The sequence below is a fragment of the Myotis yumanensis genome, unplaced genomic scaffold (assembly GCF_028538775.1).
Source record: "Myotis yumanensis isolate MYYU_CA2020_CCGP unplaced genomic scaffold, mMyoYum1.0.hap1 SCAF_3, whole genome shotgun sequence".
Taxonomy (NCBI): Eukaryota; Metazoa; Chordata; class Mammalia; order Chiroptera; family Vespertilionidae; genus Myotis; species Myotis yumanensis.
Window position 1 is genome coordinate 64,657,504 of NW_027223754.1, and position 144,179 is coordinate 64,801,682.

The following is a 144,179-nucleotide window of genomic DNA, read 5'->3' on the forward strand; positions in this document are numbered from 1 at the left end:
ATCTAATTCAATAGTTATAAACTAGAACATTTTAATAGCATAGGACAAAATTTGAGATAAATGAAGTAGTAGACATTTAATCTCCAATGAGGGTGTATATATAGATATCAACATGGATCTATATTATGCTTTTACAAGCACTTAAATGATTGTTTCCATAAAGTAATTTAAATTACAAGAAATTTAAACTCATTTTGATAGTGATATAAATTAATAATATAATTTTTCTATTATAAAACCAATATCCAATCATATTCTTCAATTTATTTCTTTCAGTAATCTTTGGTCCCTCATTGTATGGATGTGTTTATGTTTTGTGGAGTCTTTCTGTGCAATTTTATAAAAAAAATACAAAAGAGAAAACAAAATGTCTCTAAAGACCAGCCTCAGAGTCAGAAATCATCCTGGCACTTATTGGCTTCAAATTTTGGAAACATTTCCTATCTTACCAAGTCTGACAGCTAAAACATACTGTTCATGGTGCCTGTTAAAAACATAGATAGCAGCTATTATCTTGTTATTTTTCTTTAAACTTCAATCTCACTCTTATTTCTACCCTGCTTTCCCAAATCTAAAACAAAAAACAAAACAAAATGAAAACTCTTTCCTTTAAAAAGAATTTAACATTCTCATATACCTAGCCCTCAAAAATTTTCTTTGAACTATTATGGTTCTTTGAAATTGCAAATATGTCATTTCAGTTGAAAGATATAAAAATAAAATACAGCTTCTTTAGAAAGCAAGTATTCTGGACTTGACCCTGAGTGATCAATAGTATTCTGCCCTTGGGTGGACAATCGCCTCTTGTGTAAACTGGAGTGTTTCCTGCCATGTATGGAAGGACTTGAGAGTTTGAAAAAATAATGCATACGAAATCCCTGTCCCTAAAAAGAATGAGAGTAAGCATATGGAACAAATCTTCACTTTAAATGATTTGCAGATTATATGAGAAAATCATATACATGGCTTTGGACACATAAATTTATTAGTTTAAAAGATCCACAAAATGTTACTCGTCCCCAAAGATATGCATGCTCTGATAACATGGTAAAACATATTTTTATATTAAAATATTAATAGATTCTAAGCAAAAGTATTTTAATACTCAATACATATCACTCAATTTTAGTGTTTACTACATACATACAATAATTAATGTACGTGACAACAATTAGCAAGTAATGTTTAAGATACAAAGGCATTTTTATCTTCGTTAAAATGTAAAATTTTGTAGAATCATTAAAATATTTGTCTCCAAGTGTCCAAGAGCCCAAGTGTCTATTAAATAACAAGAAAACTGCCTATTAATACTTGAAGTTTCTGTAGTTTAAAAAATTATTTCAGAACATAAACAGAAATATATGTAGTCTCTGTTAGATATCTCGAACAGCAGGGCAGTTATAGATTTTTAAATAGTCATTGACGTTCCAACCAAAAGTTGATAGCAGGCTCCTCACCCCCATGGATGTGTGGTTGAGAGGTAAGCTTGGCGATCAGCCGTTCTCACTATTGACTCGGGCTATCATTTGGTTTAGTGTTAGACTCTTTGGTGGCAGAGTTTGCAGCTACATGCAATTGCCACTTTGCTTCATAGGCTGCACAGGGACTTCATTCCAGCTGAGAATTGTACTGCATACCAAAGTAAGTGCTGGCTTCCCTCTTGATGAACAATGAGAGATACATGCTCTGCACTGTGTGCAGGTAGAGACAGTGTCTTGACTAAGTGACAAATCATTCTCCCTTGGAGGATCTTTATTTTTGTATAAATATATTATATACACATCCACAAGCCTCAGTGAGTAGTTAAGTTGTTATAGATAGATCCCTGTAGCTCAGTTATACACCAACACTCTTTTCATTACCAATGAAAATGACATTTTGAATTCCTGGTACAAATTCTATTAGAATACATTACTTAAAGTAGCTTCCAACTATATTATTGACTTGCAAAAGACCGCCTTCATTAGAAGAATATACCTGGCAATACCTAGCCCCACTGGTGGGGTTTAATAGTTCATAAATTAGCAATTGTCACTGTTTTGACCTATATCATTTATTTTTATTGCATTAAAAATTCTTGGCTTGTCGATATAGGTCATTAAACATTTATGCACTTAACCTCAGCACTAAAATCCATGATTCTTTGGCAGTCCCTCAACAGACTACATAGCACTTAATATTTTTGTCCTCATAAATTGGAATATAATTCAGTAATATAAATTACTTATCTAAAATTGATCTGACTCTGGAAGCTAACAAATTAGGCACCTAATTTAAGTTAGTTACTGCCTAATATATCAGAAGATTTCATTCATTTTCATGGTCTAATTACATTAATCAGTTGCATCCAATAATTTCAAGTCAGATTTCTATAAATTACAATATGTAGAGAACAAAATTACATCCATCAAATTATCCAGAGACCTAATTTTATAAACTGGTGTGCCAGAATTATGTCATAGCAATTTTACTTAATATGTAATTGATACTCAATTCTAAATTTGCCAATTTAAATTTATTTTTAAAGGCTTTACAGGTTCAACAACAAAGAGAAATGCCTTAATAAAACTATCTGGACATCACATTGCATCTTGTAACATGTATATAGTTAATCCTCAACCAAGGATATTTTTTCCATTGGTTTTTAAAGAGTGAAAGGGAGGGAGGGAGAGAGAGAGAGAGAGAGAGAGAGAGAGAGAGAGACATCAATTGATTGCTTCCTGCACTGGCCGGCCAGGGATGGAACCTGCAACCCAGGTACATACTCTTTTCTGGGATTCAAACTGGAGACCCTTCTGTGTGTGGGCTGATGCTCTAACCACTGGGCGGGCACACAGGGGTGAGGGCTATGTTTTTTATTTTGATTTTCACCACAGACCGAAAATTTAGATTGGAAAATATTTTGATATTGGGACAAATAAAATGAACAACATCCCTTGAAAGTTTTAAATGTCTTTGCCAGACTCTGAAACCTCTCTTTACTTCTCTGGAAAGTTCTTCATTCTGCATAGGTGTATGCAAATGTTCCTTTCTATTTTAATCAGAGCTGCACTTGTCTAATTTCTATTGTTGCAAAAGGACTTGCAGGAGCAGGCTGCAAGAATGATTACTGGCCACCTAACAGGAACCTTCAAAGGTATATTTTTTTTGTAAGAATCAGTTCTAAATATCCTGGAACCATCTTCTCTCATTGTCATTCCCAACAAATTTTACTATTATTTGACTTTTTTCTCCTTTGCTTATTTGACTCCTCATTTGTTATTATGAATTATCTTCTTTTCTTTTCTCAACAGCTAGATTATAAACTGCTTGTTGGAAAGAGTAACTTTCTTGATCTAAGTAAACTGCAGTGTCTAAACATAATAAGTACTCAAAATTAGCTGTTGCATTAAATAAAATACTTTCTATACGTCTTCATTTTTTCAGTTCTAGCTTACAGATGCCAGATAAAGTACCTGACTTATTAATAAATATTTTCCCCACTTTCTTTCATGGTCTATGACTTCAGCTTCATTTTGGAGATATTCTATGGATTTAGAAAGTTCTTAACCTTGGTTTTCTACTCTCACTGTGAAAGGAATAAAGTAGTACTGCTACTGTTGCTTATCATATAAGATGTGAGGTTGTCAGTGTCCAAACAGCAATGGTTGTTTGGGTAGGTAGAGGGAATAGCCATATGGTGAATAGTAAGATGAAGTTGAATTTTTGGGTGAAGCAGTAAGTGAGACCAAGAACACAGTAGAGGAATAAATGAACATCTATATGTTTATTCAGAAGAGTTTGTCATAGCAACTTTGGATACGCTGTTTATTTTCCTTTTTTTTTGAAATTGGATTTTAGCAAAATAATATGCAGAGCAGCAAATTTGTATGAGAGGATGTAATGTGGAAAACTGCTGTTTAATAATGGAGCAAGAGCCATAAACGGTGGAGAGGCTATAATTTGCTGTGGATAAAGTAGCTATGCTACACTTTCCCCATGATGAAATGTTACTTCTTCACTGCTGAACTTTCTGAGAATATGGATATTTTTATATCAGTAAGGCATGCCTTGTATTCCCAACCTCATTCTCCTGGGATCTCTCAGACCCTAATTTAAGATAAATTTCCCTCCATAAGGAACATACCTGATTAAGCAGGAGCACGCACTACAGTGAGGCCTCAGGGAGGGATGTGGGAACATAAAGGCCTAACTCACATAGCACTAGAGTATCCAAGCTGGTCCAATTAGAAAGAAGCACTGTTTTTACTGAAAGGTTTTCTTTCTTTGTTTTTGGGGAGGGAGGTAACATCAATCATGGAGTCTTTCTTAATGCATTTGAAATACATTTTTTACTTGATTTTGTTTACTTCATAAGAAGTCGTTTGGGCAATTCTCTTTGCCGAGTGTGGATAAGTCCATAGTTTACTGAACAGGTCACGGAGAAAGGGTACACAGTTTGGGGTGGGAAACTAAAACTATGTCTTTGAACTCCTTATGCTAAGAAAGTCAATCTTAGGCTTACAACGTGAAGCAGAGAGCATATTGTAAACTTATTGGAAGTAGCTGTCCTCCTTAGCCATTCAGTACTAAGTATGACTTAGACCACATGAACAAATGTTCACTTAGATATTGAAAATGAGGTATCTGAAATAAGAAACTGATTGTCTAATACTGGAGATGGAATATGAATCATAATATGTACACTAAAAGTTATATAAACCTGAAAGAAAAATATTTAAATTGTGGTAAGCAGAATTCTGAGGATAATTTCCCTTAGATTCCCACACCTGGGTTATTCACTGAAACATAAATCTTGGTACTGCTAGAACCAAACATTGCACAGAGAAATAAGGTTATTGATGAGATAATCTGACCATAAAGTGGGAGATTATCCTGAATACTAGGAATTTTATCTCAGAGATACTATCGGGGAAGTCCAAACACACACCTGACACTTGTCTTTATTCAATAATAATCTCTTTTTTTCTAGTTCTCCTTGATTTTTTTGAAATATTTGAAACTATTAATACATATTGCAATTCTTTCTTTGTTTCATTGCTTTTTCCCTGACCCTTTTCTATCTTTTGGAACACTCTTTTTTCTTCTTACTACCTTCTATTCTTTGCATTTTTCTATTTTTAAAACCATGCTTTATAATTTACTACTTATTTTGTCCCATCTATCTCTCATACGTTTCGTTTCCTTGGTTTCATGCAATTCCATGTCTTTAACTATTACCTCTTCTATGTACATACATACTTTGCACATTACAAAAATAAGCAAAATTAAATTGACACATCTTTAATTTTACTGTTAAATCTAGACATACATTTCACCTGCCTCTTCCAAATTTCCCCCTAGATGTTCCAGCAGCATCATAATTCAGCATGCTCCAAGTTTCTTTTCTAATGCAATCAGTTCTTTACTTTCCAATATCTACAAATGGAACTGTCTCTTAAGAAAAAGGACTAGATTCCTTTGAATGACACTTGATGCTTTAAGAATTTCTCTCTATCCAATTATTTTTAAATTGGTGTAGCATCTACCTCTACCACAGTTCTCATACATAATTCCTCCTTCCTATTCTAATTATTATCTTACAAAGCTTACTGCAGACTTCTAAATATCTCCATATTTCTTTAACTCATCCTGTATAATGTTTTAGCTTACTGAACAGGTCACTGCTTTTGTCCCTCCCTTGGTCAAAAACTTTCCAATGACATTGCATACAAATTCTCCCTCCCCCAACTTAGCCCTAACCAATATATCATTTAGAATTTTTCTTCTCCCTACTTCCTATATAATCATCCAGGTGAACCATTTCTGTGGTTTCCTACCATTAGACTTTTCCAAATATCATGCTCTCCACCAGGAATTCCAACCCGGTATCATTAGCACCTGGTCACATTTTAGCTTTTCTCCATGAATTTCCTTTTAATGTCAAGGCTAAATGAAGTGAGGGGCATGCAGGCGGCAGCGGATCAATGATTCTCTCTCATCATTGATGTTTCTATCTCTCTCTCCCTATCCCTCTCTGAAATCAATAAAAATATACATTTAAAAAAGGCTAAATGTTGCTTTTTTAAAAATCCATCTATATTCTTTAATGGCACTTGCTTTACTTTGCATTGAACTTTCTCCTGTTGATACCTCATATTCTCCTACCAATGTGTTAGTTTTTTGATAAAGTAACTGTTATTATGTTATATATCTTCATATCAGCCCCCAACAGATACCTTACTCCAAATAAATATTTAAAACATGTTTAACTATTTAATTTGTTGAATTGAAAGAACTATGTAGGAAAAAAAACACCCTGCTAAATTTACCTTTACAATAAAGAATACATTTCCATTCATCTTTTAAAAGTATTTTACTTTTCTTTCAATGAATGTGATAAGCCTTCTATTCATTTACAGTATTCCATAAAAATTTCAGAAGCACTGCAGAAGTGACATAACTATTGATGTGTTTTGACTTCCTGCAAAGTGGAGAAGGTTTATTTTTTTGTCAATTATTTCTAAGGAATGACCATTCTTTCCTTGAACTGGCTTATGTGTACTCTAACAATTCTAACACAACCTGACACTAAATGGAACTAAATGGCAGAATAAACTAATATTAGAAAAAAGACAGTGTGTTTCCGTTGGGCTATACAATGGAACTGGCTCACAAAATAAAATGCAGGAGCTAGAGTTCCCTTCCCACAATGTGATATTTAGTTTGATAACCACTTTATCATGTTAGCGGAAACTTTTCTATAAATTACTGTAGAACATTAGAGCAGGAGCACATACACAATCAGCACAGCCAAAACACACACAACTTTACCCTTCAGTCAGTCTTTTAAAGGTCTTATTAATTATCTTAATTCATCACATGTCAATTTTGCTTGGTTTTCATTAGTTTTGCTATATATATCAGAAATTCTCAGAATATAAGGTGCTCAGGTTTCACCCGACGATCTAGTGAATATTCAGAGTCCAAGTCAGCAGATCTGAGATTCTGAATTGTTAATAAGCTCTCAGTAAATGCCAGTGCTGCTAACATAACGACTGAACTTCAAGAAATAAGAAACTACACAGTTAAAAGAAATAAAAGGTTAATTAAATTTTAAAAAAATTAAAAAAAAAAACAAAGAAAAAGAATCCCTAAATCACTCTCCTGAGGTAAGATGAAATTGGATACAATTTGAAGAGATAGCCATAAAATTAATGTATCTCATATTTTAGCATAATATAAATTTCTCTATTTGGAAAAAGAGTGCACTTATTGAGTGATTCTTAACGTTAACTATACATTATAATTCTGAGATGAAATTTGAAAAATTAATGTGGACTTTTGCTCTATGCATGATGAAGTAACAGGGGCTAGATGTAACCTTTAATCTTAATCAAAAATTGGACAAAATATATGAAATAATAGTTTTCAGTCATTGTGCAAAAGAAGCAAGGAGCAAAGGAGGACATGTGAAGGGAACCTTACGAATGTTCCGATTTTTGTCAGGAAGCACGTTCTGCTCTCTGGAGCGCAGATGGGTGCATCAGGTGATCTTTTGGGACTTGCTGAGTTGAGGACAAGAAACTGGCATTCAAAAACCTAGGTGGATGGAAGTCCTATGAAAGATGTCTTACTATGAGAAAAACATGCACAAAAAAGGAACTCCAGGCATTTGGATTGGGGGTGGGGGCGGGGAGAGAGAGGTTAATTTTTGTTAGTGAGTGAAAGAAAAGATAGAAAAGAGAGAACTATATGAAGGAAAAGAAATATATTATTCAAGAGTGAACAGAAAATCAAATACCCCTAAATGAAGTAAAGAGAGAGGAAAGGGGAGGCAGTAAAGTTTACTAAATCCTCAACTTTCATGTAGATTTGCTAGGTCATTATTAATGTTAAAGAAATAAAGATAAAGCTTGCATACAAATTTTAGTTATTTAATAGCTTCATGAGAACACATATATGGAACTCTGTGCTACCAGAAACAACCAAAAAGGATAAAATAGGAATGCCTAATAAGCAACTTGTCTCACTTGAAGATATATTTGATTCAAGTTGGACCTTCCCTTATCTTATATAATAAAAGGGTAATATGCAAATTGACCCTAATGGCTGGTCACTATGACATGCACTGATCACCAGGGGGCAGATGCTTAAGGCAGGAGCTGCCCCTGGTGGTCAGTAGGCTCCCACAGGGAAAGCTCCTCTCAACCACATGCCCAGCTGACAGCTGCAAGAGCAGTGGTGGTGTCAGGAGCCTCTCCTGCCTCCTTGGCAGCACTAAAGATGTCCGAGTGTGTCTTAGGCCTGTTTCCCGCAGGGAGCTGGCCTAAGCTGCAGTTGGACAACCCCCAAGGGCTCCTGGGCAGCCAGAGGAATGTCTGACTGCCAGCTTAGGCCCAATTCCCTGGGGAGCGGGCCTAGGCTGGAAGGTGGACATCCCCCAAGGGGTCTGGCACCGCAAGAGGGCGCAGGCTGGGCTGAGGGACCCCCCTACCTCTGAGTGCATGAATTTTCTTGCATTGGGCCTCTAGTTTACCTTATAATAGAGAAGCCAAGGAATTTTTTTAAACTAATTTTTCATATGTTTAAGAAACATTATTAATATATCCTATATAAATAAAAGGCTAATATGCAAATTGTCCCCCTGACCAGGAGTTTGACTGGGAGTTCAACTGGGAGTTCGACCAGGGGGCGGGGACAGCCTGCCAACCACCCACGGCCCTCAATCGCCCCCCTTGATTGGGAGTGGGGCCGATGGGACCCCACTCATGCACTAATTCATGCACCAGGCCTCTAGTTAAATATATTAACCCTTTGTGGTCCAATGTTATTTTTTTAATTCAAACAGTCTGGTCGAAATTAATTGATGGTACTGAATGTTGAACTTTTTTAAAAATATATTTTATTAATTTTTCACAGAGAGGAAGGGAGAGAGATAGAGAGAGTTAGAAACATCAATGAGAGAGAAACATCGATCAGCTGCCTCCTGCACATCTCCTACCGGGGATGTGCCTGCAACCCAGGTACATGCCCTTGACCGGAATCGAACCCGGACCTTTCAGTACGCAGGCTGACGCTCTATCCACTGAGCCAAACCATTTTCTGCTTGAATGTTGAACTTTTTAATGTTTTTATTGTTTGACATTGGACCTGCTCCTAGCACCTTGTCTGTCGAGTCAGCCTCGAGGTTGGACCGAAAAGGGTTAAGCAAATTTCACTATCTAGCAACTACAATAAGATGTTCTTTTAAAATTAAGCAAAATTTGTTCTGTAAAATTAAAGTGCAATTTTGGAAATGCCTAAAAATTAAGGGCATTATATATAAAACTAGGGGCCTAGTGCGCAAAATTGTGCAAGACCCAGGACCCAGAGTCCAAAAGCTCGGCGGGACCCAGAAACCCGCCCGCACCTCTGGTCAAGTCCTCCAGAGTCAAATACCTGCCCACCTGTGCGCGCCTTGCCCAGAACGCAGCTATGCCCACCCCGTGCACACAACATCCTGCTGATGGGTTGTTATGGTGTGATGGCATGACAACCACAGGCTTTTTATATATAATAGATGAGGATAATATATCTTCTTATATAGGAGATATAGTAAGGATGGAGATGTATATTTCAGTTTTTATGTTTTTCTAAGTAAATAAAAGTGTTCCCATTTCTTTCTGGTTTTATCTCCCACATATTCATAGAGTGGATTACACCATTCTTTTAAATGTGTTTTCCATTACTTCTACTTCAATATTTTCTCACATGTTATATTGTCAGGAACACATATGAGAAAAAAATATTAAAAATAAGCTTTGTGATCCAACATCTAAGGCATAATTTATGTATAAAAAAATATTGAATGGCTAGGTTGTAGTTTATATCACAGGCTTTACATCTCACTTGAAGTGGTGCTATATAATGAGTAAACATTCTCTGATCTTTTTTACTAAAGGGAAATATGTTGCCAATCAGTAGTATGCCAGATAAGTACTCATCTCATAAAAATTTGATAAAATAAGTGTTATTACTCATGTTTAAAGGAAGAGGAAAGAAAGGCAAGAAAGAAAATCAGTTAATTAAAAAACAAAAAACTAATTATATATTTATTTCTTAGAAAACTTGTTTTTAACTTGATTGCACAATAAAAATAATTAAATTTCATTTTTTTAAAAATCGAGTTTTGTACAATCTATTTTATTATTATAATTCTATAATTTTATGACCTGCTGAATATAAAATGTAAAAATAATTTAACCCATTTTCAGAAATTTAAGTATTTTTTTCCATGAAGGATGTAAGTTTTCACAGTACTCTGCTATGTTCTTCCATATGTCATATTTGATTTCATTTTTGTTTTCCATTTCACTGCCTGCTTTTATCAGTCCAGTGCTTGAAACAGGTGAACAGCTCTGACATTTAAAGGAGAAGAGCTTACATACCATGAACTTGGCTTTCAGAATTACATTTTCTGGATGGAAATCTCCAACTTAACACCTTTGTAGGCATAAAACCATTTATTTAGAAAATCATATCAGAAAGTAACATTTATATTTTTTAATCCCATTCTGTTTTCTTTCTTTTTTTTCTTATATTTTTTCTTTATTGATTAAGGTATTACTTATGTGTTCTTATCCCCCAATGCCCCCCCCCCACCTCCCTCACTCATGCCCTCACTCCTCTGCTGTCTGTGTCCATTGGTTAGGCTTATATACATGCATACAAGTCCTTTGGTTTGTCTCTCCCCCTTACCCTAGCCCTCCCCTACCTTCCCTCTGAAGTTTGAACATCTGATCAATGCTTCTCTGTCTCTGGATCTGTTTTTGTACATAAGTTTATGTTGTTCATTATCTACACTAATAAAAAAGAAACATGGTAATTAGCGTACGACTGCTACCCTTGCCATTGGCTAATCAGCATATCCTTATGCAAATTAACTGTCAGCCAAGATGGCGGCCGGCAGCCAGGCAGCAGGAAGTGAACATGAGGCTTGCTTGCTCCAGTGACTGCAGACTCCAACGTTCCCCGCCTGACTTGCCGGCCTCTGAGTTGCAACTCTAAGCAACTATGTACTATGTTGCAAATAAGAAGCTAAACAAAACCCCAGAAACCAGCTTTCAGCCTGCTGGGATCTCAGAGCTGAAGTTATACATTGTTTCGATTATAGAATGGCAAACAAACCAGATACGAAGCCTCAGAGCTAGAGCCAGAGCTAAAGCTGGCCCAGAATAAAATTAAAAAAAGAGAAAAAAGAGGAGCGGTTGGGAGCTTCAGTCAACAACCGCCAGCCTGAAAGCAGCCCTCAGCCCCTCACCCAGACTGGCCAGGCACCCCAGTGGGGACCCCCACCCTGAAGGGTGTGTGACCAGCTGCAAACAGCCATCATCCCCTCATCCAGGCTGGCCAGGAACCCCAGTGGGGACCCGCACCCTGACCCAGGACACCCTTCAGGGCAAACCAGCCAGGCCCCAGGCCTCTATCCTATATAGTAAAAGGGTAATATGCCTCCCAGCACCGGGATCAGCAGAGCCGCGAGGCCTCCTGGCACCGGATCAGCGTGACAGGGGGCAGCGCCCAAACCCCCTGATCGCCCTGCAGCTCTGTGTGTGACAGGGTGCGGCGCCCCAAACCCCCCCCCCAAGGGCCCTGCTCTGTGTGTGACAGGGTAGAGCTATAACCTCCCCATTGGCCCTGCCCTGAGTGTGACAGTGGCGGTGCCCCAACCCCCTGATTTGCCCTGCTCTGTGTGTGACAGGGGGTGGCACCACAACCTCCCCATCGACCCTGCCTTGAGTGTGACAGGGGGCAGTGCCCTAACTCCCCTATTGGCCCTACTCTGTGCGTGACAGGGGGGAGCTCCACAACCCCCTGATGGGCCCTGCTCTGTGCATGACAGGGGGCAGTGCCCCAACCCCCTGATTGGCTCTGCTCTGTGCGTGACAGGGGGTGGCGCCACAACCTCCCCATATACTCTGCCTTGAGTGTGACAGGGGGCAGCTCCCCAAGCCCCTGATCGGCCCTGCTCTGTGGGTGACAGGGGGAGCTCCCCAACCCCTTGATCAGCCCTGCTCTGTGAATGACAGGGTGTGGCGCCACGACCACTCCATTGACACTGCAGCGCAGTATTCCATTGTGTAGATGTACCACAGTTTTTTAATCCACTCATCTGCTGATAGGCACTTAGGCTGTTTCAAAATCTTAGCTATTGTAAATTGTGCTGCTATGAACATAGGGGTGCATATATCCTTTCTGATTGGTTTATCTCATTTCTTGGGATATACTCCTAGAAATGGGATCACTGGGTCAAATGGGAGTTCCATTTTTAGTTTTTGAGGAAACTCCATACTGTCTCCCATAGTGGCTGCACCAGTCTGCATTCCCACCAGCAGTGCACGAGGGTTCCTTTTTCTCTACATCCTCACCAGCACTTGTTGTTTGTTGATTTGTTGATGATAGCCATTCTGACAGGTGTGAGATAGTACCGCATTGTTGTTTTGATTTGCATCTCTAGTATAATTAGTGACTTTGAGCATGTTTTCATATGTCTCTTGGCCTTCCTTATGTCCTATTTTGAAAAATATCTATTTAGGTACCTTGCACATTTTGTCATTGGGTTGTTTATCTTTCTTTTGTTAAGTTCCCTGTAAATGTTGGAGATTAAACCCTTATTGGTGATAACATTGGCAAATATGTTCTCCCATGCAGTGGGCTTTCTTGTAGTTTTGTTGATGGTTTCCTTTGCTGTGCAGAAGCTTTTTATTTTTATGTAGCCCCATTTGTTTATTTTTTCTTTAGTTTCCATTGCCCTAGGAACTGTATCGGTGAAGATATTGTTTCAGCATATGTCTGAGATTCTGCTGCCTGTGGATTCCTCTAATATTTTTATGGTTTCCTGTCTTATGTTTAAGTCCTTTATCTATTTTCAGTTTATTTTTGTGTATGGTGTAAGTTGCTGGTCTATTCTGTTTTCTAAGAGCATGAAACACACGAGGAAAACATACTTTACTTAGAGAATTATTTAAATACACACTTATTATGGTTCAGCACAGTAAACATTTCTTTTCATTTATATTAACACAATACTTGCAAAGACATTCCTATTTTTTTCCAAGTCAATTTGAAATTACAGTTATGTGCATGTTTTAGATTTACTCAGTTCTTTAGGAGTATGCACATTTTTGTTAGTCATTCAATACTCTCTAAATTAAATAAACTTATTTTTGACAGCATTTGATTATATTATACAATATTACATATTTTTATGTACAACAGTAAATGCTGTTATATTTTCTATTTAAAAATTGTTTAAATAATCTAATTTTATAGGATGTGTTATATTATGCTCAATAAATAAAATGAATTGCTTTAATTTTCTAAAGATATTTAGTTTGTTAAGCAATCTGTAATCATATCCATGCTTTATTGAGAAAATTTAAAATGGGATAGAGAGGAAATGAATAAAGGAAGACTTTCTCACATCTACCTCATATTTTGTCCTATACTGCATAAATGTCAGAGATCTCTCTAAGGGAATGCAGATTAAAGTAAGATGTGTGGCTATGTTTATTAGATTTACTGAATGAATTTTATTTGGAATTACTGAATGTATTCAAATGAAATAAAAAGTATATTCAAAATATAAACATGAACTTTTTAAAAATTATGCATGCCATGTTTATCCTTCCCTGAAGAGAATGAGAGTATTTTGCACAGTAATGACCTGCAGGTTTAAAGACAGGACATTTTCTTCTGCTGACTAGTAATACATTTATATTGTTCTTCGTGTCTCAGGAATTAAAACAGTACTTATATATTAATTCAGATCCTTTATAGTAAATTAGATTCCCAACTTTATATTTTAGTTTAATTAAAAATTTAGGATTGAAATGTAGTAACATTTTGTTATAATCAATCTATATCTATACTAATAAAAGGGTAATATGCTAATTAGATCAGGCATCTTCTGGACATCCTTACGGACAAAGCCACGGTGGTGGGGGCTGAGGCAGAGGTGGTTAAGGGCAATCAGGCCAGCAAGGTGAGCAGTTAGGGAGCGATCAGGCCAGCAGGAAGAGGCGGTTAGGGGTGATTAGGCTGGCAGGCAGATGCAGTTAGTAGCAATCAGCCCAGCAGGGGAACAGTTAGGGGCATCAGGCTGGCAGGCAGAGGTGGTTAGGGGCAATCAGGCAAGCAGGTAGGCGAGTGGTTAGGAGCCAGCAGTCCCAGATTGCGAGAGGGATGTCTGACTGTAGGTTTGTGGGATTGGGCCTGAAACAGCAGTTGAACATCCCCCAAGGGGTCCCAGATTAGAGAAGGTGCAGGCCAGGCTGAGAGACACCCCTCCTGTGCACTAATTTTATGCACCAGGCATCTAATCTACACTAATAAAAGACAAAGATGCTAACTGACCAGACCTTCACTACACCCTCAAGCCATGCCCACCAACCAATCAGAGCGACTATATGCAAATTAACCCAACCAAGATGGCGGCCAGCAGCCAAGGAGCTGGAGCAAGCAGGAGGCTTGGTTGCCTGGGCAACTTCCCGCCTGCCCTGAGCCAGCTGTGGCATCTGCTCATAGCAACAAAATTTTAATTATAGAAGCTAAATAAATCCCAGATACCTGCTTCCAGCCAGCCTCCACTGGGAGCTTGGGTGGCTGGGGGTTGTGGCCAGCCTGCAAACAGCCATCAGCCCCTCACTCAGGATGGCCACACCCTCATGGGGTGAGGGTCCTTGATGGGGGGCTTGGCCAGCCTGCAAGCAGCCATCAGCCCCTCACCCAGGCTGTCCAGAAACCCCAGCAGGGACCCCCACCGTGAAGGGGTTGTGGCCAGCCTGAAAACAGCCATCAGCCCCTCACCTAGGCTGGCCACACCCTAATGGAGTGAGGGTTTCTGCTGGGGGGCTTGGCCAACCTGCAAACTGCCATCAGCCACTCACCTAGACTGGCCAGGCACTCCTATATAATAAAAGTATAATATGCAAATTGACCCTAACAGCAGAATGACTGGGAATGACTGGTCATTATGACACACACTGACCACCAGGAGGAAGATGCTCAATCCAGGAGCTGCCTCATAGTGGTCAGTGCGCTCCCACAGGGGGACCTCTGCTCAGCCACAAGCCAGGGTGACAGCTGCCAGCACAGCGGTGGTGGTGGGAGCCTCTACCACCTCCTCAGCAGCACTAAGGATGTCCGACTGCAGGTTAGGCCTGCTCCCCGCTGGCTAGTGGACTTCCCCCAAGGGCTCCCAGGCTGCCAGAGGGATGTCTGACTGCAAGCTTAGGCCCAATCCCCCAGGGAGTTGGCCTAAGCCAGCAGGTGGACATCCCCTGAGGCATCCCAGACTGCGAAAGGGCACAGACTGTACTGAGGTACCCCCCAAGTGCACAAATTTTTGTGCACCTGGCCTCTAGTATGTATATAATAGCCTAAGTGACCTTTATGACGGAACTACTAGAATGAACAGAAAGAGTCAACCAGTCACTATGATGTGCACTGACCACCAGGGAAAACACACTCAATGCAGAAGCTGCCCCTTGGTGGTCAGTGTGCTCCCACAGCCAACTTCCTATGGCCAACCAACCTCCTGGTCTCTACTCCTGGCTGGCAAACCTCCCATGGTCCTTCCCCCATTCTTCCCCCTGTCTGGCAGGCCCCAGCCAGTGGCCGGCAGCCCCCTAGGTCCTGGCCGGCAGGTCCCCAGGCCCCATTTGGGAGCTGGTAGGCCCTGGCCAGCAGCTGGCAGGACCTGGCAGGCCCAGCCTCAATTGGGACTGGGTGAGATGGCCTTGATAAGCCCTGATTGCCAGCCAGACCTAAGGACCCCACCCATGCACAAATTTCATGCACCGGGCCTCTAGTAAGATAATGTCACCCCAAATCTTACTCCCTTGCCTAAGAAACCCCAAGGCAGTAGAAAGCCCAGATGACTATTATTATTACTAGAGGCCCGGTGCACAAAACTGTGTGCACTCGGGGCGGGGGTCCCCCAACCTGGCCTGTGCCCTCTCGCAGTCTGGGACCCCTCGGGAGATAATGACCTGCTGGCTTAGGCCTGCTTCCAGGTGGCAGAGGGCAGGCCCAATCCCTAGGTGCAGCCCCTGGTCAGGCTCAAAGCAGGGCCGATTGGGGAGTTGGGGCGCCGCCCCGTCATGCACAGAGCAGGGCGGATCGGGAGGTTGCGATGCCACCCTCAGTCACGCTCAGGATAGACTGATTGGGGGGTTGGGGCACCGCCCCCTGTCACACTCAAGGCAGGGTCGATGGGGAGGTTGCGGCGCCACCCCCTGTCACGCACAGAGCAGGGCCCATCAGGGGTGTTGGGGCTCCGTACCCTGTCACACACAGAGCAGGGAAGATAAGGGGGTTGGGGCGCTGCACCCTGTCACACTCAGGGCAGGGCCAATGGAGAGGTTATGGCTCTACCCTGTCACACGCAGAGCAAGGCCCATGGAGGGGGTTTGGGGTGCCACCCTCTATCACCCACAGAGCAGGGCCGATCAGGGGGTTGGGGCGCCGCCACTGTCACACTCAAGGCAGGGCCAATGGAGAGGTTATGGCTCTACCCTGTCACACACAGAGCAGGGCCGATCAGGGGTTTGGTGCGCTGCACCCTGTCAAACACAGAGCCACAGGGCAATCAGGGGATTGGGGAGCTCCCCCCTATCAGGCACAGAGCAGGGCAGATAGGGAGGTTGTGGCCCCGCCCCCTGTAACACACAGAGCCACAGGGCGATCAGGGGGTTTGGGCACTGCCCCCTGTCACGCTGATCCCGGTGCCGGGAGCCTCGCTGCTTCACTGATCCCGATGCTGGGAGGCATATTACCCTTTTACTATATAGAATAGAGGCCTGGTGCATGGGTGGGAGCCGGCTGGTTTGCCCTGAAGGGTGTCCTGATCAGGGTAGGGGTCCCCACTGGGGTGCCTGGCCAGTCTGGGTGAGGGGCTGAGGGCTGTTTTCCGGAAGCCAGTGACTGAAGCTTCCAACCGCTCCTTGTTTTCTTTTTTTTTTTTTTATTCTGGGCCAGCTTTAGCTCTGAGGCCTCGCCGCTGAAAACATCGATACAATGTTGCTAAAGCCCGGCTGAATGAAAGCCGGTTTCTGGGGTTTTGTTTATCTTCTTATTTGCAACATAGTACATAGTTGCTTAGAGTTGTAGCTCAGAGGCTGGCAAGTTAGGCGGGGAACGTTGGAGTCCGCAGTCCCTGGAGCAAGCAAGCCTCATGTTCCCTTACAGCTGCCTGGCTGCCAGCCACCATCTTGGCTGACAGTTAATTTGCATATACTCACTGATTAGCCAATGAAAAGGGTAGCGGTCGTACGCTAATTACCATGTTTCTCTTTTATTAGTGTAGATTATTTTAATATATTTTATTGATTTTTTTTTACAAAGAAGAAGGGAGAAGGATAGAGAGTTAGAAACATTCATGAGAGAGAAACATTGATCAGCTGACTCCTGCACACCCCCTACTGAGGATGTCCACAACCAAGGCATATGCCCTTGACCGGAATCGAACCTGGGACCCTTCAGTCCACAGGCCGACACTCTATCCACTGAGCCAAACAGGTTAGGGCAGAGGACTATTATTGTGATGTTTCTTGACTTGTTGCCTAGAGTGGTGATGGTTCTCAAAGTGTTGTGCCTAAGCCAGCAATATCAGATCCCCTGGAACTGGTTAGAAATGCACATTTTAGCCCCCAGGTTTTTATGATGCAACTAAATTATGAGAACCACTGGCCTAGAGTATCTCTCATCCTCTTGTAATCATTTCCAAAATTAGCTGTGCTTTTACAACAACCATATCTTCCTTCTCAGAATGTGGTTCATTTTTCTTGAGAAGTAAAGACAAAAATAGCCTATTGGTCTCAAAATTAATCTCAGTTAATTTAAAATATGCAGTTGTTCTAAATTGTTTTCTCATACTTCAGAACATAAAGGCTAATTTTTATATGAGTGTTGTATAATATTTTTTAAGTTATTTACATCAGAGTTTAAACCCTGCCACTACCATTTATTTACTGGCAATCTGATCTAAAGCTCTGCTAATTGTACTATCCACAACTGTAGAAATGGATATTGATATCCAGAGATTTTGTGTAGATTAAATGAATAGATGAAATAAAGTACTTCTTGTAAAGTCCTTAGAACACTGTAGGTGCTCAATACCTATATACCCTTTCATATATATATTTTCTTTTTTTTCCCTTGCAAATAATGTCTTCATGGATCTCAAAGTAAGGTTTTAAAATATTTTTTAAAAGGGTAATTTTATTCAGTAGCTCTGAAAAGTATAAAGCATGCCTCTTGTTATCTTTCTCTGAATACTATGTCGTAATTCCTAAATGCTTTCATTTGACCCAATTGTATATGTCCTTGTGTGTAATTTTGCCAGTCTATTTTGTGTCTCTATGGAGGTATCAAGAACTTGAAAGTAGAAAGCATCATTAGTGTTTGCCTTAATGCTACATTACCTAGTAGAAAGCTTGGCAGATAGAATGCAGTTATTTATAGCAGACCACCTAGCCACCTCTGTACAACAGTCTTTTTACTTAGGTAGAAAATAGGTTATTTAGGCAGTTTTATAATTATCCTTCATTTAGTTCTGCATTAATACAATTGGTAAGTGCTAGTAAATTTCACTTTTTGAATTTTAAACACTAACCCCTTTCATTCTGCTATTACAAAGTCTATTTTATTTTCTTATTTGGCTTACATTCTAGTAAGTCAGGAAGCTATTTACCATGCACACTTCTATTTTCCAATGTTTTACTAAATCCAAAAGTTGCTACTAAAACTTATTTATTGTCTGTCACATATAATTGAAGATATTCCACTATTCCACAATTTTCTGAAGTTATAATTTATTTTGTATGTTGATGACTATAATGTAACTTTCTTTTTCTCTTTACTTCCAACTCTTTATATTAGGTGCCATTGACCTTCACACCAACACTTTTTATTTCATATTTTTTAATAATGCCTATTTTATTTGCTCTATTACCATTTTATGGCCTATCCATACTCACTATTTCAGTCATCTTCTATATATATTAAAGCATAAATATATTGAATAAGCATGGAGGGCACTAGGGAAGGAATGACATTTTCTTGAATCTTATGGTCAAAAATGTAGTATATCTAAAATTTCAATACAAATACTCCTGCAAAGGGCATTCCTATACCATGTTAATTCTGTTATTAAATACTTATTGTTTTTGAAAATTATTCTCTGTATGTGTATAATCAAGAGCAGCTACATTAAAATCACAGCCCTATGACTTGATATGTATATGACCTTGGGGAATCTTGTCAAGCTCTCCATATCTCTGTTTCATCATCTATAAAACGTGGTTGATAATAATAGCACGTTCCCTCTAAGAGTGTTTTGAAAATTGAATGTATCAATGAAAATACAACTAAATGTATCAATAAATATACAACCCATGGAAAACAGCTGTTAGTACTGGTATATTTACTGTAGTAATAATTATTAAGCATGATTTATTTTGAAAAACAAACATTTGGGCTTAATGTTAAGGTGGTGTAAATACATAATTCTTGAAGTTACAGCCTTATTTGAAAATAGGCCAGGAATCAAGAAATTTAGGTAACCTATGCTAAGTTATACATAGTTAAGACCATTGGAATGTAATACAAATATATATTTAAATTTTAGGGGGAAAAGACACAAAAGTTATCAATACTAATTTTGTATTAACATACTTTTTTTGCCATTTATCAGATGACTAAAGTCTAACAAGTTACACAAACAACCCAAAATTCAGCGTTCTCATTTCAAGTAGAGAGACTAAATATGCTAGTTTCTTCTGATCTGTGACTTCACTTTCCATGGTTTCAGTTAGCTTCAAATTGAAGAAAGGTGAGTATGGTACAATAATATTTTGAGACAGAGACCACCTTCACATAACTTTTATTACAGTGTATTGTTATAGTTGTTCCATTTTGATATTAGTTATTGCTGTTAATATCTTACTATGCCTAATTTATAAATTGAACTTCATCAGAGATATGCATGTATAGGAAAAACATAGATTATAGAGGGTTTGGTATTATCCATGGTTTCCTATATCCAGTGGCGCGGGGGGCGGGGGCGGGGGGTCTTGGAACATATCCCCTTCAAGTATCCCACTGGGGAAGGAGGGCTACTGTATTATTTTTTATTGTTGTTTCAAGATTTATATGTAATTTATATAAAGTACTGAGCATGCCAAATAATAGGAACACTATTAGTAGATACTTTTATTATTTATAATTTTAATATACATTAAGAACACAAAAATAGGATGTAAATTTGTAGACTAACAAATGGAGTTCTTGATATTCTGGAGCACAAAGAGAATTGAATGAATCAATTAGTACCAGATTTATCTGAATCTGGATATAGTACCATGACTCCAACTGTCAAAACAAAAAAATAAAATCATCATCATTATTAAAATATTATCATAATAAACACATTGTTTAATAAAAACTAAGTTTTAGAATCAACGTGTAATTCATTCTAATTTTGAAATTAAAATATGACTCACATTATGCAGTTACATTTATAGGACACAAGTATTATCTTCAAACACTAATGGAAAGTCTATTATAAGTTCTCAAATATAACTTATTATTAACAATATTAAAGTATATATATAGGGAAAATCAGTAAATGACTGGTTATAGCAGCATATTGATTTCTTGAGCTTATTTATGAACTATCATGACTAAAATTTTTTCTTCATTATTTGTCTCTAATTTATCATAAACCACTTTTTAAAAATATATTTTTACTAGAGGCCCGGTGCATGAAATTCACACATGGAGGGGTCCCTCAGCCAAGCCTGCACCCTCTTTCAATCCAGAACTGCTGGCTCCTAATGGCTCGCCTGCCTGCCTGCCTGCCTGATCACCCCTAACCATTCGCCTGCCTGCCTGATTGCTCCTAACTGCTCACCTGCCTGCCTGATCGCCCCTAACTACTTCTGCCTTGGCCCCCCTGCTGAAGCTTCATCTAGAATGAAGTCCAGAAGGTCGTTTGGCTGTCTTGTCTAATTAGTATATGATGCTTTTATTATTATAGATTAATTTCACAGAGGAAGGGAGAGTGAGAGTGAGAGTTATAAACATCAATGATAAAAGAGAATCATTGATCTGGCCTCCTGCATACCCCCTACTGGGAATCAACCCTGAAAGACAGGCATGTGTCCTGACCAGGAATCAAACTGTGACCTCTTGGTTTATCGTTGGATGCGCTACCCCTGAACCACACAGGCCAGGCTATCATAAACCACTTTTAAAAACTCTTCAAGATTAAGATATGTTTATTTTAATTGATGATATTGATATTTCTGCTTCACTTTATAAAAAATGTATGTGAATAGATAATGCTGGAGATTTTATGAAGTGCTAAAAAAGGAAAGGAGTGAATTTATAGGGAATGAATGATCTAATCTCTTCTCTTTAGAGAAAGTCTTAAAACTTATTTTTTCCTAATATTTTTATCTGGTTATTTACCTTTCACATATTCATAATCAATTGTTCTGTTAAATCAGTTTAATTTTATATTTTACATTCTGTTAGTATATTCCTGAATGAATTTGTAACATTACTTGTCAAATTGTAAATTTCTCTCCTTTCATTATATTAAAGTATTTAAGATAACTAAAATTTCTCAATGAATATTAATTTCCCAGTCCAATACCTTTCCTACCCATTCTCTTTTATGTTACCTATGTCTCTTCTTGCCCGTTGCAATTATCATCCAGAATAGAAGTAATGGAACCTCAGATACCTAATAATTTTATAATTGACTAATAATGATATAAGTGTAGAGACATTTATTAGTGGTAACTAAAATGCAATATTCTTTTATGATAAAAAATAATTTCAACAATTTTGAAGAAGCTATTTGGATAATGTCTCAGACAGAGTTGCTTTGTAATATAGGTTAAAAACAAAAATGTCTCCTCTGAATGACTTGTCTTTAGCCAGAAAACAGACCCTGATCTGGATGTACACAGCTCCAAGCCAATGGGAAGCTCCTGGGGAAGGGAAGTGAGGTGGATTTCAGTCACACGGTCCATGAGAGAGGAGCTACCCTATAAAGCACAAACTGCATAATCATGGAGGCCTTGGTCTCAGCTTCTCTCTACAACTATAGAAAGAAAAAAAGAGATAACAAAAAGCAAATTAGTGGGTAGTAGTTGTATGCCCAGACCTCACATAGCAGCTATGACAGCAAGCACAACTATCCATGCTAATAAAAGGGTAATAGCTAATTAGACCAGGTCGACCAGCCATCTTCTGGATGTATGACTTCCTTCCAGAAAAAGCCATCATGGTGGGGGTTGAGGTAGAGGCAGTTAGGGGTGAGATCAGGCTGGCAGGAGGCTAGGGGCAATCAGGCCGTCATGGGAGGGCAGTTGGGGGTGACCAGGCCTGCAGGGGAGGGCAGTTGGGGGTGACCAGGCCTGCAGGGGAAGGAAGTTGGGGGCATTAGGCAGGCAGGCAGGTGAGTGGTTAGGAGACAGTGGTCTTGGATTGTGAGAAGGATCTCAGATTGGAGAGGGTGCAGGCCAGGCTGAGGGACACCCTCCCATGCACGAATTTTGTGCACCAGGCCTCTAGTTATCAATAAATACAGATATGTGTAGAACTGAAATCCAAACATCAAAATGACCATCGTTCTCTTTCTTTAAAAAGAAAACCATCAGTAAAATTTATAAAATGGGGAAAATAGAATGAGAGAAAACTACTAATATATGAATCTTGAGGAACTGTCTATCTGTCATGTTTAAATTTTAGAATGTTTAAATTTAATTTATTATATGATGTATATTTATTTATAACACAATGTATATGTATGTATTTTAAATTTATAACCTATTTGTGTGTGGGGGGGATGTTTTGTCATGTCATTTTTAAATTGCTAAGCTAAACTTTTATTTCTTAACAAATATTAAAATTTTGTCTTCTTAGTAAGATTATGACCATTTAAATTATTAAAAGGTAGTTCATATTGCACTAAACATCTGGAGGCAAAGTGTAAGTATTTTTTTTTCCTCTTTAGAAAGTTTGACTTGGAAACCACTCCTTTTAATCAACACTCCTTTTCCCCATGGTGATAAGTAAACACACCCAGATAATATGTACCTTTCTAATCTCTTTTTTGGGAATTTTACTTTGATGGACCCCCTAGAACCATTCTTAATGTTCTCTTGTGTTACTTTCTCTTCCCTTTCCCCCTTCTTTCATTTCCTCTCCTCACTCCTCTCCTCTTTTCACACTTACACACTCTCTTCTTCTTTTTCATATGCTTATTGAAAGGGCGAGGGCTAGGCCCTCCACCTTGCCCCAGGGTAAAGGCTACACCCTCCATCTTGCCCCAGGGTTAGGGCTACGTCCTCCATCTTACCTTGGCCACATGCTTGGCAAGAAGGTTCTTTCTGGAAGTCTAAGACTCTGCTAGCCACACCCAGGAACAAGACATCGACTTGTGCCTGGCCAATCGGCAGAGCAGTCTTTTCTCCTCCCCTTACTCCAACCCCCCCCTTTAAAACCCGTTTCTAGGCGGGGTTCTGTCTCTCGGCCACTTGGTTTGTCATTGTGTCGGTGAGTCAGGTGGAGGGGAGCTCAAGCTAGCTTGAAATACAGATTCTTACACTTTTGCATCAGATTGGCTGGCTCCCTGATGTGGTTTCTTAGGAATCTTGAAATCTGGGCATAACACTTATTTATTGTTCTATTTCCTGGGATTTTTTTTTAACTTATTGTAATTTATTTAATTTACAAGAGCCATTTCCTGTTTTAAGAGTGCAACCTTTTATAAGCTTATTGTTAGATATTTAATGGACTTAATATCATCTTTCATCTCTCTGAGTACATTCATTATTTTTTGCTTTTTACTCTTTGTTTTTAAAAATGTCTTCTGCTTCTGCCTTCAACTCACTTTCCTCTTGTTTACTTTATTTCTTCGTTTGTCCCTGCTTTTTAATATGGAAGCTTTCTTAAAAAGATGATTTTTGACATTTTTCTTATATGTAAGAGGATGTACTATAAGACTAATTGAGAACTCTTGGTTATTATTGCTGATAAACTTCACTGTGAGTTGAATTAAATACTTTAACTCATAGACTATTCCTGATGAATAACTGCACTTTTTTTCCCTTTGAGTTGGTCAATTTTCATCAAAGAGGAAACTTCATATATTTTGCAAGTAGGTAAATAAGTCTGGCCACCATTCTTGCATATGAGTTGTGATATGGAACTGGGATTTCACTACCAACAGTGTAAAATTTCATTTGATTTTTTAATATTAGTTCAATACATTCGCCAATAAATATGTCAAATTTAGTTAACTAGTTCAATATATTCAGAGAAGGATGGTCATTTTGATGTTTGGATTTTATTGCCCCACATACCTGTTTGTTTGTTTTTTTAATATATCTTTACTGATTTCAAAGAGGAAGGGAGAGGGAAAGCGAGATAGAAACATCAATGATGAGAGAAAATTATTCATTGGCTGCCTCCTGCACATCCCCTACAGGGGATTGAGCCCACAACTCAGGCATGTGCCCTTGACCGGAATCAAACCTGGGACCCTTCAGTCCTCAGGCTGATGCTCTATCCACTGAGCAAACCAGCTAGGGCTCACATACCTGTTTTTATTGATAATGGTTGTTTGTTGTCACAGCTGCTCTGTGGGGTCTGGACATACCACTACTACTCAATAGTTCGATTTTGGTTATCTCTTTTCTTCTTTCCCATTTTCTTTACTGATGTAGACTCATGCTTAACTTATCTTCTTTAAAATGAAGTTTATTGAAGGAACACAGCTACTTATTTGTATTTGAGCCACCCTTTCTCATTAGAAATGCTAAAATATTTAATGTACTTTTAATATTGTTGTCTTATAAACTGTTCATTTGCCCTAAGGGTAAAATATAATTACTTATCTTAATAGGATCACTCTAATTTATTCTGAATGAATTAATATTTATGAACAGATAGAAATTATATAACAAATATATATTTATATTATGTTTGTCTAGTGTACTGTCTGCTGACAAAATTTATTACATTATACATACCAACAAACACTTCCTTAAAATAAAATATAGAGTGAATTGCAGCTTTCTCTGTAAGTACATTTCTTTCATTGGCTTGCTTTTAAAATGTCAAAATTTGAAAAGAGTAATGGAAGAGGAAATATTGTCCTAAATGTCATGTCATTTTGTTGACAACAGGGACTGTGTAGCATTTATCTTTGATTCTCTAAATTTACTTTAACTACTAGAGGCCTGGTGCACAAAATTCGTGCATGACAGGGGGTCCCCTCAGCCCAGTCTGCACCCTCTCTAATCCAGGACCTATTAGGGGATATCCGACTGCCGGTTTAGTCCTGATCTTGGGGATTGGGCCTAAACTGGCAGTTGGACATCCCTCTCACAATCCAGAACCACTGGCTCCTAACTGCTCACCTGCCTGTTTGCCTGATCACCCCTGACTGCCCCCCCCCCCCCCAAGAGTCTGATCACCCTAACCGCTCTGCCTGCTGACCTGATCACCCCTAACTGCCCCCCTGCGAGCCTGGTCACCCCATGTAGCCTGCTTTTGAGTCATTTGGTCATCCCTCATTAACCCCCCTGCTGGCCTGGTCGCCCCACACAGCCTGCTGTTCGGTCATTACTGTTACTGTGATGGTGTCCCAGACAATTTGCATATTCCTCTATTATTAGTATAGATTAATACTTGAGTTCCTATTATGGGCAATACAGTATTAGAGACAATCTATGATCCATTGAAACTTACATTCTAGGTGAGAGAAGACAAAAATAGGCAAATTTACACATAGTTTACATTAGTGATTATTGCCTTTAAAATTAGACAAGGATAATAAGGACGATAGTAAGCATAATGCTCTTTAAAAATTATATTTTATTGATTTTTTTTTACAGAGAGGAAGGGAGAGGGATAGAGAGTTAGAAACATCGATGAGAGAGAAACATTGATCAGCTGCCTCCTGCACACCCCCTGTGGGGATGTGCCCGCAACCAAGGTACATGCCCTTGACAGGAATCAAACCTGGGACCCTTCAGTCTGCAGGACAATGCTCTATCCACTGAGCCAAACTGGTTAGGGCGGTCTTTTAAATAATACCCAACACAGACTTCTATAATAATGTGACATTTGAATAGATTCTGAAAGATGAATAGCATTGAGCTATGTGAATATCTAGATACAGAGCCTTCTAGTTGAAAGAAGAGCAATTGAAAATGTCCTAAGGTGAAGCATGCTTATTGAATTCATGGGGTTACAAAGAGACCAGTGCCTTAAATGTAATGAGAAAGGGGGGTTAAGGAGATAGCAATATCTAGCTCATGAAATTTCTTAAAGACATATCTAGAGTTTCAAAATTTACTTTGAGTGAGATTCAAACTTATTAGAAAGTTTTTAATAGAGCAGTGACATCATCTGGCATTATTTGAGTTAAACATACTAGTAATTGTCACTCTCCTCTATTATTTAATGCAGTTACCAGCTAGAAGTAATTTTTTGAGAGCTAAGGAATTCTCAAGTTCAAATAGGAAAGTTATTTTGTATGTTAAGAGATCTTGAGAGTTCTCTGAAAAATGCCAAATTAATTGGATAGGAACTAAATTATTTCCCAGGAATGAGAAACAGGCAAAAGTGTGTTTTTCCAAATGTAGCCAACAGTCTAAAAATTAAAACAACCAATCATATTAAGTTATTTTCATATCTGTATAAACTCTGAAGATAAGAAAATATGTATACTAATGAGTTAGTAATAAGTTAACAGCAAAAGTTCTGTTTATTCTACACCTGTGCATACCTGCTACTATAAATAAAATATGGAAATTAAATATTTAGCAGAATGATTACTAGTATTTATGTCCTGAAGCAAATATGTTTTAATGTTGGTAATAATAACAAACAGAAGAATCACAGCTTCATTTCTCTTGCAAATATCTCCTTTTAGTGTCAGGAGGATTAAATGTCTTATACATATAATATGTTTATATTTCTTCCTTTAGAAATACTTTCATGTTTGTGTCTCAATTTTGTAGTTGATGTATGTAAACTGCTTTGCAAATTCCAAATTGATAAGTATAATTTTCTAAAATATATTTACAGTATTTATCTTATAACCACTGCATTCAATAAATCTAAAAATATAATCTGGAACTAGCCTATACCAATAATTCCTTTATTACCTTGTTAATGTTTGCAAATCACAAGGTCTATATTTTTCAAATATATACAACTAACATTACTTCTGTAATCAAATTAATAGTCTAACCTCTAGTTCCTAATTTTATGAAGTATAATGGCTACCTCTAGGTGATGTTCATTCAATTTTCCAGACTCAAAAACTATTGTTAAATTATGTTTAATGAATGGTCTTCTTAGGTTCTTACAAAAGTGTCATAAAAGTTTTATTTCTGCTTATCTCTATTTAGAGTAGCTTTTAAAAATTTTGCTTTTGGATTGATTTGAACATTTCTGTCTAGCTGTAAAACACATTTGGATAAGAATGCAGATTTGTCTATGTAAATTAAAGAACATTTTTAAATTATGATATAAGTTTTATTATTTATTTACAGATTATACTTATAAATAGTGTATCTTTGACTGAAATCTTATGTATTACTTTAGATAATGTATGACAGATCACATTATAAACTTCAGGCATTATACTCACATAGCCACAATTCAAATGTATAGAATGTTTATAAGATACTTTATGTTGTGATTTTTAGCTTAGGTTTCCTCATAGTAATACATGAGTGCTTATGGAATAAATAAACTCATTTCTGTACAGTCATTTAATTCTATCCTGGTTGTTTAATCAAATTTGCATTCCTACTTAATCAAATTTAGATATGCACATAGTGAAATACATAAATATATGCATTTAGGCCAGATTTATGAGTCATATTACTCTATAGAAAAAAAAACAGATTTGTTCTTTATAAGTTAATGTAATTGGGCAAGAATTTAAACTTAAGAGAAAGAATAAATGGGAAAAACATGTCTTCAATTATATTTAGATATCCTAGACATCTCTTCTTTTCTGGGTCATGAAGCCTAAGTCAATAGAATCAGTTGGGTTTTAAAAAAATATATTTTTATTGATTTTAGAGAGAAAGGGGGACAGAGAGAGAAACATCAATGATGAGAGAGAATCACCAATTGGCTGTCTCCTGCTTGCCTCCAACTGAGGATCGAGCCTGCAACCCAGCCATGTGCCCTGACCTGGAATGGAACCTTGACCCTCTGGTTCATAGGTCGATGCTCAACCACTGAGCTTACCAGGCAGGTAAGAATCATCATTTTTAAACAGAAAAGTACCTGCTAATATCTGAATAGCTTTACTTTTAATATACAAAGTAATCAATGAGTAAATATATGAGATGACAGCTAAATGTGTGACATTTTTTTCAGGAAGCTTAAAGCTATTCTAGTTCATATTTTTGTTGTCAATTTTATATTTACTAGACATGAAGATCTCAATACTAAAATTATGTATTTATTTAAATCTTTCCAAACTATTTTATATTGAATATTTACAATATAACTTTTCTATGTCTGTGCATGTGGAAATGTATATATGTGCTACTTATACACATACTTATACAAATGTATATATAACAAAATAAGTTTGTTGTTGTTTTGGATTTATTTACTCTTGGGTTGAAATAGTTTTGTATATCTATTGGCTATTAGAAATCCCTCAAAGAAATGCATTACTTAGGGAGCCCTACCATAACCTAAGGTCATAAAATATTCTGTATTTTATTTCAATAACAATAATTTTTTCAAGTCTTTAAACTGTTTCAAAATTATATTGACATAAAATCTTTTACAATATTGCATTATTATACTTTTAATAAATTTAGTATCTTTATCTTCTAATGTCAGTAGGGTTTTTTTCCTCAGTTTTGCAGAACAAAAAAGAACTATAGCCCTTGCCAGATAGCTCAGTTGGTTAGAGCATCGCCACCATACACCAAGATTGTGGGTTCAATCCCCAGACAGGTCACATATAAGAATCAACCAATGAATGTATAAATAACTAGAACAACAAATCAATGTTTTTCTCTCTCTCCATTCCCCCTCTCTTTCTCTCTCTCTCTCTCAAAATAAATTAATTAAAAATAACTACAGCAGACTTATTTTCTATTTCAGTCTTAAGGTTATCATAATAAATTCCTTCCTGCAGATGTCTCTGAAAGTTAAATCAATCTGGGTTCTGCTTTACCCATGCAGCTCATTACAATCCCTACCTTGTCTTGAGCAATTTAGTTCTGCCACCAGAGTTCTGCTCCTCTGGTAGCATGAATAATATTTAAATCAAGTTGCTTTTTTAACCCTTTGAGTGCCAACCAATATCCTAGGAACTATGCTAAAAATGCCAACGCATTTTTGCTGATTTTACAGCAGTTTAGGAAAAACATTAGGAATTGCAAGTAAATGAAGTTACATATTCAAAAACTTAAGGAAATCTTTACTACATTTGTTTTCTGCACTTAGGTGCCATCTGTCAATAAAGAGTGAACTACTAGCATCTAATAGTGACACTGCAGGAGGAGCGTGATAGCGCTCCTGGCACTTTTGGCGCAAGACAGGAGGAGCGTGATCATGCTCCCTTGCACTCTAGGGGTTAATGGTAGCATCTCTCATTGGCAGCTATTACAGAAATTTTCAGGGATTTATATACGCCCTCAATGTGTTTTTATACTGTGATAAAGAGTGTCTTCATACCCTCCCAGTATTAAAGGGGTAGCAAAGTGATACCTTTGCTTCAACATTTCTATTTTCTGAAGTCTATGAATTCATGTTTCTGCATTAGGCAAAGTTCTGGAATCTTAATCTTGCTTGATATAGGCAATTTTCAGTGAATAATTACCCTGTAAGAAATCCTCACAGATATTTAAGCCAGAACACAGAACCTGGATACTCTGTTCATACAAGTGCATCTGATCTAACATTATGGAGACATTTTTTAACTTGGGCCGCAATGATTTCTCCACTGGGTTTTAAATACCATTGCTAAATGCTTATTAATAATAGTATTGGCAACCTGTCCTCTGCTGTTCATTTTTATATTGAAACTAGTGTCCCGGTGCACAGATTCGTGCACATTGAAAAGAAATTAATTAGAAGAAAGATGTGTGCGATAATTACCTTACTGCAAAAAATTACATGTCGCTTTCTTTCAGCTTCAGAGGTACGTTGTGCAAATAGTTGGTCTTCAGATACATTCTGGCGTCACGTGCGAATGGCACCAGTGAGAGCTTTATATGTATTGTACATGTGTGAGTCAACGTTTATTTTTAAATTGCTAGTGTGCGTCATATGTACCAGCTGATCAGTTGGATGGTCGGACGGATGGACAGTCAGTCACTTGGCCTTTTATATATATAGATGTGTTCTCTTTCAATCAAAATTGTGAATAAGTTTTTGAGATTGGTGGCATTATAAAGCTGAGTGAAGTGATGATGAGATAAATTAAATTCTCTAGAAATCAGTACTAACATGCAGATATGCTTTGATGTTTGCATACTCTTTTCAGCTTGCAGCTCGCAGCTGTTTCTGGATCCTCATTATCCCTAATTTCTTGGTTTCAAATTTGCCATTATAACATAGTTCTACATTTTCATCCAGATTCTGCATTGGGTACTTCAGATTTTTAACCTTTTAAAAAAAATACCTTTACTATCCTCCAGTGTTCAACCTCTGGTTGCTGAGTGGTTCATCTTGTTGTCTTCTTCCCTGACTGACAACAGAAAAGTGTTGGATTAAAGGTATACGTGGTTAAGCACTTCCAAAGTCTTATCTGGCACGCAGAAACAGTTTCTCTCACTTGGTCGATTTGGCCAGGAGTCCTTCTGTTAACTTCTGTCTAACCTTCAGTTCAACTGAGGTGGATTGACTTGACTCTGGCTCTAAAATAGCAACTTTATTAGTCTTTTTATACTTATAATTTCTAAACCAGAAATAATCTTTAGATTTAGTTTACGACACAGGAAGACAAAGTCAGAAGTTTCTTAACACAGTAACATCTTAATAAATGCCAGTGTTTTCAAATAGTACTAGTCAATGTGGCCAACCGTTAGGTACAAACTAAATAACAAATAATCCTTTAAAATAGTTTTAGTGTATTTTTTAAAAGCATTAAAATGTTTATTCTGTCCCAACATTTCAGGAATGCAACTACAGTACAGAACAAACACATGGAAATTATATTATTTTAAGAAAGAAATAGAAATAAGTTAATGCATTTAAATTGCAGCAAAGCCCAATTCTTTCTACAGATGTTCCCTTTAGCTGGTGCAGTTATCTTCTGAGCATGTTGAGATCTCGAGTTATTCCTTTCTAAATGTGGAGAAGGCAGGAAGCATTCAGATACGATCCTAAGAGGAGGCTCTTATTGATGTTCATTAGGGCCTTACGTTTGAATGGTGAATCTGGGAGTGGTTGAGGCTTTTGGATGTGGCTCCTCTTCATCTAGAGATCTATAAACTGAAAAGGACAAGTAATGCACCCCACACCCGAATATGGTGGTAAGACAATGATAGGGTAACCTGTATATAAAACATTGGAGCAATTACACCAGACACACTTCCAATGACACCTGAAATTCTACAGTGTCTATTTACATATGGTTCTAATAAAGGAAAATAATATGGTGGCAGGAGAAAAACATTTCAGGGAAACACAGAAAGGTCCCAGGGCCCCAGCACAGTTCCTAGAGCTCTTTGTTGGTTGAAGAAATGTGCTTTGTCTTTGGTTAATGAACTGCCAGGGTACATCTGAGATACATTAGTCCTGGAAGCCAAAGCTCAGAAGTACTGAGGAATATTTTATAAACTACTGATAAGACAGCCAAAATCCAGCTCTATAACCAACTAAGCTGGGTGTTAATAGTAAATTTTCAATTATAAAGTTGGCAAGCCTTGCCTCTAAGACAGGGAGTTTTTAGACTTCAAACATCTACACTAACAAAAGACAAAGATGTTAATTGACTGTACCTTTGCTTCTCCCCAAGCCACACCCTCCAGCCAATCAGAGTGACTATATGCAAATTAACCCAACCAAGATGGGGGCCAGCAGCCAAGGAGCTGGAGCAAGCAAGAGGCTTGGTTGCCCGGGTGATGGAGGAAGCCAAGCTTCCCGCCTGCCCTGAGCCGGCTGTGGCCTCCGCTAATGGCAACAAAATTTTAATTATAGAAGCTAAATAAATCCCAGATACCTGCTTCCAGCCAGCCTCCACTGGGAGTTTGGGTGGCTGGGGGCCGTGGCCAGCCTGCAAACAGCCATCAGCCCCTCACCCAGACTGGCCAGACACTCCCATATAATAAAAGGGTAATATGCAAATTGACCCTAACAGCAGAGCGACTGGGAATCACTGGTCACTATGACACACACTGACCACCAGGAGGCAGATGCTCAATGCAGGAGCTGCCCCCTGGTGGTCAGTGCGCTCCCACAGTGGGAGCTCTGCTCAGCCATAAGCCAGGCTGAAGGCTGCCAGTACAGTGGTGGTGGTAGAAGCCTCTTCCGCCTCCTCAGCAGCACTAAGGATGTCCGATTTCAGCTTAGGCCTGCTCCCTGCTGGCTAGTGGACATCCCTCGAGGGATCCTGGGCTGGCAGAGGGATGTCTGACTGCCATCTTAGGCCTAATCCCCCAGAGAGGGGGCCTAAGCCAGCAGGTGGTCATCCCCTGAGGTGTCCCAGACTGCGAGAGGGCACAGGCCGGGGCAGAGGGACCCCCCTGAATGCACAAATTTTTGTGCACTGGGCCTCTAGTCACCTTATAATAAAGCATTCTCTTATAGATCTCAACCCCATCTTTGGGCAAAGGTAAGCACTAAAGGCATTTCTGGATATCACTCTGGAGCTACCAGATGCATGTCAACCCTGTGCTCTTGGATTCAAAAACAATGGTAGGCTCATCACAGCCCCTGGTGCAGCAAAACAAATGCTTCCAGGTCCTCTCTAAGAAAGGAAATGTGACCTTGTTAGGTAGGAATGCTTTCTGAGAGTCCTTACCCATTACATTGTTCTCTTAATATGGGCTCAGTTCTCTCAAAGCTTGGTCTGCTCTCTGAAACATCCTTTTCTTTTCTATGAGTAATGGCCTAGCCCTGGCCAGATGATTCAGTTTGTTGGAGTATTGTCCTGTACATCAAAATAAAAAATGGTTGCAGGTTCAATTCCTGGTCAGTGCACATGCCTGAGTTGCAGGCTCGATCCCAGGTCAGGGTGCCTATGGGTGGCCACCAATTGATGTTTCTCTCGCACTCTCTCCTTCCCTTCTTCTCTTTACAAAGCAATAAAAACATATCCTTGAGTGAGAATATATATATACATATATACATATATACATATATATGATTTATATATATAAATGGCCCATATTTGCTGCAGTTATGTACCTTGTTTAGCCTGTAGAAAATTAGGAATTCAGAGGCCTTTTAGAAATTTGAGCAATCACAACTTCTCTTAGACAAAGCTGATGTCTCCTTTGTTGGTATAAATTTCATACATTTTTTTTGAAATGTCTATGTATCAGAAGTTTTATCACTTCATGTGACAAAAGCCACACCAATAATTCTTTGTCAGACAAACTTTTCTCACTTTAAGTGGAAAACAATCCCCAAACGATTGTTTGAGTCACATTTTGCTTAGGCTTTTTGCTTTGTGTTTAGGGCCTCATCTCTTAAGACCTGCCTTAAGCCTTTCAGAGTTTTTAAGGGTTTCACAGCCACACTCTTGATTTGATCCTTGACCCCAGGCCTCAGTCATAGTGAGAATACTTGACAACCTGAGAAGACTGGTGATGGGAGACAGTTTTATTTTCCAACCTCGTCCTGTCTCCTCTCCTCTATGTTGCCTCTCAAATCTGCTGGCAAAACTGAAGGATCCTTTCTTTATCTCATCTCTCTCTTGCAGCTATTTATCATTCACATTGGGTTAATGAAACCAAATCGTTATTTGCAATATTAGGTCTGGTAATCTTCTTGGCCAAATTCAAACACTCAGTGGATATACTTATTTTTCAGGTTACCACACACGAGAGTTTGGCCATTTATATTTTCACAACTACATAGCATGGGCAGGCAGAGAGTGGAAAAGCGTGCAGAGGACCATTAGCAAAGGCTGATAGCAAGCCAATGGCTAGCAGAGGCTGAAAAAGCAGAGAAGTGAGTAGTTGTGATAGGGAATGGAAAATGGGGAGCCTGCCGCCTTCTCCCAAAGGCAAGGGCACATGTTCCATTTTGTTATTTTGGCAGCATCCCACTTCTAGGAACCAATCATCAACCATCCCAAATCTGAGTAGCTTGAAATCATGGCCATTTATTAAGATTATAATCCTGCTGTTACTTTGATACTGTGCTGGACAAAGTTCCCTGATCTGAACTGACTGGTGTCTGCTGATGGTTGTCACATCAGATGGGAGTGGCTATTTCCAGATGGTCCCCCTCACAGGTGAGGGAGTTGGCTGGGGAGATGACAACAGTGTTACCCTTATGCTCATTACCCAGACCAGTTCAAACATTTTATATGATAAATGGATCCAAAAACAGAAGGAGAGGAATCTGCCAGACTTTGCAGGCCTATGTTGGGAACTTGCTTAAAGTTACTTTCACCACATTCTAATGCATATAACAAGTCACAAGGCCAGTCAAGGGTGAGGACTTACACTCCACTTCTTCCTTATTTTGGGGGGAGGAATGGAAACACCTTATGGCCATTTTTCCAATTACATCATTGACCAGGGTTAAGTACAGGAACCTTACTCTTTGATCTCAACTGATATTTCTGAACGGCCTTGGAACCTAGAATTTACTTATTTTTCTACTGATGCAAGTTTTTTTCTTGATCAGTACAATCACAAAGTTTGTGTTTGAAATAATAATAATCCCCATTTACATTTCCAAAATAACTTTATTAGGACCATATTATAAAGGATGACATTCGATTGACTGAAAATAAAACACATAATTTATTGTCTAGTGATATTTTAATCTATATGCTATGAATTGTTCTCAGTGTCATATATATATATATACATATACATTAATTTTATGTTAAGTAAATATATGTAACAAAGAACCCTGAAGTAAGTAGTCTTTGATTAATGAATGAATGTGATTGTGTGTGCTGGATAGTCATTCTTTTATAATTTATTTTATACTGATTTGTGCTTGCTATAATCTTTGAAGTGAAACATGATGCGACAAGTTAATCTAGGTAGTAATCTCACAGAATGATATCATACCTGAGAACAGTCTAATAGTTGTCTAATGAGTCAATGATATGATTAACAATATCATTTCTTTTTAACAACAATAATAGATACAGAGGCAGAGTTGCTTCAAACAGATTTTCAAACTGCAGCGGGAAGGCCGGGGAGGGTTGGGGGCAGGAGGGAGGGGGTAAGAGATCAACTGAAGAACTTGTATGCATGCATATAAGCATATCCAATGGACATAAGACACTGGGGGGTAGGGGAGGCCAGGGGATTGTCAAGGGCTGGAAAAAAAAGGAGACATATGTAATACTCTTTGTTATACTTTAAGCAATAAAACAATAAAAAAAAGAAAAAAAAAGAAAAACAATTTTGCCAGTTAAAAAAAAAAAACATTTTAAAAACTCTTTTCCATTTATTTTTATAAGTGTATATAATCTACATAAATAAATATTTGGTTTGTGTGTAGTAAAATATAGGGATCACATGTGCTACTGCTTTTTATACCCAGGGTTAAAAAATATTTTTCTTATTTGTAAATGCATCTACATTAAAAAGTATATAAATATAACATCATTCCTTTACTAAAGAATAAAATAAAGTTACATAAAATATAATTGTAGTAAGAAATCTAACATTAAAGGTAGCTACACTTAAGATCCCTAAAGCTTTAAGGCTACTAAAAATATTGGTTTAATATAAGAAATAAGTTTTGGATTCCTAATGATTGACAGAGATTAAAATTACATTAGTTTATCTCAATGATCAACAGTAGAAACCTTGACATTGATGTGTATATTATTCCCCTATATGACTCAATTCTCATAAGAAAAAAGAAAAGACAGATTTGAGAGGCATATGAGAAAGTTTCTGGATTTTGCTCAAATACAACTTTTGTTGCTACTAGTATTAACTAGTATGAAAATGTCACAATGTTAATGAAAATGAATACTTTTGTAAGATATATTTGCTGCTGCTCATTTTATTTTCTATGACAATTGCAAGATGGGAAAACTTGCATCAATTTATATCCTATAAAAATGACAAAATGAGAAATTTTTGTGAATATGTCCTTTGGATGTTGTTTCCAATCAAGAATGAGTTAATAGCTTTAATTTGAATGCATTGCTATTCTAAAATAAAAATAGAGAGTAAAATATGTTATGTATCTAAAGCAAAAACTAAGATAGTTACAGTTATTTAGATTTAAATTTTGTTCTTAAAAAATCCATATGTGCACATCACAACAAAATTTTGGGGAAAAATTAAGGAATTTCATGGACTTCTTAAAGCCAATTTGTATACCTGCACTAATTTTGGGACTTATATACACATTAAACAAACAAACAAAAAACTGAACCAATCAAATGCTTTAATAAGAAGGTATAATCAAGAAGCTGTAATCTAATAACTAAATATTTGCAGATGAAACTGTCATTTTAAAACAATTGGCAAAAACTACTGTGCCTATTTTAGTATGCGATTTTATTTTTTTATTGTTTTGTTTTGTGATTTTAAATAAAGTAGTTTTTAATATTGTTTTAGTTACTTAATTATTTTTGAAGAGAAATGTAAAAAGATAACAAGACCTAAAATTCTCCTTGGACACTCTTATTTACTTGCTGGAAAAAAATGTATGCTCTGTAGTTGAAATTCAAATATGTGAATTCTAAATATGAAATGGCTTTTCTTTTATTATTATTATATTAATTAATCCTAGATTAATGATTAGCCCAACACAAAATAATACTCTTCACAAAGAAATATTAGGTAACACTAATGAGTCTGCATTCATTATAATTAGCAAATTAATTCCACTATGACAGGATTTAAAGAACAAGATAGGAAAGAGCAAAAGCACATTAAAACCTTATCAAAAAAAATATAGTTTCCCCAGTGCAAAACCAATACATTATTAGATTAAGATATTTTGATATAATTTGCCCACATGCAATTTTATCTTATTTGGGTTGAGTTTATCACCAAAAAAAAAAAGTAATACTCAGTAAAGCCAATTTTGCACAAGTAGGCTTTAAGTAATTTTTTTAAAGTTGCAACATTTCAATAAGTGTTGCTTATAAAGATTTTTAAGATAATTTTTTTACTTGGCTTATCTATTTTTAGGATAAGTAAGTTAATCTTAAATATAGTGATTATAAAGTATATTTTGTCTACTTAAGTAATATAGGAACTAGATATCAAAGTGTTGCTGAAAATATTGTTTGAATTGAATCATGTCATGTATTAAAAATTAACTTATGCAGGCTCGGCTACTGCTCTGAGCTAATTATCAGTGTAATTTCCATAATTATGCATCAGATTCATTTCACAGAGCAACACTTAGGATGCAAATAACAATTTAGCATACTCACTTCAATAAACTAGAGTTAAAAATATGCACAAATAAATTTTAAGGTATATGTGTTCTTGGAACAGAAGTGTCACAAAATGTCTGGGAAGTAAACATTAATAACATCAAATTAGTTATTTTAACCAACTTTCAGCTCATGACTTTGCATAAGCCTGTATTTAAATTCAAAACAGTTAAATCTGATTAATGCAAATCCCTCTCCTCTTGAATCTGTGATTCAAGAAATACAATTGAATTTTACCCTAACAGGGAGATATTGATTTAAATACAAGCACTATGGTTTCTTAAATTATCTTTAAGAAACATGCTTACTTTTTTGATAAAAACAAACTTTTTAAAGCACTATTTTCAAGTTTAAGAACTGACTTCTCCATGTGACAGAAGCAGAAGTGAAATAGTGAATTTAGCATATTCTTTAGTAATTTATATCGTTGTTCAGAAACAAACATTTCTTGAGCTGGCATTTTACACACACACACACACACACACACACACACACATGCACACACACACACACTTTATAGAGGTTCTTTGATTTCTGGAGATTACATGGTAGTAGTTAGTAAATAGGGACACTATCCCAGACCTCCTGAGTCTATCCTGTCCAAATCTGGTGTGCTCCCAACATACCACTTTGACATAATTCTGACATTTCACTGAGCGTTTTAAAGATGTTTTCTAAAAAACACACATATTGATTGATATTTTAAAAGCTTGGCAGAGACTCAGAGGAAAGGCAAAGAGATTATAAATATATTGGGAAATAAACTTTGGTAACTACCAGTTCCCTTCTCTGCTGCCACCTCCCATACTCGGCTCTTCACTTTTCTTTTTGTCTCCAAGTGTTTGCTCCAGTCCATTTATTTAATCTCGAACTGACCAGACTCCACTTGCATTTTCTAATTTCCTAGGCCCTGGGCATGTTATGTGGCACCATTTACCACATTCGTTCTGTAATACCTACTATTGATCGTTACACCACTACTTAATGGCTGAGTGAGCAGACTCATTATTTAAGGTTAGATTTTAGCAGTTTTGCAAACACACACAACACAGATTTTTTCCATCCTGTTTTTTTTTTTAAGAATCTTAAAAATATGTCAACTTAATTCAAGACAAGATTTAGAAAAACCTTCTTACACGAAACTATACTTTTTTGGTAACTAACAACATATGTTTTCCTAATTATTATATAGCTGATATTAATCCATTTGTATCTGCCCTTTCACTCATGCTATTTCTTATTTTGCTGAAAATTGAGGGGTGTGAAAAGTGTTTTCTTTTGAAAATATGTCATTATAAAAGGTGGAAACAAAAAATTAATAGATAAGAAATAAAAATTCACAGACACAGACAACAGTATGGTGGTTACCAGAGGGAAGGCAGATGGGGATACTAAAGGTAAAGGGGGTCAAGTATATGGTGACAGTAAATGATTTGACTCTGGGTGGTAGACACACAATGCAATGCAAAGATGATGCATCATAGAATTGTCTACTTGAAACCTATATAATTTTACTAAACAATGTTACCCCAATAAATATAATAAAAAGGAAATCTGTCTGGATGAAATTAATATTTTAAAATAAATAATACATTTGAATATTTGCTTTATATAAATTAATGTAAAGATAGAAAAGCCTTTAGTACACTCAACTTGTCATCTAGCATAAATCACCTGCAAACCATTTTTTTCTTATTACCGCTGGCCATATATATGCCTACTTTGCCGTATTTTGCAATTCAGCAAATTTTATCACCATTATTTTATTCTATTTATTAACTTACTCACACAAGTTTAATATGTAGAATTGTTGAGGATAATATCTGTCCTGTGATATGTACTCTGAAAATTAAACCTCCTTTTGTGTATTCCCAAAGTAAAAGTAATTAGTATTTTCTTTCAAGATGAAAAGACATTTCAATATTTTTGAATATTGAACAACTCTCTTTAAATTCTTCCTACATGTCAAATAATCTGCTGCTTTACTTACACATTTAATTCTCACACCTTGTGACAATCCTATATAATAAAAGGGTAATACGCAAATCGACCAAATGGTGGAACGACTGGTTGATATGATGTGCACCAGAGGGCAGATGCTCAATGCAGGAGGTGACCCCTGATGGTCAGTGCACTTCCACAGGGAGAGCGCCACTCAGCCACAATCCAGGCTCTCAGCTGGCGAGCACAGTGGCCTGCCTCTGCAGCAGTGCTAAGGATGTCCTTCTGAAGCTTAGGACATCCTAAGCCATCAGTCAGACATCCCCGAGGGCTGCCGGACTGCGAAAGGGCACAGGCCAGCTGGGCTGAGGGGCCCTCCCCCATCGAGTGCATGAATGTCGTGCACCAGGCCTCCAGTATACTATAAAAATATAATAATGCATTTACATGATTAATTAATTTATTCATTTAACTGGTAACTTTTGCAACTATCATATGCCAGGCCATCTACTAGATTATTTATTCACTAGAGGCCCATTGCAGGAAGACTTTTGTAAGAACAGGGCTCCCTCAGGCCTATTCCTACAAGAATAGGGCTTCCTGCGGCCAGAGTGAAGCAGAGAAGAGAGCGAAGCCTGCCCTTCTCCACTGCCTCACTCCCTTCTGTCTCCACTGCTTCAGGACACTCCATTGGCAGCAGAGTGGAGAGATTGGATCGGCCCCCTGAGTGGGCAGATTGTGCCTCACTGCTCACCCCGTGGCCCCTGGCTAGGCTGGACCTCGTCCCCCGCTTCCTCCCCCACCACCTGCCTGGCCAACAGGCCTGGACACTTCAGCAGCGGGGCTGAGGGGACTGGGCGCCGCCATCTTTGTGACAGAGTGACAGTTAATTTGCATATTACTCTTTTAGAGCTAGGATGGTCTCTATCCTGGGGCTTTATTTCCTAGAAATTGGGAGATCTAAGTAAAGAAATAAAGTGTAACAAGTCGTCTGAATAAAGTGTAGAGGATATTGTGCAAGTACTGGTAATGAAATAGTCCATTATAAGGGTAAGGAGATCATGAGTAGAAGCCATGTATTCATGTGAACAGCTGTCAGGATCAACACACACATGGTCATCGATTAATAAAAAAAATTTTTAGCACTGCAAGTATTTTTATTTCTATGAACATTTCATTTTTAGTTAGTGTAGAAGAATATAACTGACCCCATTTCTGAAGTGATGCTCTAGTTTTCATAGTTCAAGCAATAAACCTAAAATACCATTACCAAAAGGGCCACAGAAACATAATAATTTTTTTGTTACTAATGTACTGCTAAAGTTATATCCTAGTCTGTGGGACTCAAGAAGATTTGTATATGGCCTGTCCATAGTGAATTTTAAAAATGAGTGGAAATAATTAGCAATTAATCAAGTACCATATAAAAATCCTTGCATTTTTTACTTCTTTTTAAGAACTATGTCATTTTAGACTTTTCGGATATTTCAAGTTGAAAGAATGAAAATTAGTTGCTGAGATATGTGATTTTGATGTGATTTCTGAAACTTCCCTAGGTAAATACCAAACTTGAGAAATTTGAATGTCTTAGTGGCAGAACAATGAGGTTATGAAGAACTGAATTCAGAGAATAAGCAGTTATCCTTTTCTATTTCTCTTGAGTGCTATAACCTAGGTCACACATACATTTTAAATGTACTGTGTAAGAATTAAAGGCAGACACACTTGTTTTAACAACAAGGTATTGTTAATAGAGTAAATTCAAAGATCTAAGTTCTTACCCTTCTATGTTCACTTTTATTGCAATCAGTCCTTATCAAAGGCATTTTCTCTGAATAGGCAGTATTGTTTAAAGTCAGATAAATTTGATAGTTAGGAAACTTGAATTGTGTGGGTGTAGATGAAGAATGGTCCAATGAGTTGTCCATTATCAAAATGTTTAGAGAATTAAACTGACCAAGGCCTGCAATTTAATTCCCTAGTTGAGCAGAGGGACAGCTAACTCTCTTTAAAAGAGAATTCCTTTATAACTAGAGGCCCAGTGCACGAATTCATGCACCAGTGGGGTTCCTCAGCCTGGCCTGCAGGATCAGGCCAAAACCAGCTCTTTGACATTCCCTGATGGGTCCTAGATTGTGAGAGGGCGCAGGCCAGATTGAGGGACCCCACTGGTGCACATCTCACTCAGTTCTGATCGGCCAGACCCTAGCAGCAAGCTCACCTACTGGTCAGAGCATCTTCCCCTGGTGGTCAGTGCATGTCATAGCAAGCGGTTGAGCTGCCTTAGCATATCATTAGCATATTATGCTTTGATTGGTTGAACAGCCGATTGGACGACCGGACACAGCATATTAGGCTTTTATTATACAGGATAGGATTACCTAGTACTTTTAAATCTTTTAACATCAGCCAGCATGAGTCTCCTAATTTTACAAATGACTGGACTGTTAGATGGATTTTAGTTTTCTTCAGGTTTTTCAAGTGAGTCCTTTGGAAGAGAATTAGAAAAATCCTTTCCTTGTTTTTCTCTTCAAATTCCTACTGCTTCATGAACTGTAATCAATAAAGTAATGACACAGTGACAGATTTGGATAACATTTATCCACTCCAAAATTTTACATCAACATTATAATATCTTCTGAAAGCTGTCAGTGGCAAAAGCTTTGCTAGTTGGTAGAACGGTTTCCTTAAGAACAGCAATCTTGAGCTTCTTAAAAAAAAAAAAGGTATCAGAGTAGTTTGCACACATATGTCTAATTTATCCATTACCCAGTTATTAGATGAATGTAGTGAACCATCTAATATATATTATAAGGAACACAACAACAAAAAGGATTTGTCCTCTAACTATACATAGTTTATATTCTTGGAGGACATGTAAAATATATATGTAAACTATAAATATTTGGAGTGTTATGAGGGCTTAAAACTTTTTGATGTATTATAAAATATACAGATTTAAATTCATCCACCTTTTTAACAATTTATCAATTATTAATCTAGATTTAACATAGTATTTATAATCCAACTAGAGGCCCGGTGCACAAATTTGTGCATTGGTGGGGTCCAGCTGGCCTGCCCTGATGGAGGCTGATTGGGGGCGGGGCTGGTGGGGGGACTGCGGGAGGTTTGGGGGGCCAATTGGGTCCCCGATCAGACCAGTTGGCCGCTGCAATGCGAGTCATAGCGACCGGTCATTCCGTCATTCAGGTCGCTTGGCTTTTATATAGAGAGATGTAGTGGATATGAAGTGGACACCAAGGACAAAATATACAAGAAAATGTAAATAATAAGCAAATAAAGAATTTGACCTGGGAAAATATAAATTAGAATACCACATGAAGAACAAACAAAGAAAACTACAACTGAAAACTATAAATAACAAAAAACAGTACTGCTAATGATTAAGAACAAAGACTCAAGACTGATAGCTTGGGATAGAATTCCAATTCTACAGCTGGATATTTTTGTGACTTGGACAAGTTTGACAGCTATTTCGTCATTTAGAGCTTGTAGTGAGGACTAAATAAGTTAATCCATGCAAAGAACTTAGAACAACACCTATCATATAATAAAAGCAGCATGCTTATTATTTTAAAACTAGAGGCCCGATGCACGAAATTTATGCAACAGTAGGCCTTCCTTCTCCCAGCTGCCGGTACCAGCTTCCCTCTGGCATCTGGGACCTGTGCTTCCCTCACAGCCCTGGGTTCATCCAGAAGGTCATCCGAAAGGACATACTGTCTATTAGCATATTGTGTTTTTATTATTATAGATATGCAGTAATAAAGCAACAATGGCCCCCATAATTGAATTTAAATATAGCACAACTCTCTCCCATAATAAAAGTGGAAATAATTTTAATATTTTAAACAATTTATAAAATTACCATTTCTCATGTGAAAAATCCTAACCCACAGAATTATTGTAAGAATTATTAAATGTATAAATTATGCTAAATCTATATATAATGTATAAAATATATGTAGTATTTATTAACTTTGTTATATTATTTTTATTATATATTTCTCATTATTATAAATAAACATGTAAAAACTTGAAGTTACCAAAGATTGTTTTATATTTTTGTTTTAATTTATTGTGGGTTTGGAGAGTTAATTTATGGCACTAATTTTTCATGTGGTGATTCCCAAAGTGTCTTTTCATAAAAATTAAAGTAACAATATATAAATGCATCACAAGTATTTAATTAATACATGCCAGTAGTTCATTCTCTCTTGCTTCTGAATAATTTACATACCTTTTTCTAGCTATCTTAAATATTATTTTTCTCAGGAGTTTTCAGACAACAACTGTTTAGCAGACAATTTAAGATTGATCCTCTAATAAGTGTTCCAAGTCCTGGGATTCTATGTTACTCAGTGATTGTGGATAACTACACTTTAGAAAACTTATAATGCAAATTTGTATCAGTGCAAGTGCCTATGAATGTTTTCCCAAGTAAAAAGTATCAACCAAGAAATTTTGTCAAGGTTATGAACTTCCTTATCTCTATACAACCCCAGAAATAACTCCTTATGCCCATATAAATGTGAATGAAGCAGCATTTTTCTTCAAGAAGAAAAGTCATGATTCACATCAACAAAAATGAAAACCATTATATAACTTTACATGATAGCCTAGAGCCAAGATAATTTAAGTTTTGCCTTCCTTTATTCTAGTTGGCATTAGCTCTCTAGCTATTTATTAATAAGGTAATATTGAAAGGTTAAGTTCTGAGAAAGAACTTCCTAGCCGATTCTACTGATTCTAAGATGTATTTTTTGAAAATTAGTGTCAAATAACAACAACAATAACAAAAAAATCTCACTATATGGAGTTATCAGGTTTGAATAAAATTTTGAAGTATATTATTAAGGATAATTTTATCTTTTAAGTTATAGGAGATAGTACCATAATTCCTTCTGCATTCCCATATGTATTGCATGCATTTTATGTTGAGAGTATTTGCATTTCATAATTTAAGAACTTACATTACTTATGGAACCAAAAGGGATTCTAGATGATATAGACAGGAGATGAATAGATTGGTAGGAGTCAGGCATATCTCTCTTTTCCCCAACTAGGATCAGTTGTTCCGCCTGAATCGCAGAGAATTATTAAGATTCAGGACTGAGGCATGCTTTATTGCCCAGCATTTTAAATTGAGTTAGTATAGATTAGGTAGTAACTAGTTTCTACCCACAGAATCAAAAGCCAATGAAAAATCAATAAAAGTTTCAACTGCATTTATATTATTCTGGATGAAAATGTCCAGAAGTTGAATGTGCAGCATAAATAAATCATTAAGCTGTGTGTCTATACCCTACTGAATTTTACTGGGAAATGATGGTGTAAGATATCTGAGTTTTCAAACGAATTTGGCACTATACTTAGTGCACTTTTCTGACAGATCTAATACAAATGCTGTTTGAGTGATTGGGCACTTTACCTTTTGAAACAAAAATTGAACTTGGCCTATACTTTGAGTTTATCTCTTTGAAAATATAGCTGCAGAATTTTTTTAAAAAAACTTTAATCATATTTTGATATCTAACTCTAGGAGTCTTAAGAGTTGTCCCTGAGAGTAAAAGGACTAGTGAGGGAGAATATTACTTAGAATACATGTTTTAAAAAATGATCCTCAGGCCCTCGCTGGTTTGGCTCAGTGGATAGAGCATTGGCCTGTGGACTGAAGTGTCCCTGGTTCTGTTCTGGTCAAGGGCACACGCTCAGGGGGTGGGTTCCATCCCCAGTAGAGGATGTGCAGGAGGCAGCCGATCAATGGTTCTCTCTCATCATTGATGTTTCTATCTCTCTCCCTCTCCCTTCCTCTCTGAAATCAATTAAAAAAAAATCATCCTCAAAATATTCTGAAAAAATACTCCATATGCCTATATTACTTAAAAAAAAAAGTCTTTGTTGTTGAAAGCATTACAGATGTTCCCTTTTTTTCCTCATTGACACCTTCTAGCCTGCCCCACCCCCTGCCCCAGGCCTTCATCACACTATTGTCTGTGTGCATAGGTTACGGATATATGCATATAAATTCTTTGGTTGATCTCTTTCCACACACTCACCCATCCCCGCCTTCCCTCTGAGATTCAACAGTCTGTTTAAAATGCTGTCCTAGATTGGGGAATTGTAAAGAAATCTTTGTAGCAAGTTTAATAGGGAAAGAAAAGTTAACATAAAGGAAAAAGACTTATAATGCCACAGAAATCTTTTGGGGAAAAACAAAACAAAACACGTTTGAGTAAAAAAATGATCAGGATATGTTAAGACACAACATGAAAATATTATCTGAAAGCAAGAGTGAAAGCAGCTATTTATTTAGCATGAGAAATTGTTTAAGGACCAAGAGAAGAGTTTCTTGTCATTTCCTGTACTCTGTTATGGGATTTGCTTGTGTGGTCCAAAGGCTATAAGCCAGGCATTCTATTATTCACAGATATAAAATTGTGCTTATCTATTTGGGTATACTCTTATGTAATCTCTTCCTGGTCTGACAGAGCCAACTATTGGCTTTAGGGAAGCTCAAATTCTTATGATAGGAATTAAAAAGAAAAGATAAAATGAATGCTCAGCCTTGGACATTAAAAATAAAAATTTCAAGCCTACAAAATATAATGATTATGAAAGTCAGGCTTTCTAGAGAAAATTTAATTGATAATCTCAAATACTTTAACTTTACACATCCATAGGGAAAACTGGACAATTTAGGTAGAGTTTTAATGAATTTCATAAATTATGAGGAAAGGAGAATATGTCAAAATGGGAGTTCCAAAAGAAAGAAAAGAAGATTCAGAGAGAGTGAGGGATTTGTACTATATACAATGGAACCGAGCTCTAGGGTATGTCTTGGAGGCATGAAATGTAGACTTGGATGTGATAAATATGGGTCTGATGTCATTGGCTTTCAAAATATACTCCACAGACACCTAGAGGTCCCTGCGAGTTTTTTTGACGGGGTGTGTGTGTGTGGGGGGGGGAGGGGATCTGAAAGGTTTATTTTAAGAAAAATATTAAGAAGTTATTTGCTTTTTTACTGTAATGACATCTTAACTCATGGTACAGGAGCAATGGTGGGTAAAACAATGTGCCATAGCAAGAATCAAAATGTGGCACCAAATCATACTCATAGTCATGTTGGATTTTTTAGCGCCAAGGGGAAAAAAATCAAGCGAGCAAACAAACAAAAAACTAAAATAAACCTTTTATGTAAGATAGTTCTTGATAAAGCAGCAGTAAAAGTCATTAATTTTATTAAACATTGACCCGAATGCCATCGTTTTAATATTTTATGTGTCACAATCAGAAGTCTGCATATCACAGTTTGTCACGTACGTGTCAGTACCATGCCTGTACTATTGCTTGAGTTGCAATCTCACCTGTTTCTTTTTGTGTGTGTTTGTTTGCATGAAACATCATTTTTTCTTGAAAAAACAATTGACAAACTATGATTATTTAAACCTGGACATTAACACAATTTTTCAAAAAGAAATAAAGTAAACCTTTCACTTTAAGGAGAAAAAAACAAACAAACTATTTGATATCAGTGACAATCATTTTTATCATGTTCTTTATAGTTAATCTGTATAGCAAGATGCTATCAGTTCATTGTCTTTTTATAAAAGTAGAACTTTAGAAAGCTTATATTCAGCATTGTGACTTTGGCAGCCTTTCAATACTTAAGAGTTTTCTGATGAGATTGATGGTCATATTAATATTTATGACCTTCTTTATATATATTTTATAATAAAATATGTCAACCTTGGTCAGCTATGCATAATTCAGTGAACCAATATTTTCCAAATGACCAAATGCCTGATGTTACAAAATCATGCATGAATAAAACTTCCATTGAAATTACAAGATAGACCAATGGATTTTAATGGAGCAGAGTATAAGAAAAAAAATGTAGAGTTTCAGATACCACATTACAAGTTAACTTTAAGAAACTGCCACTTGTTGAGTTTTAGCAGAGTATCAGAGAACAATATCCTCAGTCATCTGAGGAAAGTGGGAAGGTCATAGGGATGCATCACTCAGATCTATCTTCAAGAAAAACACCTGCAGTGAAGAGTGTAGAAATTTGAGGGGCCTTCGGATGTTGTAACAATGAGATCCACTGTGGCAAGCAGGCGTGAGCCTTGCTCTCTGCCAGCTGCTCCCAGCCAGTGATTACTCGGTGCATCCATCTTTAGTGTTTTTATTGGGTTTAGCCAAGATTTTTTAATATTTATTTTTCAATTACTATTCACATTCAATGTTATATTGTGTTAGTTTCAGGTAAACAGAATAGTGGCTAGATAATCATATACTTTATAAAGTGTTTCCTTGATATATCCAGTACCCACCTGACATCATACATAGTCATTATAATATTATTGACTATATTATTGATTTATGCTATCTATTGCCTCCTTGTGACTATTTTGTAACTAACAATTTGTCCTTAATACCTTTCCCTTTTTCACCATTCCCCAAGCTCCCTCCCACCTGGCAACCATCAGTCTGTTCTCTCTGTATCTATGAGTCTGTTTCAACATTTTGGTTTTGTTATTTAGATTCCACATATAAGTGAAATCATATAGTATTTGTCATCTCTGACTGATTTATTTCACCTAGCATAATAGCCTCTAGGTCCATCCATACTGTTGTAAATGGTAAGGTTTCATTCTTTTTTATGGTGAAGTAATATTCTATTGTATATAGTATCCACTGTGTTATCCACTTGCCTATTGATGGGCACTTAGGTTGCTTCCATATCTTGATGGCCAAGATTCTTTAAAGCAGTGTTTCTCAACCTGTGGGTCGTGAACCCTTTGGGGGTCGAATGATCCTTTCACAGAGGTCGCCTAAGACCATCGGAAAACACATATATAATTACATATTGTTTTTGTGATTAATCACTATGCTTTAATTATGTTCAATGTGTAACAATGAAATTGGGGGTCACCACAACATGAGGAACTGTATTAAAGGGTCATGGCATTAGGAAGGTTGAGAACCACTGCTTTAAAAGCTGAAGGCTGAGATATTCCTCCCAGATCTTTCTTTGTTCCCTTTCTCCTTCTTTCTTGGTTGTCAGACCAGTATCACAGGTTGAAAGCTTTCCCTGAATGATATTGCTCTCTTCCCTCTATCTTTTAAAGCATCTCTTGCAATAAATACCTTTCATTCTATGTTTGCCTATACTACCTGGGGGATGTTCCCATTTCCAAATTATATATAAAATTGATTTTTTCTTTATGCATGCCAACCCAAATTACATATCATAGTGGAGTGAATTTACTAAGTAAGCAGATATGAAAATTCAGCTGTCTTCTACGAAGCCTGATATTGGAAGATTTGCCAAAACAAAAGATAATGCCAGTCTTCTATTTTATGGAAATATAGATACTTTTCATTAAAATATCTTATTTCTATTAACATATCATATCTATTGGTGTTTTAAATGAATTAATATATATTTAAGTGTTTGGACTCAGTGTGTATTAGTTTCCTAATTCTGCTGTAACAAATTGCTACAACCTCAGTGGCTTAAAATAATGCAAATGGCCCAACTGGTATTGCTCAATGGTTGAGCGTCAACCCATGCACGGGGAGGTCACTGCACAGGTCAGGGCACATGACAGGGTTTTGGGTTCCATCCCCAGTGGGGGGCATTCAGGAGGCAGAGGATTGATGTTCCTCTCTCATCGATGTTTCTATCTCTCTCTCCTTCTCCCTTCCTCTCTCTGAAATCAATAAAAACATATTTTTAAAAAGCTAAAATGTATTATAGTTCTGGATGTCAGAAGTCTGAAATGAGGTGGAGGATTAAAATCAAGGTGTCCACATGCCTGTGTTCCTTCTGGAGACTCAAGGAAGGAATTCAATCCTGCGCCTTTTCTGGATCCTTGAGGTTGACCATATTCCTTGGCTGTTGCCCCCCTTCTAGCAACTGGAACCCTTCTTCCTCTGGTTCAGTTATCACATCTTCTCTGACTCACACTCTGGCTTTCCTGCCTCCCTATTTTATCTTTTGAGAACCTTGAGATTACATTGAACCCAGCTGGATAAGATAGGATACCCTTTCTATCTCAAGTTCTCAGGAGATCTCCTTCGCCCTATGATGAATATTCACAGGTTCCATAAATAAGGGCATAGTCATCTTTGGGGAAGGAGTACTTTTCTCCCTAACACACAGTATACAAACAAAAGGGTTTAAGGAGGTAAGAAGTTATGATATTGACTAAAAGGCCATATTACTTGTGGAGCAAAGTTGAAGAGTGAAAAATGGTATTATTGAGATTGTTTTGAGGGCTAAGCACATTTTTGATGGAGGGCTATAAAAGTTCAAGAAAGAAATAACATCAAAGTATTATTCTTTTAGACTGGAAGACAGGATTCTTAATTTGTGCATTGCATTTAAAGATTATTTGGGGGTAGTGAACACACAATACGATATACAGATGATGTATTATAGAATTGTATAACTGAAACCTATATAATTATACTAACCAATGTCACCCCAGTAAATTCAATAAAATATTTGAAATATATATTTGTCATACCAATCATTTATTCCCTGAAAAAACACATCTTACTAATGCACTGAATCACTGAGGAAAATATCCTGGTTTTTCCTCTTTAGAATTAACCACTCTAATCACTTTGCCACACTGGCCAGGGCTAGAAAACTAATTTTAAATATATAGGTTTAAGGTGTACATAAAGCTAATATACTAAAAGATACATAAAGTCACCTGTCCAAATACCTCATTGGAAATAAAAAAATCCTATATAATAAAAGCCCAGCAACTGAAACAATGGAACAACCAGAATGACCAGAGACCAGAAAAACTGTGGCCCTTCACCCCAGTGAGCCCTGCCCCCCTCCCCCCCCCCCCAGCAGGAACCTCCACCCTGATCGAGGGCATGGCCAGCCTGCAAACCTCCATGGATCCTCGTCCAGGCTGGTTCCAAACCCCACCCAGATCCAGGGCCCCCATCAGGGCAGGCTGGCCAGCCCTCACCTGTGCACTGGGCCTCTATCCTATATAATAAAAGGATAATATGCAAATTGACCCTAATGGAAGAATGACTGCTTGACCAGTCACAATGAGGTGCGCTGACCACCTCTATCCCTTTCTCCAGCCGGCAGGGTCTGATACCTGATGGCAAATGGGGAACAGGGGGTGAGTGGCAGGGTCGTGGGTGGCATCAGGCCAAGGCCCTTGCCTTGCCAGTCACCCCACATACAGAGGGTGACCCATGGCAGGGGCAGGGACAGCGTGTGGGCAGGACCGGCTGACCTTTTGGTCCCTTCCCTTGGCAGTCAGTCTCTGATCACCAGACAGCGAATGGGGAACTGGGGTTGGGTGGCGGTGGGGGGCGGGCCAGCTGCAGGCAGTGGGGGAAGAGGTTCCTAATTGCTGGCCAGGCCTAGGGACCGTACCCGTGCACGAATTTCATGTGCTAGGCCTCCAGTAATCTATAAGAACCTAAGTTATTAGACTCTTTTCATGGGAGTTATTTAAAAAATATATTTATTCTAAATGTGCATTCAGAAAGAAAAATATAAATTTCCTTATGATTAATATTTGCTTTGATACATTCATATTTGCAACTAAAACTCATGATTTGCTTGTAATTATGTGATGAATGATTCAAGAAGCACTTTTTCCAAATATTCTCTAATTGACAATATACCAAGCTTATAAAATTTTATTTATTTATTTTGAGAATCACAAGAAATCCAGTTAACTTTTAATTATTTAATGAAATATTTGCATATGAACATATGTATACTTTCTTATATTTAATCCTAAAAGTCAGAATATGTTCATTCCAATTTCTGTACTCAACCAAGTGATCATGACTTATTCTATTACATTCAACCTGCCATTCTTCTCATACCATACATTTCCCAGGGGGTTGCCAAGAAGAGATGATCTCTTTGTGGGATGGCCACATTTATTAATTGAACTGCCTTACCCAGTTATAGTCTGGGAAGAAGTGGGAGAAGCAGAGTAAGAATATTTTGGAGTTGATTATTTTATTGCTATAAAATATATATTACATACAATTTATCATTTTATCAATTTTTAAGTGTACAATTCAATTCCCTGGAATTAAGTGCATTCACATTTTATGAAACTATCACCAATATTCATGACAAGAACATTTTCATCATCTTAGGCTAAAACTGTACCCATTAAACAATAATATCCCATTACTCCCTCCACCCAGTCCCTGGCAAGCACTATTTTACTTTCTAGCTCTGTGAATTCAAGTTAATTTTTGAGAAGTTCATATCAAGTGAAAAATAACAGATGCCTACGGAAGGTAGGAATTATGAAATATCCACCAAATATCTTGATTGCCAGCCAAATGTTTTCCAGTATTTGCAGCAAAATAACCTTTAATGTCAGTCTGTTAATAGTCAAGAAAGATGAATACATAACACAAATTAGTCTCAGGGGCCATAATGGTGTTTCAAGAATAAACTTATTGAACTAGATTAGTAATAGCTGTGCTAGGTAAAAATTCTAAGATAGCTCAAGATTTCACACACTCTCCCCCTTCTGCCTAATTCCTGGCACTGTAACTGGATGGGTTTTACTCTCAAGGTTATGTTATGTTGTGTGGCCAAATTCAGTTTGAAATATAAGTATTATCCCAGTGGGTCCAAGCTAATCACATGATGCCTTTCAAAGCAGAGATTTCCCTGGATGGTGCAGAAGAGGAAGCTGGAGATTCTAAATATGAAAAGGATTTTACATGTCATTGTTGGCTTGAAGTTGGAGGGGGGGCATGAATCAAGAAATACAGGTGGCATCTAGGAGCTGAGAGTTGCTCCCACTGACAGCAAGGAGACAGACATCAGTCTTCCGACTGCAAGGAATGATTGTATCAAGAAAAAATATGATTGAAGTGAATGTTCCCCAAGAGTATACAAACAAAGTCTCAGCTTGATTCTACTTGTTCTCATCAGATGATGAGCCCTTACCCAGAGGATGAGTCTTTATATGACTGTACAACCAGTAGACTCAATGTTTTTAACAGTTTGTGGCCTCTACTGTGGAGCCTTTAATCTGCCAGTCTACAGTTCTTCAAGTGGCAGAACAGTCAGCTAGGCCATTGTCAATAAGCTAAGAATGGGTAAAAACATAGGAAAGTTTATCAAGACCTATGAAAAGGTCCTTTATTTCTGACTAGTGATCAGAATGACAATATTTCATTTTAGTTTGACATAGTTGACACTGAGATTGAGCAATAATAGAATCACAATAGCCGCTCCTAATTTTTAACTTAGCCAAACAGACAGTGAGTCAGGGCCAGGAAGTTAGGAAAATCTGTCAGCCAAGGCCCACAGAGAGCCAAAGCCTTCGCTTCAGGCAGTGGAATGCTACCTAAGGTTCCCTGCGAAGGGATACCTGCCACTCCATCCTGCAAAATTAAGACGTCAGTAGGACAGGTCATGTATACTCTTGAATTTTCACCTGACAAGAGAAGTTCGTTGGATCTTTCAAATCTTATCTTTAAGCCAGAGCTGGCACATCTCAAAAAATGGAATATCAGTTGAGTCATAAGGTCTTCATGGGTCAAATGTTCAGTTTCAGCGAGACCAGTAGCAGGCCAACAGCTGCCACTGTAAAAGGCATTTCTTTGCATGGTTGCCCTGTGAGGGAAGCCCTGTGTGCAAACCCCAAGGCATGCCTCTGGGAGGAAGTGGCCTACTTTTGCCAGAGGCTCCAATCAGCAGCATCAGTCAAAGAGAACACTGAGAATGTGAGGCCCCAAAGGTCAAGAGAGAGTCACAATGTGAGGGTCAGGTTCCAACACAGTCTGTTGGTCCAGGCCCCAAATAAAAAATGCAGGTCTCCATGTAGTAAGTAGAAAGGACCAAGTAAAACTCCGAAGTGAGGCACACACTGTCTCCAATAATCAAAGAATTTTTTATGAGGCTTATCTTTCTTCTTTTTTTTTTTTGGTAGTGGATGTCCAATGACATAATAGAAGAATTGTAACATATTCCCAAAAAACTGCACTTGGTCCTGACTTTTGTCGGGGTTTCTCGGGTAGCCCTTTTGTTGGAGTTGTGATAATACTGCGTTCTGAACTCAGACTGAGGCTTAGGGCTTGGCAACCAACTGGACCTTGTCTAGGTTTTAAAGGCTTTAGACTCAGAGGGAGAAGGCTTCTGTGCCATGCCATGAACCCCAGTGGGAGCACTACAGATGTATACTGGGGGCCTTTTCAAAGAAATGTGATTTAGTCTTAGTCCTTAAGTATCAATGAAATAGAAAAAGGTGGTCATGTTTACAACAGCATAGCATGTGTCATCAATCGCAGAAATGGATACGGTTGTAGTCACATTGTTTGGAACAGCTGGGGCTACATGTGCCAACAGTGAATTCAGTTGACAATATTCCACTCCGTCTCCTGCTCTAGTTAGCCTTTCCGCTGGCCATGAGAGGCAGCTATATTGTGATAGTGCATCTTTCATCATTTCTGCTGCCTTTACTTCCTTATTCGGGGCTGAGATTCTCCTTCATCTCTGGGAATTCTATATGGTTTCTGTTGGAGAATATGGGCAGGGGGCAGGGGACAGAATCACCTCTCCCTGGGGTGCAGTGGAGACCTGCAGCAGTCCCTAAATGGAGATTCTCCTTTGACACTTATGAGCACTTAAAGCACAAGTATATAAAAACAAGCAAGTAAAAAATAAAAAAACAACCTGAGTGTCAATTATACATTTTCACATCAGCAGTACATCGATTTGGCACCAACGAATCACGAATCACTTTTGCTTTGTAAGCCATATGAGTTGAATTTCTGTATGCGTTCAATTTGTGTGTGTGTGTGTGCGTGTATGCTCATGCTTTTGCATACTTATGCCTGTGTGTGTTTTCTTCTACAGTGCCACAGACAAAGGAGTCTGTCCTTCCTCTTAAGAGGAGTGCAAAACAACCAGGAAGACAGGGGAGTCTATCTAGTCTGTGAGGAATAATCAGGGAGGTTTCTATCTTGTTTTGGGTTCTTCTTCAGCAATAACACTGCTTCCTCTGAGGGTTTCTGCCAGCACTCAGACACTTCGGGTTCATTTGCTCCCATCTCTGTTGCTTCTTGCTTTCAACTACTTCTACACAGAGCTCCTCATTAGCCACAGATATATACTGCCTGTCAGCTGGGGAGTAGGGATTGCTGTCCCATTGTCATGATAACTTTTCTTCATTTCCTCATCCAGAGGGAGTGAGCAAAGTTCAAAGCATCAGTTTGATGGTTTGTTTTAATCCCAACTTTTACTGCTTCCACTCTAAACATTCATTCACAGCCAGGATTGGGAGGGGGTAGAGAAAGTGGGGAGATGAGAAAGAAGTGAGTTTGGTATCCATTCTCTATGTAAACTTCATGAGGAAAGCCACGTGGTACAGACATTTACTCAGACTTGAGACATAGAGTTGAAACTAGGTAGAGCAAATTTTACTGCTTCTGGGTATATTTTAAAATCCACAGGTTTTGTTGATGGACAGGATGTGAAATAGAAGAGCAAGTGCAAAGTGAATACTAATGACTCCCAGCTTTTTTCCCCATGTTAACTGTATGAATAGAGTTGATTTTTGAAAGTTGGAAAATATTATGAAAAGATTTTGTTGGCAGGATGTTAATGCAGGATTGGCATTTTAATAGACCTGGATGATGAACTGAGGATGGCTCAAGAAAATTGAGGAAAATGTGTGATATTCAAGATTAATCATAGAACCACAGTGAACAAAAAAGGAAGTGAGAATCTGAAGGTATTTATGGCTAGTGAAAAATAAGTGGAAAGAATGGTCTGTATATTTTGATAGAATTAAAGAATTGCTGCCCAGCCGGTGTTGCTCAGTGGTTGAGCATTGACCTATGAACCAGGAGGTCATGGTTTGATTCCAGGTCCGGTTCCTGGTCAGGGCAAATGCCCAGGTTGTGGACTTAATCCCCATTGTGGGGCATGCAGGAGGCAGCCAATTAATAAATCTCTCTTATCATTGATGTTTCTATCTCTCTCTCCCTCTTTCTTCCTCTCAGAAATCAATAAAAAATATATTTTTTTTAAAAAGGAATTGCAGGTGGTGGCACAGCAGAAGGAATTATCTGGGAATATGAGAGGTATTTATCAAGGTGAAATGATTAAAATTGTGACTACAGAAGGATTTCAGTAGAGAAAATGACTAGGCTAGCAGTGATCAAGTGTACTCATGTTGCTATTGCATAACGTTTTACCACAAATTTAATGACTTAGAAGAATTCACATTTATTAACTAAGTTCCCAGAGGTCGGGAGTCCAGGCCTGGTCTAACTGAATCCCCTGCCAGTATCTCACAAGGCTGCAGCCACTGTGGAGGCTAGGCTATGATCTCTCCTGGAGGGTCAACATGAGAATAATCCATTTTCTAGCTTATTTAGATTGTTTTGCAGAATCCACTTCCTGGTGATTGTAAGTCCAAGGGCCCTGTATTCTTACTGGCTGGAGGCTGAAGACTGTCCTCAAGTCACGTGGTCCCTGTCAGGTGCTCCTCATCAAAGGCAGTCACAGCATAACTACTTGTTTCTTCAAGGCAGGGAGAATCTCTCATACCAATCTGCTCAATGTAGTCTAATATAATGGAATGGAATCAAGGGAGTGATATCTCATCATATTTGCCATATCCTATGAGTGAGAAAAAAGTCTAGGTTTTACCATTACTCAAGGACAGAGGATGAAACTTTGCGTGTCCCTTAAAATATGTTTGACACACAAGATGCTCAGGATTGATTGATTTCTAATTGACTAATAATAGTTAAATTGGTTAGAAGATATTTTCAGATGCTAAGTTTGTGGTTTTCTTATGAATCCTATGATAGTATACTTAATATTTTTGTTCTTATTGAAGCTTTGTATTCCACTTTCACTAACAATGTTGTGTGACCTTTAACCATATCCTACCAAAACACAAGATTCTCAATATATTAAAGGATTTTGATAAATTTAACATGATTTGTTATTCTCTTATGAAGACATTTTGGTGCATTTTGTACAAACCAATTAAAATTCTTATACACAGCTGAAACCGGTTTGGCTCAGTGGATAGAGCGTTGGCCTGCAGACTGAAAGGTCCCGGGTTCGATTCCGGTCAAGGGCATGTACCTGGGTTGCGGGCACATCCCCAGTAGGAGATGTGCAGGAGGCAGCTGATCGATGTTTCTCTCTCATCGATGGTTCTAACTCTCTATCTCTCTCCCTTTCTCTCTGTAAAAAATCAATAAAATATATTTAAAAAAATAAAACAAAATTCTTATACACAGAATTAGAGTAGAAATTCTATAAAATATATAAATTTTAAGAATAAAAAGATATTAATAAGAAGATATGTGAATGGCCAACCAGAACCTGAAAAGATGATCAACAACACTAATCAACAGGTAAATAAAAATAAAAATCTCAGGATGTCACCTTACACCTGGTAGAATGGCTGTCATTGAACAGGCAAGAGAGAATGTTGGTGAGAATGTGAAGGAAAGAAAACCCTCATGCACTGTTGGTGGGGATATAATAGTGCAGTCACTATGCAAAATAATATGAAGCTTTCTCAAAATATAGAACCACCATATGATTCACCTCCCAAAAAATAAATCACTATCTGGAATAAATATATATACCCACATGTTTATTTCAGCATTATTTACAATAACTAAGACATGGAAACAACAACCAGTGTCCATTGACAAATGAATGAATAAACAAAATATGGTATATATATATATATATTTACAATGGAATATTATTCATCCATAAAAAGGGAGAAAATCCTGCCTTTTGTGCAATATGGATGGACTTTGAGGGCATTATGCTAAGTAGAATAAGATAAAGACCAATTATAATTTCACTTATATATGAAATCTTAAAAACAAAACAGAGACAACAAAAACATAAGAAAAATCCCTACAAATTCAAATTCTTATATACAGAAAACAGATTGGTGGTTGCCAGAGGCAAGAGTTGGGGAGTTGGGTAAAATGGGTGAAGGTGATTAAAAGGTACAAGTTTAAGATACGTTCTGGGCATAAAATGTACAGCATAATGACTCTAGTGAACAATACTATACCATATTGCATATCTTAAAGCTGCTAAGAGAGTGCATCTTAAAAATTCTCATCAAGAAAAAAAAACATATAAAAACAATAAAAACGAAAAAAAACATATAAAAACTATAAAACTATGAGAAATGTTGGATGTTAACTAAACTTATTATAGTAACCACTTAACAATATATACATATATCAAATCCTTATGTTGTATACCTTCAACTAATACAATTTTATATGTGAATTATATCTTAATAAAACTGGAAACAATAATGTGACAATTCTAAAGACAATAAATATTGTATCATCTTTATAGACATAATCTGTAAAGGGAATCTCTGCTGATTTTGACCATTGTTATAAGTCTTTTCTGTTTTTCCAGATAATTTCAGAAGCCTGGAACTGTATAATATGGAGATGTATTTAAAACAATATTCTAATATATTGAGTTGCATATTGATGACATACTTTAAACATTTAAGATCCTTCAAATATAATTCATTTTGAAATATCTTTAAATTTCCAGCTCCTGTTACTAGATGTTTCCTTCTGGTTTCTTCTCAGGAATAAAAAAATAAAAAAAATAATCCCATGGAAAAGATTTTAAAATATCTTATATAAGTAAAGAGTTGCTTTAGATGAGCATTAACATGTAATATAACAAATTGATTTTACTTTTGACATATAAATCATGTAATGAATTAAACATTTAATATTCAGACTATATATTCAAATAATACATGTAAACAAATAAGGTCATTGAAGCTTTATTGATGCCTGCCTTTCATAATAATAGCAAACAGTGGTAAGGTTTTTTTCTTATTAATTACCACTCATTGTTCTAGATGCATCACATGTAATAATTCTTTGCAACAAACTTATGAGTTAGGTTCTGTTAATATGTCCATTTTATTACTATAGAAACAGGTTCAGAGAATTAAGTAGTGCAGTTGAACCTTGAACAACATAAAGTTGAATTGCACAGGTACATTTTTTTTGCAAATTTTCTTTAATAATTATCTTTACTATTTTCCATCTGTGGTTGAAAGTCTATGGATGCAGAGTAGATGGTATGCATTGATCTATGTCATATTATATAAGGAACTTGAGCACCAGAGAATCTTGGTACTCACCTGGGATCCTGAAACCAATCCCCTGCAGATTTCTAGGGAAAACTGTTTTGGGGGAGTGAAAATGTATACGTAGATTTTCAACTACATGGGGCCAGCACCTATAAATGCCCCCTCTCCCCCTTGCTGCCATGTTTGGTCTGACTTTAGAAAAGTATGTATTTCTAATATTGTTCAGCACAGGAAAAAAAAAATTATAAGTGATTAGTTACTTTTTTATGTCCTTTACTATCAGTAGGTAGTATTTAGTGTCACCAGTAGTTAGGCCATCAATTAGTGGCCACACTTACAATTAATTTAAATCTATTATTCCATTTTAGATACACACACACATGCAGGCACATATTTTTGTATTCCTGATACAATGTATTGGAAATCAAAAAAGGCTGGAATTTAAAATTTTCTTGTATTAGTTGATTTTGCATATATCTTATTTAACATTAAATTAGAGTGTGATACCTAAACACCTACATCATTAGAATAACTCTAATCTTCATCTTAGAAGTTGGGCTTAAGAGAAAAATAATATTTCAGCTTGTGCCTGAAGGTTTTTATCTGAAATTGACCAACTAAAACAAATGAAAAACTGACATACAATCATATAATGTTTAAAAATCATGGGTAATCGATTAGTTAACTTAAAAATTGTTAGTATTATATATTATTTCAGAGATAAATAATTATTAATAAGAAATCATCTAGAAAACTGTTGAGAAATGTATCTATAAACAACCACAGAACATAATTTAGAGGATATATAAAGTAAAAATGATTTTGCATTATTTTCAGAAAATAAGAGGTCATTGAACACATATGTATACCCAAAAATTTTATAAAGGAAGAAAAAAAAGTGTGTGCATATAAATATATGCATATATATGCATATAAAATGAAAGATATGCAGATATGTAACAAATTGAAAGCTCCCATTATCCTATTAAATGAAAATTGTTTCCCCTATAAAATAATCCATAATTTATAACCTCAAATTTCTTGTAAACTGAAAATTGTAGCACTTTTTTCACATATGTTCACCAACTGTCTAGAGTTCAATGGATTCATGTGACCCAAGAAAGAATTGAGGCTAATAAAACTGGAAACTCATTGAGTTTTCAAAGGTGATGGCCGTGGAAGTAGAAGTGCAGTATTTCAAATTGACAGGCTAGTGTAAATCGATGCCACAAGCTCTGGATACAGACATGTCTCAGATGCAACTGTGGACCTGAGAGAGAGAGTGTCACTAAGTGGTAATAGCCTCATAAAAAAAAAAGTGTATAAAGGAAAATTCTGTTCAATTAAAATGTTCACTTTTTTTCTTCTTAAATTATTAAAAGAAAGGGAATCGTTTTATCTATAATAATAAAAGTGTAATATGCTAATTAGACCAGACAGCTGGATGACCTTCCGGGCGAAGCATTATTGATGTGAGGGTCAAGGCTGCAAGGGCTGAGCCTCTTGCACGATTTCATGCATTGGGCCTCTAGTATTATCATAAATTTCTCACCTCCTAATGAACAATCCTGATATCAACTATATAAATTTGAATCTAATAATTTTATTTGGTGTGAGTTTTAGGGAGAGGGAATATATCAGTGTATATATTTTCTGAATCCGAAAAAGTATTTATTCTAAATATTTGATTATTAAATTTTCCTTTTAAAAATTATTTTCACCTTTCTGCAGTCAAAAGCTAACATGAAAATACTAGTGTATTAATTTAAAATTATTAAATTTTATTTAAAATTCTGACATTGATTACCACATTTATACATAAACAAGGTCAAAAGAAAGTAACTTTAACACTTTATATTAAATGGCAAAACTGTAACATGAAGCAAGTAAAGTTGCATATTATAAAAGTCAGCATTATAGGAAGTGTTGTTTAGGCTTACTTTTTGAGAAACTATTCAAAACAAATAAATCCTATGTATTTGATTTTAAGTAATGTGAAATAGTGTGTATTCATTTTCTGTTGCCACTGTGGGAAATTAGCACACAGTTGCTTAAAACAATATACATGTATTATATTGCAGTTTTGGAAGTAAGAAGTACAAATGGGTTTTCCCAAGTTAAATCCAAGGTGTCAGCAAGGCCATGCTCCTTCCAGAGATGATAGGAGACAATTTATTTTCTTGTTTTTCCAGCTTCTAGAACTGTATTCCTTGTGTTCCTTGTCTTATGCCCTCTTCCTGCATCTTCAAAGCCAACAGCACAGCATCTTCTAATTCCCCTCTGCCTCTGTCTTCAAATTGGCTTTTATTTATAAAAAGCCTTGTGATTACAACTGGACCACCTAGATCAGTGGTTCTCAACCTTCCTAATGCCATGACCCTTTAATACAGTTCCCCATGTTGTGGTGACCCCCAACCATAAAATTATTTTCGTTGCTACTTCATAACTGTAATTTTGCTACTGTTAGGAATCGTAATGTAGATATCTGATATGCAGGATGTATTTTCATTGTTACAAATTGAACATAATTAAAGCATAGTGATTAATCACAAAAACAATATGTAATTATATATGTGCTTTCCGATGGTCTTAGGCGACCCCTATGAAAGGGTCGTTTGACCCCCAAAGGGGTCGCGGCCCACAGGTTGAGAACCGCTGACCTAGATCATCCAAGATAATTGTCCATCTCAAGATTCTTAACTCAATTACATCTGTAACTTCCTTTTTGTCACACAAGGAAACACTCTGGGATTCTGGATATTAGTAGATGGACATATCAGGGGCCATTATTTAGCCTACAATGCAATATTAGTCATAATTTAGAAAAATGTTTCAAACTTAACTAGTTTCTGACTTACTAGCTCTAACCATCTCTAAAGACCATTAAGAAGGTACTTAGATATAACAAAGGCATGTGAATGCAAATGAAAGTTATTATTTACCCTATATGTGTGTGTGTTATTTTTTCTTTTAAAGGAGATTTTTCTTTTACTTCTCTAAATATTTATATTGTTTACAACATTTTAATAACCACAAATTAACACAGTAATAAACAATATATTAAAGAGAATAAGAATAAAATACATTTTATTTTATATTTTGATGGTCATTATGCAAATAGATGATCACATGAAAAATAGTCATAGTTATTTTTTAGTGTATAGCCTTTAAATTTGCTGTTAGAAAGTCATTACCAAACATGTATAAAATTAGCAACTAAAATAATTATAAAAATCCTATTCAATAATATGCCAGTATGGTACATATTCATGCATGAGGGAAATAGATTAGAAATATAAAACATAGACATAATAAAATACAAGCTTCAGAAGTGATTCAAATGCATATCCTCCAAAGGAAGTGCATAGTGATTTAATTATTTAATGACTGAGAGTATTGAATGTGTCTACATAAATAGATTTAATCCCTTTGTCAAAATTCCCACCCAAGTGATTGATTAGTCTGCATTCCAACATTTAAATTGGTGATGTATTAATGTGATAAAGAAGTTATAATATAAAGAACGATCTTATTTGAAAAATGTATATTCAAAGTTACAATATTAGCATAATTAGAGGGTAAAAATCTCAAGTTCAACATCAAGACAGGGAAGAACAGGCCTTCATAATCTTTTTCTCATGTATGACATTTTCAACCAATTCATAATACATTTAATTTCTTCCACAGAAAAAATTTTTAAAATACATTTTATTGATTTTTTTACAGAGACGAATGGAGAGGGATAGAGAGTTAGAAAGATCAGTGAGAGAGAAAGATTGATCAGCTGCCTCCTGCACACCCCCCACTGGGGATGTGCCCGCAACCAAGATACATGCCCTTGACCAGAACCGGGACTCCTCAGTCCGCAGGCCAACACTCCATCCACTGAGCCAAACCAGCCAGGGCCCACAGAATATTTTTGTAAACCATAATATTATTCCAAAAATGTTATTCTATACAATTTATGAATTTAATCATTGTTATTTTGTAGCAAATTGCATTTGTATATACTCAGCATGTGCCTTATACATTATAGAACCACATCTTGTCTCAATCTCAATACAATGTAAATTGTAAGCTCCCCGAGGACATAAATTTTGAGACTGCATGGTATTTTGACCAAGGCAACAATCAATGTCTGATGAATTGAAAAAGTGATTTTAAATCATAAAATTAACTTAGATTTTTTTCATAAAAATCAACTTTCTTAAAAATTTTAGGCCACCTTTTCTGAGTTCCAAAGTTGACAGATCTCCACAGAATAAAAATGAAGAGCATGTCTTTCTTGGAGTAAAAAGTTGTTCAATAAATTTCTAAGCCTGAGGAAAAGCAAATATACCCTTTTAAAATTCTATCATACTAGCAATTCCATTTTAATAATGTGTCCTTAACAATACAAGGTTTTGAACCTTTTATGATCATAACAAAATAAGTGCTGATCATATATGCAATTTATTTCAACAAGGACACCATGTATCATTCACCTCTGTTCAAATTTAAATTGATAATAATATCTTTTGACGTATCAGCTTTGTACATATTGGTTCAATCAACATCCCAGTAGTGTATTCATTTAAAGACAAATAGAAGAATAGCACCCAAGTCAGGGTGAAAATAAAACTCTAAAAGGCCCTGTGTGTGCCTTCAGTGTGACAACCAAAATAAAAGACTAGGAGATATAAAAATAAGCTTTAGCTTATGTCAACATCAGGAAAAACAGTCCATAATTTTTTCAACAACTATGCATTGAGAGTACTCTTGCTGTTTAAGAAACTGCATGCCCAGATCACAAGAGAAAAAAAAAGTGAAACCTATGTTTATGGCAATAAATTATTCAAAGTCTGAGACAGTCTTTCTTAATAACTATACTATATACCAATGCACAACTTTTTAATGTATGTTATGTGCATGCAGATGTGTGCTTATGAGTGAGGCTGTATAAATGTGGAATAGAGTGTATATGTATGAGTATGGGGTATATGTGTGAGGATGTAAGTATAGGTGTCCGTGTCCGTGTGTGTGTGTGTGTGTGTGTGTTTGTGTGAATATGAACATGGTGGTGTAGACTTGTGTTTGTGGGTGTTAGGGGATGTATGGAAGTAAGTATACACTTGTGTATATGAATAGGTGTGTTTATGAGGAGTATATTCATGTCAATGATTCTCAGTCAGGGATGATGTTGCCTCCCAGAGGACATTTGGTAATATCTGGATTTATTTTTTGGTTGTCACACTGTAGGGGAGGTGCGCTGCTGGTTTCCAGCCAGAGGCCAGTGACCTACCAGATGCTGCTTACATCGCGTAATGCAACCACGCGGAACAAAGAATTATCCTGCACAGAGCAGAATGCCAATAGTGCTGAGCTTGAGAAACACTGGTTTGTGTGTGTTCGGGGTGGTGGGGGTGGGCATGGTGATTTTCACAAGACTCTTATGAAACTTGCAAAGACTAAGGAATCAATAACCTTGTATGCAATTTTATGCTTCATGTCATAAACAAAACCTGAGGCTATCTCATCCATTCCTTTGCATCACTGGTACCCAGCACTCCTGAGAATCTCTTGCTACCTGACATACCATCTGCTAACACTTAGAACCTAATTATGTGTATGAGACATATTTTTTTTCCAAAACCATAAACAAACATACCCAACACAAATTCCATTTTACAGATTCTCAGAGAAGCAAATTTTTAAAGTAAATATGTAATGCCTATTTAAGATGAAGAGTTTCCATGGAAATGGTAGATTTATGATTATTTCCTTTAATAATACATAGTTAATTGAATCCATTTTAGGTTTGAAATCTGTGTATATTGTCTATAGCATATAAAATAGATCAAAATGCTAAATTATCTTTTATTTACATCTTCTCTCATGTATACTCCATGAAAGTTTTCCAGTATTAAAAGTCTTGCTGTTTCCTAATTAAGTCTACTTATTTCCAGGAAAGTTCTTTCAGCCACATCATAAGTTATGCACTAGTTAGCTGATCTAATGCCACATATTTTATTCAGATTTCTATTTTCTTTCCAGCTTTTTCAGGCTCATCCTGGCAGAAGAAAAGGCTGAAAATTATATCTCCAACTTATGACTGCATCTGTCTAGGGGCACTTTTCTGATTGAAATGACACTAAATCCACTGGGAAGTAGAAACTGTGGATTTGATGAGGATGCAACCCAGACAGCCGTGATCAAACCTTTGACTCTGTTACTACAGCTGTCAAATTAAAGTGATATGAAATATGAAAAAAAGAGAGTTCTCACTTTTAACTGCCAGATACACTGCTATAATTCCCTCAAAAATATTTTCTGTTTATTATATAAAAGATGCAAATATGCATACTTTTTCTGTCATGGAGTTGTAAAATACAAAATATATAGATATTGTGTACCAGTCAAAGGCACATTGATTAGCTGAGGACATGCATGCTAAAATCACATAGATCTGGCAACCAGCATGCAGTTTATTTTAAAACCATATATTTATAGTAGCTACGTGCTGTCAATTTTTTCCCGGAAATAGTAATGCAGAATGTCACAGTTGATATTTAACTATTATTACTATACATTATTTCATGCATAAAATACTTTATTGCCCCTGCATAAAAATACTCACTGCATGACTTTGGGGGGTTCAGAGGAAAGATACAAATTGACTTTATTTACACTTTCTCACATATGTGTAGTGGGATCCAAGTGGAAATATAACCATTACAATACTTTCACATCTATTTTCTAAGGACATTACTGTTGTCTACAATAAACCAACTGATATAAATGCATTATTTGATATACTGAGTTTGTATAGTTGTTTTATGGTCTGCCTAAAAGGCTTCAGTTTTCTTTTTAAAAACATTTTACAAACCCTTTAAAAAGATATCAGAGAGAATGAATAATCACACTAAACTTCTGCCTGGGGGTTCATCTTTAATACATTATTATCTGTCTAGTTTTTTTAGTTGATAAGCAAGGCAACCCAGACGACAGCAAAGTCATTTATCTCTTGAGGTTACAACTAGTGCATTTTAGCTTTCTTGATGAGCAAACACATTCACTGCAGAGAAAGACACATTGACATTTCACTTCAGATGAAATAGGATTAGACAATGTAATTATAAACTGTCACTCACAGGTCATTGAAAGTAAAACTATTCTGCTTTCATGTATAGAAATTTCTTGATTTGGGATTGTTTCATGATCATGAAATTTAGCATCAAAATAGATGGCAAGGATCCCATAAAGTGGGGATAGTCTTCTAGAATATGCAAATGGATATTGATGAATGTTGGGTGACATGAATAAAATGGCTCCCAGCTAGCAATTAGCACAGGAAATATTAGAGACTTCTTGGATCCCCATCATTAATTATTAACAACTGCAGTTTAACCTGTGTGGTAGGGTATTAAAGGATGATAAAGGCCAGTAACCCATGCTCTAAATAAAGAATTTTTACTCATCAGTTCTTTTAGTTTTCCTATCCTATATAATAAAAGGCTAATATGCAAACTGTTCCCTCGACTAGGAGTTCGACCCGGAGGGGGTTCAACCGGGAGTTCACCAGGGAGCAGGGCTGGCCACCACTCCCAACTGCTGCCCCCCATTGGGGGCGGGGCCAGCCGGCCAATCGCTCGAGGCCCCTCCCCCTGGCCTGCCTAGCCTGATAGGGGTGGGCCAGCCAGACCCCACCTGTACATGAATTTATGCATTGAGCCTCTAGTTTTTTTCATATTATCCAGGTACTTGAACCAGATTTTGAGTGAAAAGGTAACTACAGCCATAATTCCACTAAATGGACCAAAACATAGTGACACCAAACTAATCATTATGTGAACTGTGCATGTTACCTAGAATCTCTTTAAACTAAGATATTTAATTTTAAAATGAGACCACAATTATAAAAAAAAATAATATTTTCTTCCCTATTAATAATCAATCTGGATTAATATATGAAGAAAGTATTATTAAAATCAATTTAATTGCATTTATCATATATTTAAATATTGAATGAAAACAACATAAAAAAAAGCCTGAGGGTACGAAATGGTGAGGGTCATTTTTATATATTTGGGGAAGCAGACCAAATTTTAAGTAGCCAAAATTTTTTAGCCATGATGCACAATCACTACTATAAAATTATGGTAGTTACTTCAGTAAAATATATTATGCAAAACCATTAATTATTAAATGAAATTTCATTTAAAAATTATTGAAAACCTAAATCTGTTAGTTCCAATAGTCATAATTAATGCTTTAGGTGTGCACTGATTTTAGAACAAGAAATGCATCCACAATATGTATTCTCTCACCCATATATCACAGGGAGATTGAAATAATCACTAGACTAATTCAGATTCCAGCACTTTATGCATTTATATGGAGTGAGCTTGTGTATGTCACTTTGTATGGGTCTTGATTTATTCATCTCTAAAATATGGGAAGTAATACTAATCTGGTTTAATTGCTGTAATAACAAAATGAGAGAGTTTGTGTTAAAATATTAGAGACTGAAATGTCAAAATTTTAATAAGCATTTATTAAATTCAAGTTATGCACCAGGAAGTGTGAAACATGCTGGGAGACACAGAGTTATGTTTAAAATAGTTATTTCTTTCAGGTATCCTTCTTACCAGTGAGAAAGAGAGTGGTCATACCTTAATTATAAGTCTGATAGCAAGAGGTAAATTTTCTTTGCCTTATTTTACTTGAAAATGTTTTTATTTCATAGTCATTCTAAAATATTTTTTTTTCCTGAATAAATTGGCAGAGTGTTTTTCTTTTTTTCTTTCAGTCCCTTAAGTTGTTGTTCCACTGTCTTATGTCCTTCACATTTCTGAAATTGTCAACAGTAGTCGAGTATCTGTATTATTGTCTTGCATGTAATTGGGTTTTCTCTGGCTCATTTCAACATTTTCTCTTAATCTTTGTTTTTCAGCAGTTTGACCAGGATGGGCCTAAGTGTGGTTTTCTTTGTATTATTATCCATCTAGGATTCACTGACCTTCAAAAATCTGCTAATTTATGTCTCTAATATATTGCAAAATTCTCACCTATATTTAAAAAAATATATTCCCCTCAATATCCCTCTTAGCTGTCTATAAACCTATATTGATCATTTCCATAAGTTCCTGAGGTTCCTTACATTTTTCACTATTTTATTAATATAGCTACATGTTTATTAGTTCTTTCCTTTACCCTCATCTTTATTCTGCTGTTCTATAACAGAAATTTGAGTTTTCCTTCCAGATTTACATTTTAAAAATATTTTTTTAAATTGTATTAAATTTATTGGGGTGATATTGGTTAATAAAATTATATAGGTTTCAAGTGTACAATTCCATAAGACATCATGTATATATTGTATTGTGTGTTTACCACCCAAAGTTGATCTCCTTCCATCACCATTGATGCCCCTCTACCTCCTTTTACCCTCCCTCACACTCTTTCCCTCCGGTTATCACCATACTGTTGTCTGTGTCTATGAGGGTATTGTTTTTTGTTGTTGTTGTTTTTTTCTTAATCCCTTCGCTCCTTGCACCCAGCCTTCCAACCCTGCTCCCCCAAATTTCTCTATTTTAAGAGTTTCTATTTCTCTGCTGGTATTTGTTTTCTTTTCCTATATCTTATTTTCCTTTTTCCTAAGTATAATGATATCAACTATAAAATCCAACATTGAGATAATCACAAGATTAGTTTTGAGATTGTCTTTTTTCTTGAGAATTTGTCACATTTTTCTTTTTCTTCAGATGTTGAGTCATTTTGAATTATCTCCTGAACATTGTGAGATTATATTTGGAGATTCCGGATTCTGTTAGTAGACTTCACAGAGCCTTTCCTTCCTTTAACTCTCCTTCACCCCCCACACCCTCCACCCCCTCTCTCCTTTTTTGTTTTAGCAGGCAGTCAGATTTACTGGTAAGACTGACTGCCAAATCTTAGTTCAGTTCTTGGATCCATAGGTAGACTGCTCAGAGGTCACTCAGGTTTTGGATTTGGACAGATTTTTATATACTAGTAGCCTTGAGTGACTTCCTATAGCTCTTGTGCTTCAGAGAAGAAACACTGTGGCGTTCTTACTGAATTTTTAACCATGTGGCACAATATAGACTACAGTCCGGAGCCAGCTCTTAGACTAGGTGCTATGAAATTAGGAAATTAACTTAATACTACTCTGTATTCCAAACGTTAAATACCTTTAGAACCTGCTTATATTTGGTTACTTCCTAGTGATGTTGTCGCAAATGTCATGATTTTGTTCTCTTTTTATGGCAGGGTAATATTCCACGGTGTCCATGTACCAGTTTTTCTTTATCTGTGTATCAGTGGAAACTAATCTTTTGATTGGAGCATTTAAATCATTTATATTTAAATGAATTATTGAAGGTATGCCAGCTGAGTAGGGAAGGGACAATGAAAAAACAGTGGCTTCTGTCGGTACTTCTGTCTGCGAGTAAACTTCCCCTCCACCCTTGCTCTGAAGCTAGACAGTGCAGTTCCTACCTGTATATCCCTGATGCTTTTCAAGCTCCTATCCCAATGCTAGAGCTCAAAGTAAATGAGTCTGTCAGTGAAGAAATCTGAGTACCTGCCCCTAAGGGGAACCTGTGATGCTAGCAAACAGCCCTCTCTTTCCCCCATCCACTCACTATTCCTGCCCGTTTTCACTGCCAGAAGTTATGGGGATTTCTCTTTCGGGCATTGGGACCCTGATCTGAGGAGCTCAAGTGAGTCTGGGACTCTTCACTCATAGAGAGGAGAACTCCGCAGCCTGGATCTCCCCACCACCATTTCTTAAGAGCAACACTGTGAGTGTGGTGCCTGCACCTTCTGCATCTCCAACCCTCCTATCGGTATCAATGCGACTTCTTCTGAATATCCTCAATTATAGAGGACTTCTGTTTAGCCCGTCGTCAGGCTGTCCTCAAGGAGGGTTGTTCTTTAATTTAGTTGCAGTTTTGATGTAGTTGTGAGAGGATTCCAGTATGGTATTTACTTAGGCTGACACCTTGACCAGAACCTGTTAGGATTTTTATCTGAGTTTGGAATATATTGTATTAATAATTAACTGAAAATTTTATATTGTATTTTACAAATAATGGTGTTTCTTTTTCCCCCCACCAGCTTATTGTTATTAGATCAACTTTTCTCTCAATTCTAAAGTTTTGCAATTTTTAGTTATTTACATTATTTTTTCCTACTTTGTTTATACCCTTATTAGTGCTCATTATTTTGTGAGACTGTTTCATGGCACTTCAATATCTTATGGTTTAAGGAAACTAAACTTTGGATAATTTGAGTGAATCACTCAAAAATACACAAGGAAAATGCTAACATTGGGCCTAGAAATATGGTCACTCCATGGAACATCACTCCATCACATATTGTTCTTCCAGTTGATACAAAACCACATGACTTTAGGTAATAAGGCACAATTTGAACTAAGTTAACATTGGCTGATGAAACACATTAGAAAATGTTGAAAGTGATAATTGCCAATAAAATATAAAAGTAAATACTTATTTGGCACCTTATGCAAGACATTTTAAAATGGATAGTCTCATATAATTTCAAAAAGATCATACAAATAATTATCACCTCCATTTCTAGAAATATAGAATTGTTTAGAATAGGTACATAATTTTTTAGCACAATAACAGGAAGTGATCATTTGAACTCATAAATTGTGACTCTGAACAATAGAGATGATTATTGTTATTTTTTAAATCTTTATTGTTGACAGTATTACACATGTCCCCTTTTTTTCTCCCCATTGTACTCTTCTGGCCCACCTGAACCCCCCACCCAAGACCTTCACCACCCTATAGTCAGTGAACATGGGTTATGCATATATGCATACAAATTCTTTGGTTGATCTCTTCCCACCCACCCACCTTCCCCTGCCTTCCCTCTGAGGTTCAACAGTCTGTTCCATGCTTCTAGGTCTCTGGATCTATTTTGTTCATCAGTTTATTTTATTCACTAGATTCCACATATAAGTGAGATCATGTGATACTTATCTGTCTCTGACTGGCTTATTTCATTTAGCATAATGCTTTCCAGGTTTTTGTAATTTTTGTTCCTGATGTTTCTCATTATAGGTGGATAGGAGCTAAACTAATTCCCTCCCTTTTACTCCTATTTTTTTCAGAACAATATTTTCTAAATTCTTTTGTTTGTTTGTTTTTCTTATTTTTAAGCTCAAATTAAGTATTTCCATCATCCACCCACTCACACTAAAAGACCAGGAGACTTCAAGCTTTCCTCTTCCTGACTGATCTTCCCCAGGAAATATTATCTCAAGAGACAGAAGATGTTTCTGTAGGAAAAATGAAATGGATTCATCATGTGGGAGGGGACTGTCAAGCAGAAAATATACAGAGAACTCTTTTACCTTTCCCTCATCAGTTATTTTTTACTTCCTAAACAGCAGTCTTTATTTTAAGGTCTTAAGCAAGAATATTAATTTTTTAGGAATTAAAAAGACTATTTTTGACAGTAAAATGAAAAATGTTTACCTTTCATTATCATTTCTATCTAAAACTTGGTTATAGCCTAATTTTGGACTCAGTTAAATGTTTGTTTACTCAGTGCAATTAGATATTTTGACATAACTTTTGATGCAATCTGCTTCAAGCACTAAATTTTCCTAAATTAATACTAGAGGAAAGAGACTCTATTCATGGAAATATCTCTGCAGTTGATAAAGTCTCTCTCTGACCAAACTTTAGCCTGTCTCCCCTGAATTTTCTTCCCAATTAGGCCTTGACTTTAGGATTTCCTTGTCAGTCTTCGCATTGCCCAGTCTCAGCTAGAATCCTGTTAAGTTGGTTCAGCCAAAATTTCCCACTGTCAATATCTTATCACTCTCAATATCTGACCAAATTTTCCTCTTTCCTCATCCCTCACCATCCTAGAGGTGGTATTTAAATATATTTAAATATATATATATATCCCAGAAGGGAGAGAGAAGGAGATATAAAAACAGGAAGAGAAATCTCCGTAATTTCAGGCCAGAGTCACGGGGCCAGTTGTTTATAGTCCAAAGGATTGTAAATGTCTAGGGAGCCAAGGTTTGTCTCCCTCAATCAGAAGGGGAAAGGGGACAGCTGTCCAACTACTGTGTAAACTGCTATATTCATAATTTTAGGATTTCATGTCTGTGGTTCAAGAAAAACATGCATACATGCTAGCCTGACTATCTGGCTCTTATCACATTGCCCCAGAACAGAGAGAAATTGAGTGTGAAGAACCATAGTAGTTATTAGTAGTTATTACTATTAAGTATATATAATGGATCCTTATTCCAGGAACATTGTACACACACACACACACACACACACACACACACACACACTAAAAAGTTATTAGTAGCCACTGAACTTAATGTGTAGAGAAGGAGCAAGGAAGGAGTGGCTCACATATATATACACAGGATGTCTCTCCCAGCTTCTGCTAGAACTCTCAGGTTCACTTATGCTTACATTCTAAGCAAGACAAATGTCCCAGCACAGTGTGGTAAGTAAGAAAAGCATGATGAGAAAAGGAAGGAAATGAAAATTATAAGCAAATATTAAAATCCACCATAGTCTGCTGGTCTCAAATATTTACCTTCTTCCTGCAAACAAAATATACTTAGCCCATTTCAAAACACCCCACCAAGTTCTTATCCAATCACAGTACCAAGCTTAAAATTAAGGTTTGACTGAAATTAAGTCTGAATCACACTCATTTCTGAAACTGGTATCTCTGGATTCAGAAAATCATGGACTAAAACAAAAACAGGTCATCTGATTCACACACACGTGCAACACTCTACAATGAAGAAGAGAGACAGGTTGACTACAAAAATTATTACATTAAAAAAGGTGCATAATAGGAAACACATAGACAGTGTCTGGCTCATGAAAATTTTGAAATCCAGCCAGGAGGACAAATTTTGCAAGGTCATTGTATTCTTAGGTTAGAATATAGTTTTTGATTGGGCCTGGTTCTGCTCCCTGAGTTTAGGTATTCTGTCTTTTATTCTTCATGGTTTTTGGCTCCACATCTAAATCTTTTCCATTATCCTCCCTGACCATGTGAAAGGGGAGTTGGGGAATATACCTACCTTGGCAGCTGTGTTGCTGCTTCTGCCTGCTTGCTGCCTAAGATGTTTGAGGCCTCTAGGGTCATTTTACATCTCATTGAGTCAAAGTCTATTTTAACCGGAAGCAAAGGCATTTTTAATGAAAGAGCCTTTTAAAACACATTGGTGTTTATTTTAGTCAATCATATGCAAATAGCCACACATAATTCTTTTGCAGCTCTCCCTCTTTCTCCACTTAATAGAGATACTCTGAGTTTATCAGCCTTTCATTGGGATGGACTTAATGATTATTTTACTTGGACCATTTTATTTAACTGAAAATATGTATTAGGATCACTTTATTCAAATCAGTGTTTTTTTGTTTTGTTTTGTTTTTAAAGACCTAAGTATCATGTCCTTTATTTGGCCTTTGCTTCTATGATGTCTTAATTTCAAATGTTGGAAAAATAACAGTTAGTAGACAGATACAGTAATGTTCTTTGTACTCATACATGAGTATGTGGGTACATTAAACGTATGCAAATTGTTGAAAGATGTTTATATTAGGATATTATACTATACTAATCAGTAATCTAGAAAGATAAATTTTTTTTTTTGTTCTTTCAGGTGTTCTTTATGAAAAGTTTGGTAGGCAAACATTTTTATAACACTTTGCACTTAATTTAGATAATTTTTCCTAATGTCTTTTATTTTAATGTAATGATAAAGTAAATCTTTGTGTTACTTAATGACCTTTTTAAGAAACCCAAAGATAAATCTGGCATAAAATACTTTTAGAGTTATTATTTAGAGTGTAAGGGGGGGTCGAAATAACGTACAGGTATTATAGAAAATAAATATAATTCAGAAGTGTCTGGACACATAAATAATTACAGATTGTGATAAAATAAAGAGCATGTAAAAACAATAGTTATTAGAAAATTTACCCTTTATAATGCAATAAATATTTTTAATTTTTTAAAAGTATATTAGAAAACATTAAGATTAACAATAATTTGGTGACAAAAGAATTAAAAGAATGCTCTACTAATCTGAGAATAAAATAACCTAGTAATTTTATGAAAAAAAAAAGACCACAGTGTCTAATCTAATTCCTTAGTACATTATTCATGTAACAATTTTCCATGAAGAATTTATTATTATGACTTTATGTGTAGGTTTAGGCAGACTCAGTCAGTTGCATAGGTATACAAATTTTAATAATGTAAAGCTTTTAAAACATAACATTAAAATATAATTAACTTAGTATATTAAACAAACCCATGTACATTTTATATTAAAATTTCCATCTGAATAAACTATAATGGCAGTTTTAATAAACAGACATGAAACATGTAAATTTATTATTTTTAGATTTATTTTTTCTGAAATTAATACACTAAGTATAATTAACAATTTATATTAATTACCACAATTAACCAAAGTAATCATTATTTCTTTTTTTCAGCTACAACTGAAAACAAGATCATAGGAAATTTATAATAGCTACTTTCTTCTACATAAACACTTATTTGATATCATTATTAAAATTTAATGAAGCAAAAAGAAGCAATTTTATCCAATTTTAAACTCATCTTTATACCTACATATGTAATATAGAGCAATCAGAACAGTTCAAGAACAGACTAAAAAACAAACAGACTTTACTTTCTAAAACATATTCTGTTGAATGTTAGGTCCTGATGAAGTTCCAAGTTGAAGTTATTACTCTGAGACTGAGATATTGACATTCCAGTTCAGAGGAACAGCTGCCAGGTTTTTTTGACAGTGGAAAGAAGACAAGTCTATGATAAAAGGGTAGGAACTCAGTTGTGAGGGCAGCAAGATAGATGGGGAATGGCTTAGAAGACATTTCTTGTCTCCTTTATGTTAGTGATTTTTTTTCCTGTTTCATTAACTTAGACTGGGCATTTATTATTTCTCACATTGGTTTATTTATTCCACAATGGTGCTTCCTCCTAGTATTGGGCTGACATAATAATATTTTAAGTTCCTGTACTATTATTAAGGAGGCTGGTTTTGTAGACCTTCAAGGGTATTACAATGAGAAGTGGAGGTGGGCAGGTCTAGAAAAATCTCTCTAGCAAATGTCACCACCTGGAAGCCTCAATAGTCCATTCACAAATTGTTTAATATATTGTCATATTCTCTTTGCCAAGTCTTAGAAGTAAAATTGTAGAAGTAAAGTTTCCAGGTGGAAATGGTAGATTAATTGAATCTCAGAGGGAAGGTGGGGGTGGGAGGGTGGGTGGGTGGGAAGAGATAACCAAAGAACTTGTATGCATATATGCATAACCCATGGACACAGACAGTGTGGTGGAGGCTTGGGGTGGGGGTGGGATGTATGCAGGCTAGAAGGGGACAATGGGAGGAAAAGGGGGCATATGTAATACTTTAAAAAATAATGATTAAAAAATAAATAAATAGAAATAGTAGATTAAAATATCAGTTAAAATAACAATATTTAACCACTGAATTTGAATATTTCTGAATTTGGAAATGTAAGAAAAATGAGTACAAATGGTATGATAGCAATGAAGAAATAATTTGTTTCAAAAGATTATTTTTATCAAGTGGGATAAAGTGATGTGGTTTTTTTTTTTTTTTTTTTGGTTTTTTTTGAAATGACATCTATTCATCTCAAGAGAGCAAGTTGGTAATTAGAGTGCAGATTCCGTATAGTAAGCATCTTTCATTGTTAAGCTGATTATTTATTTTCTCTGTCCCTTCAGTGGCGTTAGGATATGTGTATGTGGCACACACTTCAGAGATTTGCCTTTTAATGACCAACATGGATAGGCTTGTCCTCTTAAGTGCCTGTATTCTGATAAACTTTGTTCTCAAATTTATGGAACATTTTAATATTTGAATGTCTCACATACAAATCCTCACTACAAGCAGACAGGATTGTGAGACCATAAAACATGATAGCTAGTTTTACTCCTAAGCAAGATATATTCTTTTTGTTTCAAAATGTTTTCTCCAGTGCAGCAGGATGAGTGAAGGGATAATGGCATCCAGGCTTCATACAAATCCAGTGTAAACTCCTAGAGCATTTTTTTTGATTCTAAGAATCAAACGTTTTTTGTTGTTACCACTTACTTACTTGGGAAATAATTACTCTCATATTATTACCAAGAGAAAACCTGAAGATTTTTATATTTTGTTTAAAACTACATTTTTAAGATGATTCTACAAACGACTTAGAAAACCTATACTTGTTAATAATTAGCACTAAACCCCGTATAGCTCAAGGACTTCTAAAACATTATGTTTATCTTCTAAGATCTCATACCCCACACCATTCTACCACACAACTGAACTCCTTTGCACACTTGGCTTGGCTATTAAGAGACTCTGGCATGATCTCATATGACCACAGCTTTTGAATTAATGTGATATATGGTTCCAAAGAGGGGGGCAGAAGATGGTGTTTATTTTATACTAGAGGCCTGGTGCACAAAAATTTGTGCACTCAGGGGGTCCCTCAGCCCAGCCTATGCCCTCTTGCAGTGTGGGACCGCTCAGAGGATGTCCACCCCAGTGGGGACCCCTCACCCCATGGAGGTTTGGCCAGCCTGGGTGAGGGACTGATGGCTGTATGCAGCTGGCCACACCCCCTTTAGGGTGGAGGGTCCCCACTGGGGTTCCTGGCCAGTCTGGGTGAGGGCTGAGGGCTGTGTTCAGGCTGGCCAAGCACCCTAGCTACGTAAGCTCCCAGCCTGTCCTTTTATTCTTTTTCTTTTTTTTTATTCTCGGATTTTATTACCTTCTGTAATTGAAACTTTATTACCTTTAACTTTGTTGCCTTTAGCAGAGGCCTGCGGAAAGCTTGGCTTCCTCCATCGCCAGGGGCAACCCATTCCTGAAAGCAGGTATCTGGGGTTTGTTTAGCTTCTATAATTTCAACATTGTTGCTTAGAGTGCTGCTCAGAGCCAGGCCGCGGCAGGCGGGAAGCTTGGCTTCCTCCATCACTGGAGCAAGCAAGCCTCTTGCTCACTTCAGCTGTGTGGCTGCTGGCCACCATCTTTGTTGACAGTTAATTTGCATATCCTGCTGATTAGCCAATGGGAAGCATAGTGGAGGTATGGTTAATCACCATGTTTGTCTATTATTATATAGGACTAGGGGCCCGGTGCACGAAATTCGTGCACGGGGAAGGAGGGGTCCCTCAACCCGATCTGCATCCTCTCCAATCTGGGAGCCCTCAGGGGATGTCCTATTGATGGCTTAGACCTGCTCCCCATGGTCCTCTGCTCTCTGCGGACCTGCCTGCTTGACGCCACCGTAGGCCCTGGTGTCTGCTCTCTGTAGGGGGCTGCCTGTCCTTTGCCGCTGGGGTCAGGGGCAAGCAGCGCCCTGCTGTCTTCTCTCTGGCTCGCCACCGCAGGGGCAAGCAGGGCCCTGGTGTCTGCTCTCTGTGGGGGCCCTGCAAGAGACTGCTTGTCCCTCGCTGCCACGGACAGTGGCAAGCAGGGCCCTGCTGTCTGCTCACTTGCTGTAGGGGACGTTCCCGCCCCGTTCCTGGCCGCTTGGGTGTGCGCCAGCTTGGAGTGCCTGGGTCCTGGGGATCTTCCCATCCCAACCCCGGCCGCTTGGCACCTGCAAGCGTAGGCCCTGCATTCCGGACTTCGGCCGCTCTGGGGCTATGAACGGGCCTACAGGCTCAGAGTGGCCTGGCTCCAGAGGACGCCTGTCCCTGTGACAGGGCTGTGGCCAGTTTCCCCTCCTGCTCCCAGCCACTCCTGCTGGGTTTCCCCTCCCGCTCCCAGGCGCTTAGGTGTGTTTCCCCTCAGCTCCCAGGCGCCGTGGGGGGTTTCCCCTCAGCTCCCAGGCGCTGTGGCGGGTTTCCTTTCAGCTCCCAGGCGCTGTGGCTGGTTTTCCAGCCACTCCTGCTGGGTTTCCCCTCCTGCTCCCAGGCGCCTTGGCGGGTTTCCCCTCAGCTCCCAGGCTCTGCCCATTCCCCTCCGAGCCGCTGCCCCTCCTTGCAGCCGCTGTGGCTGGGCTTGCCCTCCCACCTCCCACCTCCCACCTCCGCAGCCTTGGCTCCGTTTCTGTCCTTGAGGCCTCTACTTAGCTCCCTTCTGTACCGCTTGGCCTCCATGTTGTCCTCAGTCGTCCCTCGCAACTAGTATATGCAAATTAACCGCCATCTTTTAGCTTCTATAATTGAAACATTGTATCTTTTGGAGCTGTTGCTTCAGGAGCTCAGAGCCAGGCAGCAGCAGGAAGGGAACCTTGGCTTCCTCCATCACTGCAGCAAGCAAGCCCCATGTTCTGCTTCAAGCTGCCTGGCTGCCAGCTGCCATCTTGACTGACAGTTAATTTGCGTATCGCCCTGATTAGCCAATGGGAAGGGTAGCAGTCGTATGCTAATTACCATGTTTCTCTTTTATTAGTGTAGACTAGAGGCCCCTGTGGGAGTGCACTGACCACCAGGGGGCAGCTTCTGCATTGAGCGTCTGCCCCTGGTGGTCAGTTTGAGTCATAGTGACTGGTCATTCCACTGTTTAGTCGATTTGGATATTAAGGTTTTATTATATAGGATTCTATGTAAATGTCAAAACTAACTTTAACCAGAAGAGAGTGTAATAATTTCTTCAAAGTCCTACGAACAAGAAACTGTCAACTTTTTTGTGTACAGAAAAATCTTTAAGAAAAATGGTCAAGATTTTTGGTTTAACTAAAACTAATTGTTTTTTAGTACCAGATCCTTCCTAAAGGGACATTAAAAAGGAAAGTGTTCCCAGAAAGAATCAGAGTTATCTCAAAAAGAAAATAGAGTGAAATTATAGGTAAATCTCTTTTTAAAACCTATAAAATAATAACACAATACTTGAGAATTTATACCACTGTGTACCAATACTGATACTAGATAAATCAGGAAAAAATCGATCAGAATTTTGTATTAACTACCATAACTGATATTCTTGTGATCCTTAATAATAAATGTTGTCAAATTTGGTCTACTTCCTGTCTACTGCCTGTTTTTATATGTCTCAGGAGTTAAAAAATGGCTTTTGCATTTTTACATGTTTAGACAGAAGTGAAAATAAGAATAACATTTTATGACACATAAAATTCATATGTATTTCAAGTGTCCATAAATAAAATTTTATTGGAACACAGAACACTCATTTATTTAAGTTTCATCTATGATTGCTTTTGTGCTATAATATCAGAGTTGATACAGCAAAGAGTTGTGGCAACAAAATCTGAAATATACAAGAGTTCCCCCCAAAAATGCATACATGTTTTAACAGCTGATAGCTCAATTGAAGTTTCTTTCTATTCAGATTTCACTCATTGGAATTCATAATGGCAGCCAAAGTGTATATATATTTTTGGTACCATACTATATAACATATGACCTTTTACATAAATAATAGGAAAGAAGATATATCTAAAATCAATAAGCTAAACTTTTATCTCAGGGAGCTATAAAAAACACACAAAACTTTAATCCTAAAGCAAGCAGGGAAAAAAATGAGAGCAGGAATTAATGAAATTGAAAACACTAATACAAAGGAGACAATTAACAAAACTAACATCTGGCTTTATAAGATCAATAAATTTTATAAAGCCCTAATGAGGCTAACCAAGAAAATAGAGAGAATATGTAAATTGCCAATCCAGAAATAAAGGAGTCGTCACTGTTGATTATATCGATATTAAGAGGATAATCAAGAATACTATGAACAACTCTATGCCTGCAAGTTGATACCTTGGATGAATGAATTAATTCTTTGAAGGACACAAACAACCACAATGTACACAAGGAGAAATAGGTAATCTAAGTAGACCTATATTTATTAAAAGAAATGAAGACAGTAATTAATAACTTCCTAAAGAGAAAGCACCAAGCTGAAGATAGTTTTACTGGTAAGTTCTACCACATATTTTAGGAAGAAATATTAGCAATTCTACTAAATATCTTCCTGAAAATAGAAACAGAAGTACCACTTCCTAACACATCCTGTGAGGATAGCATTACTTTAATATTAAAATCATATAAAACATTCCAAGATAGGCAAACTACAGAAAAATTTCTCTCATGAACATAGATGCAAAAACACTTCAACAAAATAATAGCAAATTAAATCTACTAATATATAAAAATAATTATACTTCCAAACCAAGTGATATTTAGTTTAGAAATGCAATGCTGGTTTGATATTCAAAAATCAATCAGTGTGTTCTACCACATTAGCAGGCTAAAGAACACATTCATATAATCACACCAATTGATGCAGAAAATGATTTGACAAAATCCAACACATTTCATATTCATAGTTAAAAGAAGCCAAGTAATAGCAAGTCAGGAATGGAGGCTGACTCCTTCAATTTGAAACTTGATAAATAACATCTACAATAAACTACGGCTAATAGCATACGTAATGATGGGACACTGGTTGATTCCTCTTAAGATCAGAAAAAAGCGAGGATATCTTTTCTCATAACTCCTATTCATCATTTTGCTAGAAGCCATGATTAGTGAAATAAAATAATAAACTAAAATACAAATGTATACAAATTCAAAAGAAATAAATAAAACTGCCTTATTCACAGATTACATTATTATGTAGAAAATATCAAGAATTAACAACAACAACAACAATTTCTCTAGGAACTAGTAAGCTGGTATAGCAAGATGGCAGGATGCAAGTTAAAATACAAAAGTTGCCCTGGACAGTGTGGTTCAGTTGGTTGAACCTTGTCCCATGAACCAAGAAGTCCTGGGTTCAATTTCCACTCAGGAATATGGTAGGGTTGCAAACTTGGTCCCAATAGGAAGCGTGCAGGAGGCAGCTGATCTATATCTCTTTGTCTCCCTCTCCCTTCCTATTTCTCTAAATAAAAAAAAAATCGATAAAAACATTCTCTTAAAAAATACAAGTCAATTGTTTTTTTTCTATATACAAGTAATGAATAATTAGATGAAATAAAAAATCCATTTGCAGTGTACCAAAATATGCAATAATTAAGTTAAGATCTAGTAAAACATATTTAGTAAAAAATATAAAGGATTTATATGTGGAAGACTACTAACTACTGATGAGAGAAATCGAAGATCTATATAAATGGGCAAATATCCATGTTAATGAATTGCAAGAAACAATATTGTCATTCTTCCCAACTTTATAGGGTAAACACAGTGCCAATCAAAATCACAGGTAACTATTTTGTGGACAAAAATTTATTCTAAAGTTTATATGGAATAGCAAAATACCTGTACTAGGTAACAATATTTTAAAATAAGAATGAATTTAGAGCACTCCTGCATTCTGATTTCAAGACAGCAATAGACATAAGAGAATGTAATGTTGCTGAAAGAATAGAAACATAGATTAATGGACCAGAGTAGAGTGTTTAGAATCACAATGAACAGATCTTTGACAAAAGGGCAAAAAACACTCCATGAATAAAGGGTAGTCTTTTCAACAAATGGTACTGGTACAGTTGGATTTGTATATGCAATTAAGTGACGTAGACACAAGATGTAAACATTTCACAAAATTTTACTCAAAATGGATCATAGAGTTAAATGTAAAATACAAATGTACAGAACTTCTAAGAGAAAATGTTTGTGAGATTAAATTTGTTGATGAGTTTGAGATACATTTCATATGTGTGATTAGAAAAACAAATGTTAAGTTGAAGTTCATTAAAATTAAATATTTCTGCATTGTCTAGTATACTGTTAAAAGAACAAAATACAATGAAAAGACTGGGTAAAATCATTTGCAAAACACATTTGATAAAGTACTGTACAAATTTTTTTAAGAACTTAAAATTCAAAAAATAAAATAGAATAATAAAAATAAGCAAAAGTTAAAAATAGACACTTCAGTATACAGATAGCAAGTAAGTATATGAACATATGCCCATTTTAGACTGGCTAAAGTCTCAAAAAATTACAATACCAATTATTGGATTTGTTGCAGAGCAACAGGAATTCTCATTCATTACTGATGCAAAATGTTACAACCATTTTGGAAGACAGCATAACAGTTCTTACAAAGCTAGACACATACAATCCAGCAATTGTACTCTTTGGTAGTCCCTACTGATTTGCAGATGCATGTATACACAAATACCTGCAAGTAAGTATTTATAGAGCTTAATAATCAGCCAAACTGGAAAGAACAAAAATGTTTTCAATAGGTAAACGGATAAAAAAAATGTTGGTAAGGTGGAATTTTAACCAACTAATTGGATAATTTAAAAAATTAGCTATCAAGCTTCATATGACAAAGGAACATTATATGCATGTTGGCAAGGGGAAAAACTTATTCGAAAAAGACTATAGATCATATAATACCAATTATGTGAGGTTCTGTAAAATGCAAAATAGATAGATGACAAACTAATCAGCAATTTCTATCAGTTTAGAGGAGGCAAGAGAACTATATAAATCAAGTGCAGAGGATTATTTAGGGCATCAAAATCATGTATAATACTGTAAAAGTGGATACATTATTCTACTAATTTTTCTACACCAATGGAATGTTAAAACATAAAAATTAAGTTTTAATGTATACATTTAAAAAATAATTTAAAAATTTGGTGATCTTTGGAAGGAATGCAGATCATGACAAGAAACAAACTACAGGGTGGGGCAAAGTAGGTTTACATTTGTGAGTACAGGAAACAGAATTTATTCTAGTATCATTATTATTTACTAGAGGCCCAATGCACAAAATTCATCCAAGGGGCTCGGCCCTCGCAGCCCCAGCTGCCTCGGCCCACGCAGCCCTGCCTTCATCTGGAAAGTTGTCCAGATGGTCATTCTGATGTTCGGTCTAATTAGCATATTAGCTCTTTATTATATAGGACTAGAGGCCCGGTGCACAAAAGTTTGTGCACTGGTGGGGGTGTGTGTCCCTCAGCCCGACCTGTGCCCTCTCACAGTCTGGGACCCCTCAGGAGATAACTACCTCCTGGCTTAGGCCCACTTCCAAGGTGGCAGGTGGCAGGCCCAATCCCATGGTGCCTGCCCAGTCTTCCTGGGTCGCACAAGGCAGGCCCAATCCTGGGGTTGGGGTGGGCGGCGGATGGCGCTGCCCCGCCCCGCCTGCCTGCAGTATGCAAATTTAATGTCCATCTTTGTTGGGTTAATTTGCATACTCTTCTGATTGGCTGATGGGCATAGCGAAGGTATGGTCAATTAGCATCTTTGTCTTTTATTAGTGTAAACTAGAGGCCCAGTACATGAAAATTCATGCACTCTGGGGGATCCCTCAGCCTGGCCTGCACCCTCTCACAATCTGAGACCCCTCAGGTAGGGTCCTTAGGCCTCTCCTGAGATCAGGGCCTATCAGGGCTTACCTTCCCCCGGCTGCAGGCAGCTGGCTCCACCCCTACCACTACCATTGCTTGCCATCTGTGCAGCACTGCCCCCTCTCACCTGCCACCAGTGGCCTCCCTCTGCAGGCAACAGGTGTGGGGTGCAATGGCTTGGCTAGCCTGGGCCTCCCTCTGCAGGGCGATCGCTGGCTGACTGTACACCTGTCACAGAGTTGTCGCCAGCCTGGGCCTCCCTTTTTCTTTGCTGGGGGACAGGGCCAGTCCTGTGAGGAGCATGTGCCTAACTAATCACCCCTAACCACTTGCCTGCTTACCTGATCACCCCTAACCACTTGCTTGGGGGCGGGGCCAGCCTAGCAAGAGGCCTGGTGGTTCTTGTCTCTAGTTGTTCTGGTTGTTACGCTTATGGTGGCTGGCCTTTTATTATATAGGATAATTATTATATTACAGGAGGCCTGGTGCATGGATTCATGCACTGGTGGGGTCTCTCGGCATGGCCTGCGGGACTTGGGCTGAAACTGGCAGTCCAATGCCGCCTGCTGCTCCTGTCTGCTGCTCCAGCTGTGGGAGAGCACTGACCAAAAGGAGGCAGCCCTGCATTGAGCATCTTCCCCCTGGTGGTCAGTGCACGTCATAGTGACCAATTGACTGGTTGTTCGGTCATTCGGTCATTCGGTCACATAGGCTTTTATATAGAGAGATTTTATATATGATCAACTGTAAACATATTTTTGCTACACTCTGTATATGACAAGTGAATGAAACAATCTCACTGCAGCAAATGGGGGAAGGGTGCTGACCTAAGTACCTGGGTAAATGAACAAAATCTTTTATACTAAAGGCAACTTATCTGTGCATGAGCACTTGTACTCTAGCAGAAAAAGTTGTTTCCCACTGGGGTAAAGGTTAATAATTCTAATTCTACTATACATTATACTGAAATTTAACAATTAAGCCATAGATGATGAGTGGTGGGAGACAGGTTTGTTATTGTATCTATGGGAACTCACAGACACAAAAGGGGAGGAAGCTAAAATAATACATGTGAAATGGATTAGAAATGGAGGAGACTGTAGTAAGAACTCATAATTAAATAGATGTATATAGTTACACATTGACATATTTACAGATATGTGTATATAAACAGATTAGTATACACATATATTTCCTCATAATGTCAATTCAGAGGTCCTAGAAGCAATGACACCCTAGTATTGATAAGCATACTTAGAATCCAGATCTTGGTTTCTAATACTATTCTCCATCACAGGAAACCCTGGCTTTTGTAAAAATGTCTCAACCCAGCTGGGACAGGAGATAGTCAAGATGAGCCTCTTACAGTATTAGAAAGTGAGAAACTGTTCAAAAAAATCACAATGATTGAGATATGTTAAAAAGACAAAGGAGCCAACTGGATGAATGTCCAAAGCTGGGACAATTTGAACAATCAATTAAGCAAATTAAAATGGGATAAGTCCAAGTATTCAATAAAATCTCTGAGTCCATACTAATACAAAAATAAACGATTAAAGAAAGAAAGAACTAGAGAAAAATAGAAATCTCATGTGCAGAATTCTAAATACCGTGTCCTCCAAGATGTGGAGCGTAACTCTTCCCTCTTTAAGTGTAGGTTATACACTTCTTTCCAAAGGCACATTATGAAGGGGGCAGAGAATAACTTTACAATAAAGAAACCTCTTGAACCTTCCTTCAGACAGATGATCAAACAACAGGAGTCATATTGATAGTGTGTACACTTGATTTCAGGTGATGATGATGGCATTTGTGTCTATGATCTTCCTCCTCAAAACTCATCGACACACTGCCAAAACCGGTTTGGCTCGGTGGATAGAGCGTCGGCCTGCGGACTGAAAGGTCCCAGGTTCGATTCCGGTCAAGGGCATGTACCTGGGTTGCGGGCACATCCCCAGTAGGAGATGTGCAGGAGGCAGCTGAATCGATGTTTCTCTCTCATCGATGTTTCTAACTCTCTATCTCTTTCCCTTCCTCTCTGTAAAAAATCAATAAAATATATTTAAAAAAAAAAAACTCATCGACATAGTCTAATGATGAGACAAACATCAGAGAAATTTCAATCTAGGGATATTTTATAAATACCTGACCAGTATTCCTCAAAACTGCCAAGGTCACCAAAAACAAGGGAATTCTGAGAAGCTGTCACAGCATAGAGGAGCCTAAAAAGTCATGATGAATAAATGGAGTATGTTATCCTGGATAGGTTCACCCAACATAAAAAAAATGTCAGGTAAAATTAAGAAAATATGAATAAACTGTGGACTTTAGTTGGTAGTAATTACCAATATTGATTCATTCATTGTGACAATTACCATACCAATTACCAGTGTAAAATGTTAATAATCAGGATGCTGGGTATGTACGTTTTATGTAAATCAAAAACTTTCAAAACAACAAAAAAAGTTTATTTTAAAAATCCTAAATCATCACTTAAAATATATTCTACATATAAAAACTACAAAATTCTATTGTATATGTTTAGTATTATTGTTAATTAATGTATTTAATGACTGTATTGTTGTTCATCATTGAAATATTGAGAGCTCAACACTAATTTGTTTTTTCACTAATATGAGGTCATTTTGATGGTGACTGCAATTTGTTTTTTTACTGAATATTAATAATTCATCTTTATGGAAATGTAATATTAAACTGACAATTAAATATGTGTGATGGATGTCTATCTGAAATTACTCTTGAGCTTTAAATTATGGATTTCACACCTGATGTGTTCCAGTGGGTGTTGATAACAAATGGAAAACACCTCTGTATCATGGCCAGCTAAATTATCTCTATTAACTTGATGGTAAATATTCCTTCATGCTGTCTTTGCACAAAGCACAGCATACATTACAGATCGGGTACATGAAAAATACATTAATTGGATATTAGTGAGACTGACATGCACATGAAAAACACATAACTTACTTAGAAGATAATTTGAAGGTTACCTCATCTTTTTGTGTACAAGGAGTTAGTATGGATTAGTAATGCTCTTTTGTATTTATATAATGCTCAGGAGTTCCATGCTTAAATGTAACACAACAATGGCAGCAAGGAAAGATTACCTATTACTCAAGCCAGATGCAAAGGTTTGCATCAATAGACCTACTACACTGCAGTCACTACTTTTAAACACCTAAAGTGCTTATTATTATTAGCAATGTTATAATAATTATGATTATCTTAAATATATAATTAATTGTAATATGAAAATATATACTGTAAATTAATTATTAAATAAATCCAGGAGCTCATTTGGAGGTAGATATGGTATATATATATATATATATATATATATATATATATATCCTTTATAATAGGACACTGAAGATTTGATAACATAAATCACTCAAAGACAAACGTGCATTGTAGAATTGAAAAAAATATGTGTCTGTCTGGTTGTAGGTCTCATTTCTTAGTGTGATCCATGATCCAAGAGGTTGGAAGCCTGTCCTTTTAAAATTATAATCAGATTAGATTCTAGGTGAAATACATTTTAAGGTCTGGGAATTTTTTTATCTTTCTAAATGTTTTCCAATAATTTGTTAGCAGATTTTTTGTTAACATCTGATCCTCAGAGATCCTCAGAGAGTATAAGAAAGTATTTTTAAAATCTTATAAGCTAATGACCTAGACACTAAACATTACATTTATGGATACACCTCTTATAGCCAAATTACTTAAAAAATGAGCCTTCCTTCAGATGCCAGATGTGGGACAAATTTGAGCAGCAACTGCTTTACTGAGCCAGAATCAATGAGCTGTGCTGTTGGCATAATAGGACAGAGACCAGTGTTCCCGTCTCTTCCAGTGCTCATTATGAGTTCTCTATATTAGCTTGGCCTCAAATTCTGTCTTTGGGTAGCACCACCTCAATCCATTGAATAATCGTAATGTTAAAAGGGATCATATTGCCCTTATTGATTTGGCTCAGTGGATGGAGCGTTGGCCTGCGGACTGAAAGGTCCCGGGTTTGACTCCGGTCAAGTGCATGTACCTTGGTTGTGGGCACATCCCCAGAAGGAGGTGTGCAGAAGGCAGCTGATAGATGTTTCTCTCTCATTGATGTTTCTAACTCTCTATTTCTCTCCCTTCCTCTCTGTAAAAAATCAATAAAATATATATTTTTTTAAAAGGGGGTCATATTATTATTCCTCTAGAAAACCTCTCTGCTTCTCTGTAAATGTATGGGTGAAACATATGAATGGATGAAAGATTACATTTAAGTCCCCATTTACCAATATGTTTGTACATATGAACATTTAAGAGTGAAGCTGAGTAAAAAACCCTTTATATTTATACTAGAGGCCTGGTGCACAGATTCGTGCACTGGTGGGGTACCTCTGCCTGGCCTGCAGGGATCAGGCTGAAACTGGCTCTCCAACATCCCCCGAGGGGTACCGGATTGTGAGAGGGTGGTTTTCAGGTGATGCAACCTGGAATCAGACTCCCTCGTCTCTGGTTCCAGGTGCATCACCCAAGAACCACAGCTGCCAAGTCACCACAGCTCGGCAGTTCCTGCATTGAGTGTCTGCCACCTGATGGTCATTGTGCATCATAGCTACCAGTCAGGTGGTCAGACAGTTGGACATTCACTTAGACTTTTATATATGTAGATGTTTTACCAAACAGACATATGTATGTGTGTGTGTGTGTGTGTGTGGTTGTAGGTTACACTGGTGAATCCGAGAAGTAGTGAATTCAGCTTCCTGTGCTTGAATGTAATGGAATGTGTTGTGGGAAAAATGACAATTAACCATTAAAATATGGTTTACCATAGGATTTTTTTGTAACAAAAATAGAAAGGCCAAAAGAGATAATGTGTTTCTCTTTCCTCAGCAGCATATCACGTTTCTGTAAGGTTACTAAAATGAATCTTTAAAATATGAAGACAATTTTAGATAACCATATCATAAATTAAAGGTTATTTTGGCAATAGACATGAGTTTTGGGAATTTTGGGGAATATTATTTTTTTCTCACATAAGATGTTGGCTAGCCATGGCTCTCTTTCTTAAGATTTGTACTTCTATGGAAACCAAGATGGCGGCATAGGTAAACACCGGAGAGTGCTGCCTCACACAACCACTTCAAAAATACAACTAAAAGATATAACGGACATCATCCAGAACCACAGGAAGGCTGGCTGAGTGGAATTTCTACAACTAGAAGGAAAGAGAAAAGCATACCGAGACTCAGAGAAGGTGCGGTGCAGAAGTAAAATACAAAGGTGCAGAGGTGCATGTGTAGAGGGCTGGCAGCTGAGGACACGATTATCTTTTTTAATTGGGAGGTAGTCTCAGGCTCTGAGCTCCAGTTCCAGGCGAGTCTCTGAGGACCCAGACTCATGGAGGAGAAGCAGGACTGTCTGGCATTGGTCAGAACTCGAGGGCAGCTTTCTCTAGGAGGCACTCGCGGCTATTGCCAGGACCTCTGAAGGCAGGACTGAGAGCAGCCATACTGCTCGCTCTGCCTGCCCTGTTTATCCCCTGGGACCCTGCCCCACCTAAGTCGTGCATGGAGGCTTTTGCAAATAAAAGGCGCGGTCCTTTGTAATCTGAAAATAACTTAACAAAGTGCAGCTGCCCCAAGGCCCCAGGGCAACTTGCATTGCTTTACAGCTGGCTTCTGCTGGGTAGCCTCAGGCAAAGGCTAGATTAACACCTCCTTAGATCCAAGAGACAGTATACCCAGTGGTCAGAGTGGGACCATCCAATTACAACTCCTCAGATCTATAAGGGACATACTCAGGGGGCAGACTCAGTGAGCACCAAAGCCCCACTAAAGCAAGTCTTGCCCCATAAGGGTGTCTTCAGCACAGAAGTTCTCCCACCGTAGACACAGCTGATTCTCACAGCCAATTAGCCTGGAGGTCAAATTCTTCCAGTGATACCTACAATAATCAAGGCTTAACTACAACAAGACTGTGCACAAAGCCCACAAGGGGGTGCACCAAGAGTGTTTACCTCAGGTAATTGGGACACTTAGCACAGAAAGCCACTCTATCGACCCAGCGAAGCATAAAAAATGCCGAGACAAAGAAACAAGACACTAAGGAAAGAAATGGAGGAAAGCAAACTACTGGATATAGAGTTCAAAACCACACTTTTTAGGTTTTTCAAGAATTTTCTAGAAACCGCCAATAAATGTAGTGAGATCCTCAAGAAATCTAGTGAGACCCTTGATGTTGTGATAAAGGACCAACTAGAAATTAAGCATACACTGATTGAAATAAAGAATATTATACAGACTCCCAACAGCAGACCAGAGGATCACAAGAATCAAGTCAAAGATTTGAAATACGAAGCAAAAAACACCCAACCAGAAAAGCAAAATGAAAAAAGAATCCAAAAATACGAAGATACTGTAAGGAGCCTCTGGGACAGCTTCAAGCATACCAACATCAGAATTATAGGGGTGCCAGAAGAAGAGAGAGAGCAAGATATTGAAAACCTATTTGAGGAAATAATGACAGAAAACTTCCCCTACCTGGTGAAAGAAATAGACTTCCAAGACCAGGAAGCGCAGAGAACTCCAAACAAAAGGAATCAAAAGAGGACCACACCAAGACACATCATAATTAAAATGCCAAGAGCAAAAGACAAAGAGAGTATCCTAAAAGCAGCAAGAGAAAAAAAGTCAGTTACCTACAAGGGAGTACCCATACGACTGTCAGCTGATTTCTCAACAGAAACTTTGCAGGCCAGAAGGGAGTGGCAAGAAATATTCAAAGTGATGAATACCAAGAACCTACAACCAAGATTACTTAATCCAGCAAAGCTATCATTCAGAAGTGAAGGTCAGATAAAGAGCTTCACAGATAAGAAAAAGCTAAAGGAGTTCATCACCACCAAACCAGTATTATATGAAATGCTGAAAGGTATCCTTTAAGAAGAGGAAGAAGAAGAAAAAGGCAAAGATACAAATTATGAACAACAAATACACATCTATCAACAAGTGAATCTAAAAATCAAGTGAATAAATAATCTGATGAACAGAATGAACTGGTGATTATAATAGAATCAGGGACATAGAAAGGGAATGGACTGACTATTCTTGGGGGGTAAAGAGGTGTGGCTGGTGGGGGAAGAGATTGGACAATAATGGTGCAACTATGGATGAGGACAGTGGGTGGGGAGTGAGGAAGGAGGGTGGGGTGGGAACTGGGTGGAGGGAAGTTATGGTGGGAAAAAAGAGGAACCAATGTAATAATCTGAACAATAAATATTTAATTTAAAAAAAAGATTTGTACTTCTGGGAACACATGGGTACCATTTAGCTTGGCATCACAAGATAGTAGTTTTGTTTTTTGGAAGCAGAGCATAGCTATAAACTGTAACCTTACTTAGTTATGGATAATCAGAAAAATCATTGATTACCACAACAATGTTTTCTTTCTTTGCATTCACCAGTGGTGGAATATTTTCTATTTACAATGTGACCCTCATCTTTATCATTCTTACATTTCTCCTTTGACCATTGTGCTGTTTATTTTTGACAGTTTCCTTAGGTACCAGTAGTTGCTCAAATTGTGTTATATTCAGAAATCCTTATTATTTTATTACATTTGATTATTGTTTGCTTTCCAACTGACATCATCAGCAAAATCAAGTAAAGCAAACATCTTGAAAATCCAGGGCAGGAACTCCTGGCAGTAGGTTTAGGAGACAATAAATAGAAAGAACATCGGGGCAGTGCAAACAATGTCATTTTACACATGCACAGTTTTTACCTAAATTCATGAGAATGCTTGAGGGGGTCATTTGAATAATACATATAAGCAAAATATGCTTCTAAATTCATTTAATTCTCCCCTGAAGGTGTTATAAACTAATATTTTTTTATTCTGTGCAGATCCAATTATTTTTCCCTTGGTAGACATAATATTTAGTCATTATTTGACAAAGGCAGAGGGAATGAAAACTAATAGCACTCAAATTTCTTGGGACTAGTAACCTCATTTACTCTTCACAACATTATGTCATTGCAATAAAGGAGTGAAATTTAATGCAGATAAAGCAGCTATTTTCATTTTAATATTTGGTACTGTGCAGGTTGAGATAACCTAAGTTGAATTGCAAGGATAAAAAACAAACTCCTCCCCCCCTCCCCCACAAAAACGTTCAGGACTTTATACAATATAGGTTTCTTTTTTGCTCACAATTTATATCCATTTCAGGTAAATGTGTAGGGTGTGTTTGGGGGCATCATTCTCATTCTGTGATCCAGACTGACTTAGCTTTCATAAGGAACACTGCTTGGCACTCGAGTGTGTAAAGGAAGAGAAGATAGCAAATCGCACATTGGAATTCAAAGGCGCCCAACCCGAAATGACCAGAACCCTCCATTTCATTGCTAAAGCAAGTCAGACAGCCATGTGTAACTTGATAGAACCAAGAAAGTCCACCCCTATACCCACAAACTCAAAAAGAGGAGAATAAAAAACATTTGTCAATAGTCCTACTGAGGTTCACAGGTGCAGTGCAAATTTCTGTCAAAACAAGAAATCCGATAAATCATTTTCACTCAAAGTTGTTATTAAATATTTTATACTCTCAATAATCTCCATCTATACATTTTCTACATTTCCAAGCATTTGACATAATCAATTGTAACATATTGAACAATTCTTAACAGTCAACAAATTAGGAATATTGATTCACCAACTGGAGAGCCCTACGTACCTTCAAGATTCAATCAGGTGGCTGAGGTTTCTTGATATCGGGGAGGCAGTGATGAAAGGATAAGTCCAGTAGGGGGAACCCCAAACCCAGACACTGGCTCTGATTAACAATTATGTTTGTGTGTAAACCAAGATCCTACTACGATGACAGTATAACTAAGTAGACTGGCTTAAGAGATAGAGTGATCACCTTCTCTACCTCTACGTATATCACAGTGCAATTTCAGAGTACCCTGGAATGTTACACTAGATATTCCAAACACTGTCCCTTAACAACACCAGGTGGTTAGCACTCCAACAACAGCTCAAGCCATTACTAAGGGGACTAATAAAGAAAGAACCATGATTGAAATAGTTCAAAGAGTTTTCCATCAAATTGATTTTCAAGTGGAGATGTTCTTTATAAGAAAAACAAACAACCAACAAACAAAAAACAGTATGTATAAAGATATAAAGGATCGTATTTGATTCATAGGAAAATAATTCTCTGGCAAAATAATTACCTTAAAGTTTACTTTTTCTTTTTATTTAACTCTACCAGGGACTAAGTGCTACTTTTTGCCAGTCCCCTCAGAGATCCTTTTAGTACCTCCAGTGCCTGTTACCAATCTCTCAGGATATTGTGTTGTCCTCAGGTATATACTTTCCTCCTTGTTTACCAGGTCTAACAAATGTTACAGACAACCTCCCTGTCCTTTCCCTAAACCCACACAGACTCTCTTCTATTTCAATGTCTCATTTCTTATCTCATTTCCCTTTCCTTTCCCTCTGTCTCTTTGATCGACACCTTTGGGTCCACATGTGTTTTGTTTTCCTTTGATTATAGCTAGCCCTGTGAATTAATTTATCTAGATTTTTAACTCTATAAAATTATTATGTTGGAGATAAACATTATATTATTGTGCCCAATTTTGTGAAATCACTAAAGTGTATTTTAAAACATCACATCTCAATTGGGAGGTTGCCACTCTAGTAAAATAAGTGCTTATTATTACTGATTTAGTGAGAACCAAAGAGGTGAAAACATATTTGTCTGACCCATCCACTCCGTTTCCACCAGCACATTGTGTGTCAATATACAGGACGCAACTCATAAAAGCTGGCCAAGCAATTCTCCAAGAATCCTGTCATATACAGGTTGTCATGTTTTCTATATCCCTGGACAGTTTCAGTTTTACACATGACTGAAACCAAGCATAATAAATTTTCATTAATTGATTCCTTAATACTACAAACATATTAATGAAATGTCAATGATTTTTCTTTCTTAAACATGGCACTACTACTTAATATTAGAATTTACCTTATCAAATACTACATACAGATTCAGTATTTATCCTACTTGGAAATCAGATTTTCATCCATAAGTAATCAAAGTTGTAAAAGTATTTGTCCTTAAATCTCCACATACATAATAAATGTTACTTTAAAAATTAATAAATAACCCTATCAGTGGTCGGCAAACTGATTAGTCAACAGAGCCAAATATCAACAGTACAACGATTGAAATTTCTTTTGAGAGCCAAATTTTTTAAACTTAAACTATATAGGTAGGTACATTGTTATTAACTTAATTAGGCTACTCCTAAGGCTTAGGGAGAGCCACACTCAAGGGGCCAAAGAGCCACATGTGGCTCGCGAGCCACAGTTTGCCGACCACAGCCCTAGCTGGTTTGGCTCAGTGGATAGTGTTGGCCTGCAGACTGAAGAGTCCCAGGTTCAATTCCAGTTAAGGGCACATGTTCAGGTTGCAGACTTGATCCCAGTGGGGGGTGTGCAGGAGGCAGCCGATCAATGATTCTCTCTCATCATTGATATTTCTATCTCTCTCTCCATCTCCCTTCCTCTTTGAAATCAATAAAAATATTTTAAAATAACAATAATAAATATTTATTAAATTGTAGCTGTACATGAGATATATTGTTATAGTGTTTGAAGGCAGGGTTGCCACATCTTACAGCCTTATTCACAACCAACCAGATTATTTATTCATCTGTTATATGTAGATTTACATTTTATATGCTAGCACAGATTATCCCCAGGGCCCATTCCTCAATGACTCCTCTGTCAATGACCTATTTCCAGAAGACTTGAAAATGTTATGGGATCTTTCAAAATCCTTCCTTCAGGTGCTCTGACCCTTCACAGGAGTAGATCAAATACTATGTTTTCAAACGGAACCAGCCCCTGACTTACAAATGACCATTGCATTGACTTCATGCTTCCCTTATAAAATAATCTCCCACTGAGACCACCTCACTCATTGCTACAGAAGTCTTCAAGAAAAGAAACACACACACTAAATAAGTAAGTACTTAAATAAAAATAAACACACTGAATGTAGCTGTTCTGAGTAAGGGATCATCTACTCTTGGCCACTTTCTAAGTCATGGTCAGTATGAAATTGATAGAGGGCTAATTAAAAAAAATAGGATTCAACCCTCCTATACATGATGCTTCTTTCTTTCTCTTAATAGCTTTCTCTCTTTCCAGTTATTACATTCTCCAGGGGGCGGTCTTCCCAAACATAATTCTACTTCAACAACTGGATTATCTTGCTGGATTGATGCGGTCCTAGTCATAAGTATAACAACCATTTGGTTGAGTCACTGCTTGCCCAGTCCTCCCACAGTAACTCTCACAGGGATATATGATTCTATGTAAATTTATAAAAATACTGTTTTCTTCATGCACATAGCCATTTCAAAATAAGTTTGGATATGAGTAAGAGATGACTGAAAAGTAGAGGAAGTTATAAATATTGGCATGGGATGTACTGATTTTGTTGTGGTGGAATATGAGTAAAAACTCCAGTACCTGTGAAAGGAATATCTTAGATTCTTGGAGGTACAAGAAATGAAAGGACATTAATAATATTTTTATTTGAAAGTCATCTCCGGAGTGTGTCTCATAAAGAAAATGTTTTGGGACAGGTTTTCCAAAAATGTTGCTGTTGCTTTAAATTTAAGTAATTGTTGGGCTGGCCATCACCTCTGAGAAGGCTTTATAATTTCATTGTCATTCCCCTTAATTTTATGGACAATTGTATCAGATATAGCAGAGTATACCCTCACCTCCAAAATGTCTCTCAAAAACACCTGCCATCACCTCTGGATCTTCCCCACTGCCATTCCTTTACCCATCACTCAGCCATCCTATGGGTTGGAAGGCATGGGCAAAGAAAAATAGTTTGGACTGATTTTTCCTCAGTAATTCCTTCAAGAACAAAAACAGTTTGAAATGAATTGGAAATTCTTAGACGTATCTACCAGTTGGGAGGTGATGTTGGAGGCCCTGGCTCATGTAGATCCCACTTGGGGACCCTCCACAATGTTAAACATGTTATAGGGCTGCCACGTACACTCTCTTGGTTGTACTTCTTGTGTGGAAGTTTGGGCATTAGATTGACTCTTTCATAGTGCCTTGCACATTAGAGGTGTACACTAGAGACCTTCATGTGTTTAAGAAAATGCCTCCAAAAGATCAATGAATTCGGACACAACTATGGAGACCTCTCTAAAGTGGCATCAACTTGCTTACCCTTGGGAGTTTCCTGGAGAGAAACTTTACTCACTTATGCCACCCGAGGACTGTTATCCCTACAATATACACGATCCAATTAGAGAGGGTGATACAAAATTTGTCCCTGACTTTGGCTGAAATGATCAATGATACCACTTCAGCACAAAGAAGGCATTCAGGTCAGCCTCAACTCACTGGCCAGCATCATTATGGATGATAGATATGCCATACAGTCCCGCCTTGCAAGCCATGGTAAGAAGTCTGAGCAACCGCTATTAGATCCTGTTCCACCTCGATTAATGCCTCAGGCAAGGGCACAATGACACCTCAGACAGACATTTCAGTACGAAGCGACTTGGTTTTCTAAAGAATAATGTGATGGCTCATTTTATTTTTCAGTTTTTTGCGCCTGGGCCCTGAGGGGTGTGGGTGAAGTGAGTACTGCAAGTTGGTCTCATCCTGCTCTTTGGAGTCCTATTGATAGTAGCCCTAATTAAATGCCTTAGGAGATAAATTGAACAGATTTGTTCCTAACCTGTCAGATCAATCATAGTGGCTGATGGAACAGTGTACTCCTGGGAATATTTGCCAGGAGCTGAGACAGAGTAGAAATAAAGGTTAGGTATTGTTGGCAAATAATTTTTTGTATGTGTGTCATGTTTCTGCACATTTTGTGAGCAGTGGCACTGACTGCCCTTGTTTTCTAAGCTACCTTTGCTAGGATGTTTATAATATGTACAGTCCTAAATAACAGAGGTAATATCTCCAACAGAACAAAGAATAAATTTGCTTCTAGTCTTTGACAACATACATAGTGTTTCCCTCCAGAGACAAAGGCACGTTTGCTTGCTGATCATTATAAATGTTTTGAGTTCCCTAATCTCAGTAATCCTTGGCTATCACTCTCATTACCTGCCCAAGTGTCTCCTGGCCCTCTTCACATTAACCTGCAGGAATTCAAGGTCAGTAAGCAGGTTCAGAAAATGCTGATACTCTGCTTACTGGTTATGTTAGGAGACATAATACTCTTTTTCTCTGACCTAGGACCCCTGTGTCTTCTGCCAGTACCCATTAGCTGTAACAGGCTAAATTCTTAGCTTGCACCTAGGAGCCACATTATTTTCTGCCAGCATCAGTGAAACTGTGACAAGCTAGCCTTTTAGATTGCAGATAGAAATATAAATCGTAGATCCTTCACAGTTTTTTACAGGAATCGATGACAAAATGTAAGCCCACTATCTTCTTTCAAAATATGTTTTAATTCTATTTACTGTTTTCCTTTCTGCTACTACTTGCTATTCCAAACCACCATGTCATTTCTGAATTCCTATAAAAACCTTTCTTTATTTATCCTTTTCTGCTACCCACTTACACTCAATGGAGCAATTTAAAAAAAAGTGATCAACCAAAGAGCTTGTATGCATATATGCATAACCCATGGACACAGACAATAGGCTGATGAAGCCTGGGGTGGGGGGTGGGGACAGCCTAGAAGAGGTGAATGGGGTAAAAATGGGACATATGTAATACTTTCAACAATAAAGATTTTTTAAAAACCATAAATCACTTATGTTTTTCCTGTTGTTAAACCCCTTTGATGATTTTTTTTTATTGTAACGCTTCCACTTGCTATGGCTTACAAGATCCTGTGCCATTTCGCTTCTGCCAGTCTTTCCAATGTATCTACTAGCTCTCTTCTTTTTGTTTGCTTTATTCTAACAACATAAATCTTTGTTTTCTAGCCCTAGCCAGTTTGGCTCAGTGGATGGAGCGTCGGCCTGCAGACTGAGGGGTCCCAGATTCAATTCCGGTCAAGGTCATGTGCCTTGGCTGCGGCACATCTCCAGCGGGGGGTGTGCGGGAGGCAGCTGATCAATGTTTCTCCCTCATCGATGTTTCTAACTCTCTATCCCTCTCCCTTCCTCTCTGTAAAAAATCAATAAAAAAAATATATATATTTTTAAAATCTTTGTTTTCTATACTCCAGCACCATCAGCCTATGACAATGGCCTTGAATACACATACTTTTTTTCCTTCCAAGAGCCTTATCAAATGAACTATTATACCCGAGAGCAAGAATTTCTCAGGTTCCCTCAGTGGAGGGGCTCATCCTATCTTATCTCCAAGGGCTCATCTCCTTGGAGAGTCATGAACTAAACACACAGTTGAGCATACAGCTTCTTGTCCTTGTCATTTAAAAATGCAGTAATTTTTTTTGCCCTAACTGGTTTGGCTCAGTGGATAGAGCGTCATCCTGCGGACTGAAAGGTCCCAGGTTCGATTCCAGCCAAGGGCATGTACCTTGGTTGCGGGCACATCCTCAGTAGGAGATGTGCAAGAGGCAACTAATCGATGTTTCTCTCCCATTGATGTTTCTAACTCTCTATCCCTCTCCCTTCCTCTCTGTGAAAAATCAATAAGATATAAAACAAAAAAATAAAAATAAAAATATAGTAATTTTTATCACAAACAGTAATCTTTTTATATGTTAACCCACATATTAAAATCCTATCTCCATCCTATATAATAAAAGGCTAATATGCAAATAGGTCGAACAGCAGAACAACTGAACAACCAAATAACCGGTCGCTATGATGTGCACTGACCACCAGGGGGTGTGTGTGGAACTTGGTGGGTGTTGGCTGTGGCAGGATGGTGGAGCAGGTGAGCGGGGGCACCAGACCAAAGCAGGGCTCTAGTTGCTATTATCAGGGCCAGCCTCTGGTGGTTACTGAAAATTCTTTGCTCCCATGCGCCACGGTCCCACCTGGTACTCACACCTGCTGCTGGTGCCAGCCCCAATCGTTCCACGCCTTCAGCTTGTGCAAGCAGTGCTGGTGCCATCAGCATGTGAGAGCGGTGGTGGGAGTGGGGCTGCCAGCAGACAGGGGACTGGGGGGGCAGCTGCAGGAGGGGCTGGGCAGGAGCGCAGAGGATGGGCAGAGACCTGCCCTTGTGCTCACTGCAGCCTCCTGGCCCACAGTTCTTTTCAAGGTACACAAATTCATACACTGGGCCCCTAGTTTAAGTATAAGCACACTGTGAACTGGTACCATATTTGTTTTACTCCAAGTTCTATCCCTAGAGATGATCATCTCTGTAAGATGAATTGTGACCTTCCCCAAATGTATATGTTGAAACCCTAAGTCCCAGTATCTCAGAATGTGACTATATTTAAAGATAGGGCCTTTAAAAAAGTGATTAAATTACAAAAAAGTTGATAGTATGACTGATGTCCTTATGAAAAGAAGAAATTTTGGATACAAAGGGAGGCACCAGGGATGCACATGCACAGAAAAGACTTTGTGAGCACACAGCAAGAAGGCAGCCATCTGCAAGCCAAGAAGAGATGCCTCAGAAGAAACCAAACTTGCCAACACCTTGATCTTGGTCTTTTAGTCCACAAAACTGTGAGAAGGTGAATACCCGTGAGTTACGGTACCTAATCTGTGGTACTTTGTTCTGACAGTCCTGGAAATTAATACAAGCATTATATTGCAAAATAATTACTTCACAATATAGATTTAATGAATACGTGAATTAATGAAAAAACAAAAGCAAAATCCAATAGCATGACATTCATTCCACAATGCTCATGTCTGGGCTACCAGAAAAAAAAAAATTTTCTTATACTCTTCATCACAACTAAATAAGAAACTAATTCGTTCCATTCAAAAGTGGTACAGAACTAGCTTTACAAAAAAAAGTAATATAAAAAAGAAAGATTGATGATGTACTCTGTGCTGTTGACACTGCTAAAGATGAAGTCTATGAGCTAGCACAGCTCTTGATAAATGATGATACGACTGTGTCCATGGGATCTTTGAATGATGGGACCCATAGTCAGTGAAATAAGAGTATTTCTTTTTTTCTGAGATATTTTATAGAAATAAATCTAAGTGTTATCAGAAGAAAAAAAACATCAACAATAGAATGCCAAGACGTTATAAACATCTTTCTCAGAGATATTTTATTAAATTTAATATTTATAGATTTCTATCACCTTTGTTTTTAGGAGCAAACTTTATGCTGAGTCAGAGGTGAAGGTGTTCTTGCACTTCTTGTCTTTTAAGATTATTTCCATTGTCTCATAGTTACAATTGTCTAATATCCTTTTACTATTCTTTTCTTCGTCAGATCTGCCTTCGGAAAAGAGTCCAGTACATATTTATTCTTTGATGTGAATTCCCATTTAACTGCTCCAAGGGATGTTTAGATGGTAAGCCATATCTTAAATTGCAGAATGGAAAATCCTTGATAAAATAAACTAAGACATCAGATTTTAGAGTTGGGAAGTCCTTCTTACAGATTCTGAAGACAGATAAGCCTACCTTTGCCTCTCTAAATACAAAGCTTAAATCTAGTTTACTAATAAACAAAGGTTCTGCCAGTTTATATGGCACATCATAGAAGAAAGCTCAGTATTTCTGTCATTTAACAGTTTACTCTGGAGATATTTTTGATGTATGGGTCACTCTGTCACCACGGCCCACAGCTGGTTGTATCTGCTTGGGCAAATTATTAGAAAACAACTTGAATTTTCTGATATAGTTACAAATAAAATACATTTAGATTAGGTAAACTGTTTATTGAGTTGTAATTAGGAAACCAAGATTTTTCTTTCTCAGAGATTTTACACACAAGACAAGGATAAGGAGTGAATGGGCAGGAAGCAAGGCAGAGAGATACACATACTTCGTAGCAGTCTGGAAGAGACATTAATTTATTTCACATTCAGCAGACATTTCTTAATAATAGGTTGAGAACTGTGTTAGGGGGTAGGCATCAACAACAACAACAAAAAAGTCAGTTAACACAAGCCCTAAGTCGGAGAAGCCACAAGGTAATAAAAAGCAGAGGTAATCAGCGTCACTATTGTGGAAAACAGTATGGCGTTTCCTCAAAAAATTAAAAATGGAACTTCCATTTGACCCTGTAATACCACTTCTTGGTATATATATCCAAAATAAAACAGAAACACCAATTAGAAAGGATATATGCACCCGTATGTTCATAGCAGCACAATTTACAATAGCTAAGATTTAGAAACAGCCTAAATGCCCATCAGCAGATGAGTAGGATTAGAAAACTGTGGTACATCTACACAATGAAATACTACACTGATGTAAAAAAAAAAAAAAAAAGGAATTCTTACCATTTGCAAAAGCATGGATGGAACTGTAGAGCATTATGCTAAGCGAAGTAAGCCAGTCAGAGAAAGATAAATATTACATGATCTCACTCATTTGTGGAATATAAAAAACATCATAAACTGATGAACAAAAATAGATACAGAGACTAAGAATCATTGAACAGACTATCAAACTACAGCAAGAATTCTGGGGAGGGCTGGGGGGGTAAGAGATCAACCGAAGGACTTGTATGCATGCATATAAGCATAACCAATGGACACAGACACTGCAGGGGGTTGGGGGGGCATGTGCTCGGGGGTAGGGAGGCTGGGGGGAGGTCAATGGGGGGAAAAGGAGACATATGTACTACTATTTGTAATACTTTAAAAATAAAAATAAATAAATAAAATACGCAACATTTATATAATAAAAACCCAGTGGTGGTAACGCCGTAACAACCAAAGACCGGTCACCAGGAGGCTGCGTGCACGGTGAGGCGCGTGCGGGTGGGTGGGGACTTGACTCTGGGACTTGCAGGATGGCTTGGCGGGACTCAGGGGGGTCCTGTGGCGCTGGCAAAACTCAGGGGAGTCCCATGGTGCGGCGGGGTCTGGGGTCCTGGGTCTCACACGATTTCGCCTGTTGGGTCATTAGTTTTATTATAAAAAGCAAGGAATATTGTATTAAAGTGCCAAGTATACATAACACAACTTCAATATTTAAAAACCTACACACAACCTTATTTCATCTATACACCATACACTGTACAACTCATCACTCCCCCAAATTATTTTTACTTAAATCCAGATATCAAATTATTTTATCTGAATACTAGAGGCCCAGTGCACAAAAATTTGTGCACTCGGGGAGGGGGAGGAGGGTCCCCCAGCCAGGCCTGTGCCTCTCACAGTCTGGGACCCCTCAGGAGATAACGACCTGGTGGCTTAAGCCTGCTCCTGGGTGGCAGAGGCCAGGCCCAATCCCTAGGTGCAGCCCCTGGTCGAGCTCAGAGCAGGGCAGATTGGGGAATTGGGGCACTGCCCCCTGTCATGCACAGAGCAGGGTGGATTGGGAGGTTGCGATGCCACCCTCAGTCAGGCTCAGGGTAGGGCCAATTGAGGGGTTGGGGCACCACCCCCTGTCACACTCAAGGCAGGGTCGATGGGGAGGTTGAGGCGCCACCCCCTGTGACGCACAGAGCAGGGACCATCAGGGGGTTGGGGCTCCCTACCCTGTCCCGCACAGAGCAGGGCCAATCAGGGGGTTGGGCACTGCCTCCTATCATGCACAGAGCAGGGCCCATCAGGGGGTTGGGGAGCTCCACCCTGTAATGCACAGAGCAGGGCCGATCAGGGGGTTGAGGAGCTCCCCCCTGTCATGCACAGAACAGGGCCCATCAGAGAGTTGGGGAGCTCCCCCTGTCACGCACAGAGTAGGGCCAATAGGAGAGTTAGGGCACCGCCCTCTATTACCCACAGAGCAGGGCCGATCAGGGGGTTGGGGCGCCGCCACTGTCACACTCAGGACAGGGCCGATGGGCAGGTTATGGCTCTACCCCATCACACACAGAGCAGGGCCCGTGGGGGAGGGAGGGTTGGGGCGCTGCACCCTGTCACACACAGAGCCACAGGGCGATCAGGGGGTTTGGGAGCTGCCCCCTGTCACGCTGATCTGGTGCCAGGAGGCCTCGTGGCTCCGCTGATCCCCGTGCTGGGAGGCATATTGCCCTTTTACTATATAGGATAGAGGCCTGGGGGCCGGCTGGTTTGCCCTGAAGGGTGTCCTGGATCAGGGTGGGGGTCCCCACTGGGGTGCCTGGCCAGCCTGGATGAGGGGATGATGGCTGTTTGCAGCTGGTCACACACCCTTCAGGGTGGGGGTCCCCACTGGGGTGCCTGGACAGTCTGGGTGAGGGGCTGAGGGCTGCTTTCAGGCTGGCGGTTGTTGATTGAAGCTCCCAACCGCTCCTTTTTTTTATTTTATTCTGGGCCAGCTTTAGCTCTGGCTCTAGCTCTGAGACTTCCACTGGTTTGTTTTGGTTCTATAATCAATACAATATGTAACTCCAGCTCTGAGATCCCGGTGGCTGAAAGCTGGTTTCTGGGGTTTTGTTTAGCTTCTATACCTGTTAGAATGTTTCAAACTGCCAGCTCAGAGGCCGGCAAGTCAGGCAGGGAATGTTGGAGTCTGCAGTCACTGGAGCAAGCAAGCCTCATGTTTGCTTCCAGCTGCCTGGCTGCCAGCCGCCATCTTGGCTGACAGTTAATTTGCATAAGGATATGCTGATTAGCCAATGGGAAGGGTAGCAGTCGTACGCTAATTACCATGTTTCTCTTTTATTAGTGTAGATCTTAATATCTATGTTTAAATGATTGGGTCTCAAAATTTAAAACTTATAACATTTTTTCACCTAAAATACTTAACAGTAACTTTTCAATAATGGATAAATATCCAGTCAGTTTTTACATATCCTTGGTTATATACCACAGTGGTTCTTAGATAACTCAGCCTCAGGAAATCTTTATAATCTTAAGGATTATTGAAATCTTCAAACATCTTTTGCCTTAAGGAATTATATCTATTAATATTTATTTTATTATTATAAATTAAAGCTGTTTTAATTTTTTCATTAATTTATTTTAAAAAAACAAAAATTAATGCCATTTTAACAAAAATTCCACATCTTTAATGAAAAATAACTGATTTCCTCTTTAAAAGTGAGCAGAGAGGAAGTTGCTTAACAGAAGACTGCTAGGTTCTCATACCTTGTTTTGCATCCAATATGTTGCTATTTGTTGTTATACTGAAAAAAAAATATAAAGAAATTTGGCACCTTACACATAACTAGCTGAAAAGAGCTTTGTGGTGGGATGGGATCTCAAGGAATCCTCTGGGTGAGGCCAGTAAAGTATATCAGGCCCAAACCAACCAAGATTTGGCTCAGTGAAAGGGGAGCTCTGCACTGATCAGGCTTATAAGGGAAAAATTATCCCTTCCAAGAGCCACACAACTCAGTCTGTCCCAGATTCTGCCAAGAGCTAGAGCTCTGCAGGGTGACATCCCCTCAAGGTGGGAGGGGGGTGGGGACACTTGGAGCCTAGAGTGTGGGGCCAGTGGATATCCCATGAGGGGGAAGCATATATGAGGTTCACAGGAAAGTGGGAGGGATGGCCCCCACCCTAAAGCCACACAACTCTGTAACTGATACCCCCTGAGTCTGCTGGTACCTCTGCACACTGGCCCAGGCATATGACTCCTCAGCAAGGGGTGAGCTCTACATGGTGGGGTGAGAGGGAGTCCAGAGGGTGGGCTACTGCCTTCCCCCATATGGCTGATGCCATATGGACGGGAGTGCTCCACCCCAAAAAGATGGTGTCTGCAGTGTGGGAGAGGAACTCAGCACAGAGAGCTGACCCTGTAGCTTCCTCCCCAGAGCCACAAAACCTAGTCTCTCTTCACAAGTATCTAGTCTGCTCTGCCCTCCTTCTAACAGAGCCCAAGGTGAGTGGCTGAGAATGGGATTTGGTGCATTGGCCCTTTATGAGGATGCCTGTCTCTAGCAGACTCCTGTCTCTCCCTGGTGGACAGAATCCCTACTGATTTTCACAGCCATATGTTATATGGGCACCTCTTCCAGGTTCTGATGCTCTGGGCTGGAGAGCCCAGCATGGGGCTGAGACCCCATGGGAACCTTTGCATCTGCGATATCCCTCCAGAATCCCAGTCTTCTCCCTTTGAGGCAGGGCCAGCCCTTTTTGCACCTACACCCTTCCTACCAGTCTTGATATGGCTTCTTCTGTAAACCCTTGGTTATAAGACTTCTGTTCAGCTAGTCTTCAGTTGGTTATTCAGCTTGATTATTTATTATTTAGTTGTAATTCCAGTTTGGTCCTGGGAGGAAGTGAGTGTAACATCTACCTACTACACTGCCATATTGGATCCCTCAGAACTTACTTTCATGTAACTGAAAATTGTATCCTTTAACCTATATCTTCCCACTTTCCTCTCCTTCCAGCCCTGCTAACCACTATTCTATTCTCTGTTTCAATGAAATTGACTTCCTCCTCCCCACCCCCACCCCCCGGAAAAATTCCACATGTAAGACATACCACGCAGTATTTTTCGTTTTTGTAAGCTGAAGCTCTAACCCCCAGCACCTCAGAGTGTAAATATATGGAGACAGGGTCTTTACAGAGGTAGTTAAAATAAAATGAGATATTATGGGAGTGCCCTCATTCAGTATGTCTGCCTCTAAGGAAATTGATTTCCATCATTTATGCTACCCAGAATGTGGTACTTTGTTATGTAAACCCTAGAAAACTAATATGCTCTCTACCTCTCTTTATCTCTCTCACTTTCTGTACTTGCCATGTGCAGTAAGGAAATTTGGTTTTTAGTACTGCGGTGCCTCACCTTGTGGATTGTGATGATTGCAACCCTGTGATATCATTTAACTTACTGTCCTCTGTACTTACATAAATTAGTAGTTCCTTTTATAGGAAGTTTCAGGCTCATTTTGTGAACATAACTACATAAATTATCCTTTATATTTTCATGAGAATTAACATAATATCTGGGACCATCTGTTTTTTTATAATGTTAGAAGTCATTTTGGATCATTGCCATTAGTTTACTTACTTTTAAAAATGATAAACTATCCAAAAGAAGACATAACTGAGTTGTAGTGAGGGCTCAAAATGATAAAACATGTTAAAGCGTTTGACATTTAACCTTCAATTCAATCCTTTAAGGTTGTTACTGTTCGAGTCCATGTTTTATAAAGAATAAAACTGAACTTGAAAGAGGTTAAGTCGTTTACTTAAAATCAAAAGTCTAATAAGAATTATAACCCATACTTGAACCCATGTTTACTTATAGTGTTCGTGTCCTTTTCACTCTAGCACTGACTTCTTGGAAGTCAGAAAATATGAATAATGTGTTTGATGATGGGAGCATGTAAAAAAATTTGAATATCACTAATAAAATGATATAGTATTATAAAGAAGAATTATGTGGGGAATAAACACATATTGATTTTATTGAACATAGTATGATTATAAGTAAATTTTCCCTTTAATTTTAATATTATAATATTAATGTATTATAGAATAACAATAAAAGTATTTTGATCTTTAAAAATACTTTGAAGTAATTTTGAATGTAGAATGCTATGGAATGTTGGTAAAGTGGACAGAATAGAGATAAAGTAGCTATTTCTGAACAAAGTTAGATGCTGATTGTTACTACATGTAAAACTAGTTAGGCTAATAGGTTAATAGGTTTTCCCACCTATAACTGACAACAGTAAAAATATATGAGGTCAACTGCTACAACAAATTATCAGTTACTTTAAAAGAAACAAATCTTTGCTTTAGAGACTATGTACCTACTTGTCCGTATATATGTGTATAATCTCATTTACAGTTCACAACAACATTGTGATATAGGTATTAGCGTATTTATTTTACGGAAAAAGAAAATGAGGTACAGATAATAGTTTTCAACATCATTCAGCTAGTAAGTGTAGAACCAAGAATGGCAAAATGGCACTCAAAATGTCAGCTTACAAAACATATGCACGCACTACACTATTTGTGTTATAGCTATAATATCACTTTAAATATTATATCCAAAACTGTCAATTGCTTGAGAAAAGTGACTTATTAAATTATTTGGATTATTGTTCCAAAGTAGTTATAAGAACAATGCACACACCATACATTGTGTTTTATTTGAAATATTTTATAAGAAAAAAAGCCCAATAACATATGAAGAGAGGAATTAATTCCATTAAGCATTAGCTTTATAGAGAAAATTTTCTTTTTTACATATCAACCAATAATTATATTTACTATTGTGATCCATTCATTTTAATCAAACTACCAAGTTTATTGGGAATTTCTCTTTGATGCACTTTAGCTGTCAGTAGGGGCTCTATAAAGCATATTTTACTGTGCGACCAAGATCTTTTGTCCTATGATTGCTTCTTTCTATAAAATCTTTATAGATTTACTTCCTACAACAGAATTGGAAACTGAAACAAAGAAAAGATGAGATCTTGCAGGCTGAGTCAAATAAACACTTTTTTTTTCTACAGAGAGGAAATTCTGTAAATGACATGAGTTTAGTATCTTCAAGCCACATATTTAAGGATACTTTGGTAGGCTTTGTAATATAGAAACAAAAAAATTAGACAATTTTGAAAAATAAATGACCCATAAACAACATAAATTCATATATTTTCATATATATATATATATATATAGCTGCTTTTGGTTAAGAAACAGAAATTATTGTGCTACTTTCAAAAGAAAGACATTTGCTAGTTTATCACAGATAAACTGGCTGACGGAAAGGCATTGAGGAAGACTGTTTTGAGGAAATGTGAGAGTGCTGGGATCTAAGATTGAAGGAAGCAGCCACCATGATCCCAACTTCCTCTGGGAACCAAAATGAATTATTTTAGGAGTACATCCAGAGCCCCCAGTAGTATGCCAGATCAAGTACAGTATGCCAAGTTAAACTTGAATTTCAAATATACAACTTTTTAAAAGAATAACTATGTCCCAAATATTGCATAGAACATATCCAAAATAAAAATTAATGCCCAGCCAGCATGGCTCAGTGATTGAACATCGACCCATGAATCAGGAGGTCAGGGTTTAATTCCTTGTCAGGGCACATGCTCGGGTTGTGAGCTCAATCCCTAGTAGGGGGTATACTAGAGGCAGACAATCAATGATTCTCTCATCATTGATGTTTCTCTCTCTTCCTCTCCCTTACTCTCTGAAATCAATAAAAATATATTTTAGAAAAAGTAGTCATTTTTGTCTGAAATTCAAATTTACCTGCTTGTTCTGTACTTTTATTTGTGAAATCTAGTAACCCTCCCTGGAAGCTGCCATAGATGATCCCAGCTGACCGTCCACAGCTGCTCACAGAGAACGAAAGGTGTTTTAGGTTTCTCTCTACAAGAGAGTGTGAATGGAGAGATGTGGAGTTGACAGCACTCAATGGGCTACGTTAGTTTAACTAGTGTAATCATAGCTAAAACACAAATATTTATTATGATATTTTATTTCTATTGTGATTGATATTTATTTTGTTACTTAAATATCACCATTTTTATGGATGTGTAGTATCCCATTTACCTTTTCTCACATTACTGGATATTTATGTTGCTTTCTAAATTATTTCAAGTATAATAAATAAAATTAAACATTAATGAATAAGAAAAAATGTCAGAGATGATTTTCCAAATGAAATAAAATGTGAGATAGTCATAGTAAATAGAACAAGAAAAGTGCAAAACAAAAGCAGATACATGAGAAAAACAATTGGAGTAAAAATTACAATATAATGATATAGTGTATAAAGGACACATGAATGATAAAGTGTATAAAGGATGCAGTTGAGTTAAAAAAGGATCTTAGAAAAGCTGCAGAAATTCATGGCAAATAATGACATGCTTTAACAAAGGCTTTCAAAATATTAATTTACAGGAGCTGTAGAATTAATTTTTTAAGTTTTACATGCTAATAATATCAAAACAGAGTTAAGTTTGATACTAAATCATTAAGAGCATGTATAAGGGTCAAAATATAGAACCAACCTACAATAAGCAAGGATTCTAGCCTTGGTTCACGCATTAGCACTATGACATTTTGCCATCAGTTAACTTCATTCACTATATGATTATTTCTCTTGCTATTTGATCTGAAGCTCACATCCCCGTAGAGAGATTCAGTATGTAGAACTTTAGAAATCCTTAAGAATATTTAGTTCAAGTTACTTCTTTGTATAGAAAGTTCTCCAATGGAGCCTGAATGGGGGCATATAAGCTGTGTTTGAATCAATCAGCAGCTCTCACACCACTGCACTAAAAATGTAGTCTTTTTTTAAATATATATTTTTATTGATTTTAGAGAGGAAGGGAGAGGGAGAGAGAGATAGAAATATCAATGATGAGAGAGAATCATTGATCGGTTCCTTACTGCATGCCCCACACTGGGGATCGAGCTCACAACCCAGGCGTGTAACCCTGACCAGAATTGAACCTGGAACCCTTCAGTCCACAGGCCAACGCTCTAGCCACTGAGCCAAACCAGGTAGGGACAAACGTAGTTTCTTAATAAGTTCTCCCTGCTTCCCTCTGACTCCTAATTGTTAGCCTCATTTTCCTGATTAAGTTCTCTTTAAAAATGCAATAAGATATTTGGAATAAGCAGAATCTCCCCTTCATTGTGAAGTCTGGCAGAGCCCTCTGTAATTAGGTTTCCGAACTTGCTCTTCCCTGGAAAACTTCCTTTAAATGATGTATGTCTTGCATGGAAAACATTGATACTACTACATCTGTTGACCTGAATAGTATAACTGATAAAGATTACTAATATTTGTGGATTTTTGGATATTGTCATCTTTCAGTACAAAATTGAGTTGTAAAAATAAATTTGACATGACTCTTTTATTCTTTAGTTTTAAAGAACTTATATGCAATTATAGGTTAAAAAGGACATTTCTACTTATATAGCTAATATTATTTAACATTGAAAAGCAATTTTAATTTTAAGTTGTTTTTCTTAAATGTCATGCAATTTTATGCAACAACATGATGTTTCATTGGCAATATTTTGGACCAGAACTTACATTTTTGCCATGTTCTAGTCACTGTGATTAAGTCTGTTTCTCAAACATAACTAATTAATGGATATTAAGTAATTACTAATATTACTTTGATCACAATATTACTTAAACTTACAAAGAATGTATACCTTAAATATAAGCATCACTTTAAATCTTATACCATTTACATATACAATGTTCATTAAAAATAGTGGATACCATTGTTTGGCTGAAATACAACCTGCATTTGCAGTGTGATTTTTACTTAACTAATATTTTTTAAAGGTATTGTAGCTAAAACTGTTGTGTTCCATGTTGTCTTAATTTTTCACCATGTTCAATATATTGTATATATTTTTGTATTGAATATTATGAATATTGCTATTGTTTTCTATATGGACTTTAATCCCAATCCCTCCTTTGTTTTTCTAAATTTAAGTAGGAAACAATTTCCTCTTTTTTGCAGCCTTATACCTTATTTTCTATTTCTACTCTTAACCCAGTTCCTATTCCAAAAGTTGACTGACAGTTCATATTTACTGAAATTAAAGTTCCCACTGTTGAAGGAGATATAAATACATTTGCATACGTCCTAATTTCCTCCAAAGAAACAGATGGATGGGGAGATTGTAGAGTAACATGCATTTAACTAACAATGTCAATCACATAGAGTTATATGGGGACTAAACATAGCACTTCTCTTATGATTTTTCTTTCAGTGCACTCTTTCATACATACCATTTATCTAGGAAGATTGAGTATTGCCATTTACAATCCCATTTGGAAAATGGGTAGATGAGATATCAAGCTGACTCTATAAAAAATACTGTTACAGGACACATTTGTCAACTACAATATATAATACTTGTGTATCAATCTGTCAGCATAACTTTATTAGTGGGCTTGCAGCTTCACTCATCTATCTTTATCTGCTATGAAATGTCACATGGTATTAGTTCTATAGCACAATAAAACAAATGGATACTTTATGGCCTCCAATTGAAAATAAAAGTTTCATGGAAAACATTTTTCTTTTCACTGGATCTGAAATACAAGCATATGGTTACTTTTCATTGTGTCTACAAATTTTTAAAAGAAAACAAAACAAACAAAAAAACCCACTAAAGTCAGTTTTGTTACTATTCCAAAGAAACTGCACCACTTTACTAAGTTGGAAGTTTCTTTGAGTGTCAGTACTCCAATGAACACCAGTGATGGGCATTACAATGTGTAAGAAATCTGTGCTGCTACTATGTGGTTGAAGATGGAGCAGAGCAGTACATTTGTGTATTGTCAGGTGTCAGGAGACTTGCCTAAGAACGGAAGTCAAGCCCTGGCCAGTGTGGCTCAGTTGGTTGGGCACCAAAAGTTTGCCAGTTAGATTCCTGGACAAGGCACAAGCCCAGTTTGTGGGCTCGATCCCTGATCCCCAGTAAGCTGCATGCATGAGATAGCCAATCGATATTCTGCTTTCACATCGATGTTTTTTTTTTCTCTCTCTCCCTTTCTCTAAAGAAAAACAAAACATTAAAAAAATAATGGAAGTCAATCTAATACCTTTACCTATCTTTATCTATTTTTAAGCCCACTTTTTTGTTCCTTCCTCAAAAAGCTTAATTTAACTTCCTATTTTGGGGATTTTAAAATTCCATTCAGTGTGTATTAAATAAATCATTTTTGAATGAATAAATGATAGAACATATTTTGAGACAATTGAAATACCTAAATGAGAACATTTTTATTGATATTCGTATATATGACTTGCATATCATTTATTACAATAAATATTTTTAAATAACATATATTTTATTATACCTTACTTCTTCCTTATAAGCAACAATAATTATAAAAGTTTGCATATGTCAATTTCTTATGGACTCATTACTCATTAGTTCACTAATTGTTGTTTTGATTTTTCACTTTCTTTACATTAATTTATTTACACTTCTGACAAACTCTTATCCTGACTTTATGGCTCCTGTTTTTTCTTTTGTTTATCCTCCACATTCTTGACATAAAAGTCAATAGTCTTTTTGTTTTATTTACAATTCACACATTCATTATTGTTTCTCAAACATTAACCACCTGAGATATGAATTTGGTCATAACTAAATATTAGGTAATAGCTATAATATTTACATAATATTAATATTAATATAATATTTTGTTCCTATTTTTATAGCTTTCACATAATTCCCATTTTAAGAGCCAAGACTTGATAACACAAAGCAAGTTTTTTCCTTTTTTTCCTTTCATTTTCTGGAAAAGGATACATGTTTTAACCATAACAACTACGCAATAAAGCTATATTCTCTAGGCAGGAGAGAAGGATGCAAAAATTGTTCAGGCAGGGAAATAGAAAAGCCTACTTCTTCTCACCTAAGGAGAATATAAGAAAAAGAAGTATAATGAAAGAGTTCTAGGAATTTTAGTGGATTTGCAGGTGTTGAGTGAAAGAACTGAGAAACATTATCCAGTACTACTAGGAACGGATTCAGGGGAATAAACCTGGCAACTGGGTGTTATAAAAAAGATCCCTAGATAGCACTCAATCCTCTCACAGCTTCCGTTTTTTTTTTTTTCTTTTTTTATTTTTAACAGAAGGAATTTAGGAAACACTTTCAGAATTCAGGAGATAATCCATCATGTAGCCTGATAAGGTGGCTAAAGGGATCTTCCAAGAAGAGGCAGAAGGATGCTGTTATAGTTGCTGGGCTATTGCATTGAAGAACCAAAGAAACAACTTGACATATAGGGTTATCTACAGAACCCATATGAGTCAATGTCAAATCAATCCAGCAAAAGAGGTGTCCAAGCCCTTTCCAAGGGAAGGTAACAAGGCACAAATAGACTGACCGCACATTTCCACACTAGATGATATCAAGGCAACTGGAGATTAAACCTCAGAGTCATGCAACCATTGGAATCAGAAGAATCCTATTCCAAAGATTTTATTTAAACCACTTGCAACCCTAATATACAGAGAACCCAATATACAGAGAAGTAGATTAAAGTGCACAAAGTCTTAAAGTCTAAGCACTTGTCCATTTAAGAATGAATCATCTAAAGGAGACTATTTGAAATGGCAAATATTAAGATATACTTTCTTGATTTATTTTCTTAACACAGAGAATAGTGTTGGGAGATAATTCCCCATGGGCCTTTTATATTTCTGCACGTGTTGGGAGCAGGAATGGTGGCAGGTGGCAGGCTCAGCAAAGCTTGCTGTTTATTGAAATGACTTTTCTATCATTAATATTTAATCAATTAATTAATGTGGCTTAGTCATAAAATCAAGAATATTTTGGCTCACGACATTAAAATTATGAATAAACATTGGCTGTGCAATCTAAAACATCAAGTAACAGTGCAGTGCTCTAAGCACATCACTAAATAAGCCATGAAGGAAAATAAAGTTTGCAATTTATATTCAGCTATAGGAAATTCAGTCTAAACACAAATTCCCATACTGCAAGGGATAAATAATTTAACTATGGCTAATATGATGTCATCTAAAGACCTGAACAAGTAAAATTAAAATAAATTATGGTGTGTAAAAGAAAAATAAATTTTGTCTTTTAATGTGAGCATTAAATTTATATGAGGAAATAAACAGATTAATCAAGAAATTTCACATTACTTTTAAACTTGTTTGTCACATACACTTTTGCTATAGTGGCACTCTTCTAATGATAAAACACTATTTTGCTGTGAAAGCATACCTCACTAAATTATTTTTAATAGTGTAATAGTTTAGAATACTCTCACATAAGTTGTCTGAAATTTTAGTTGGGCATAGAATTAGGTTACAGTCAACATAAATACAAGCTAGGTTCTAATAATATTCATGCTGATATTTAATTATATATTATTTGAAGCCCTGTGTACAGAGGAATACATTTATAACAAGGCTTAATTGTAACTAAAGTTGTTAAGTTTTAAGCATCATAATATTGATATGATATTGATGCAATATTTTAAATTGAATGAGATAGAGACACATGAATAGATAAACTGATGCAATGCCACAATCCATTATATATTCAGGTACACACAAATACAGTTACACATACACACCACATTTGTATGAACAGAAGTAAAATGTTGGTATCTCAAATTGGATATTTGCAAAATCACATAATGAGAAAATTGGTACCACTAATAATAATAATATCTCTTTTCTTTATATTGTTCCTTGAAGATATTTTAATCCTCTAAATAATAGGATGTTTAACTAAATGTGACTCAACAAGCAAAATTAGAATATTTTTATATGGACTTGACCGGACTCCCAGGAGAATTAGTATAGCGCTCAAAAATATCAAGAAGACTAGGCTCTTGCTTCTCTTATGGAGCCATCTCTGCTATATTTGTTTTGTGCTCAGGCTTATTTCCTCATCATCACAAGAAGGCTGCAAAGCTGGAGGCATCATATACTCTCAGAAGAATTTTTCCTCTTCTTTTTTCCTATTTGTATTATGGAAAATTATATTCCTCAGTAATCTCTCAAAAGACTCCTTTTTATACTGATAGATGAAATTGAGTCATATGTCCAGCCCTACTCCAATTACAGTCAAAGAGGAGTGGTTTTCTTATAACTCATTAATTTTTTAATAAGGTTTCTCCTACAGATCCTGGCATAAGAGAACTCTTTCTTTCTAGACATATTACAACCTGATGTCTGAAGAAACTCAGTAAGAAGAAAGGAAATGATAGATGTGGGGTAATGTACCAGTTGGAGAATAAGCTAGTAAGCAAATCTCTGTGTGTCCTCTTACGTACGATATTTATATATATATACACACACACACACATATATATATATATGTTTACATAATTAAGTGAGAAACTAGCAAAGAAATTCCATAAGGGCATAATGGTAAATAAGATAATTTTGAATCAAAAAATGGCAGATTTGGCCAAAGTATTGTACACATGGAAAGTCTATTCAAATTGAGAGTGTTTATTTCCACAGGAACAAAAGATTTCCCTTTAGTAATAGAATATTTCTATGGTAAAGATCTACTATGAAGGCTGTGAAAGGTCTGACATTTTAACTGAGTTGAGAACTCACCATTTAGCTTGGCACACGTTCATGGCTGGTGGTTGAAGACATGAGACTCATGTGTCAAAGATAAAATGACACATTATTACTCACACCTTTTGTAATAGCCAATCAATATTTTTGTGCTGGTTCCCTGGATTTCAGTTCTCACTGGTGGATGCAAAAAGGACCAGATGACACTTGATACACACTGGATTGTGTAAAGAAGAAGAAATGTGGACGTAAGGAAACTGTATTTTATGATGACAATAAATAAACCTGTCCTAATCTAACTCCCAAGGGTATCAGGGAATCTGCTTGTGGCTTTATTAAAGTATGGTACCTCTGATTTCCAACATTGTTGTCTAAAAACATTCATAAAGTGGTAGTCCTTAGGAAAGGACAGTCCATTCCTTATTCACAGGACAGAATAATGAACACATCTATGTAGAATCACCTCCTAACAATATCCAACCCCCCATTTCTAGACCATCTTGGTTCCTGGGGAATTTTTGCGTAAGTATAAACTGTTTAGACCATTCTGACAAAGGCAGGGACAAAAGTGTTAAGTTTCTCTTATGCAGTGTTTAATTGAAACTACTATTAACAGAGCACCAAACAGTAGAATTAGGCCAAGCTGCATACTTTCTAGGGTTTCATAATAAACCAGCTGTATAATTCCAATACTTCATCAGAATTCATCTTAAAAATCCAAGTGGCTTTCTCCTTAAGTTTTAGTATTGACCTCTCTATTTGTGCCAAGGAACTAGCTTACTTGGAGTAGAAATATTATTGACAATTTTACAAACTACTCTTTAGGGAGGATACATAATTGATGAAAATATTGCCTTGAAGCAGTGTGACCACATAAAAGAGACTTGGTTAGTAGTTAGATTCAAATAGATATTCAAAACTTTATTGAGGAATTCTATATTTTCCTTAAAATATTTCAGTGGTCACGATTATAAATATTTAATTATATTAAATTTTATATCATGTATTTAGATATTATATCAAACATATTTTAAACCAGTGCTGCAAAACAGGGACCATTGAGAATGGGCACACTAATCACTCAGAGTAGACATGAGCTATGAAAAACACTCCAGCTGTACTGGTGAGAAGTAGCTCATAGGGATTCAGTAAGGCGAGAAAATGTTCATTTATGTAGACACCATCTTCTAGTAATTTGGAGTGATTATTTGCTTCACTGATGAATTTTAAAAATCAATCAGATGGAAGCTATTTTTAACATCCCACAAATATTCATGACAAAATATCACTGAGATAATGCACTATTTGATAGCACTGAAATTTAGAAGCTTGATGATACAGGAAAATAACATTTCAGATGCTATTTTAATTTTTACTAACAATCTAGTATGACCAGAGTATGATTTCTTTTTAGATTGGTTTTATTCTGCCTTAGTTACTTACTTGCTCACGTGTCTCATTGGAAATTGTGTGCAAGTGTGAATTTACAGCAAATAATTGGATTCATTCTAATCACAGTTTTCATGCTGCTATAATATCTGCATAATAAAACAGTCATTTACACAAAGTAAAGTACCAAAAACCAAAACTGTATTTTCAACTTATCCTTAAGACGAATGGGCCTGAAAATTATTCACAGTAGGCGGAAATGGAAAAGAGTTTTGTTATAGAACTTTATAAAGCCTTAAGATATTTTTAAAATTTATATCAAAATAATTTGTGATAGTGTAGAGTTCATAAATTTTAATTATAATTTGCTTTGAAAAAATACATTTTAATAAATAGAATAATACTAACATTAGTATCATATAAAATTAATAACATATTAACATATTTTTAATCAGGCCTAGAATAAAATGTTAGTTTCTGTTACTCTGTTACATAGCTGATCATATGAAAATATGTATGTCATCAACCAAGCTCTTATGCAGAGTTCTAATACACAGAGTGCAGGTAAATTCAGGTGACTATCAGAAGGACTCAGGCATACATATATAAAACTGCAAAAGTACTTTGAATATTTTATATAAATAATGTGTTTTTTGCCATTTTGAAACAGGTAGGTTTTATAAGAGAGAAAAATACATTGTTGTTACTCTATAGGTCTGCATATATTTATACCTTTATAATCAGGAATGTATGCTTAGGTAATTGATAGGTAATTTATTAGATAAAATGCTATTAAGACACCATTATTATGTTAAGTGTAATTTCACTATTAAATTTAGAATACAGGAAATTTCTTATTGTTTTATTTACCCTGTTATAATTTATGTCAGATAAATTAAAATATTTTAATAGTTTCATAATTTTGTTCATATTTCCTTGTTTAAGTTAAAGTTTCCACAGATGCTTCATAAATTAATGTTCTGAAATTAATCCTGAGAAGCAGATTTTTAGAAAGCTGTTAATAAGATTTAGTATCATGAAATAATAGTCCCGAATTGAGTTCAAATATCTGTTCTAGACTGCTGAGGTAGCTGTATGACCTTGGGCAAAAAATAACTTAATTGGTATTTTAAATTTTTTCTCACTTGTGAAATTAGAGAATATAGCATAATATATCTAAACTTCTATCCATTTTAGTTCTAAATCAGCTTTTCTCAACTTGTGGCTCGCGACCCCTTTGGCGGTCGAACAACCCTTTCACAGTGGTCGCCTAGGACCATCCTGAATATCAGATATTTACATTACGATTCATAACAGTAGCAACATTACAGTTATGAAGTAGCAACGAAAATAATTTCATGGTTGGGCCACAACATGAGGAACTGCATTTAAAGGGCCAGAAGGTTGAGAACCACTGCTCTAAATCATGAATGGGTATTGAATGCCTAACAACCTCTTCAGAGTTATAGTTAAAATATATCAATTTTTCAGCAACATTTCAATTCCCTAATTTGTCCTAAAACACACTTGCATTATGTAAAAGTAGTAAGTCAAATGAGAAAGAGGGTAATTCCACCTCTATCCACATGGAGAATGTTTTCTATTCTTTGAGAATAGAGAAATCACCAAAGGAGATTCTATGTCAGGACATTAGACCTGATCTTTCCACCTGAATGAAATCTTTCAGCTCTTGGACCAGTTATAAGAATGATCTCCTCACCTAGGGATGGATGGATATATCTATATATGGTATTATTTAACTACCATTGAATTCCATCAAGCAGATATGCCTCGGTTTTCTTAGTATAACTGGCCTTTCTGGGGTTCTACCAAAATATCGCTGCCTCCAGACTTATCTGGAACGAACTCCCATGAATCTGTCCTGCAATGACTCCTTTAGTCATTATGACTTTTATTATCCAAACGAAACAGTCACCTGTCCTGATCTGTGCCTTTCCGTACAGATCCACAACTCACCTCTACAGTCAACTAATATTTCTGACCTTATCTTGCTCCCGTGATGACTGCCAGTACTCAAACATAATTACTCTAATTTTTTATTGGGAAGCAGTTTTCTTTCCTATGGTTCTAAAAGTAGCTATTAGCGGAGGCTTAGAAACATCCTATATAATCCTATATAATAAAGAGCTAATATGCAAATGATTGCCACACCCTCGCACCCTCACATTGGAACTGCTCAGACACTCAACACTGGGGAGAGAGGAATGGGGACCAGCCAGGCACAAATGAGCTCATGAGAGAGGAATGGGGACCATTCAGGCTGCAGCCTGGGAGAGGGACAAACCCTCCGCCCCACGGTCCTGGGCGCCAGCGGCTGCGCCTGTGCCTGTGGCCCAGGAAAGGGACAAGCTGCCCTCCCTATGGTCCTGGGCTCCTGTGGCTTTGGCCCTGGCAAAGCCGCCTGCCCAAGGTCCCCTGTGGCTATGGTTGGCCCAGGCAAAGCTGGCCCGGGTCCCAGGGGCCTGCGATTGGCCGGAGGAGGGAATTCTGGGTCCTAGGTGCAGGGTGAGGCAGAGGCGGTTAGGGGCGATCAGGCCAGCAGGGGAGCATCTAGGGGCAATCAGACAGGCAGGCAGTGGGGTTAGGGGCAATCAGGCAGGCAAGCAAGCGGTTAGGAGCCAGCGGTCCTGGATTGCAAGAGGCAGTCAGACATCCCCCGAGGGGTCCCGGTTGGAGAGGGTGCAGGCTGGGCTGAGGGACACCCCCCCCCCATGCACTAATTTTGTGCACCAGGCCTCTAGTCAAGTTATAATTCTTTATCCAATGGCTGATCTTCTTAACTGGTCTGTAAACTCCAAGAATAAAGTAGATTCTCTGTCTTGTTCACACTGTCCCACCTGAACTATAACAGTGTGGGTGTTCAATAAACATTTTTTGAGTGAATACGTTAATGTGGAGAAAGAAGTTCCAATAATAACTTACCCCTTCCTTTTTCCTTGAATGATTCCAATACATAATATTTTGTTGTTGCTGCTGCTGCTTTTGTGTGCTTCATTACCAATGTCATAAAATAGAAACTAGGGTAGACCCAAAGTTTTTCTAACCCTTTATTTTTCAGATGCCACTAGATTTAATAAGAAGTGATCATCCTTATCTTATCAAATTGTGATTTAAGTTGTTCCAACATGGATTATTTATATTAGCTCATTTCAGTCTCACAGGGACTTGTATAGTATAAGTATTATTATCCCCTTTGATTTATTAAACAATATTAAAATGTTTAGTTGTGATTATCAACAACCTATAAACATGTTAATTTATTTATATATTATCCCATATAAACATTTTATATTTGTAATTCTGATCCACAAATTACTTATGTTTGGTGATTGTGTATATATAGGAGTTATTTTTATACAATTAAAGGGGGCAGAAATTAATATATAATTTATATGAGAGTAAAATCATCATGAAGGAATATTAATGATTGTGCAGTTCAACACTGCTATTTTAGAAATCAATCAAAGGCCAGCGAATATATAGCCAGATGGTAGCAGAAATGGAAATAAGACAGATAACCAAGCTATTTATTCTTTCTAGTATTCCACAGTCACAGTCTTTCTTAATATGCCATGTGTCGCTAGTTTGTTTGTTCATCTGTGGCAGCCGTGTGAAGCCACTTTCTACTTTTAGGGGCTTAAGAATAAAAGCGCCAAATCTATATCACATACTAACATTTTCTACTGCATCTGTGAAAAAAACAGACGTGTGCTGCTTTAGTGGGGAAGGCAAAAAACAGAGCTCACCACAGGCGTGTCCTGAGTTCAAGCATCTGAGGGAATTTTTGTTCTTGTCTATGTGCTACTGTGGCCAACATCAGAAGCTTTGTATCATATGGCCCAGTTAACTGTACATTGTTCTATAGCTGCTGGTGGTACAGTTTATTTAATTCTCTTTAGAGTGACTTTCTTCTATAGACATTTTAAAAAAGATCTCTGTTATAGTAAGCGTTTGGCTCTGGAAATAAATTGAGTTTAGAATAAATTGCTTTTATATTAAAGGAATACCATGGAAATGTTATTATGCAGTGACAGAAGGATAATTAAAGTTTTTGAATGTTGAACCATTGTAATATGGGAATTTAGACATGTAGATTTGAAAGGATTTTTCAATCATTTCTTCAAGATGGCACCATCATATTTCTGGAGCATGTGCTGGCTAATGGAGCATAAATAAGAAAATTAAAATGTTCATTTTCAAATATAAACATTCGAATGAGAATATTTATGTAGACAATAAATGTGATTGATCAGGAACAACATATTTTGTTTTTATGCATAATAAAATAAAATAACAATCTATAATAAGAATGTATATGTTAATTAGTTTGAAAACTTTACAGAACAAAATATAAATTTGTTGAGAGAAAAAGATTGGGGGGGGGGAAATAGAAAGCATAGTAAAAATGCCCTCTCAAAAATGTTGTATAGCATTTTAATTTTACTTTATTTTATCTTATAAATTTTCATTTCCAACACAGTATATATCATTCTTTCACATTCCACATAAACAAAAAGCTCTTGGCCATCTTTTTGTTTTCCCAGAGTACAAGGGTCATGAGACCAAAAAGTGACAAAACTACTGTGGTTTGTCCCAGCCATGATTGGCCAGTTTCCTCTTCTGACCACATAACGTGCCATTCCCATATAAGGCCCTGGCTGGGCAGAGGTTTTGTCCCTGATCGCCCAGGAAGCTGATTTGTGGTGACCTCTTGGTCTTGGACTAGTTAGCTTATATTTGTCACTTTATTTGCATTTTGGTTTTGTGGGATTTATTTCCTCTGATTTTTACTTTTTACCTCATTTTTCTTTATTATTTTTCCTTTTAAAAAACATTTCTTATTTGTCTTATCTTTTTTATTTTGTTATTCATTTTTTATTTTGCTTTTTAAAAATCTCTTTTCATTGTTGTTCTTATTTTGAAGTCACCATGTCTAATGACCTTGTGACAATCTTTGCCAATGAGGAGTGTCATATTGGCGACTACACTTACTCCTGAACACCATTGGCAAGGGATGCTTTGCTGAGGTGTGGTTGGCCTAGCACATGCTGACTGAAACAGAGGTGGTCGTCAAAGCCATTAGTCATCGGGGCTTCTCTATATTTTTTTCAAGAAGTCCATTGTCTTAAGGGCTTAAACCACCTCAATATCACAGTTATTTGAAGTGAGTGCCACCCAGAACAAACTGTATCTCTTCCTGGAGCATGTGAGTGGAGGGGACTTATTTGATCACTTGGAGAACTACGGCCACATGACGAGGAGGATGCCCGAGCCATGTTCCAGCAGATGATGTCAGTGGTACAGTACTGCCCCTAGAGGGGCAGCGTCCACAGGGACCTGGAGCCAAACAACACACTTATAGACAGTGTGATGAATATTAAAGTAGCAGACTTTGGCTAGTAGAGAATTCAATGCCCATAAATTAAGCACCTTCTCTGGCACCATCTCCTCTATGGTCCCAGAGATCTGACAGCATCAAATCTATGACAGCCCCATGGAGCTTGGAGGTTACTATTATACAGGATGGTGATGGGGGTTGTGCCACTTGTTGGGGACAATTTTGGGAAATTGGAGATGTAGATACCAAGCGGACAGTACCAGATACCATGCATTATGTCAAGGAAAGGTAAAAAACTTTAAAAAAAAGTAATGACCCTTGACTTCGACCAAAGACCAATGCTGGAAGATATAATGAAGGACCCCTGGCTCGACATGAGCCAGGATGAGAAATGAGGCCATATAGTGAGCCACCCTGGGGTGACATAGACCCCCCAGTACAGAAATATTGAAGAACATCAGATTTAAACAGCACAAGATCCAAGAGTCAGTAACACACACAAAATATAACAGGGTGGTAGGAATATACCTGATCCTAAGAACAATGAAAACTAAGATGCAGGGCCGCACCATTGGGTGCCCCTCCCCTGAAACCAATAGCAGTGCTTCCCCAAACCTAGAGGCTCAGTCATCTGGTGAGAAGACCAAAAAGCTTGACATTCCCCCAAGGTGCTTGTGATTGAAAATGACCATTACCTACTCAGCCTGAAATCCATGACCACCACTCCCCCATTGGACCCTGAAAGTGGGGCCACCACCCTAACCCAGACCTTCAGCATGGCCCTGGGGGCTCACTTACCACCCACAGCAGCAACAGCAACAGCATTATCAGTGGAGGTGGAACCCCAGAAGGAATCACATAGGAAACTGCCTCTAATCTAGGCAGCCTGATAGTGGGACCCCGTATCCCCTCTGGCCCTAGCCAGGACCAGCAGGGGGTAGCTAGTAGGGTCTTCAGGTTTTTCTTAAGATTCACATGCTATAGGTTGTTCACTAACCAGAAGCATCTCAAAAGGGCAAAAATCAAACCAATATAATTTTTTTAACTTGTAGACAGCCAAGGTAGGGCCACAGTCAACTTGAAAGTGCTGGGATCCAGGAAGGCCAGCCACTTGGTACAGAAGATAAGCTAGAGGCGGAATGCAAACAGCTGCAGGTGAGAGCAGTGCCAGAAATACACGCTGTGTGTGCAAGGTGAGAAGACTTGTTTTAGTGGACCATGGAGGTCTGCAAACTGTCACGGCATTCGTTCTCTACATGGGGTTCACATCAAGAAGGTATCCAGCAGCTCCATGGTCTTCAGAAACAACTAATCCAAAATACCTGCTCAGCTTGGAGGACTGCCTGGAGCCCCCTTGGGGTCAAGAGGAGAGGCTGCCCTCACTGCAGGTCCATCCCTGGGCCCCACCTGAAAGAAACTTCAGAGACGGGACTTATTCTTGGACCCTTCCCTTCCCTGCTCTCATTTGCTCCCATGTTTCTGGTGCTTCTTATTAAAGTACTTGTTTTTTTTTTTTTTCCTCTCAAATTTTGTAATAAACTTGATGATCCTGAAAGAAAATAAAAAAGTTGCATAGGAAAAAATGACTCGAAGTTTACCCATAATGAAAATTTACATTCTAAACAAATTATAGAGATTATCTTAGAAACCTGTAAACTGCTTTTAAAAAAACCTTGCATGTTTGTTTTTCTTCCCCTAAAATTTTAGGAAATTGATTAGTATCACACTAGTAAGTACATGGATATTATGGTGTCAATATAAGGATCTTATAAAACATATATTTTGGGTTAAAAATTGAATATCTTTCAATTGGGAGATTTATAATACCTATCATTTATATATTATAAAATAGCAAGAGTAAGATTTAACAAATGACATAAATGTGATTGATAGAGATTCACACAAAAAATCATTTTATTGAAAAGCTGTTAATGCTAATCTTCATTAATACAGATATTATACTTAAAATTTTAAAAAAAATTAGTAATCATAATATCAGTAGATTTGTGGTGGAAATTTCTTAATTTCATACCTTAAATTTTGCCATTTAATCATATTGCTTTTTTTCACAGAAAAAGGGGTAATCATAAAAACTAATAACAATATTAAGCTATCTAGTCTACAATTCTCAAAATACTACGTAAGATCTTTTTAAATGTAGTGCAAATAGACATTTCAATCCAGGCAGCTTTACAACAGCACTTCTATTAGATAATGTTTTATATAGAAAAGTAAAGGCATCTAATGGCCATATTCTCTTATAAAGTTAAAAGAGGTCTGCTCTAGAAATTACATGTAATCAATATGAATGCATCTATAAAAGTCACTACATATGGCACCCTGCAATTTAATTCTTTCTTCATAATTACTGCTGGTGATGGTTTTCTATTTAGAATGCACATACGGAATAAATGCTTTGGTATCAAACCAAAATACTATATTTTCTTATGATTTTAACCCAATACATCATTTCTCAGCTCAACATGTATAAGTTAGTTAGTGAGTTATTTGTACTTAATTTTTATTTAAGTGTTGATTTTAAAGAGTAGACATTTTGTATTTTATAAAAAGAAACCATCAATTTTGTCAGGAAGAACACCATGGAAATCATCCATAGACATTTAAAATTCAAATTAATAAAGGTACAATTAAAATTATTTTGGGGAAAATAATCTGATTCTTGTGAAAGTTAATCAAAACACACAAACATAACTTGCTTATATAATGTGACTAACTTTAGTTTTAGATTCTGTTTCACCTAAAATGGCAGGCAGCTTTTCCAAAGATTACCACAGTAATTCACCTGGTTTTATATATGATCTAAAGAACTAATTACTACTTAATGATTTTCTAAACATTGTTTTCACAAATTAGATCCTTGACAACTATCCATAAGGAAGTGATCACATAATTTTGAGCAGCCACCCAATATCAGGAATTATTGTTATATTTATGTTGTATGTACTATGTTATGATTTTTAGAAAGTTTTTGAAGTCATATTCATCATAAATATATTCAGATATCTTTTATTCACAAGATCAAAGTACATTTTTTCAGAAAGGATAGAAATATTTTTAAAATAAGCAATATATATTGTGCTCTATATTGCATTTAGAAAGAGCAATATTTTTCTAGAGTTCAAATGAATAACCTCAGTTACAATTGGGGTTGTATAAGTAGTTATAATGATTATCAAAAAGATAATTCATCATTAATATTTCATAAATAAACAGTAGCATACCAACATGTTCTTATCATTAAAAAGGTAAGTTCTGAGAACCAAGATGGCGGCGTAGGGAGCGGACCTGTGTGTGCTGCTCTCTCACAGCATCATTGAAACTATCAACTATGAAGTAAACAACCGCCACTCAGAACCATGGGGAAGTTGGCCCAGTGGGAGATCTACAACTGGAGGAAAAGAAAGAAGCGCAGTGAGACTGAGTGGGAGCTACGGAGGCACCAAAACCAGAGGTATGCAGTCACACGCCACGCGGGCTGCAAATGGATTCTCGGTTTTTTACGAACCCTCGAATCCTCTGGGCTTGCTCGGGGCGGGTCTCTGAGGCCCCAGATCCCACAGGGAGAGGCGGCCACGGCCTTGCAGTGGTCGGAGAGCGAGGGAAGCTCTGATACGCGGCTGCTCGCCGGCACCGAGGGACAAGAAGTCCTGGTGTCCCGGGGAGGCGAGGGGCGCGGAGACGCCGCCATCGCTATTTCATCCACGCTGGCGACTCCCTGTGACCCCGCCCTACCCTCAGGGCTGTGCCAGAGGCACAAGAGGGAATGACTGTGCTTTTACAAACTCTCAAATCCACTGAGCTGGTTCGGGCGGGTCTCTGAGGCCCCAGGCCCCAAGGCGAGAGACGGCACGGCCTTCCAGCGGTCAGGAAGCGAGGGAGGCTCTGGCGCTCGGCTGCTCGCCGGCACTGGGGGACGCAAAGTCCTGGTGTCCTGGATAGGCAAGGGGCCGCTGAGTCTCCGCCCCGGCGACTCCCTGTGATCCCGCCCTAAGCAATTTACATTCCCATCTGGGCTGTGCCAGACCCACAAGTAGAAGCGCCTTTTCTTCTGCAAACTTTCAAATCCACTGAGCTGGTTCAGGCGGGATCATGAAGCACCAGACCCTACAGGGAGAGGCAGCACGGCCTTGCAGCCATCAGAAAGCGAGGGAGACTCTGTTGCACAGCTGTTCGCCGGCACTGGGGGACACAAAGCCCTGGCAGAGAGTCAAGGGGCCGCGGAGACTCAGCCAGTGCTATTTGCTCCGCCATGGCGACTCCCTGAGTCTCAGCCTTAATCAATTTACATCCCCATCCAAGCTGTGCCAGGTGCACAAAAAGACCCACCTGCGCTTTTGCAGCCTATCCCAACAAATTGCAGACTTCAACTGCTCGCAGCCACGAGAGACACACTCAAGAAGCAGACCCAGGAGAACCAGGATGGCGGCATAAGGAAGAGACCTGTGCGTGCTACCTCGCACAACAACATCGAAACTACCAAATATCAGACAAACACCTATCATACAGAACCATGGGAAACTTGGCCCAGTGGAAGCTCTGCAACTGGAAGGAGAGAAAGAACATTGAGACTGAGTAGGATGTGACACCAAGTACAGAGCCCAACCCAACAAACTGCAGATTTCAACTCCTCGCATAGAAAGAAGCGCATTGAGACTGAGTAGGATGTGCTGAAGCACCATGTACAGAGCCCATCCCAGCAGGCTGCAGATTTCAGCTCCTTGCATCTGGGAGGGACGCAATCGGGGGGCAGAGTCGGGTCCGGGGCCGGCCAGGGCTGGGCCTGACTCGGCCGGCACTGTGGAACTGCTGTACCAGCAAGCGCACAAACATGCCCACTGGTCCCAGTCTCTGGTGGGGCGCTGGGGGACAGCAGACAGGCAGTCTGTGCACTTGGTGGAGGGCAGGAGCGCTGGATGTGCAACCACCAGGAATGCCTGGAGATTTTGTCTAGTGGGGAGCCGCCGGCAGGGGACAGAGGGCCAAACTTCCTGTTTCCCCGGCAAGGCTGGGATGGCCCCGGTGAGGTTGAAACGGTCCAGGTGTGGTAGGGACGACCCCGGTCAGGTCGAAACGGCCCCGGTGTGGTAGGGACAACCCCGGTCAGGTTGAAACAGCCCCGGTGTGGTAGGGACAACCCCGGTGAGGTTGAAACGGCCCCCGTGAGGTAGGGACGACCCCAGTCAGGTCGAAACGGCCCTGGTGTGGTAGGGACGACCCCGGTGAGGTTGAAACAGCCCCCGTGAGGTAGGGACGACCCCAGTCAGGTCGAAACGGCCCCGGTGTGGTAGGGACAACCCCGGCGAGGTTGAAACGGCCCCCGTGAGGTAGGGATGACCCCAGTCAGGTCGAAACGGCCCCGGTGTGGTAGGGACGACCCCGGCGAGGTTGAAACAGCCCCCGTGAGGTAGGGACGACCCCAGTCAGGTCGAAACGGCCCCGGCGTGGTAGGGACAACCCCGGTCAGGTTGAAACGGCCCCCGTGAGGTAGGGACGACCCCGGTGAGGTTGAAACGGCCCCCGTGAGGTAGGGACGACCCCAGTCAGGTCGAAACGGCCCCGGCGTGGTAGGGACAACCCCGGTCAGGTTGTAACGGCCCCCGTGAGGTAGGGACGACCCCAGTCAGGTCGAAACGGCCCCGGTGTGGTAGGGACAACCCCGGCGAGGTTGAAACGGCCCCCGTGAGGTAGGGACGACCCCAGTCAGGTCGAAACGGCCCCGGTGTGGTAGGGACGACCCCAGCGAGGTTGAAACGGCCCCCGTGAGGTAGGGATGACCCCAGTCAGGTCGAAACGGCCCCGGTGTGGTAGGGACGACCCCGGCGAGGTTGAAACAGCCCCCGTGAGGTAGGGACGACCCCAGTCAGGTCGAAACGGCCCCGGCGTGGTAGGGACAACCCCGGTCAGGTTGAAACGGCCCCCGTGAGGTAGGGACGACCCCGGTGAGGTTGAAACAGCCCCCGTGAGGTAGGGACGACCCCAGTCAGGTCGAAACGGCCCCGGCGTGGTAGGGACAACCCCGGTGAGGTTGAAACAGCCCCCGTGAGGTAGGGACGACCCCAGTCAGGTCGAAACGGCCCCGGCGTGGTAGGGACGACCCCGGTGAGGTTGAAACAGCCCCCGTGAGGTAGGGACGACCCCAGTCAGGTCGAAACGGCCCCGGCGGGGAAGGGACAACCCCAGTCAGGTTGAAACGGCCCCCGTGAGGTAGGGACGACCCCAGTGAGGTTGAAACGGCCCCCGTGAGGTAGGGACGACCCCAGACAGGTCGAAACGGCCCCGGTGTGGTAGGGACGATCCCGGTGAGGTTGAAACGGCCCCCGTGAGGTAGGGACGACCCCAGTCAGGTCGAAACGGCCCCGGCGTGGTAGGGACGACCCCAGTGAGGTTGAAACAGCCCCCGTGAGGTAGGGACGACCCCAGTCAGGTCGAAACGGCCCCGGCGTGGTAGGGACAACCCCGGTCAGGTTGAAACGGCCCCCGTGAGGTAGGGACGACCCCAGTCAGGTCGACACGGCCCCGGTGTGGTAGGGACAACCCCGGTCAGGTTGAAACAGCCCCGGTGTGGTATGGACAACCCCGGTGAGGTTGAAACGGCCCCCGTGAGGTAGGGACGACCCCAGTTAGGTCGAAACGGCCCCGGTGTGGTAGGGACGACCCCGGTGAGGTTGAAACAGCCCCCGTGAGGTAGGGACGACCCCAGTGAGGTTGAAACGGCCCCCGTGAGGTAGGGACGACCCCAGACAGGTCGAAACGGCCCCGGTGTGGTAGGGACGACCCCGGCGAGGTTGAAACAGCCCCCGTGAGGTAGGGACGACCCCAGTCAGGTCGAAACGGCCCCGGCGTGGTAGGGACAACCCCGGTCAGGTTGAAACGGCCCCCGTGAGGTAGGGACGACCCCGGTGAGGTTGAAACGGCCCCCGTGAGGTAGGGACGACCCCAGTCAGGTCGAAACGGCCCCGGCGTGGTAGGGACAACCCCGGTCAGGTTGTAACGGCCCCCGTGAGGTAGGGACAACCCCGGTCAGGTTGAAACAGCCCCGGTGTGGTAGGGACAACCCCGGTGAGGTTGAAACGGCCCCCGTGAGGTAGGGACGACCCCAGTCAGGTCGAAACGGCCCCGGCGTGGTAGGGACAACCCCGGTCAGGTTGAAACGGCCCCCGTGAGGTAGGGACGACCCCGGTGAGGTTGAAACAGCCCCCGTGAGGTAGGGACGACCCCAGTCAGGTCGAAACGGCCCCGGCGTGGTAGGGACAACCCCGGTGAGGTTGAAACAGCCCCCGTGAGGTAGGGACGACCCCAGTCAGGTCGAAACGGCCCCGGCGTGGTAGGGACGACCCCGGTGAGGTTGAAACAGCCCCCGTGAGGTAGGGACGACCCCAGTCAGGTCGAAACGGCCCCGGCGGGGTAGGGACAACCCCAGTCAGGTTGAAACGGCCCCCGTGAGGTAGGGACGACCCCAGTGAGGTTGAAACGGCCCCCGTGAGGTAGGGACGACCCCAGACAGGTCGAAACGGCCCCGGTGTGGTAGGGACGACCCCGGTGAGGTTGAAACGGCCCCCGTGAGGTAGGGACGACCCCAGTCAGGTCGAAACGGCCCCGGCGTGGTAGGGACGACCCCAGTGAGGTTGAAACAGCCCCCGTGAGGTAGGGACGACCCCAGTCAGGTCGAAACGGCCCCGGCGTGGTAGGGACAACCCCGGTCAGGTTGAAACGGCCCCCGTGAGGTAGGGACGACCCCAGTCAGGTCGACACGGCCCCGGTGTGGTAGGGACAACCCCGGTCAGGTTGAAACAGCCCCGGTGTGGTATGGACAACCCCGGTGAGGTTGAAACGGCCCCCGTGAGGTAGGGACGACCCCAGTTAGGTCGAAACGGCCCCGGTGTGGTAGGGACGACCCCGGTGAGGTTGAAACAGCCCCCGTGAGGTAGGGACGACCCCAGTGAGGTTGAAACGGCCCCCGTGAGGTAGGGACGACCCCAGACAGGTCGAAACGGCCCCGGTGTGGTAGGGACGACCCCGGTGAGGTTGAAACAGCCCCCGTGAGGTAGGGACGACCCCAGTCAGGTCGAAACGGCCCCGGCGTGGTAGGGACAACCCCGGTCAGGTTGAAACGGCCCCCGTGAGGTAGGGACGACCCCAGTGAGGTTGAAACGGCCCCCGTGAGGTAGGGACGAACCCAGACAGGTCGAAACGGCCCCGGTGTGGTAGGGACGACCCCGGTGAGGTTGAAACGGCCCCCGTGAGGTAGGGACGACCCCAGTCAGGTCGAAACGGCCCCGGCGTGGTAGGGACAACCCCGGTCAGGTTGAAACGGCCCCCGTGAGGTAGGGACGACCCCGGTGAGGTTGAAACAGCCCCCGTGAGGTAGGGACAACCCCCTGTCAGGTCGAAACGGCCCCGGCGTGGTAGGGACAACCCCGGTCAGGTTGAAACGGCCCCCGTGAGGTAGGGACGACCCCAGTCAGGTCGAAACGGCCCTGGTGTGGTAGGGACAACCCCGGTCAGGTTGAAACAGCCCCGGCGTGGTAGGGACAACCCTGGTCAGGTTGAAACGGCCCCCGTGAGGTAGGGACGACCCCAGTCAGGTCGAAACGGCCCCGGTGTGGTTGGGACAACCCCGGTGAGGTTGAAACAGCCCCGGTGAGGTAGGGACAACCTTGGTCAGGTCGTAACGGCCCCGGTGTGGTAGGGACAGCCCCGGTCAGGTTGAAACGGCCCCGGTGTGGTAGCGACAACCCCAGTCAGGTTGAAACGGCCCTGGTGTGGTAGGGACGACCCCGGTGAGGTTGAAACGGCCCCTGTGAGGTAGGGACGACCCAGGTGAGGTTGAAACGGCCCTGGTGAGGCTCAGACGGCCCTGGTGAGGTTGAGACTACTCCAGTGAGGTTGGGACAAATAAAGGGGACCAGTATGGACTGATGAACAGGGGTAGATACAGAAGCAGAGCAACATTGAACAGAATGTTAAACTACAATGGGGAGCCTGGGGAGGGTTGGGGGGGGATTAAGAGACCAACTGAAGGACTTATATGCATGCATATAAGATTAACCAATGGACACAAGACACGGGGGGGGGGCGGGGGGGTAGGGGCCGGGGGAATGTCATGGGGGGGAAAAAGGAGACATATGTAATACTCTTTGTAATACTTTAAGAAATAAAAATTATTATTGAAAAAAAAAAAAAAAAAAGAAAAAAAGAAAAAAAAAGTAAAAAAAAAAAAAAATAAAAAATAAAAAATAAAAAGGTAAGTTCTTAGGTTATTTTTAAGTATTATTATATTTTATTCTTGCAAATTGAAAAATATAATCTGACTCGTCTTTCCAGTGGGCCCCCTTCCCCACATTTAGAACTAATCTATTATTTTATACATGTTTTCTGGTCATTGTTTCAGGGTCTACTCAACATTTAAATATATTTTTAAAATTGTATAACCCCAATGGAGCTATCAGATTGATTATTCATAATCAAGTACTCTTAGAGCCTGACTTTTATGTGATAGATTTATTATCTGTAGTTTTTAAAATGTCTAATTCTTTCAAAGCCTTTATTTTTGCTATGGGGGACTTAATGACCAAATGTTCCTCTATCTCCACCATTTCTCAGTGCAGTATTCTGGGAACTTAGTTAGCGTTTTGCACTTCACAATCTTTATTATTAAAATCATTCATATCTGGGAAATCGACAGTCTGCTTCTGTAAGCCTCTGGCAACTCCACAATATTGAAGTTCTTCAGTGAGTTACCACTAATCCCTCACATCCCAAACATTCCAATTAACAACTCAGTATACCCCAGGATTCAGCTATGTGGTCATGCATCTAATGCTTGAAAAGAAATGAGAGATAGCCTAAAAGAAATTAACCAGAATGCCTAGAAGCTTTTGGGTGCACTTGTATTATTCTGATTCATTTTTTCAAAATGGAAATCTGCTGTCTGTTTCCTTAAGCCATAGTCACCATATTGAGCATAACTGAAAAGTTCTTTCGAATCTTGTTTTAACAGAATTTGATCATTACATTTTGCCCCCACTGATCTTCATGTTAACCCCCTTCTATCTGTTGCTGTTTATATTTCACTGATGCTGCTTGGGAAAGGTAGCAGTGGAAATAGACTACTGGGGAATTCATTTCTGACTTTTCCTTCAGCAGCTGAAATAGGGCAGAGCTCTGGGAAGACTGTTATGACAAAAGAAGCAACACTAAAATAGGGGAATGACTTTATCTCCTAAGAAGTTTAAATATAGAAAACAACAAGAAGCCTAGATTTCTAGGAGTAGTTTCTCAGTGGCAAGTTATCATGGACAAAAAAATAAAATTTCAATCTGTCTGGATATTCCTACTTTTTTTTTTTTTTTACAGTCTGCCGTGACACCAGCAAGATATACAAACATAAGATGCAGTGTATGATTGACTACAGCTTCAGTATTTTCTGATTTACCTATAATTCACTTATGTATAAGTATGTTAATAACTATATTTGTATATTCATTTTACAGTTTTCATTGTCTCTCATTTGTCATTTTATTTGAGTCTGACATTATTATCATATAAAAATTGTGGAATATGAGGTTAAGTGACTTGTTTGATTGGTTAATGATTAAATAATTGAGCATATCTAGCTTTAGGCTATGAAATTTGCATGTGGTTGAGTCACATTTTTTGACTTTGCAAATTTTTTTGGTAATGAGAAATTTTGGATACAGTCCACTTGCATTTTTCAAATGTACCTGACATAATTACTAGTATGACAAGTTATTGATTATTCTCAACAGGAAGTGTAACAGTCCAATGTGCAAAGACTTCAAATGACATATGGATATTTGTTTTATGGGTCCACCGAATTTAATCTGATGTTTACAGATTTCATTTTAAGAAAAACAATTATTTAGGAATGTAGGGAAAATATGTTCAATCTTGCGTTTACACACCCTTCACATCCTCACATCCGCATTTTGTTGGAAATAAATATGTCTCAAAGCCCGCATGGTCTCTCTCTAGCTCTTCCCATGGTGTCTGTTTTTTAAAAAACATATAATTATACAGAATTCAGAAGGGCCTTTTATAATTAGAAATTTGTATTTCACTATATGAAAATTTGAATCTGGCAATAGCAATACCAAATAGCGCAATGGCCCATGATATATAAGAATCTTAAGGATGCTGATTCTAACTTAGAATAAGTTTTGTTTATTTTCTCACAATTGTTGAGTTAAGAAACCTTTCATTAGTAATGGTATGATTGCTTTAATACATTTCTGTTGGATATACTTTGGGAAAACTCCCTTCCCTTCCTTCCTCCCTCCCTTCCTTCCTTTCCTCCTTCCTTCCCTACCTTCCCTTCTTCCCTCCTTCCCTTCCCTCCCTTCCCTCCCTCCCTCCCTTCCTTCCTTCCCTCCCTTCCTTCCCTTCCTCCCTCCTTCCCTCCCTCCCTCCCTCCCTCCCTCCCTCCCTCCCTCCTTCCCTCCCTCCCTCCCTCCCTCCCTCCCTCCCTCCTTTCTTCCTTCCTTCCTTCCTTTCCTTCCTCCCTCCCTTCCTCCCTTTCTTCCTTCCTTCCTTCCTTCCTTCCTTCCTTCCTTCCTTCCTTCCTTCATAGAGGAAAAACATAACATAACTATCTTCTTAAAATTTGATGTGTTTGATATAATATTACAAACTAGAAGTACAATGTTGTAAAACAGATCTCTAGAAGTTTTTTACCTTGCTCAACTGAAACTTTTCTATGCATTGATCAGCAACTCTCCATTTTCCCCTCCCCTCAGCTCTGGCAACTACCATTCTACTTTCTGCTTCTATGGGATTGATTACTTAGATACCTTACATTAGAGGAATCACACAGCATCTGTCCTTCCATGACTGCCTTAGTGTATTAATATGTTTTCTTCTTTTGGCCCGGAAGTCAGAGAGTGGAAACATTTAAAAGATTCCTAAATAGCGAAATATCTAAAAATAGAATTAAAAATATTGGACTAATTTGAAAATCTATTGTAAGACACAATTAGTGATATGGCTTAGACAATACAGAAATGTTATTAAAGCAAATTTCTTGTGCCTGTTTTTATGTCAAAGATTTTATAAACAGTACTGTAGCCCTAAATCCCAAAAAAGACTTGAAATATGGCACAAAGTATAATTGCCGCTTGCCTCTTGGCCCTTCATTTCTTTACACAGACAGTGATAAATAAATGGGTCTAAGTTCAGTTACTTTATTGCTTTGTAAAAACTAAACTCTCCTACTTCAATTTTCATTTTGGATTTTTATGATGACAGTGTCAAAGAGACTAACTGGTATATGTTTTGCACATGAGTCACTTAGAAGATTGTGAGGTATAGGCTCATAAAAGTAAACTGTTTAAACATTGTATGAAAGCATTTCAATGTGAAGTTTAAGTAATCAATTCTATTAGACATGGGACTGATTAATACAAAATGGTACATGGATGAGCTTTACAAATATTATTTTGCATTCTTTATTTGTATGAAATAAATTTGGCAAAGACAATGTGCTTTAATTAAAATTAAATTTCTCTGATCTCATAACTAGAAAAAATGCCTATTGGTGAATACTTATTGTCAAGGTATTTAATAATAACATAATAAATTTACCTCTGTAGACATGTTCTGAAAACTTAAAACCATTTTACATGAAACCCAAATGATTGCTCTCATTTTCTCAGAGGAATGATTTAATCTTAAATAGAACAAAGCAATAAACCATAAATTTCAAATTATGGTTTGACAAAATAAATTGGCATGAAAACTAAACTGTTGATATGTTTGAAAGCCCTCTTGGAGAAACAAACTTTCTACAGATAAATTAATTCAATCATTTTATTCATGGACTTTTTTTTTTTCATAATATTACCCATAAAAAATCATAGTGTAAACAGCAGTTCTCAACCCCTTTGGCAGTCTAAGGACCCTTTCATAGGGGTCGCCTAAGACCATCCTGCATATCAGATATTTACATTATGATTCATAACATTAGCAACATTACAGTTATGAGGTAGCAATGAAAATAATTTTATGGTTGGGTCACAACATGAGGAACTGTATTTAAAGGGCCAGAAGGTTGAGAACCACTGATTTAAAAGATAATGAAGTAATTATTTTGTTTTGTTATTTATTTAAATGGTAAAAATAATCTAATTATTATAACCTTGATTTCATTAACATAATTTAAATGCACTACAATTCACTGAACACCATGTCTTGTTTCTGACCCTAGATCAGCCGTGGGCAAACTACGGCCCGCGGGCCGGATCCGGCCCATTTGAAATGAATAAAACTAAAAAAAAAAAAAAAAGACCATTCCCTTTTATGTAATGATGTTTACTTTGAATTTATATGAGTTCACACAAACACTCCATCCATGCTTTTGTTCCGGCCCTCCGGTCCAGTTTAAGAACCCATTGTGGCCCTCGAGTCAAAAAGTTTGCCCACCCCTGCCTTAGATGGACAAATTCAGTTTTTCACCTTAAGTATGATGGTAGCTGTGAAGTTTTTGATGTCTTTTATCATATTGAAGTTTTCTTTATTATTTAATTTTTAAGTATTTTTATCATAAAAGCAAACTTTTATGATACATAAAAGTATTTTGTCAAGCACTTTTCTGTATCAATCAAAATGTTTATATATTTTCTCTTTTATTCCATTAAAATGGTATAATATATTAATTGATTATCAAAATGTTAAACCAACTTTGAATTATTGGGATGAATTTCACTTGGTCACGTGCATGATGCATTTTATATGTTGAAAAGTTATTTTACTGAGATAGTTTGGTCAATATTCATAAGGGATATTCTATAGTTTTCTTAGGTGATGTGTTTGGTTTTATATCAGGGTAAGATTGGCTTCATAGAATAAGTTAGGAAGTGTTCTACCCACTTCTAAATTTTGGAAAATTTTGTGAAGGACTCATATGAATCATTCTTTTTATGTTTGATAGAATTCATCAGTGAACTCACCTAGGTTTGTGCTTTGTGGAAAAAATTTAATTAATAATTCAATCTCTTTATTTATTATTATTATTTTTAATCCTCACTGAAGGATATATTGTTATTGATCTTTAGGGAGAGAAGAAGATAGGGAGAGAGAAACATCGATTGGCTGTCTCTTATATGCATCCTAACTTTGTATCAAACCCATAACCCAGGTATGTGCCCTGACTGGCATCGCACCCACAACCTTTTGGTGTATGGGACAACACTACAACCAACTTAGCCACTCAGCCAGGGCAAAATCCCTTTAGTATTTATAAGTCTATTTATATATTTTTGTTTTGTTTTATTACTTCTTGAGGTACTTTTGGTCATTTGCTTTATTTTAGGAATGTGTACATTTCATATAAATTATCTAATTTGTTGTACATATTTTTTTCACTCACAGCTAACATTATACTTAATGGTAAAAAGCTAAATTTTTTCTAAGATCAGGAACAAGACAAAGATTTTCACTCTTTTCATTTCTATTCAACATTTTACTGGCAGTTCTAGCCAAGACAATTAAGCAAGAAAAACAAAACAAAACAAAAAGAGATAAAATAGGCAAAAAGTGGAAAAACTAAATATATATTATAATAATAAAAGGGTAATATGCTAATTACACCTGATGTCTTCCGGACATCCTTTGGGACATCCTTCCTGATGGGCTGGGTCTGGAGGGAAGCCAGCCAGGTCCCGGGAGCCTGATGGCAGCCTGAGAGAAGCCAGCCCGGGTCCTGGGTGCCTGTGAGTGGCTGGAGGAATGAAGCAGCCCGAGTCCCTGGTGCCAGAGGGAAGCTGGTGCCAGCAGCCGGGGGAAAGAAGGCCTACTCTTGCAAGAATTTTCATGCACTGGGCCTCTAGTATATCTATACAATAAAATGTTTAATCATAAAAATGAATAAAGTACTGACACATTTTAAAACATAGGCAAACTTTTAAAACATTATGCCATATGAAAAAGTTTTGATACAAAAAGCCACATATTATATGAATACACTTATTTGAAATGTCCAGAATAGAAAAATCTGTAGAAACAAAAGTATACTGGTTTCTGCCTAGGCCTAGACTGTGAGGAGCGAGAGAAGGATGATGAGTGACTGCTAACAGTCTTTTGGGATAATGATAATGTTCTAAAATTAGATTGCAATGATCAGTATACAACTCAACTCAAAAGAATATGTGCCCCCTATATTTATAGCAGTGTTATTTACACTAGCCAAGATCAAGAAACAGCCCAAGTGCCTGTCAGTAGATGAGCAGATGCAAAAGCTATTTACACAATGGAATACTATGCAGCTATAAAAAAGAAATTTTACTCTTTGTGACAGCATGGATGAACTTGGAGATTATTATGCTAAGCAAAATAAGCCAGTCATCGAAAGACAAATTCCATATGATCTCACTTATATGTGGAAGCTAATGAACAAAATAAACTGATGAACAAAATAGAACCAGAGGCATGGACACAGGAACAGACTGACAGCTCTCAGTGGGGAGGCAGCCTGGGGTGGGGAGGTGGCTGGATAAAATAAGGTGAAGGGATTAGACATGAAGAACATATATGCATAACCCATAGACACAGTGTGGTGATGGCATGAGGAAGGGGGTGACAGGGGCTGGGAGGAGGTGGGCTCAGGGGGCAGAAAAAGAGAACATCTGTAATGATTTCAACAATAAAAATAAAGTAAAAATGTAATGTCCATTTTGTATATAAAAAACAATGAATTATACACATTAATGAGTGAATTAATGAATATGAATTACATCACAATAAACTTAATACATTTGTTAATGGACAATGTAATTCTGAAGTTATAACTATCACTCCTTTATCATGCTTGCAGAAACTAGTTTTTCAAAACATAAAAAATTAATTTCTTGCCTGGACAATGTTGTTCAGTGGTTGAGCGTCGACCTATGAACCAGGTCATAGTTTGATTCCTGGTCAGGGCACATGACAGGGTTGCAGGCTCCATCCCCAGTAGGGGACATGCTGGGGGCAGCCAATCAATGATTCGCTCTCATCATTGATGTTTCTATCTCTCTCTCACTCTCCCTTCCTCTCTGAAATAAATAAAAATATATTTTAAAAATAAAATAAATTTCCTATTCACCAAGCAATGAAAACAGTTAATCCATAATTCCAAGCTGGACACAATGGCTTCCACATAAAAATAATTAAATTAGTTAATATGTATAGCATTTTAAAAGATAATTTGAGATAATATTTTACTTCCTTAATATACAGTTTTACATATACAATTATATAAAAATAATTCCAAAGATGTTTCTAAAAACCTTAAATGGGGTTTTGATAAAACCAACCCAAATTTTACAAAAAGTATTGACAATAATAAGTACAGGAGGAAGCAAGATGGCGGCGATATAGGCAGACGCGTCCCAGGTCTTGTCCCGGAGCAAACGGAGTAAGCAGCTGAAACTAATAACACCCACCCCGAATTGGCAAATTTACTCAGCTGGTGAGACGGCTTGCAGCCTGGAAGGGCAGACCTCCCCTGGAAAGGTTAAAAACCAGGGATCTGGGCAGGAAAGTTTGCCAGACCTGAGCCCAGAGGGTCGGAGGGAGACCGCATGGCAGACAGCCGAGTCTCTTGGGACAGACACAGACCCTGACCAGGGTAAGGAGTTCCGCGGGTTTGCTGGCGCCAGGAGATTTGAGATTTGGATTTTGTGATTGCGGAGAACTGAGACTAAAGGGGGCATCCTGAGGAACTGATCAGACCATGCAGTGCCCATAAGAGAGGAGCGTTTCCCAGACCATGCAGTGCTGGTAAGAGGAGCGTTTCCCAGACCGGTAAGAGGAGCGTTTCCGCAGCCGGCCGGCGTTTGTCTGTTTCTTTGTTTTCACTGAACCCTGCTCATAGGACAGTTCGGATACAGACACTCACCTGTGCTGAAGAGAGGGTGAAGGTGCAGACGAGGGGAATCTGGGGAGAGGCTGAGGAAAGAGGGGGAGCCGGAGGAGGTGGCAGCGAATTGAGTGCTGAGACCCCCCTGGGCCCAGGACTGGGGCAGCCATTCCTCCAGAGGGTGGAATTCCTCCCCCCAGCCCCCCAGGCAAGGAGCACAGCCACACCCAGATTCCACCCTGTATGAGATAAAGGACTAAAACAAGCTGATTAGTCCCTGGGAGTTACCAGGGTCTGGCCTATAGAGGGATTTTCAGTCCCACCAACAACACAGAGCAGGGTAAGGATTAAAAAAGGATAGAGAAGCTGTATAGCCTCAGAGGCCAACCCAAAAACACTGCCACCCAGAGGTTGAGCCACAAACTGACTCTTAGGGGAATACAAATTAAGGCAGACTGGATCACAAATACGGCCTGCTTTAAAATCAGGACTGTGATTTACAACACGGAGGAACAGTGTAATGCAGGCAAATTCAACACTCTCCTAAATACCTGGCAGGACTAAGGCGAACCAGGCTGAAGAGTAGAAGAACCGAAAGACCATCACTACTGCAAATTTTTTCTTTTTCTTTTTCTTTTTAATTTTTTCACCTTTTTACTAAGAAACCAATTTTTTTTTCTCTCTTTTTCTTCTTTTTCCATCACCTGATTTTACCCTTTCAATTACCACATTTTTATTTTTAACCAGTATTATTACTCCTACCATTTTACCATTTTTTAAAGTGCCATTTTATTTTCTCTTTATTTTCTTTTGGGATTAGTGTTCTCCATTCTATTTTCATCGTTCCTTTAGCATTAATTTTCCCTATCTCAATTCCACCTCTTTGCTAAAACCCTCTTCCTTACTTTTCCCCTTTTGGTGTCCTGTTTCTCTTACCCTATTCCTGCTCCAGACTTTCCCAATTCCCTCTTTTTACCCCCTGTCTAATTCCACCCTACTTATATATCCTATTTCCAATCTACTGCTCTAAATCCTTATACACCTATTCTTTATCCTTCTTCACTTTCCAACCATTTTTTTTCTCTCTTATCTTTCTATTGTTTTCTTGATTGTTGAATATATTGGGCTTTTTTTTTTTTTTTTTTTTTAATTTGTTTGTTTGTTTTGTTTTGTGTTTTTTCTTCTTTTTTAGGACTGGTTGTGAGGTTGTTTTTCTTTTTCTTTTTCTTTTTCTTTTTTTTTCTGCTGGTTTTTCCCTTCCCTCCCCCACCCCACCCCAGTTATTTTTGTGCTTCTGTTTTCCCTTACCCCTCTGGATATTATTGGTGGTTTGTAGTTTGCATTCATCTCCAGGGATCTGTTGCTGTAATTTGTTGAGATTAGTGGCAGTTCTATTGGAGTTTGCTCCTCATACGGGGAGTCTCTTCCCCACTTCTACTTCATTCTCTTTTTTCGCTCTCTTTTTTTCCCCCCTCTTTTTTCCCAATTCTATTTTTGCACTCCTTTTTTGTTTGTTTTTTTCTTATTTTTCTTTTCTGTTCTCTCTTTTATCTTCTTCTCTTCTTTCTCCCTTATCCCCTAATTCTCTTAATTCGGGTGGTCACCTTTATTTGGAGTTATTAATATTGTGAATATACTTGTGTTCAGTGCCTGGTACGTTGTGCCTTGCTCTGTTGTATTTTGTGCCTTTAAATCAACGCAGCAGATCCAAGCAACAGCAGCCCCCTGATCACCGCAGCCTCCTGATCACCACAGCCTCCTGATCACCACACCCTCTGTCTGTGGAACAGCAACTGTACGTGAAGCCTCCCCCCACCAGCCAGAAGAGCCAACACAGCTGTGAACAACACCCACCAGAGGAGCTGCTGCCAACTGGAAAGCAGCTGCTACCGCAACCGTCTGAGCAGCAACCACAACCCAAGGAGCCCCTGCCACCCAGGGAGCAGCCACTGAACACCTCAACATCTACATATGTCAGCGAGATCAAACATGGGTAGGCAAAGAAACCCCCAAAGGAAAGAAAAGGAGGACTCGCCAGAAAAACAGCTAAGTGAGACAGAGATATGCAACATGACGGAAAAAGAATTCAGAATAAGGTTCCTAGAGTACATGCACCACATGTTCAAGAAGCAAGAAGAAACAGATGAAAAACTCAACTACTTATGCAAGAAGCTAGAAGAAACAGATGAAAAAATCAACAACTTAAGTAAGTCCCAAGAAGAAATGAAGAGTGACATAGCTTCAATAAAAAACTCCATTGAAAGTATCAACAGTAGACTGGGAGAAGCGGAGGACCGAATTAGTGAATTAGAAGACAAGGAAGCAAAACACACTCAAACTGTACGGCAAATGGAGAAAAAAATTAAAAGACAGGACGAGAGCCTAAGGGAGCTTTGGGACAACATGAAACGAAACAACATACGAATAATAGGGGTGCCAGAACAACAGAAAGATGAACATGGATTAGAAAACCTATTCGAAGAAATAATATCAGAAAACTTCCCTGAGGTGGGGAAGAAAAAAGTCACACAAGCCCAGAGAGTCCCAAACAAGGTGAACCCGAAAAGACCCACACCAAGACACATCATAATTACCATGGCAAATGTTCAGGATAAAGAGAGAATCTTACAGGCTGCAAGAGAGAGACGGAAAGTAACATACAAGGGATCTCCCATTAGATTATCAAATGATTTCTCAACAGAAACACATCAGGCCAGAAAAGAATGGACGGAAATCTACAAAGTGATGCAAAGCAAAGGACTGAATCCAAGAATACTCTATCCAGCAAGGCTATCATTCAAAATTGAAGGGGAAATAAGAAGCTTCACAGACAAAAAAGGGCTAAGGGAGTTTATCACCACCAAGCCAGCCATGCAAGAAATGCTAAAGGGACTGGTGTAAAAAGAAGAAATATCAAGCTCAGAAAGAAAACAGCCACACACACACACACACACAAAAAGAAATGGCTACAAACAAATACCTTTCAATAATAACTTTAAATGTAAATGGACTAAATGCTCCAACCAAAAGACATCGAGTGGCTGAATGGATAAAAAAACATGACCCATACATCTGCTGTCTACAAGAGACCCACCTCATTAGAAGGGACTCACATAGACTGAAAGTGAAGGGATGGAAAAATATCTTTCACGCAAATGGAAAGGAAAAGAAAGCTGGGGTAGCAATACTTATATCTGACAAAGTACATCTCAAAGTGAAGGCCATAACCAGAGATAAGGAAGGCCACTTCATAATACTAAAGGGATCAATACAACAAGAAGATATAACCCTGGTAAACATATATGCACCCAATGCAGGAGCACCCACATACATAAGAAAACTTCTGGAAGATATCAGGGGAGAGATCGACAACAATACAATCATAGTAGGGGACTTTAATACACCACTGACATCACTGGATAAATCCGCTAGACAAAAACTCAGCAAAGAAACAGCAATCCTAAATGACTCACTAGATCAGATGGACTTAATTGACATCTTCAGAACACTTCACCCCACAGCTGCGGAATATACATTCCTCTCAGGTGCTCATGGGACATATTCAAAAATAGACCACATATTGGGTCACAAGCAAAGTCTCCACAAATTCAAGAAGATTGAAATCATAAAAAGCTTCTTCACAGACCACGATGGCATAATGTTAGAAATAAACTACAATAAAAACAACCCAAAATACTCAAACACTTGGAAGCTGAATAGCATGTTATTAAATATTGATTGGGTTACCGATGACATCAAAGAAGAAATTAAAAACATCCTGGACACTAATGACAATGAAAACACAACAATCCAAAACCTCTGGGACACAATGAAAGCAGTCCTGAGAGGGAAGTTTATAGCTCTACAGGCCTATCTCAAAAAACAAGAAAAAATGGTAGTCAATCATCTAACTCTACAACTCAAAGAATTAGAAAGAGAGCAACAAGAAAACCCCAGAGTGAGCAGAAGGAAGGAGATAATAAAGATTAGAGCAGAAATCAATGAAATAGAGACCAAAAAAACAATACAGAAAATCAATGAAACCAAGAGCTGGTTCTTTGAAAGGATAAACAAGATTGACAAACCCCTAGCCAGGCTCACCAAGAAGCAAAGAGAGAGGTCCCAAATAAACCAAATCAGAAATGATAGAGGCGAAATAACAACAGACCCCACAGAAATACAAATGATTGTTAAACAATACTACGAGCAACTCTACTCCAACAAACTGGACAACCTGGAGGAAATGGACAAATTCCTAGAAAAATACAACATTCCAAAACTCAATCAGGAAGAATCTAAAAACCTCAATAGGCCAATAACTATGGAAGAAATTGAAGCAGTCATCAGAAAGCTTCCAGCAAACAAAAGCCCAGGGCCAGACGGCTTCACAGGGGAGTTCTACCAAACATTCAAGGAAGAACTAAAACCTACCCTCCTCAGACTACTACAAAAAATTCAAGAGGAAGGAACGCTTCCAAGCTCATTCTATGAAGCCAGCATCACCCTAATACCAAAACCAGGTAAAGACATCACAATGAAAGAGAATTACAGGCCAATATCCCTCATGAACATAGATGCCAAAATCCTCAACAAAATCTTAGCAAATCGGATCCAGCAGTACATCAGAAGGATCATACAACATGACCAAGTAGGATTCATCCCAGAGATGCAAGGATGGTACAACATCCGTAAATCAATAAATGTGATACATCACATAAACAAATTGAAAGAAAAAAACCACATGGTCATATCAATTGATGCAGAAAAAGCATTCGACAAAATCCAACACCCATTTTTGATAAAAACTCTCAGAAAGGTGGGAATAGAAGGATCATACCTCAACATAATAAAAGCCATATATGACAGGCCCACAGCCAACATCATACTCAATGGACAAAAACTAACACCATTTCCCCTAAGAACAGGAACAAGACAGGGATGCCCACTCTCACCACTCCTGTTCAACATAGTACTGGAAGTATTAGCCATTGCAATTAGGCAAGAAGAAGGAATAAAAGGCATCCAAATTGGAAAAGAGGAAGTAAAACTGTCCTTATTTGCAGATGACATGATATTATACATACAAAACCCTAGAGACTCCATCAAAAAGCTACTAGACTTAATACATGAATTTGGCAATGTAGCAGGATACAAAATTAACCCCAAGAAATCTGAGGCATTTCTATACACCAACAGTGAACTTTCAGAAAGGGAGATCAGAAAAACAATCCCATTTACCATCGCACCAAAAAAATTAAGATACCTAGGAATAAACTTAACTAAAGAGGTTAAAGACCTCTACTCAGAAAACTACAGGACGTTGAAAAAAGAGATAGAGGAAGACATAAACAGATGGAAGAACATACCATGTTCTTGGATTGGTAGAATCAACATCATTAAAATGTCCATACTACCCAAAGCAATCTATACATTCAACGCACTTCCCATTAAAATACCAATGGCCTTCTTCAAAGATCTAGAACGAACTCTCCAAAAATTCATCTGGAATAAAAAAAGACCCCGAATAGCTGCAACGATCCTGAGAAAGAACAAAGTAGGTGGGATCTCAATGCCAGATATCAAGCTGTATTACAAAGCCACTGTTCTCAAAACTGCCTGGTACTGGCACAAGAACAGACATATAGATCAGTGGAATAGAATAGAGAGTCCAGAAATTAGCCCGAACCAATATGCTCAATTAATTTTTGACAAAGGAGGCATGAACATACAATGGAGCCAAGATAGTCTCTTCAATAAATGGTGTTGGGAAAATTGGACAGACATATGCAAGAAAATGAAACTAGACCACCAACTTACACCATACACAAGAATAAACTCAAAATGGATAAAGGACTTAAATGTACGACAGGAAACCATAAAAATTCTAGAAGAATACAAAGGCAACAAAATCTCAGACATATGCCAAAACAATTTCTTCACTGATACAGCTCCTAGGGCAGTTGAAACTAAAGAGAAACTGAACAAATGGGACTACATCAAAATAAAAAGCTTCTGCACAGCAAAAGAAACCATCAACAAAACAACAAGAAAACCCACCTCGTGGGAAAACATATTTGCCAACGTCATATCTGATAAGGGCTTAATCTCCAAAATTTATAGGGAACTCATACAACTTAACAAAAAGAAGATAAACAATCCAATCAAAAAATGGGCAAAGGATCTAAATAGACACCTTTCAAAAGAGGACATTCAGAAAGCCAAGAGACATATGAAAACATGCTCAAAGTCACTAATCATCCGAGAGATGCAAATCAAAACAACAATGAGGTACCATCTCACACCTGTCAGAATGGCCATCATCAACAAATCAACAAATGACAAGTGCTGGAGAGGATGTGGAGAAAAAGGAACA